Source organism: Triticum urartu, chromosome 2A (assembly GCF_056163025.1).
Source record: "Triticum urartu cultivar PI428250 chromosome 2A, HENAU_Tu73, whole genome shotgun sequence".
NCBI classification, from domain to species: Eukaryota; Viridiplantae; Streptophyta; class Magnoliopsida; order Poales; family Poaceae; genus Triticum; species Triticum urartu.
In genome coordinates, this window is record NC_141874.1 from 332461112 (window position 1) to 332605290 (window position 144179).

The following is a 144179-nucleotide window of genomic DNA, read 5'->3' on the forward strand; positions in this document are numbered from 1 at the left end:
CCCTAGAGGCAATAATAAAGTTATTATTTATTTCCTTATTTCATGATAAATGTTTATTATTCATGCTAGAATTATATTAACTGAAAACATAAAACTTGTGTGAATACATAGACAAACTAAACATCACTAGTGTGCCTCTACTTGACTAGCTCGTTAATCAAAGATGGTTATGTTTCCTAACCATAGACATGTGTTGTCATTTGATTAACGGGATCACATCATTAGGAGAATGATGTGATTGACATGACCCATTCCATTAGCTTAGCACCCGATCGTTTAGTATGTTGCTATTGATTTCTTCATGACTTATACATGTTCCTATGACTATGAGATTGTGCAACTCCCGTTTGCCGGAGGAACACTTTATGTGCTACCAAACGTCGCAACATAACTGGGTGATTATAAAGGAGCTCTACAGGTGTCTCCAAAGGTAAATGTTGGGTTGGCGTATTTCGAGATTAGGATTTGTCACTCCGATTGTCGGAGAGGTATCTCTGGGCCCTCTCGGTAATGCACATCACATAAGCCTTGCAAGCATTGCAACTAATGAGTTAGTTGTGAGATGATGTATTACGAAACAAGTAAAGAGACTTGCCGGTAACGAGATTGAACTAGGTATTGAGATACCGACGATCGAATCTCGGGCAAGTAACATACCGATGACAAAGGGAACAACGTATGTTGTTATGCGGTCTGACCGATAAAGATCTTCGTAGAATATGTGGGAGCCAATATGAGCATCCAGGTTCCGCTATTGGTTATTGACCGGAGACGTGTCTCGGTCATGTCTACATTGTTCTCGAACCCGTAGGGTCCGCACGCTTAAGGTTTCCATGATAGTTATATTATGAGTTTATGAGTTTTGATGTACCGAAGTTAGTTCGGAGTCCCGGATGTGATCACGGACATGACGAGGAGTTTCGAAATGGTCGAGGCATAAAGATTGATATATTGGACGGCTATATTCGGACACCGGAAGTGTTCCGGGTGATTTCGGAGAAAACCGGAGTGCCGGAGGGTTACCGGAACCCCCCGGGAGAAGTAATGGGCCTTATGGGCCCTAGTGGAGAGAGAGGGGCGGCCAGGGTGGGCCGTGCACCCCCTCCCCCTCTGGTCCGAATTGGACTAGGAGAGGGGGGGGGCGGCGTCCCCCTTTCCTTCTCCCTCTCCCCCTTCCTTTCCCCCTCCTAGTAGGAGTAGGAAAGAGGGGAGTCCTACTCCTACTAGGAGGAGGACTCCTCCTCCTTGGCGCGCCCTAGGGCCGGCCGGCCTCCTCCCCTTGCTCCTTTATATACGGGGGCAGGGGGCACCCCTAGACACACAAGTTGATCCTCGTGATCGTTCTCTTAGCCGTGTGCGGTGCCCCCTTCCACCATATTCCTCGATAATATTGTAGCAGTGCTTAGGCGAAGCCCTGCGACGGTAGAACATCAAGATCGTCACCACGCCGTCGTGCTGACGGAACTCTTCCCCGAGACTTTGCTGGATCAGAGTCCGGGGATCGTCATCGAGCTGAACGTGTGCTAAAACTCGGAGGTGCCGTAGTTTCGGTGCTTGATCGGTCGGGCCGTGAAGACGTATGACTACATCAACCGCGTTGTCATAACGCTTCCGTTGTCGGTCTATGAGGGTACGTAGATCACACTCTCCCCTCTCGTTGTTATGCATCACCATGATCTTGCGTGTGCGTAGGATTTTTTTTTTGAAATTACTACGTTCCCCAACAATATCTAGATCTTGTTTGATGTGAGACAGTTATTCATTTAAATCAGAGAATAATGGTTGTTCTATTTATATGAATAATATCTTTTATGGTCATGCACCCTTGATGAGTGGTCTATTTTTACTAAATCTTGATAGTAGTGATACACATGTTCATAGTATTGAAGCCAAAAGATATAAGTTTAATAATGATAATGCAACTTATTTGTGGCACTGCCGTTTAGGTCATATTGGTTTAAAGCGCATGAAGAAACTCCATGTTGATGGTCTTTTGGAATCACTTGATTATGAATCACTTGATGCTTACGATCTATGCCTCATGGGCAAGATGACTAAGACTCCGTTCTTCGGAACAATGGAGCGAGCAACAGACTTGTTGGAAATAATACATATTGATGTATGCGGTCCAATGAGTACTGATGCTTGCGGCGGGTATTGTTATTTTCTGACCTTCACAGATGATTTGAGCAGATATGGGTATATCTACTTGATTAAACATAAGTCTGAAAGATTTGAAAAGTTCAAAGAATTTTAGAGTGAAGTGGAAAATCATCGTAACAAGAAAATAAAGTTTCTACGATCTGATCATGGACGAGAATATTTGAGTTATGAGTTTGGTCTTCATTTGAAACAATGCGGAATAGTTTCGCAACTCACGCCACCTGGCGATGTGAACTATGGGTATTAATCACATAAAGATGTGAACTATTGGTGTTAAATCACATGACGATGTGAACTAGATTATTGACTCTAGTGCAAGTGGGAGACTAAAGGAAATATGCCCTAGAGGCAATAATAAAGTTGTTATTTATATTTCCTTATATCATGATAAATGTTTATTATTCATGCTAGAATTGTATTAACCGAAAACTTAGTACATGTGTGAATACATAGACAAACAGAGTGTCACTAGTATGCCCCTACTTGACTAGCTCGTTAATCAAAGATGGTTAAGTTTCCTATCCATGGACAATAGTTGTCATTTGATGAATGGGATCACATCATTAGAGAATGATGTGATTGACTTGACCCATCCGTTATCTTAGCACTATGATCGTTTAGTTTATTGATATTGCTTTCTTCATAACTTATACATGTTCCTATGACTATGAGATTATGCAACTCCGGAATACCGGAGGAACACTTAGTGTGCTATCAAACGTCACAACGTAACTGGGTGATTATATATATGCTCTACAGGTGTCTTCGATGGTGTTTGTTGAGTTGGCATAGATCAAGGGTTTGTCACTCTGATTGTCGTAGAGGTATCTCTGGGCCCTCTCGGTACTGCACATCACTATAAGCCTTGCAAGCAATGTGACTAATGAGTTAGTTGCGGGATGATGCATTACAGAATGAGTAAAGAGACTTTCCGGTAACAAGATTGAACTAGGTATTGAGATACCGACGATCGAATCTCGGGCAAGTAACATACCGATGACAATTGGAACAGCGTATGTTGTTATGCGGTTTGACCGATAAAGATCTTCGTAGAATATGTAGGAACCAATATGAGCATCCAGGTTTCGCTATTGGTTATTGATCGGAAGTGAGTCTCGGTCATGTCTACATAGTTCTCGAACCCGTAGGGTCCGCACGCTTAACGTTCAATGACGATCAGTATTATGAGTTTATGTGTTTTGATGTTCCGAATGTAGTTCGGAGTCCCGGATATGATCACGGACATGACGAGGAGTCTCAAAATGGTCGGGACATAAAGATCGATATATTGGAAGGCTATGTTTGGACATCAGAATGGTTCCGGATGAGTTTGGGCATTTACCGGAGTACCCGGGGGTTACCGGAACCCCCCGGGGAGTCAATGGGCCTTATTGGGCCTTAGTGGGAGAGAGGAGGCGGCCAGGTGGAGGGCACCCCCCCAAGCCCAATCCAAATTGGGTGGGGGGCGGCCCCCCCTTTCCTTCCCTCTCTCTCCCTCTCCCTTCTTCTCCTACTCCAACTAGGGAAAGGGGGGAAACCTACTCCTACTAGGAGTAGGACTCCCCCTTGGGCGCGCCATAGAGAGGGTCAGACCTCCCCTCCTCCCCTCCTTTATATACGGGGGAGGGGGGCACCCCATAGACACACAAGTTGATAGTTGTGTTAGCCGTGTGCGGTGCCCCCTCCACAGATTTCCACCTTGGTCATATCGTTGTAGTGCTTAAGCGAAGCCCTGCGTCGATAACTTCATCATCACCGTCATCACGTTGTCATGCTGATGAAACTCTCCCTCGGCCTTAGCTAGATCAAGAGTACGAGGGACGTCACTAAGCTGAACGTGTGCAGATCGTGGAGGTGCCGTGCGTTCGGTACTTGGATCGGTTGGATCGCGAAGACGTATGACTACATCAACCGCATTACCAAACGCTTCCGCTTTCAGTCTACGAGGGTACATGAACACACTCTCCCGCTCGTTGCTATGCATCACCTAGATGGATCTTGCATGTGCGTAGGATTTTTTTTTTGAAATTACTGCGTTCCCCAATAGTGGTAGTAGAGCGGGGAGACGCTGTTGAGCAGATGATTTATTCGATGTCTCCCTCCTTGATTTGATCGCAGATGGAATTGAAGCGTCTCTTGATGTGCTTGGTTCTCTTGTGAAATCTAGATTCCTTTGCCAAGGCAATTGCACCAGTATTGTCACAAAAGATTTTCATTGGACCCGATGCACTAGGTATGACACCTAGATCGGATATGAACCCCTTCATCCACACTCCTTCATTTGTTGCTTTCGAAGAAGCTATGTACTCCGCTTCACACGTAGATCCCGCCACGATGCTCTGCTTGGAACTGCACCAACTGATAGCTCCACCATTCAATAAAAACACGTGTCCGGTTTGTCACTTAGAGTCATCCGGATCAGTGTCAAAGCTTGCCTCGACGTAACCGTTTACGATGAGTTCTTTGTCACCTCCATAAACGAGAAACATATCCTTAGTCCTTTTCAGGTATTTCAGGACGTTCTTGACCGCTGTCCAGTGATCCACTCCTGGATTACTTTGGTACCTCCCTGCTAAACTAATGGCAATGCACACATCAGGTCTGGTACACAGCACTGCATACACGATAGAACCTATGGTTGAAGCATAGAGAATGACTTTCATTTTCTCTCTATCTTCTGCAGTGGTCGGGCATTGAGTCTGAGTCAACTTCACACCTTGTAACACAGGCAAGAACCCTTTCTTTGCTTGATCCATTTTGAACTTCTTCAAAACTTTATCAAGGTATGTGCTTTGTGAAAGTCCGGTTAAGCGTCTTGATCTATCTCTATAGATCTTGATGCCTAATATATAAGCAGCTTCACCGAGGTCTTTCATTGAAAAATTCTTATTCAAGTATCCTTTCATGCTATTCAGAAATTCAGTATCATTTCCGATCAACAATATGTCATCCACATATAATATCAGAAATGCTACAGAGCTCCCACTCACTTTCTTGTAAATACAGGCTTCTCCAAAAGTCTGTATAAAACCATATGCTTTGATCACACTATCAAAGTGTATATTCCAACTCCGAGAGGCTTGCACAAGTCCATAAATGGATCGCTGGAGCTTGCACACTTTGTTAGCACCTTTTGGATCGACAAAACCTTCCGGTTGCGTCATATACAACTCTTCTTTAAGATATCCATTAAGGAATACAGTTTTGACATCCATTTGCCAAATTTCATAATCATAAAATGCGGCAATTGCTAACATGATTCGGACGAACTTAAGCATCGCTACGGGTGATAAGGTCTCATCGTAGTCAACTCCTTGAACTTGTCAAAAACCTTTTGCAACAAGTCGAGCTTTGTAGACAGTAATATTACCATTAGCGTCAGTCTTCTTCTTGAAGATCCATTTATTCTCTATGGCTTGTTGATCATCGGGCAAGTCAACCAAAGTCCACACTTTGTTCTCATACATGGATCCCATCTCAGATGTCATGGCCTCAAGCCATTTTGCGAAATCTGGGCTCATCATCACTTCCTCATAGTTCGTAGGTTCGTCATGGTCAAGTAACATGACTTCCAGAACAGGATTGCCGTACCACTTTGGTGTGGATCTTACTTTGGTTGACCTACGAGGTTCGGTAGTAACTTGATCAGAAGTTTCATGATCATCATCATTAGCTTCCTCACTTACTGGTGTAGGAATCACTGGAACTGATTTCTGTGATAAACTACTTTCCAATAAGGGAGCAGGTACAGTTACCTCATCAAGTTCTACTTCCCTCCCACTCACTTCTTTTGAGAGAAGCTCCTTCTCTAGAAAGGATCCATTCTTTGCAACGAATATCTTGCCTTCGGATCTGTGATAGAAGGTGTACCCAATAGTCTCTTTTGGGTATCCTACTAGCACATATGCCCGTGTGTTGCAACAGGAGAAAAATTGACATATCCACCAAAACTTCTACTGTTGCATCTAAATTATATGTAGTTGTACCCATGACACAGGTGACCCTAGGCGTAAGCTGTGATTAACTCCGAAGAAGAAGTGTTTTGCAATAGTGGCGTCCGACTTTACAACAATGGTGGTCGAGCTTTGTAGCATGCGGTGCTCCTTAGGGAAACAATGGTGGTCTAGCTTTGCAGCATTGCGTACTTATTGTAGCAACATTAACCGAGCTTGCTCGTGTGTCTCGTTTGCTGGAGCGACGCTCGATCGAAATTGCATGTGGATCAACCAGATTTTTTTGGGAAATATACAACAAATTCCATTTGACGCATTAAAATCGCTGAGAAATAAAAACTTTGACAGTATGGAAAAGCAGCACCAAAAAGATACTCAGTAAAATGCGCTAGCGGGGGTCACACAACGACTTGATTCTCTTTCACAGGGCTACACACAAGAAAGCCAAGCAGCCATTTAATTAGAGTGAGTCAGCACAAAGCATGTCCTTCCGCTTTTATTAGAGTCAACCTACAAGCAGTGCATGTTATTTTTGGGGGGGGGGGATCAATTCCTATTGGCAGGTGTAGCCATTGGGTGGGCACAATTTAGAGAGTTAAATTCATTCGTTTCCATATATATATGCCTGTCCTTGCTTTATTGGGGGCCTTAGGTTTTCTTATTGGCAGGTGCAGCCATCGACCACAATTCACGGAATTAAATTCCTTCGTTTCCGTAAGCATGTCCTTCCTTCCTCAATCTTTCTCTTTCGCAGGTGTATCCATCCACCGGGTAGATAAATTACTTGGTTTCCCACCATACCATCACAGCATCCACACCTCACCCTGCATTTCTTAGTACTTGAGGCGGCTCCTTGATTTTCCGGACAACTCACAGACGTATATAAAGTGGTAGGATTTGTGGTAAAGGAGAGGTGGGGGACTATTCAATTGTTAAACGAATCATTTATACGAACACAAACAAAAGCTAGGTTAGCTGGCTATAGTCTTATCGCGGGGAATGAAGGTCATGAGTTCAATGTCCAACCTGTTAGGAAAACAACTTGTATTTCCAGGTGGCCATAGGTCAGTATATATACATGTACAGGTGTGGAATATATGCAGGAAACCCCTTATACAATAGGGTAAATACGAAAGGTTACATGGCTATATATATAACTCTAACACCCCCCCTCAAACTCATGGTGGATTAACAACACTGAGTTTGGAGAGACAGAGGCCATGCTGCGCTCTACTCTGGGCCTTCGTCAGAAAATCTGCCAACTGTAACTCGGAAGGCACATACTGAAGAGCAATAACCTGATCCTGCACACCAGCGCACACATAGAAAGCATCAACACCAATATGCTTGGTGAGCTCATGCTTCACAAGATCGCGCGCAATGCTAATAGCACCTGTACTGTCAGACAAGAGCGGAGTAGGTGTAGTAACAGAAACACCAAAATCCTGAAGTAACCACCGTAACCAAGTCACCTCTGCCGTCAAAAGAGCCATAGCTCGTAACTCAGCCTCTGCACTCGAACGGGAAACTGCAGTCTCTTTCTTCATCTTCCGGGCAATGAGAGAACCACCAAGAAAAACACAGTAAGCAGAAAGTGAACGGTGATCGGAGGGATCACTATAGCATCCGAATAGGCCTGAAGCTGTAAAGAACTGGAGCAAGGAAAGAATAGACGGTGAGAGATCGTGCCCCGAAGATATCGGAGAACACGAAGGAGGTGACTATAGTGAACCAAAGTGGGATCGGAGACAAACTGACTCAGAATATGAACCGGATAAGAGATATCCGGACGAGTGACAGCTAGATAGACAAGACTCCCAACAAGATGTCAATAACGCGTCGGGTCGGGCAAGGGGTCACCATCAGTATCACGGAGGTGAACATTGAGCTCCATGGGAGTCTCAACAATGCGCTCATCGGTAAGAGCAGCACGAGCAAGAAGATCCTGTATATACTTTTCCTGGGATATAAAAAAGCCATCAGAGGTAGAAGAGACTTCAATCCCAAGAAAGTAGCGAAGAGGTCCAAGATCGGACATAAGAAACTGCTCACTAAGGCGGGCCTTTACAAAAGCAATATACTCGGAGTCATCACCAGTGATGATCATGTCATCAACATAGAGAAGAAGAAGAGTCCGACCACGAGGAGAAAGGTGGACAAACAATGCTGGATCATGAGCACTCGCTGAAAAACCAGCGGCAGTCACCATAGAGGCAAAACGCTCAAACCAGGTGCGGGGGCTTGCTTAAGGCCATAGAGAGAGCAACGAAGACGACATACCATGCCATCAGGAGCAGAATACCCAGGTGGTGGCTGCATGTATACCTCCTCACGCAGCTCACCGTTAAGAAAGGCATTCTTAACATCAAGCTGAGATACAGACCAGTCGCGCGTAGAGGCCACAACAAGAAGTGTGTGGATAGTGGTCATATGGGCCATAGGAGCAAATGTCTCACCGTAATCACGACCATGCTCCTGCTGAAAACCACGAGCCACAAGACGGGCTTTGTAACGCTCAAGAGAACCATCGGAGCGAGTCTTAACCTTGTAGACCCACTTACAAGTGATGGGACGGACACCTGGAGGAAGAGAAACAAGATCCCATGTACCAGTGCGTTCAAGAGCAGCAATTTCCTCTGCCATCGCAAACTGCCATTCAGGATGAACAACAGCCTCACGATAAGAAGTCGGCTCAAGAACAGCAGCACCAGCGGTTGAAAAACCAAGGCGATCAACAGGCGGAAGTGGACGAGGACACAAGCCATAGGTAGGTTGAGACGAGGAGGATGACACGTCAGCAGATGCATCCACATTACGTGAACGACGAGTGTAATACTCAGGAAAAGATGGAAGAAAATGAGGAGGAATAGCCGAGGTAGAATCAGGAGGTGGACACGAATAAATCACTGGGGATGAAGGTGCAGAATCTGGTGACATGCAAGGTGAGGAAACCGTGGGAGATGGTGGCGGCAAATCGGCAAGAGGTGGAGAAGTAGAGTGAGCAGGACAGAGAGACAAGGGCTCAACTGGAGTGATAGGTGTGTCGGGAAAAGTGAGGAAAGAGATATCCTCCACAGAAAAGGTTGAGGAAGATGGATGCGGGTAGAAGGGACGAGACTAATCAAAAGTCACATCCCGGGAAATACGCATCCGACGACCGATAGGATCCCAACAACGATAGCCCTTATCCTCGTCACTATAGCCTAAGAAAACACACTCAACAGACTGAGCGGTCAGTTTGGTGCGTTCGCGAGGGGCAAGAAGAACATAGCAAACAAACCAAACAAGCGAAGCGTCGAATAATCAGGAGAATGATCAAAAAGACGCTCGAAAGGAACACCACCCTAGAGAGCAGCGGACGACTGAAGGTTGATGAGATAGGTGGAGGTGAATATAGCCTCGGCCCAAAAATGAGGTGGAAGAGAAGCGGCGATCATCAACGCACGAGCCATCTCAAGAAGGTGGCGATGCTTGCGCTCAACCACGCCATTCTGAGCATGAGCACCAGGACAAGAGAACTGAGGAAGAGTGCCATGCTCAGCAAGAACACCACGCAACATCTTGGAAATATACTCGCCAGCGGAGTCAGCACGGAACACACGAATAGGCGAAGAGAACTGAGTGTGAACCATGGCAGCAAAACGCTTATAGATGGAAAGAACCTCACTGTGAGAAGTCATAAAATAAAGCCAAGTGTAACGAGAGAAATCATCTATGAAAATAATATAGTATCGACGGCCCCCTTTCGAAGCGAAGGGAGCCGGACCCCATACATCATAATGGACTAAATCAAAAGGACGCTGAGACACTGACTCACTAGTAGGGTAAGGTAACTGAATCTGTTTTCCTAGTCTACAACCCTGACACTCTAAAGAGACATCTCCTGAGACAAACCCCAGAAGACCTCGACGAACTAATGACGACAAGCGAGACCCACAAAGATGACCAAGTCGATGATGCCACTGCTGGAAGGAGCCGGTAGGAGAAGCGACAGAAGCGGATGGACTGGCGACAGTGGTGGCAGCGGAAGGAACATGAAGCCAGTCTAGCTCCCAAAGACCCTGAGAGTCACAGCGGCGAGGGCCAGCCCCAACCAAAGTGTGTGTTTGACGATCCTGAACAGAACAAGAGTCAACATCAAGGATGACGCGACAACCAGAATCAGTAAGTTGACCGGCAGAAAAAAGATTCATGGTAAGTCGAGGAACATGAGCAACATTAGGAACCAAGTAAGAAGGTGTGATAAGAGTGCCTCGACTAGCAACAGAAAGAGGAGTACCATCAGTAGTGAGTACATGAACAGGAAAAACAAGCGATTTAAGAGAGGACAAATTTGAAGAATGAGAAGACATATGAAAAGAAGCTCCGGAGTCCAGAACCCACGAGGATGTACCTAACTGTGTAGAGGGTGGTTGCTCAGTGCGGGAAGCATCAGTCACAGAACCTGCAATACCCGTCGAAGGAGAACCTGAAGCGGCAAGCAGACGCTTAAGTCGCAGAATATCCTGCTCAGTCAAAGCGGTGGCTGAAGATGTCGAAGTAGAAGAAGTCCCTGGAGCTGATGACCGCGCCTTACGCAGGTGTTTCTTCTTCAGGAAGCACTGAGACTCAACATGACCATCCATCTTGCAGTAGCCGCAGTGAGGACGAGACCGACCCTGGCCGCCCGTAGGAGTAGGCAAGAGCGGCGGAGCACTCGAGTGGGAAGGAGTCGATGCAGCAGGCATAACAGAAACTCGAGTAGCGAGCACAGAGGGAACCTCAAGTAAACCAGCGCCACGAAGGCGAGTCTCCTCAGCACGGATCTCAGAAAGCGCCTCCATGAGGGAGATACGACCACAAGCAAACAACTGAGCGTGCCAGGGCTCAAACTCCTTACGAAGTTGAGACAAGAACTCGTAGACACGATGAAACTCCAAATCAGCCCGCACAACCTGGCAACACTGACAAGTACGACAACCAGCAGTGCAGAGAGAATCAAGCTGATGCCAGATAGCAGAACTTTGTGTATAGAACTCATCAACAGTGGAGTCACCCTGCTGAAGAGCATGCTCCTGACGAACCACAGACAGGTATAAGGCATCACCAGAGGGCTGATAGCGCTGACGAAGCCGAGTCCACATCTCAAATACAGTAGAGAGGCCGAGAAACTCAGAGGCAAACTGAGGCAGAACACTAGCAGTGAGAACAGCTGCAACACGAGCATCATCATCAAGCCACTGAGTGTAAGCAGACAAAGTTGTATGATAAGTCTGAAGTGCGTCCTCATAGGTCTGAACCTGCTCATCATAAGCATGAACGGTAGCGTCATCAGCCAGCTTAGCTGCATCCTTTGCAGCCTGATTAGCGTCAGCAGCAAGAACCGGTGGTGTCGACGGAGTAGGAGCCACAGGAGGAACCAGACACGGCGGACTGGGGACCTCGCCAGAAAGAACGCCCCAGAGACGAAGGCCACGCATATGAATGCGCATAAAGCCAACAAACTCAATGTAGTTGGTACCATCAAAAATCATCGAACAGCGAGGGACAGCAACATAGCCTGAGGACAGAGACATCACACCTGTTTTTTTTGTGGTTAACGGAAGGGAACCAGCAGAGGATCTGGATGAGAACAGCAGCAACAGTCAGGGGCCGGGCAGGACCCCGAGCGAAGCAGCAGCAGGGGAAGATTGGAAAACGGGATGGGGTTGGCGTCCTGGGCAACAACAGCAGCTATTCAATCCTTGACAAGCAGCAGCAGCGGGAGGATTGGATGGGATTGCTCGGGCTGGAGGCGGAGACCAGCGGATGGGCCGGCCAGATCGAGCAGCACAGAGTTGGCGGGCGAACTTGAGGAGGGAAGCAGCTGGCCTGGGCACTCGATGAGGAGAGAGCAGCCCCGCTCGAAGAAGGACGACGACCGCTCGGAGATTGGATCGAGAGCACGAGTTACGCGTGCAAAAAAAACCTAAGGCTCTAATACCATGTTAGGAAAGCAACTTGTATTTCCACATGGCCATAGGTCAGTATATATACATGTAAAGGTGTGGAATATATGCAGGAAACCCCTTATACAATAGGGTAAATACAAAAGGTTACATGGCTATATATATAACTCTAACACAACCCAGGCAATTACTTTTTGGTGATCCTTGGAATCCTAGGAGCAGGCCCAATATTTTTGGGTGATCCTTTACAGCCCAGTGCCAGTATGAATCGTTGTTGTCTTTTATCACGAGGATTGCGGGTTTTCTCTACGGATGAACTGCGGGTTGAAATTAGTACCACCTCGGATACAAAAATAATACGGGCGAAGTGGACGGACGACGGGCGGACCAAAAACGGACGAAATTGCGGCGGTAAGAAGCAATAGCCTCTTTATTAGTAGGTATAGATGAAGACACATTTCTCCGATTTGGGTTCGAGCTTACCAGGTTGAAGCTTTTTCACATAAGCATCGCAGCCCCAAACTTTAAGAAACGACAACTTGGGTTTCTTGCCAAACCACAGTTCATAAGGTGTCGTCTCAATAGATTTCGATGGTGCCCTATTTAACGTGAATGCAACCATCTCTAAAGCATAACCCCAAAATGATAGCGGTAAATCAGAGACATCATAGATCGCACCATATCTAATAAAGTGCGGTTACGATGTTCAGACACACCATTACGTTGTGGTGTTCCAAGTGGCGTGAGTTGCAAAACTATTCCGCATTGTTTCAAACGAAGACCAAACTCATAACTCAAATATTCTCCTCCACGATCAAATCGTAGAAACTTTATTTCCTTGTTACGATGATTTTCCACTTCACTCTGAAATTCTTTAAACTTTTCAAATGTTTCAGACTTATGTTCCATCAAGTAGATGTACCCATATCTTCTCAAATCATCTGTGAAGGTCAGAAAATAACGATACCCGCCGCGAGCATCAATACTCATTGGACCGCATACATCAGTATGTATTATTTCCAACAAGTCTGTTGCTCGCTCCATTGTTTCGGAGAACGGAGTCTTAGCCATCTTGCCCATGAGGCATGGTTCGCAAGCATCAAGTGATTTATAATCAAGTGATTCCAAAAGACCATCAGCATGGAGTTTCTTCATGCGCTTTACACCAATATGACCTAAACGGCAGTGCCACAAATAATATGAACATGTGTATAATCAAGTGATTCCAAAAGACCATCAGCATGGAGTTTCTTCATGTGCTTCATTATTAAACTTATATCTTTTGGCTTTCAATACTATGAACATGTGTATCACTACTATCAAGATTTAGTAAAAATAGACCACTCATCAAGGGTGCATGACCATAAAAGATATTATTCATATAAATAGAACAACCATTATTCTCTGATTTAAATGAATAACCGTCTCACATCAAACAAGATCCAGATATAATGTTCATGCTTAACGCTGGCACCAAATAACAATTATTCAGGTCTAAAACTAATCTCGAAGGTAGATGTAGAGGTAGCGTGCCGACGGCGATCACATCGACTTTGGAACCATTTCCCACGCGCGTCATCAGCTCGTCCTTAGCCAATCTTCGCTAAATCCGTAGCCCCTATTTCGAGTTGCAAATATTAGCAACAGAACCAGTATCAAATACCCAGGCGCTACTGCGAGCATTAGTAAGGTACACATCAATAACATGTATATCAAATATACCTTTCACTTTGCCATCCTTCTTCTCCGCCAAATACTTGGGGCAGTTTCGCTTCCAGTGACCAGTCCCTTTGCAGTAGAAGCACTCAGTCTCAGGCTTAGGTCTAGACTTGGGATTCTTCACTTGAGCAGCAACTTGTTTGCCGTTCTTCTTCAAGTTCCCCTTCTTCCCTTTACCCTTTTTCTTGAAACTGGTGGTCTTGTTGACCATTCACACTTGATACTCCTTCTTGATTTCTACCCCCGCAGCCTTTAGCATTGCGAAGAGCTCGGGAATTGTCTTATCCATCCCTTGCATATTATAGTTCATCACAAAGCTCTTGTAGCTTGGTGGCAGTGATTGAAGAACTCTGTCAACGACACTATCAACTGGAAGATTAACTCCCAGCTGAATCAAGTGATTGTGGTACCCAGACATTCTGAGTATATGCTCACTGACAGAACTATTCTCCTCCATTTTGCATCTATAGAACTTATTGGAGACTTCATATCTCTCAATCCAGGCATTTGCTTGAAATATTAACTCCAACTCCTGGAACATCCCATATGCTCCATGACGTTCAAAACGACGTTGAAGTCCCGGTTCTAAGCCGTAAAGCATGGCACACTGAACTATCGAGTAGTCATCAACTTTGCTCTCCCAGGTGTTCATAATATCTGGCGTTGCTCCTGCAGCGGGTTTGGCACCCAGCGGTGCTTCCAGGACGTAATTCTTTTGTGCAGCAATGAGGATAATCCTCAAGTTACGAACCCAGTCCGTGTAATTGCTACCATCATCTTTCAACTTAGCTTTCTCTAGGAACGCATTAAAATTCAACAGAACAACAGCATGGGCCATTTACCTACAACAACATAGACATGCAAAATACTATCAGGTACTAAGTTCATGATAAATTAAAGTTCAATTAATCATATTACTTAAGAACTCCCACTTAGATAGACATCTCTCTAATCATCTAAGTGATCACGTGATCCATATCAACTAAACCATGTCTGATCATCACGTGAGATGGAGTAGTTTTCAATGGTGAACATCACTATGTTGATCATGTCTACTATATGATTCACGCTCGACCTTTCGGTCTCAGTGTTCCGAGGCCATATCTGCATATGCTAGGCTCGTCAAGTTTAACCCGAGTATTTTGCTTGTGCAAAACTGGCTTGCACCCGTTGTATGTGAACGTAGAGCTTATCACACCCGATCATCACGTGGTGTCTCGGCACGACGAACTATAGCAACGGTGCATACTCAGGGAGAACACTTGTACCTTGAAACTTAGTGAGAGATCATCTTATAATGCTACTGCCGAACTAAGCAAAATAAGATGCATAAAGGATAAACATCACATGCAATCAAATAAGTGATATGATATGGCCATCATCATCTTGTGCCTTTGATCTCCATCTCCAAAGCACCGTCATGATCACCATCGTCACCGGCTTGACACCTTGATCTCCATCGCAGCATCGTTGTCGTCTCGCCAACTATTGCTTCTACGACTATCGCTACCGCTTAGTGATAAAGTAAAGCAATTACATGGCGATTGCATTTCATACAATAAAGCGACAACCATATGGCTCCTGCCAGTTGTCGATAACTGTGTTACAAAACATGATCATTTCATACAATAATTTATATAATCACGTGTTGACCATATCACATCACAACATGCCCTGCAAAAACAAGTTAGACGTCCTCTACTTTGTTGTTGCAAGTTTTACGTGGCTGCTATGGGCTTCTAGCAAGAACTGTTCTTACCTATGCATAAACCACAATATGGTATAATGATTACTTTTTTATCTTCAAAAGAACCCTGTTCATTGAATCCAATTCAACTAAAGTTGGAGAAATTGACACCCGCCAGCCACCTGTGTGCAAAGCACATCGGGAGAACCAGTCTCGTGAACGCGGTCATGTAATGTCGGTCCGGGCTGCTTCATCCAACAATACCGCCGAATCAAGAAACAACTAGTGACGGCAAGCAATATGTATATACCCACGCCCACAACTCCTTTGTTTTCTACTCGTGCATATAATATCTACGCATAGACCTGGCTCGGATGCCACAGTTGGGGAACGCGGTATTTCAAAATTTTCCTACAATCACGCAAGATCTATCTAGGGATGCATAGCAACAAGAGGGGAGAGTGTGTCTACGTACCCTCGTAGACCGGAAGCGGAAGCGTTTATCAACGCGGTTGATGTAGTCGTACACTTTCACGATCCGTCCCGATCAAGTACCGAACGCACGACACCTCCGTGTTCAGCACACATTCATCTCGATGACGTCCTCGCCTTCTTGATCCAGCAAAACAGGCGAAGTAGTAGATGAGTTCCGGAAGCACGACGGCGTGGTGACGGTGTTGGTGAAGAACAATCTCCGCAGGGCTTCGCCTAAGCACTACGAAAACTATGATGGAGGATAAACTAGAGGGACGGGGTTTCCGGCACACGGCTTGGTGTTTCTTGATGTGTCTTTGGTGCTAGCCCTGCCCCTCTATTTATATGTTGAGCCCTGGGGTCGAAACTTGGAGCAAAAGCCTCCTCAAAGTCGGTTTTTCCCGAAAGGCAAGAGTCCCACTCGGACTCCGGGACCAAACACCACAATCCTTAGCGTCTGGCCCAAGGCCAGACGCTAGACGCCAGGGTCTCCGGCGTTTGGCCCCTGGCCTCCGCAAAACTCCTTTTGCACCGACCTAAAGCCTCATGGGCTTCACCCCTTGGCTGAACCATATCATCCTATATATCAATCTTTACCACTGGACCATTCCGGAGCTCCTCGTCATGTCCATGATCTCATCCGGGACTCCGAACAACATTCGGTCACCAACATACATAATTCATATAATATTATATCGTCAACAAGCATTAAGCGTGTGGACCCTACGGGTTCGAGAACTATGTAGACATGACCGAGACATCTCTCTGGTCAATAACCAATAGCGGAACCTAGATGCCCATATTGGCTCCTACATATTCTACGAAGATATTTATCGGTTGAACCACATAACAACATACGTTGTTCCCTTTGTCATCGGTATGTTACTTGCCCGAGATTCAATCGTCGGTATCATCATACCTAGTTCAATCTCGTTACCGGCAAGTCTCTTTACTCGTTCCGTAATGCATCATCCCACAACTAAATCATTAGTTACATTGCTTGCAAGGCTTATAGTGATGTGCATTACCGAGAGGGCCCGGAGATACCTATCCGACAATCAGAGTGACAAATCATATCTCGATCTATGCCAACTCAACAAACACCATCGGAGACACCTATAGAGCATCTTTATAATCACCTAGTTACGTTGTGACATTTGATAGCACACTAAGTGTTCCTTCGGTATTCGGGAGTTGCATAATCTCATAGTCATAGGAACATGTATAAGTCATGAAGAAAGTAATAGCAATAAACTAAACGATCATAGTGCTATGCTAACGGATGGATCATGTCAATCACATCATTCTCTAATGATGTGATCCCATTCATCAAATCACAACTCATGTCCATGGCTAGGAAACTTAACCATCTTTGATTAACGAGCTAGCCAAGTAGAGGCATACTAGTTACACTCTGTTTGTCTATGTATTCACACATGATCAAGCATGGGATTTTTCCCTTCGGTCATGGAGGAGAGCGATGATGCACCATCCTCGGCCTTCATCCATGGCGACGGTGACGAGATGGTTGAGCATGGGATTTCCCCTTCGACCACGACGACGTATGATGACTTGAGTGGCTTTTGCCACCATATTGAGAGTGAGAGTGAGTTCACCACTAGCCCCATATATGAGGAGTTGCCCCAATTCTCATGTGAGGAGAGCCACAACCCCCACCACTTGAGTGAGATGAGTGACTCCACCATATGTGACATTGAGTGCACCTACTTGGAGGGAGTGAGTGAGCCACCATATAGAGAGAGTGAGGTAGTTGATAGGGCATGTGAGGCCACTTCGATTTCTAATTACTTAAGCTCTACCTCCATCGTGTCTTCTCATTTGGTGTTAGGTCCCATATATGATGATGTGCCGATTCTCGATGACTTCATCCTTCCTATGGACAAGGCGATGGTGGAATATGATGCACCCCCACATGGTTCCATCAAGATGAAGATGACCACCATTTGGTCTTTCCCACATCACCTACACCACTTGAGTGAAATGAAAAAGGTAACATAGGTGAAGGTGATGCTCTAGTCCCACTAGTGGACATTGATTGCTCGCATGATGTTGATACCCCTATTGCGACACTTCATGCTAATATGATTTCCCTATGCAATGATTTACCCATTTATGATGAGTTTGATGATTTTCATGTGGAGTCTATTAGTTGTGATGCCATGTTGCATAGGATTTCTTGTGATAATTCTTTAGGTCACATCATGTTTGACAATCCGCTTGACTTGTCATATGATCAATCATATGTCAAATTTGCAATCTCTTTGTAGTAACTATGCATATGACATTAAAATAAACCCAATTTGCACATACGGCATAGATGACAAGCCCATGGCTATTGGCATTTGTTTATCTTATGATGATATTGATATGATCCCTTTGCATCATTTCAATCATATTCCATGCCATGACCACCTAGCTTCGGTTATGCATTGTTTTGGATGTTGTCCATTTTCTTCAAATGATGTTTCCGATATTGTTCATGAGGAGACCCCATAGTTTCCTCATACATGTTAGGAGATTTTGATCAATCCCATCCATTGCATGATCCCAATAATTATGTGCACAATATGCTCCCCATGAATCATAATGCTATTGTTGTGCCATATACTTTCCCGCTCAATTTGTGTCCCCATCATGTTATACATAACAACTATTCTTTCATGAGGGATGACATGTTTTTATACCATGCATCAAATTTCTTTGAGCGATACTTATCTTGTGCTAACTCGCACGTGCACATACACATCATGATGGATGATGTGTACATTTACCACACACACAATTTCTTTGGTTTGTGTCTCTTTTTTGTAGGTGCCCATGAATACTTGTCAACCTCACAATCTCATGAGTTGACAAAAACGAGCTCTACAGAGCAAGGATGACTTGGGATCACGTGAATTGTATTTCACACGGTTCCCATTGCGCAACAACTTCACGCATTTCTTCTACATGGCCCTCACATGGTTATGGGTTATTGTCAATTACAGATTCTATGCCCATCTTGCCATGTTCACTTTGCATGATATGCTCATTCCTATGCCTTTGCCGTGCATTTGTGACTCAAGCTTTGCATTACACATAATGATTGATTCTCATACTTGTATGTGTATTTGCAAGTTTAGTGGAGATATTGCTTGTTATTGCATGTTTCGTTTGCGACCCATCCCTATGATGATACTTTGATCTTGCTTTGTGTTCGTACTTGCGATATGTCATGTACATTGGCTATGTCCACTATTTGCTCACATGTCATGATTGCCATGATTTCCCTTAGTGTGTTGCATCTTCACTCCACTAGTTTGCACGACATAATTTATATGCTTGCTTATGTTGCATCATCGATGATTCATACTTGCTCGTTTCATGCGGTTGATGACAACCATTGCCATGCTTTACACATGATTGTTATTGCTTCTCGTCATATCTCTCCATATGTTGCTTGTCTCATGCTAAATGATTTGCCATGTATTGAGTGCAACAATAATTTTATTCTTGCTAATGAGATTGCCCCCATAGCATTCTCGCATATATTTGGAGATTTTGACATACTCTTTGTGAAGCATGCTTGTCTTACCTCTTTGCACCATATACCCCGTGCCATGAATATAGTCATTGTTGCATCATATTATTCATGCACTTGTGCTTATAATGATTATGTGCAAGACAAGAGAACCATCACGATGGATGATGTGTTTATCTACCATGCACATACATCATTTGCTTTTTTTGTGCTTGTGTAGGATCATTATTCGCGTCGACTTCCACTTCACGTGAGTTGACCATTAGAGCTCTTGAGGGCGAGCCACCTTCTACCACGACGTTTCTACATCATACTTGCTTGTGCTTCGGCATTGTGAAGGACACACAAGGACATACTTTCAAGGTGATATCCTTCTCTTTTGAGAACCCCCAAACCATGAGTATAAATATTGTGAATCATACTTCATGTGTTGCTTTCACCTTGACATATTGCACACATGCTAGAGATCTTACTTTGACTTATCATTGACATTGCCATGCCTCATGACATATATACCTTGTGTGTTGCATCCAATTCATGGATTATTTGCTCCTATTATGTGCTTGGTTGCCACAGTGTCATTTCTTCACATGTGGCATGTCCCATGTATTGCTACATGCTTGCCTTGCTTGCCTCACACATGATGAACACTTGCTCTTTCTATTGTGTTGAGTGCCATACTATCTTCACTACACCCTATGCACGTTATGCTTGAATTGTCTTGCACTTGACCCATCTGTTTAGACACTTCATTTTATTTGGTGCTGTGAATGATTCCTATGCCTACCATCGACCATTTGTCGAGCGCTTTATGCATGGTTGCTATGAACTTGAGGTAGATGTTTATTTCCTTGTCACACATATTTGCATCGCAACCTCACATTTACATGTTTGTTTTCATGACAACCTTAATTGTGCTAAATTCACATGCTTACATGCCATGTCACAATCCTTTGTCACGTCATAAGCTATGCTTGATAACGACACTTGTTGGGTGAATCACCTCTTAAATGCTTGGTTTTACTCTAACGCCAACCACATTTGTTTTTCCAAGTGTTTGTTGTTCTTGCTCCTTTTGAAGGAATCACAAGACGGTGCGACATTGGAGAGTGCCCATTTCGAGCTTGAAGATGATAAGTACTTGGTGAATGTCCCCTTCTACACGGTTACACCATCTCTTTCCCATGGTGATTTGGTTTTTGATCTGAATTCGGATCTTTTCCAAGGGGGAGGGGATGATGCGAAGCATCCTACGGACATCACCATGTCAAGAGCCGGTTTGACAAGTGACACGTACAACATCTACTTCACATACATAAAGGTGAATCATGTCCTTTACACGTGCTCACCTGACCCCTTGGAGGATGATATACTACTTGACACTCCACTCGTGTGCATGCATATGTATTGTCGGAGCTTCACGGACGAGGAGGAGGAGTGCGAGCACAACAGAATGACTACACCATCCGTGAGGGAAGCGTGGAAACAAAGACGGAAGAAGACGAATCAGCGGAGTCTACACCGGCCGGACGACCAACACTCTACAATGACCGGGCGACCGACGTGACACCGGAGGTCCGACAACCTCCAGCGACCGGACGACCGATATCGTCCGGAAATCCGACGCCACCTTAACACAACCAAAACGTCAGAAGTCCGACGCCCTCCGGACGTCCGGACCCCTGCGAGCCATCGGACGACCGACGTCCCTCGGACGTCTGACATCTGCGTGTGCACAGCCGGGCCTTTTGCCTTGTATCCCTCTCCCACCTACCCCTTTGTGGCTAAGACTATAAATAGACCACCTCCGCTTCCTTTTCAGGGTTAGCATGGGTTTTAGCTCATTATAGAGATAGAGCTTTGCTCATCCTTGTGGTTCTACTCCATCGAGAGAGACAGCAGCCTCTACGAAGAAGATCCACGCTTGGATTCAAGGCCCCTAATTGGAAGATCCCTCGCAGATTCAAAGCCTCTTCACGGAGATGAACCAGTTACCCTATGTATCGTTCTTTGTTGGATTTGGACCGTGTGATCTCTATGTGTACTTGGATCTAGCACATGTGTGATTGTTTCTTGTTGATTTGAGTGTTTCCTTTTGTTCATCTCGTGTTTTCTCTCTCGTGTTTTCGTGTTTTTCACTGGATCCCCTCCATTTCGTGAAAGATCGGTCCTAGGATATCCACACTACATCACCCGGTTTGCGGGATCTGCTAGGGATGTTCTAAGTCTACAACCCGCTTCTCTTCTATCTCCTTCTCTTTTCCAACTCAGCAATAATATGTTGCTAAAAAAACTCAGCAATAATATTATATTTAAATACTTACGGTACACGCCCGTCACCGTATTATACTTGTGGTATTCCGACTAAAAAAAAGCCCGTTCAGCTTTGACCAAATTGCATCCATCCTGCTCCCGTCATTGATGGTAATAGCAGGCTTCGCCGGCGACGAAGATGGGCCTCTGCACCTCTTCCAGCGCTGCCAGCCCCGCTGGCCCCGCGGGAAATAAAGAGAAGGGGAGGAAGGGCAGCGGCGGGTGCAGGGGGATCGTTGCGTGCGGGAAGCGGACGGACTTCGGCTACGACAAGGACTTCGAGGCGCGGTACGCACTCGGGAAGCTGCTGGGACACGGCCAATTCGGCTACACCTTCGCTGCCGTCCACCGCCAGTCCGATGAGCGCGTCGCCGTCAAGCGCATCGACAAGAACAAGGTACGTGTGCGTGATCGTCTGCTACAGTATTGGTAGCATTCGCTGCCATGGCTAGGGTATGGTTCATAGATCTAGAGTTTCAGAGATTACAGAGGAGTGTTACAGCAGGGAAGGAGGCTTGGAGAAGAAGAAGATCAGAGGATAAGATCTCAGTGGATACAAATGATCAACGATACCCACACCTACATACGCAACGGCTAATACCTCTCAGCCCACGGAGGAAGGCCCAGGCACAACTGGTCGTTGCACCCCCCGCTCCTTAAGCAACAGCTTGACCTCAAGCTTAGGAAGCTCTGATAGTGCACTGGACCACTCCCAGGTTGCCATAGACAGTGTTAAACCTGACCAAGCGATCTTGTACTACTTGCGTGTGCGTCCTCTGACACGCACCCATAGAGACGCCAGAACTTGCGCGGGCTTGGATGATACGGCCAATTGATGCGCATACTGAAGCTCTTCAGTTGTATTGGCACCATCACTTGGTGGTGTAGCGGGCTTGAGCAAGGAGACATGAACCACAGGGTGCATCTTGCTAGTTGCTGGTAATTGAAGGCGATAAGCAACGTCACCAATTCGCTCCAATACCTGAAATGGACCAAAGTATTTGAAACCCAATCTGTGGTTAGTGCGACGAGCAACTGATTGTTGCATATACGGCTGAAGTTTCAGATATGCCCAATCGCCTGGTTGAAACACTCTCTCAGAACGATGCCTGTCTTCCTGAGCTTTTATGCGTTGTTGAGCACGTTGAAGTTGATCACGGATAAGTGCAGTCATTGCATTCCGCTCGGACATCCAAACTGTAAGATCTGTGGGTGTATCTGACTGCAGATTTTCCACACCCAGATGTCTCGGCTCATAACCATAGAGAACTTTGAAGGGTGTGTGTGTGTGTCCAAGAGAAGAATGAAAGTTTGTATTGTACCAGTATTCAGCTTGTGAAATCCACTGGACCCACTTCTTGGGTGCAGAATGGACCATACACCTCAAAAATATTTCCACACATTGATTTAAGTTTTCTGTTTGACCATCAGTCTCAGGGTGGTTTGCTGTACTCATGTTCATCTTGGTGTCTGTGAGTTTGCAAAGCTCCTGCCACACATTGCTAGTAAACAAGGGATCTCTATCAGTGATGAGAACTTTAGGCAGGCCGTGCAGCTTATAGACATTGTCCAAGTATGCTTGTGCAACAGAGAGAGCAGTAAAGGGATGGCACATGGGTATGAAATGACCATATTTGCTGAACTTGTCAATAACAACCAAGATTGTATCATAGTTTTTGCTCTTGGGAAGACCACTGATGAAATCCATACTAACCATATTCCAAGCTTCTTTAGGTATTGGAAGAGGGCTTAGCAAACCTGGTTTCTTTATGTGTTCTGACTTAGCTTGTTGACAAATAGAACATGATTTGACAAATTGTTCCACAAATTGCTTGAGAGCAGGCCAGGAAAATAAAGCTTTCACTCGTTGATATGTGGCTTGAACTCCAGAATGCCCACCAATGCCACTCGAGTGTAATGAGAGCAGAATTGCTTGCTGAGCTTCTTTGTTTGCTCCCAACCAAACTCTCCCTTTGTGCCTGATAATCCCTTGCTGTAAGGAGAAACCCTTGTTATTACTGCCAGTAACACTTAATTCAGTGAGCAATTCCTTTGCTTGGGGGTCTGTTAAGTAACCACCAGCTACTACTTCCAACCACTGGGGTGTGCAATAAGATAAGGAAAATATTGTAGGCTGTGTTTCCACTCTAGACAGAGCATTTGCAGCACCATTTTCCAACCCTTTCTTGTACATCACACTGTATTTGAGGCCCATAAGTTTTAACAGAGCTTTCTGTTGAATATGGTTAGAAATTTTCTGGTCTTGAAAGTGTATCATGTTAAGCTTCATGCACTAGCCAACGCAACCGAAAGTTCGAACTGATGGAAAGGGCGAGTGCAATCCACATATACTGTAACACCCCCTCTCACGTGTGACAGGGAAGACAAGTCAACATGTGCAACCGGAAGAGAGCGACGGCGCGCAAAGCTCACGTATGACTCAAGAGGCCTATACGTGGACACAAAGGGGGGCATCAACAATTTTTTAAATAAATTGCAAAAGCCAGGACTTGAACTCAAAACCTGCTCTGATACCATGTTAAGCTTCATGCACTAGCCAACGCAACCAAAAGTTCGAACTGATGGAAAGGGCTAGTGCAATCCACATATACTGTAACATATCAGACTTTTGTGATCAGTGTTGATGGTAAAATGATCATGTTGTAGATAAGATTTCCACTTGTCCACTACTAGTAAAAGAGTGCTGCTATGCACACGATGATGTTCAGACTATCTGTGGACGACAGCGTATATCAGTCCGTCTAAGTATAGCAGTCAAGTGCCACCGACGGCTGGATTGGGCATCGTCCCGTTGTCGTGCATGCTGTGTCGTTCGCACAGCAGTTTCGCTAGTAAAATAGCCAAACACTCCTCATAAGTGGAAAGTTGCTTTAGGACCCAAGGCTTTGCTGAGATAAGCAATAGGATGCTCTTGTTGCATCAGAACTGCTCCAATGCTCACATTACTAGCATCTGTCTCCACTGTGAAGGGTTTATTGAAATCTGGTAATGCCAACACTGGAGCAGTGATCAGTGCAGTCTGTAATTGCTGGAAAGCTTCTTGATTAGTAGGGGTCCAGACAAACACAATGTTTTTCTTGAGTAGATCAGTCAAACTTCTACTGATGATGCCATAGTTCTTGATGAATTTTCTGTAATATCCTGTGAGCCCCAGAAATCCTCTTACTTGTTTGACATTGGTGGGAATAGGCCAGTCTTTGACAACTTGTACTTTAGTAGGGTCAGTGCTCACTCCATCCTTGCTAATCACATGTCCCAAATACTCTTAAACTTCTGCTGAGCAAAAAAACACTTACTCATCTTAACATATAACTGGTTGGCAGCTAATAAGTCAAAAACTTCCTTAAGATGTTTCAGATGTTCTTTGAATGTAGCACTGAACACCAATATGTCATCCATAAAACACAACACACTTATCCTGAGTAAGGGAGCCAAAACAGTGTTCATTCCAGTTTGAAAAGTAGCAGGTCCTTCTGTCACCCCAAAAGGAATAACCTTAAATTCATATAACCCATTATGCAGTTTAAAAGCAGTTTTATGCTCCTCCCCTTCCACCACTCGAATTTGGTGGTATCCTGCTCTCAAATCTAACTTGGTAAACCAAGTAGCTCCAACTAGCTCATCCAAGAGCTCATCCACCACAGGCATGGGATACTTGTGTTTCACAGTGATTGCATTCAAGTGACGATAATCAACACAAAAACGCCAAGTACCATCTTTCTTTCTGACCAACAGAACAGGAGAAGCAAATGCACTTGAGCTTAGTTGGATAATACCTTGCTGCAACATAGTAGTAATTTGTTTCTCAATCTCATTTTTTTGGATTGGATTATATCTGTAGGGCTTGACATTGACAGGTACAGCACCGGGCAACAGAGAAATTTTGTGATCAAAACTTCTGTGTGGAGGTAGAGAGGTAGGTTCTGAGAACAAATTCTTGTGTTCAGCAAGCAACTTCTGTACTTCTTCAGGCACAAGTTGAGTCTCTGGTAGAGTATCCGATATGTGATACAGCTGAATAATGTGATCAACAACATCAGTATGCAGTAATCCTTTTAATTCTTGTGCTGACAATTATTTGCAATTAGTTGCTGTCTCAAGAATTCCTGTCAGTGTTGCTTCTGTATTTCTGTAACTGAAATTCATAATCTTCTTGCGTGAATCAACCCACATGGGACTCATGGTCTCCAACCAATTCATACCCAAAATGATGTCATAATTATCTAGTGGTAATGCTTTCAGAGATGTAGTAAAACTAGTGCCCTGACACCACCATTGGAGTCCCAACACTTGTCTAGTGCAGGTTAACAAGCCCCCACCTACTACTCTGACCGAAGCTAGGGTTAGTTGCTCGACAAGGCACTGCAGTTTCTCCACTAATTTCTCACTGATGAAGTTATTGGAGCTACAAGAGTCAATCAGAATGAGCAGATGAGTTTCCCTATCATGCCTTGTAACTTGATACTCTCTTTGCAAGAAGTTCCACTCACTGCTTGTATAGATAACTTCATTACTGTTTCTTCTGTGTCAGATGGAGCATCACTGTCTTCCCTGGCAGGTGCCTCATCAGAATTGTCTGGGAGTTGTAGTGCTGATAATAACTCCTCAATAACATGTATCTGAATGGAGGTGGGACACTTATGACCTGGTCCAAATTTCTCTCCACATTTAAAACATTCCCCTCTGGCACGTCTCTGAGCCCTAAGATTATCACCTTTCTCATAGAATTTCCCTTTCTCTGGTTTTCTGATATCCAGGAGCCGGCCCAAGTAATCCTTGGTGAATGTACTGTTTGTTCCTCTGCTTCGAATCTTGTTTGACTGTTGAACGATTGGTATCCTCTGCTAGCAATGCTTCCTGTGTTTGTGCACAAGCAAATGCCACATCCACAGTTACTGGGTGTTGCAATTTAACAGCTACCCTTATCTCCTGCTTCAGTCCTTCCATAAACCGATTCACAAAGAATGTCTCATCATATGAAGGATTGTACATGAGTATCTTGTGCATATGCTCCTCAAAACAATGAGCATAGTCATCAACTGAACCTTCCTGACGCAATGCAAAGAATACATCCATTAACCTGGAATACTTATTCCTATGGCAAAAACTACAACACACAGCCGAGGCCAGGAGTCGACTGTGTGCATAGCCTCATAGGTCTGCAACCAGAGAGCAGCATTGCCTTGAAAATGCATGGTAGCAAAATCAACCCATAGATTTGCCTGGACAAAGTACATCCTGAAATATTTTTCACATTGTTGTTTCCACCACTTGGGATTATCACCATCAAACTTTGGAAAATCAGACCGAGGAACGCGAGGACTAAATCTAGAATGGGAATACTATGCTGCTAAATTGGGCGACACTCCGTGCTCATAGATTTCATCAGAGAATTCCTCATATGTTTGAAAATGATGGCTGGAATGCTCACCATGGCCTTGGGCAGATCGGTTGTTGCGCTATGCCCGCATCTCTGCGCCAGCCGGATTTCCCTCGTTGCGCGGCACCTCCACCCGTTACCCCCCTGCGCGCTGCTGTGGTTGCGGCAGAGTAGTTGTGCGAGTCACTTGTTCCAGAGACGAGACGCGTTTGAGGACCCCATTGAGGGAGCGCTTCATCTCGTCCACCGCTGCATCCAGCCCGCTGTTGGCGATGAGAAGCCGATCGTTGCCTCTGTACGGTCGAGCAACGCAGTGGTGGTCTGCGCTAGCGCATCGAACGCCTTTGTCGAGGACGACGCGTAGCTGTCGACGGCGGTGCGCAGCTCCTCGATTCCCTTGGCGTTGTGCGCAGCTCCTCGATTCCCTTAGCGTTGTGCGCCCCGGCCTCCGAAACGGCCTTGCTCTGCGCTATGGTCACCTGAATCAGCTGCTGCATCTCCGCCAGCATCATCTTTGCTGCCGCCATGCGTGCTGAGAGCGTCGATCTGTCAGATTTCGCCGTGGTTCACCGCCGGTTGTCCCAACCCAACTCAGGTACACTGAAGTGTTTTGCGCGAATTCCCGGAGGAATCGCACCTTTTGTCAGGAATTAGGGGTCAACGGTGGATCAGATCACCGGAGAATATTTTTTTTGCGAATCTGACGAGGCTCTAGATACCAAATGCTACGGTATTGATAGCATTCCCTGCCATGGCTAGGGTATGGTTCATATATCTCAGAGTTTCAGAGATTACAGAGGAGTGTTACGGCAGGGAAGGAGGCTTGGAGAAGAAGATCAGAGGATAAGATCTCAGTGGATACAAATGATCAATGATACCCACACCTACATACGCAACGACTAATATAGCTGAGTACGATAGGCCGGTCCTCTTAGCCCACGGACGAAGGCCCAGACACAACTGGTCGTTGCATCGTCTCTGACCAGTGGGCCTGCTTGCATCCCTGTCGATTCGGCCAGCTGGGTTGGCTTGCCAAGCTTATGTGGGATTGGAGTTTTGCACGTGGCTTTGTGGGGAAACACGAAATGCGGGAATCTGCGATGCTGCCAATTTATTATATATGTGGTTTCCCTAGCCCATCCCTTAAATTCAGTTAGAGGAGTAAAATTTTCAGTTTATTTCTCTAACCGGCACCTAGCCGAAGTCGTAAACTGGATAGAGGCGTAATTTTTTTACTTCTCAGCGCCATAGACGCCTAAAAACACCCGGCCTCCATCCGGTTGAGTAAATGTTGCGCCCATTTTTCGCCCCCCAACCATCACTGCGTTGTTGATGGTGCACCTGCCGGCGACTATCCACCGTCTCCGCCGCTTCGTCGCCGTCTCTCTTGGCCCTCACTGCCCTTCTGCTCGAGTATGAGCCGGTCGCCATCGCCGGAGTCGAGTTGAAACGTGGCTACCGCCACATCGACCGTTTCAATGGAAACCTCCTCGGATCTTCTTCCTCGTTGGCTACCCGGCATCTCACTGTGGTTAGGCACCTTTGCTGGCCATCCCCACGCCTCGCCGCCCTCTAGTTTGGCCTTGACGTTGTCGGTCGGCCGGTACATCTCCACCGCCTTGCAAGTGTTTGACGGTTTGCCTAGGTGAGTTTTTTTTGTTTTTTTGTCTCGTTTTGTTTTGCCTAATCGAATTGAATCAAGGCGTTTCAATTTCGAAGTCATCCGAAGAGGAAGAAGACGACGATGGCATCGAAATTGTTGTTGGCATGATTTTCAATGATGATATTCGACGACCAAGGAGAGGATCACAGTTTGGCCGCATACAACTCGACCGTGATAGAGCGGAGGGCCAAGCCAAGATTATGAGAGATTATTTTGACCCTAATCTGACCTATCCAGAGAAGTATTTTCGCCACCGCTTTCAGATGCACACAAGTCTCTTTCTCACCATTGCAAAAGCTGTCGAGAAGTATGATGATTGGTTTAAGCTTATTAGAAGGAATGCATGCGGAGAGATAAGTGCGAGCCCTTTGATGAAGTGTATTGCGACTGTTCGATTTCTGGCATATGGGTGTTCGGCCGATGTAATTGACGACTATGCCCGCATTGGAGAAGATACAATCTTGGAGGCCGTTGGAAGGTTCACAAAAGCAGTGATTGATGCCTTTGGGCCAGAGTACTTGAGGGCACCCAACGAGGAAGACACTGAGAGGCTTATGGCAGCGAGTGAAGAAAGAGGATGATCTGGGATGTTAGGATCAGTTGACTGCATGCACTGGACCTGGAAGAATTGTCCTGCAGGGTGGAAATGTTGGTACAAAGGCCACTGCAACGATCGTTCTTGAGGCTGTTGCATCGGAGGATCTATGGATCTGGCATTCATTTTTTGGATTGCCTGGCTCTCACGATGACTTGAATGTGCTGTCAAGATCACCATTGTTTGCTAGGCTTGTTGCAGGAGATGCTCCTTCTTGCAACTATATGGTCAATGGTCGTGAGTACATGATGGGTTACTACCTTGCAGATGACATCTATCCTCCATGTGCCACATTTGCAAAAACAATTCCACGTCAAGGTAACTAAAGATCTCACTTTGCCACACGCCAAGAGTCGACTAGGAAGAATGTGGAGAGAGCTTTCGGTGGCTTCAGAAGCGCTTTGCAATCGTTCGTGGACCTGCAGAGTATTGGAACTCCAAGTTTCTATGGCAAATCATGACTTGTTGCATCATCTTGCATAACATAATCATTGAAGATGAGAGAGACATGCTTGAGAACTTTCGGTACATCACCAATGGGAATCCTGTTGAGCCAGAGCATGATGCAAATAGGATCTAGAGATTCCTCGAAGTGCATCGCAAGATCGAGAACCGAGAAGTTCATACCCAGCTCCAAGATGATCTTTGAGCATCAGTGGCATATCCATAGCACTTTGTAGTTGTGCTTTTATCATGCTATTTACTTCATTTGAACCATGCGATGTGTATGAATTTGAATAATTTGGTTTGTAAACTATGAATTTGTAATATTTGTGAATTGTGTGAACATTAATTATTATGTTTGGATTTTATATGTGTGCTTGTAGTTGCAATGTAACTAGAATTGGAATAATTTGGCAAAAACAAAATTTTACTCCGCTAAATTTAGGGGATTGGCTAGAAACGACCAAAACTTAGAGGAGTAAAAATACTCCACTATGGTTTATTCGGCCGTTTACTCCTCTAAAATTTAGGGGATCGGCTAGAGATGCCCTTGTAGCAGCTTACCTGCCAAATTAAGCCAAAAGTCCAAAGAACTCCTTTTGGAGTGTTGGGCTTAACTTATTTTCAGGTGCACCTCCTTCACAGTTAGGTACTCCATCTGTTCACAAATACTAGTAGAATATAAGATGTTCTATTTTTTTTGTGAATCGGGTGTATATAGACACGTTTTAGGCCCTGTTCGGCAACACTCCACTCCTCCAGGACGGAGCTGAGCGCGCAGAACGCCGGGTTAGCAGCTCCCCAAATTATAACTACATGCCGCTCCGCTCAGGATCGGAGTCGCGGAGCGGAGGGATTCCAAACAGGCTCTTAGGCCTAGTTTGGTAGCAAGGCCAACAAAACCAGGGCAGCATACCCCAGTCGGGGGATTTTCTCCGGATAGATGAGATCCCCTTCCATCACCTGGGAGATTTCCCTAATCAGTGTCACCTCATTTGGTGGCCAGAGGACGGGGCACCACGCGCTAGATCGCTAGGTGTAAGTCGATCGTGGGAGAGAGAGCGGAGGCGTGGGTTTCCTGCCCGATCTCTCGAGTCGTGGATTGATCTCCCTGGGAAACAAGGTGGATCGGGCCAGAAAATCCCCAGGCGATGAGCAACCAAATGACCCGTTGGTTTTCCTCGGGCTGATTCGTCGCGTGGGTGACGAGCCCTGGATTTTATCGGGGATACCGGGGGGATCCCACGTAACCAAATGAGGCCTTAGTGTGTTTGTTCACTATTTCAGTCTGTATGTACTATGTAGTCCATATTGAAATATCCAAAACATCTTATATTTGTGAACGGAGGGAGTACTAGATATTTTGCAACATCAAAATGAATTGATAAGGATTCTCGCAAAAAGAAAGGCAATCCTGCTATACACACGACGATGCCCACACGATTTGAGGACGATGCAGAAGATCACACCATCCAATGTACAGCAGCAGCGCTGGTCCACCGTAGGATACGAGTGTCGGCTGCATGTCGTCTCTGCAGTATCGTCTACGCAGCAGTTTCGAAAGAAAGGTAAAGTGGTAAGGAAATGTCTATCGGTGCTACAGGGGCCTATGACATGGACCCATTTACTGTCGTCTATAGATATGCATTGCCTTTGCTTACATGTATTGAGGTCACATCTTAACACTGTCACAAATGGAAGAAGTTACCAGAGATAACCCTTTACTTATCCAACACAAATAGCTCATAATACCAGCCCAGTTCCAATTTATGTTGAAAAATCTTTCAGAAACACGTAGTTGATATATATTGCGCATAATTAAGTACTCCACACTAACTTCTGATGTATGAGCTGTTGTCCTTGCAGATGGTCCTTCCTGTTGCTGTTGAAGATGTAAAGCGAGAAGTTAAAATACTCAAGGCCTTACATGGGCATGAAAATGTTGTACATTTTTACAATGCATTCGAGGATGATAACTACATATATATTGTTATGGAGTAAGTTTTGGTAAACCTGTCAAATCTTAATAAAATCAGTGGAAATTTGATTTCTTAGTCAGGTCTATTTGGTTGCGAGATCTTATGGGTTTCACCTCTAGCCTACCCCAACTTGTTTGGGACCAAAGGCTTTGTTGTTGTTGTTGTTGTTGTTGTTGTTGTTGTTTTTGTTGTCTATTTGATATTTATACACGAACTTTGCTTTGGTACACCCCCCCTAGAAAAGTTTACAGATTTCGATGCAGATTAAAGGTGGACATTAGAAGTTACCCCTTCAATAAAAAGGGTAATATAGTCTTCTGTATTCAAATCAATCTATTAAATATGTTTGATCTGCAGGGTAACATGGCAATAGCCTTTTTGAGTAACTTTAAGATTCGTGCGAACTTTTAAGAGGGGGTGCGGTGTTAAACGGTCACTTGTGTATGTAACGTTAAGTCTGTAAACTGAGTCCTCTCCTAGATATTAGGATCTAGCAACGCTCGTGGCCTGCGTGCCACTTTTCCAGGAGCGCTCGCTCTCTCCCTGCGGGGTATATGTATACACGTTGTAACCTCATTGATTCAGTGAATACAGAAACAATCTCTCCAACTTGGTATCAGTTACCAGGCGCCCCATGGCGCGACTCATTCCTCCACCGCCGCCGCCACGAGCTCTGCCACCTCCCCCGGCGATCTCTCGTCCTCTTTGACGGCGCCTGGCGCGGCCTCCTCCACTGCTTCCTCCCCGCCGTTCGTTTTCGGCACCTCCCCCTCTCTCCTCAACGGCACCACCCCCGCAGCTGGCACCCAGTTTGCCCCTCTGTTCAACGCCGGTGTTCCCCCTGCTCCTCCGGCGCCTGCTCCCCGCCTTCCCATATTCCAGGACCATATCACCAATCACATCAAGTTTCTCCTCAACCCCGCCGATCACAACTATCACAAATGGAAGACCTTCTTCCTCATGGTCCTCGTCCGCTACAGCGTCTCCTACCTCATCGACCATCCGCCGCCACCAAATGCTTCCGCCACCTACCTCGAGCTCGATGCTCATGTCGCTCTCTGGATCTACGCCACCCTTTCGGACACCATGTGTGACCACGTCGTCGGCGCCACGACCACCTTCGCCCTCTGGACCAAGATCCGCGACTACTTCCTCGCCAATCGCGCCGCTCGCTTCATGATCCTCAATCGCAAGTACCGCAACCTCAAGCAGGGCGACCTGTCCGTCTCCGAGTACGCTCGCCAGATGAAGCTCCTCACCGATGCCCTCGCCGACATCGACCGCGCCGTCACCGAGGTGGATCTCACCACCCAATTCCTCCACGGCCTCGACAAGCGGCTCGAAACGATCCGGGTCGTCCTTGGTGACCAGGACCTGCCCTTCGACACCGTCCTCTCTCGGGTCGTCCTGGCCGAGGAATCCCAGGAGCATCGCGCGGCTGAAGAGAGCGCCTCCGCATTCGCGCTGACGGGTGGCAGCGCCTCTGGTGCCGGCTCCAGCACAGGCGGCCGTGCCCCGCCGGATCGCTCCTCCACTAGTGCTCCGGCCGCCCCTCCCCAGCCGCTCCCGCACCCTGGCCGTGGACGCGGTGACCGCGACGGTGGTGACCGTGGTGGCCGTGGCCGCGGTCGTGGACGAGGCGACCACACTGGACGCGGCCACGCTGCTCCTCCCCTGCCGTCGCCCTTCACCGGCTACTTCGCGCCCTACGGGATGGCGATCCCCTACCCGCGCTCCGGCTGGATCCCGCCGAATGCCGCCGGCGTCCTCGGCCCGCTCCCGGGCTCTCATGCGCAGGCTTATCCCCTCCTTCCCGCCCCACCGGCGCCCACTGCTCCGCTCCACCAGCACCATCCCTCGTCCTGGGAACACGCGGCCATGCTCAACGCCGCCTACAGCAATGGTGGTTTCCCCTCTGCTCCCGTGCCCGATACAAAGCTCGCTGTAAACTGTTTTCGGAAGGAGTTGAGCTTAGTGATGCTTAGGATTTTAGTTTGTGCCTTACAAGTAGGTTTCAAGTGTGATAGATAATTTTACTGTTTAAATGTTTGATGACATGAGTTGATGCCTTTACATGCAAACTGGCATAACATTGGCATACCTTTGAGAAATTCTAGAAATAATACTGGATTTACATATATAAAAAGTATGGACAAAATCAGTCTGCAAGCAGTTCTTGATTTTCCGCAGTCTTTGTTTCCGTTTATGTTTAAGGAACGGTACAAACTAATGCAGTCTCGGACTTTCTGACTTGGCTTTGACAGATTATGTGAGGGTGGTGAGTTGCTTGACCACATATTAGCCAAGTAAGAACTACGAGAATCCTTGACTTTTTTCCCACAACTCTTACCTTTATCACATTTTTTTATAACTTGTTTCCATGCTGGTAACCTATGAGTTATACTATGGTTTCTTAGATGCGCTACTGGGCTTAAATGTTGAAATTTCATGGTTCAGTTAGGTGCAATTTTCGACCAACGTTTTGTCACTCTATGGCGAATATTTCTTATTTATTTATTTATAGTTTTAATATTTTGATTTTCTTATTACGAGCAAAATATGCAGCAATGATTTATATGCTGAAGATTTCCCTTTTGAAGGCTAGTATTTTGGAATATTGGAGCTACTGTTGATATTTATTTCTTACGTTGTGATTCCTCATCCTAGATAAAATAAAGATTGAGAAGCTGAGCTATCACACATAGTGTGCTTGACCGTAGGCTGTAATTTTGTATGGATATATGTTACATTATTACTCCTTCAAGTTGAAACCAATTCTGCATGCACACGTTTGAATTGATTTCCACGTTTCCTTCAAAATCATCGAGTAAAATGTCAAATATATCACAAAAATTGCGCAGATATCTTTCTCAAGGTATGAGAAAAGTATCTACTCAGCAGAACAGCACATTGTACGCGATAAGATGTAAACATAGATGTAGACTGATGTGCCAAACTATTATCATGCCCAACATAACGTTACTGCCTGATAGTTCTTTTTACAGACCATAGAATGCTGAAGTCCGTGCATGATTCTGGTATGTGGAACAGAATGTTCATTGACCTTACCTGATTGCATGTGCCTGGGTTAAAACTACCATTCCTCTGGTAGTTCCAATTCGATCACAGTATGGGTTGTGGTTGAACATGCATAGAGGGCTGCTCATTTCTAAATTCATCGGCTACGTGTTTATGATCGATATTGTATTAATATGTCACTAGAAGGTGTAGTTTAGGAGAGATCAACATGATTGTATTCATCGGAGGTGTCGACTATATATACAGAAGTCCTAGCCAAGTTCTATCTCTATGCCATGGTTTAAACACCACAAGGAAATATACATGGAAGGAAACGGTGGCCGGACTAGCTCTTGGGTAGGAAACCTATCAGAATACAATGCATGATATTATTTCTTCTTACACCCCCACCCAGTCGAAGCGTCGTCGTTGATGATGCCGAGACTGGAACGAAAGCGTTGAAAACTTGCTGTTGGTAGTCCTTTGGTCATGATGTCCGCGAGTTGATCAGTGGTAGGAACAGGAACATGAACTACTCGAAACTGTCCAAGAGCAACCTTCTCACGCACAAAGTGAATGTCGAGCTCAATATGCTTTGTACAACGATGATGCACTGGATTGACGGACAAATAAATTGCGGAGACATTGTCACAGAAGACAACGGTAGCTTTGTTGATGGGGCAGTGTAGTTCTCCGAGAAGTTGCCGTAGCCAGCAACATTCAGCGACCGTGTTCGCAAGAGAACGATACTCAACTTCAGCACTTGACCGGGAGACCGTTGGTTGTCGCTTGGAGGACCACGACACAAGACTATCGCCAAGATAGATACAAAAACCAGAGGTCGACCTGCGGGTGTCGGGGTAGCCAACCCAGTCAGTGTCTGAGTATGCCGCAAGCTCGGTAGAGGAAGAACCACGCATGACCAAACCATGAGACGTCATGCCACGGATGTAGCGCAAAAGTCTTTTGATGAGAGCCCAGTGAACGTCCTTCGGTGCATGCATGTGAAGACATATCTGGCCAACAGCATAGGAAATATCCGGACGCGTCAATGTGAGGTATTGCAAAGCACCTACGATGCTACGGTAAAACGTTGCATCATGATAATCCTTGCCGGCAGAAGCAGGAGACCTTGCCGGCAGAAGCAGGAGACCTTGGGCTTCGTGTCAACCGGCGTGGCAGCGGGTGTGCAATTAGACATAGCTGCACGTTCCAAGAGTTCTTCGGCATATCTCTCTTGTGACAAGAAGAAACCAGAGGCTGTCCGACGCACATGAACTCCAAGGAAAAAATTCAGAGGACCAAGATCCTTCATCTTGAATTCAGCCTGAAGTTGTATGATGATGGACCGAAGGAATGCTGGTGAGGACATAGTCAGGACAATATCATCGACATATAGCAGCAAATATGTAGTTTCGGATGCTCGACGGAGAACAAAGAGAGAGCTATCCAAAGTGGTGATGGTGAACCCAATGCGTCGAAGAAAAGTACCAATCCGAGTGTACCAAGCCCGGGGCGCCTGCCGAAGACCATAAAAGACTTTGCGAGCGGACAAACATGATCCGGGTGAGCACGGTCGATGAAACCAGTCGGTTGCTGAGAGTAAACACGCTCAACAAGGACGCCATTGAGGAAAGCGTTGCTGACATCAAGCTGGTGGACTGGCCATCGCCGTGAGGAAGCAAGGTGCAGAACGGTGCGGACGGTTGCAGGCTTGACAACAAGGCTAAAAGTCTCACCAAAATCAACTCTGGGGCGTTGAGTAAATCCATGGACAACCCAGCGAGCTTTGTATCAGTCCATGGCACCATCTTCATGAAACTTGTGACGAAACACCCATTTACAGGTGACCACATGAGCACCGGGAGGACGGGGAACAAGAGTCCAAGTCCGGTTGGCTGTAAGAGCGTCGAATTCCTCTGTCATAGCGGCAAGCCAATGAGGATCACGAAGAGCCTGACGGACCAAACAGGGCAATGGTGATGGCGAAGTTTCAGTGCTAGCAAAAGCAACATAGTCCCGGGCGTACTTCTGATTCGGCAGTAACTTGCCAGCTTGAGCACGGGTCACCATAGAATGCGACGGCTGCCACTCGTCTGAGCATGAGGCGTTCGAGGTAGCGGCACCATCGATGGAGGAGGCCCGCCAAGGTCATGGGAAGGACACGTGGTCCGGCGAGATGGAAGAGACGCCGGGTGCAGAAGAACTTGAAGACGGCGACGACGGTGTCCTGTCGAAGGACGCCGGCGAGCTGGAGGCGTTGGTCCTCGGTGTAGAGGACGGGGCCATGGCAACATGGTATTGTGCCATTGCAGCCGTTTGAAGTGAAGAGCCTGGGGTAGAATCTGCTGCCACGACAGACGGATTTTCTGTCATGGCAAGGGAATTCGCTGCAGCAGCAGCCGAACCAGTAGCGGCAGTTGGGGATGATGGCGGTGTAGCAGCGACGTTCCCCGCGCCTAAGGAGGATGCAGGGGCGGGCGGGGTGGCCGGGGGAGCTGGTCCATGTCGGCGACGATCATTGGCTGCCGGAAGGATCACCGGTGACGGCTCGAGAGAGAGGTGTTCCTTGGTGGCGAGGTGCTCGTGTCCCTGAAAGGAACAATTTTCTTGTCGAAATAAACATGACGCGACGTTAGTATGCGACGAGTGGAAGGATCATAGCACCAATAGCCATGTTGCTCAGGAGGGTAACCGAGAAAGGTACAAGCGGCTGAGCGGGGAGCAAGCTTATGCTGAGCTGTGGTCGTGAGGCTGGGTTAACAGAGACAGCCAAAAACACGAAGATGCGTATAATCTGGAGGGGAACCAAAGAGAAGTTCGTGCGGGGTTTGGTGATTGCGAGGTTTGCAAGGACGGAGGTTTAAGAGATAAGTAGTAGTGCTCAAGGTTTTTGCCCAAAAACGTGGAGGTAGATGGGCATGAAAGAGCAAAGTGCGAACCGAGTCGTTGAGAGTGCGAAGAATTCATTCAGCACGCCCGTTTTGTTGAGACGTGTATGGACAGGAGAGACGAAAGCGAATGCCATGTTTGGCAAAGAAATCCCAGGTGGCATGATTATCAAACTCGCGTCCATTATCTGTTTGAAAGCTAATGATGGGGCGTTGAAATTGTGTAGCAACATAGGCATGAAAGTTTGTGAAGTGCGAAAAAACTTCGGATTTATGACGCAATGGAAAAGTGGAAACATGGTGGGAAAAATCATCAAGAATGACTAGATAAAATTTATACCCGGATATACTCGGAACAGGAGAGGTCCAAACATCGCAATGAAGAAGTTCAAAAGCACAAGTAGCCCTAGACATCGAAGTTTCAAACGGAAGAAGGACATGTTTGCCTAACCTACAAGCATTACATGTTGTAGAGGGAGATTTATTACACGAGAATTCAAAAGACGCTAGTGTTCTAGACATGGAGTCGCGCCCTGGATGGCCAAGCCGGTGGTGCCATATGTCGGTGGAGGCGGTGGTGAGATGAGCTTGTGGAGACGCCGGCGAACCAGGGACAAGTGGGCAGAGCTCGCTGTCACTGTCACATCACAAAATCACCGCCCGAGTGTGAAGATCCTTGATAGAAGAACCAAGACCGTCAAATTCAACAGTGATAGGATTTTGACGAGTTAAAGCACGAACAAAAATAAGTTTTTTAATGAGATCGGGAGTAATAGAAATATCACAAAGATGAATAGGAAAAGAGGTGGTGCTAAGGGACGCATCGCCGATGTGTGTGATGGGCAGGCCAGCACCGTTACCGACGATGACACGAGTAGGAGAAGAAAAAAGAGTTGGATTGGAGAGGATACTGGGTGTGTTTGCGAGATGAGAAGAAGCCCCGGTGTTGAGGAACCAATCTTGGCCAGCGCTACCTCCCTAAAGAGAGAGGTTATGCAGGGCTGCATGAAGTGGCGCCTGATCCCATGGCTGCATTGGCGTTGGAGGAGGAGGGTAGTAGCAAGGGTAGATCATACCAGAAGGCGCCATGGCCTGGTGCATCATGCCAGGAGGAGCGATGTCGGTGGGTGTGGTCCGAGGATGCCCGAGCTGGGAGCGCGCCAGGAGGGCGCCCACGCTTGAAACATCCCAGACACGTGATAGGCGCCCATGGGCCATGCAGAAGCTGAAGTGCTACTCGGGTGAGGCGCAGGTGCACCTGCGGTCTGGGTATTCTTCTTCTTGCGACCATGTCTGCCGTTGCCTGTAGGGGTGGCAGGGCGGAGAGTAGGGGCCGGCGCAGGGATGGGTAGCAGCTGAGCAGCACGAGGAGGAGCACCACCAGCAAAGAGAGCGGTGGGAGTCGTCGGCAGCTGCGTGTAGCGGGCGAGGCAACGTTCCTCCTGAAGCAAGGCCGAGCGAGCCTTGGCGAAGGTGAGGCCGACGGGATTGATGGTCAGCGCGGCGATGGAGTGGCCGAACTGACCGTTGAGCCCGTTGATGAAGGCGAGGAGCATGTCTTGGTCGCTGACCGGAGCGCCGACGTCGCGAAGCGTGTCGGCGATGCACTTGAGGCGGCTGGAGTAAGCCATGATGGTAAGATCACCTTGCACAAGGGTGTGGAACTCGTGCTTGGCATAAATCGCCCGTTGAAGACGATTGTCAAGGAAGAGGTTGTTGAGGGCGTTCCATGCCCGCTCGGCCGTGTCCGCCGGCTGGATGTTGATGTCAAGGATGTCGTGAGAGATCGACGTGTACAACCAAGAGACAATACACTGGTCAATCAGCGTCACTCGACGTCATGGAGCATGAGCTGGGCGTCGACGGTGCCGTTGATGTGATCAACAAGCCCGAGCTTGCGGAAGGTGATGTTGAAGTGAGTCTGCCTGATGGTGAAGTTGGACTCCTCGAAATCAAGGATAGTGGGCACATGGGAATGGATGGAGAGGAGTTGGATCGCCACAGCCGAGGGACCGGAAGCACGAGGAGCGGAGTCGCCGAGGTCGGCGAAAGGATTGCCGCCGCCGTCGATTCTTGAGGAGGAGCGCGACATGGCGACAGGAAGGAGATAGCTGCAGAAGAAGCTAGGTTTAGAATCGATAGGTATCTGATACCATGTACTCCCTCTCTCAGTTTACAGGGCGTGCGCGTACCCCTAGGTCGTCAATTTGAGCAACCTAATACAAGTCATATATTACAAAAAATATACCAATATAAACTTCAGATGTTCTATTTTCAAACGATATAATTTTTGTGTTATATAGTTTATATTAGGGTGATAAAATTGGCAACCTAGGTATATGCGCAGGACTTGTAAACTGAAACGGAGGGAGTAATTTAGGAGAGATCAACGTGATTGTATTTATCGGAGGTGTCGAGTATATATACAGAAATCCTAGCCAAGTCCTATCTCTATGCCACAGTTTAAACACTACAAGGAAATATGCATAGAAGGAAACCGGACTAGCTCTTGGGTAGGAAACCTATCAGAATACAATGCATGATATTATCTCTTCTTACAGAAAGCATCTATGTCATTGATGCCTGAAGCCCTACGAATTTTAAGAGATCTACCGAGTGAGTAAGACTAGGCATTTGCGTATCCAGATGACGTAGACTAGGCATCAATTGTAAGATATCCGTCGAAGGATGTAATATATACCTGGCTCCTTTTTGCTGCATGCAGAAAATAGCAACTCTACTGATCTTACATATTTTATGCCCTTGCAGAAAAGATAGCCGTTATAGCGAAAAAGATGCTGCAGTAGTTGTACGACAGATGCTCAAGGTTGCAGCTGAGTGCCATTTGCATGGTTTGGTTCACCGAGATATGAAACCTGAGGTATACTCCAAAAATGTGAGATGGAACCGGGCTGTCAAGATTAAGTGATCTTTCGAATTAATGCATCATATTGTGTTGCCAGAACTTCCTCTTCAAGTCATTAAAGGAGGGCTCCCCCCTCAAGGCTACAGATTTTGGCCTTTCAGACTTTATAACACCAGGTGCTTGCATATGTTGTAACAACTTGTTTCATAGTATTCATGCTTGACTTACTTTCCTGTACATATGAATCATATATATTGCTCCCGAGGTGGCATTTAAATTGATCTGTCTACTCACAGGGAAGCAGTTTCGTGACATTGTTGGAAGTGCCTACTATGTAGCACCAGAAGTGCTTAAGCGCAAGTCAGGGCCGGAATCCGATGTTTGGAGCATTGGTGTTATTACATATATTCTGTTGTGCGGAAGACGACCTTTCTGGGACAAAACTGAAGATGGAATCTTTAAAGAGGTAACTTTACCTAAACTATCATGAGAGAAGTCTACTTTTCAACCCTGAACTTACACGTTGGTTTAGGAATCAACCCTCAACTTCAAAACCGGTTATCCTACACCCTAAACTATTCAACCTGTGTGACGACCGGAAACCCTATGGAAGGGGATCGATCGCACAGGGAAGGAATCGGGGAGGAAACAGAGAAGTACTAGGTGAGAGCTAGACGAAGAGGGGATGAGAAGGTTCAGATCCAATTTCCATACATGCTTAACTCATGCCACGGTACAGCCTAAGTACCCCTCACGCGCACACGGCCGTTGGCCACACGCGGCCCTACAACACCCTGGGCTGGCCCACTCTCTTCTCATCCCCTTACACTAGTCCACCGATGATGTGTTCACATCGGGTGTGACAACCCGGTTAGGATTCAACCCCCCTGCCCCGTTTACCCGGCTTTGACCGCGTTAACTGCTGACTCCGCACCGCCACGGTGTTGATCCCTCCTTTATGTGGGACCCACCCAGGAAATAATAATAATAAATTGTTTCATTTTCCCGTCCAACTAACTCTTGGAAACCTCGTTTTATCGTGGGAAGTAATTTGGATCAGCCGACCGGCCACAACTCCTGGCTGGTCGCATGCTTGCCCTCCGATTGTTGTGCGATTCATGCTCGACCACCACACGTTGGTGCCACGCGGCTGCTGGGGCCCATGCACCGCGCACACCGCTACCTTATCTCTTCACGCAGGGGCGGTCTCCTCCACCCGTTTCCTCTGCTTTTTCCTCACTTCTCTCCTTTCTCCAAGGGGACAGGAGCACTTCCTCGTTCTCCCTCCTCTTGCGTCCAGATTTGGGGGAGGGGGGGTGGGGGGGTGGGGGCTGGTTGCTGGCCATCAGGGGCAGAGCTATGGCAAGGTGGGTTGACAACACCGTTCGCTGCAAGGGCGGAAACCGATGCTACAACTGCAGATGCGGCGACTAGCGTCTCTGGTGTTATGATGGCGTGATGGGCTGGACGTACGATGTTATGCAAGCGGTGGCGCCGTGGACGGAGGCACTGGCGACCGCATGAGTTGGATGTTGCAACCAGCGGCGCCGTGAGCTGGGACCAGCTGCTCCCGGAGTTGCAACCGGCGACACGGGAAGCTACGGCAGGGAGCGCTCCGGAGTCGAGAATGCCGCGACCGGCGTCAGTGGAAGCTAGGACCGGCTACGATGGATGCTGGGACCGGCAGTGGCGGATGCTATGAGCTTGCCACTAGAGATGCAACGGAAGACGTTGGATTCTGGGACGGGTGGTGGTGGATGTTGTGACGGGGAGACGATGACTGCAAGCAGTGACACTGTTAGGACCTGCAACGAGGCATGCTATGACCGGTGACAATAAAAGCTTCAGCCGGCAGTTCGAATAGCTGGGACAAGTGACTTGTCGGGCTAGCGGTGCCATTGGTACTTCAGGTGGGCGGCCGCGGGAAGCGCGCGTACGAGCCCACACTGGTACGAATTTGACAGTATGCTTTGTGTAACTTGCATGTCATATACTATCCCTTTAACATGTGGTCAAACTTAGTCTTGAAAAACGCATTAGGCCCTATATAGATAGAGGGAGTATACGACATGAAACTGTAAATGGCCTTAAATTTGGAGCAAACTATTACGTTTTGTGCACCAACCAGTAGAACCAAAAGACCGAACTGATCAAGAAGGTTGGGTAATCCACATATACACCCCCCTCACGTGACTCGATAAGGTGTACACGTGGATAGAAAGATGGAAAGCAAATTTTTTATTTTTTTCGTGGCAAAGTGTAATAATTTAGTAATATCAAGATGATACCATTTACACCCGGCCTCTGCAGCAACATAATATCACGACCTAGTCAAGACATTGAGGATGCACACAAACAACAACACCACATAAACATAAACATAATATCATAGACCTAGTCAAGACATTGAGGATGGGATGCACACAACCCGAAAGATGTCCCAAACAAGTTGGGGTAAGCTAGAGGTGAAACCCATAAGATCTCGCAACCAACTGATGATTCTGGCACATGGATAGCAAGCTTCCACGCACCCCCTGTCCATGGCTAGTTCTCTGGTGATACTCCAGTCTTTCAGATCCCTCTTTACAGACTCCTCCCATGTCAAGTTCGGTCTACCCTGACCTCTCTTGACATTATCGGCACATTTTAGCCGTCTGCCATGCACTGGTGCTTCTGGAGGTCTGCGCTGAATATGCCCAAACCATCTCAGACGATGTTGGACAAGCTTCTCTTCAACCGGTGCTACCCCAACTTTATCTTGTATATCATCGTTCCGGACTCGGTCCTTCCTTGTGTGGCCACACATCCATCTCAACATGCGCATCTCCGCCACACCTAACTGTTGAACATGTCGCCTTTTAGTCGGCCAACACTTAGCGCCATACAACATTGCGGGTCGAACCGCCGTCCTATAGAACTTGCCTTTTAGCTTTTGTGGCACTCTTATAGAGAATGCCATAAGCTTGGCGCCACTTCATCCATCCGGCTTTGATTCGATGATGCACATCTTCATTGATATCCCCATCGTTCTGCAGTATAGACCCCAAATATCTAAAGGTGCCCTTCTGAGGCACCACCTGCCCATCCAGGCTAACCTCCTCGTGCCTAGTAGTATTGAAACCGCATCTCATGTACTCCCTCCGTCCCAAAATTCTTGTCTTAGATTTGTCTAGATACAGATGTATCTAACACTAAAACGTAACTAGATACATCCGTATTTAGACAAATCTAAGACAAGAATTTTGGGACGGAGGGAGTACTTGGTTTTAGTTCTACTAAGTCTAAAGCCTTTGGATTCCAAGGTTTGTCTTCATAGCTCTAACTTCCTATTGACCCCGTCCGACTATCATCAGCTAGCACCGCATCATCCGCAAAGAGCATACACCATGGGATATCTCCTTGTATATCCTTTGTGACCTCATCCATCACCAGAGCGAAAAGATAAGGGCTCAAAGCTGACCCTGGTGCAGTCCTATTTTAATCGGGAAATCATCAGTGTCGCCATCACTTGTTTGAACACTTGTCACAACATTATCATACATGTCCTTGATGAGGGTAATGTACTTTGCTAGGACTTTGTGTTTCTCCAAGGCCCACCACATGACATTCCGCGATATCTTATCTTAGGTCTTCTCAAAGTCAATGAACACCATATGCAGGTCCGTTTGCTCCTTGTATCTCTCCATGAATTGTCGTACCAAGAAAATGGCTTCCATGGTCGACCTCCCAGGCATGAAACCAAATTGATTTTTGGTCACGCTCGTAATACTTCTTAAGTGGTGCTCAATGACTCTCCCACAACTTCATTATATGGCTCATCAGCTTAATTCCATGATAATTAGTACAACTCTGAACATCCCCCTTGTTCTTGAAGATTGGTACTAATATACTCCGTCTCCATTCTTCTGGCATCTTGTTTGCCCGAAAAATGAGGTTGAAAAGCTTAGTTAGCCATACTATAGCTATGTCTCCGAGGCCTCTCCACACCTTAATGGGGATACAATCAGGGCCCATCGCCTTGCCTCCTTTCATCCTTTTTAAAGCCTCCTTGACTTCCAACTCCTGGATTCGCCGCACAAAGCGCCTATTGGTATCATCAAAGGAGTCATCCAGTTTAATGGTAGAGCTCTCATTCTCCTCATTGAACAGCTTGTCGAAGTACTCCCGCCATCTATGCTTAATCTCCTCGTCCTTCACTAGGAGTTGGTCTGCTCCGTCCTTGATGCATTTGACTTGGTCAACATCCCTTGTCTTCCTCTCTCGGATCTTGGCCATCTTATAGATATCCCTTTCGCCTAACTTCGTGTCTAACCGCTGGTAGAGGTCCTCATACGCCCGACCCCTTGCTTCACTCACAGCTGGCTTTGCGGCCTTCTTTGCCATCTTGTACTTCTCTATGTTGTCTGCACTCCTATCTAGGCAGAGTCGTCTAAAACAATCTTTCTTCTCCTTAATAGCCTTCTGAACATCATCATTCCACCACCAGGTATCTTTAGCTTCTCTTCTACTTCCCTTGGACACTCCAAACTCTTCTGAGGCCACCTTACGAATGTAAGTCGCCATCTTCATCCACATATTGTTTGCATCGCCTCCTTCCTTCCAAGGGCCCTCCTTAATGACCCTCTCCTTGAACGCCTGAGCTACCTCCCCCTTGAGCTTCCACCACTTTGTTCTAGCAACTTTGGCACGCTTATCCCACTGGACACGAATCCGAAAGCAGAAGTCAGCCACCACGAGCTTATGCTGAGGTTGACACTCTCTCCAGGTATCACCATACAATCTAGGTGCGCACGCCTGTCTTCTCTTCTCGAGAGGATGAAATTTGGCTAGAGTGTTGACCACTGCAAAAAGTCACTAGATGTGATTCTCTCTTTTAAAAGAGGGTGTTAGCTACGATCAGGTCGTAGGCTAGAGCAAAGCTTAAGACATCTTCCACTTCTTGATTCCTGATGCCATAGCCAAAGCCCCCATGCACCCCTTCAAAACCCATGTTAGATGTACCCACGTGGCCATTGAGGTCTCCTCCTATGAAGAGCTTCTCGCCAATCGGTACACACCTAACCATGTCCTCCAGGCCTTCCCGGAACTCCCTCTTGGTGTTATCATTATGGCCTACTTGCTGGGCATACACGCTGATAACATTGAGAACTAAGTCCCCAACTACCAGCTTGACCAGGATAATTTGGTCCCCATCTCTCTTGACGTCTACCACTTCATACTCGAGGCTCTTGTTGGGCAAGATGCCTAAAGCTGACATGACCAACCATGCACAACAAATAAGCAAAAACAACTTTTCACCGTCTTTGACACCACACCACACAAACTGCGAGAAAGGTACCCCGAAAGCAACGCATCCAGGAAGGAAACAAGTGGCGCGCAAGCACCGCTGCCACGTGATCTAATCACTGAACGGTCAGATCGTGGGTTTTCACCCTACAGAGCATGCCTAAGCAATCTCCGAAGAAATGATTTTATGGACATAATGCATAGACACCGCCATCGGTAGGTGCGATCAACAAAGGTCAGACCTAGGTTTTTCACCCCCAAAGCTCAACACCTGGTTCTCGAAGAGCACCACCTAGCCGAAATCACCTTGTGTTGCCACCACCACTTGCCAAAGAAGATGGTGCTGGCAGGAGAGGCACACCTACACCTAAGTCATGTGATCAAAGCCACACGTGTACACGAACTGCCGCACAACTTGAAGAACCGAACTTTGTCAATACCTTCATCTTGCACGTGCTACACAAGGCGATGACGGCGCCAAGATGTGGTGACGTATTTGTTGCCACCACAAGTCCTAGACGCACCACCCCCACAGACCTTCCCCACTGTTGCACCGCTTCACGTCAATGTTAGCCGTAGCCAGGTGGAAGCAAAACCGCCTCCTGAATCAACAATGAATCATTGGTTTTGGGCCGGGAAGACTACCGCCGCTAGACCGATCCATGCGGCCACCGGACGCTCTCACGGCAGGCCCGGAAGGGCCCATATCAGACCCGCTCGTGTACCACCGCCACAGCCTGGACCATTGTTGCCGTTGCCGCGGGCGGGACCACCACCCTCCGCTGAGTTCCGCCACGAGAGGAGAGGACCACTTCACGCCGCCCTGGCTTTCACAATCCCGTCCACCATCGCCCCACATGGCCCAACCCCCACCGACAAAGTGAGGGTATCCCCCCTCCCCCCTTTTTAGTTGAATTGCGAAAGCCGAGACATGGACCCAATGATGTCTTGGTTCTGATACCATATCAAGGTTCATGCACCAACCTGTAGAACCCAAAGCCCGAACAGATGGAGAAAGTTGGGCAATCCACATATACTTTAACACAAACCATCTTTGGAGGATTTTAAAATATTAATGCATTTTCAGGAAGTAGGGCCTATAAACATAAAGCTTGAATCCTTGTTTCTCGCGAAATCTTCGCTACTGAATAAACAAAGTGGACAATTGCATTACATGGATGATGAATACAAGTCACCATGACGGTTTCAGGTTTAATTGAACCAGCTAACAAGGTCAACTATGAATTCAGACAAGAAAAGGTGGAGATTTTGAGGGAATTGAGCTAGGATTTTAGCCGGTCTAGGATACACGTAAGAGGCCGTATGGAACATGACAACTTGGGTTTAACCCGATTACAAGATGGATGCTCTCCAGCTCTATAAATCTTGGCTCTTATAGCCCTGAAAAGCAGAAAAGCAAAAGCACACAACTGTGGCTGTTCTCGGGGATTTGAACATTGATCCACAAGATCACCAGGGCGTCCGATCAACAGACAGCGTCATCATTTTCGCGCAAAGCGGTAAGTGGTGATGTCGACGGTTAGATCAGAGATCGGCGGCTGACGGAGTTTTAGGCAAAACGAACCAGTCCAATGGTAACTGAAAAATTCAACACTGTCATATTCAGGATTCAGAGATCGTGAGACACCAATCTTTCAACGAGGTTCTGAATGTTAGCAAATGCTCGTGTTAAGGAGTATTAGTATTGGTCTAGGAGTCCTTATTAGTCTATGTTTAGTTTCCTTACACCTCAAGTCATGTGTAATACATATAAGTATTACTATATATATGAGAATAAAGTTAAGTTGCTTTCCTAACATGGTATCAGAGCCTAGGTTTAGGTCTCCGGATGCCGCAACTCGTCCTTACGATCCAATTTTTTTCCGTCTTCTCTTGATCGATCTGTTCTGGGTCGATCTCGTTCGCTGCCGACCTCCTCCTTTGGCCGGCTAGCTGCTGCTCTTCCCACCATGCCTTGTTGTGCCACCGCTCGATCTGTCCGTCGGCCCAGTCTCCTGCGAGCCGGTCCCTGCTGCCAGCCTCCAGATCGAACCACGACAACTTGTCCAGCATCCAGCCGCCTCTTAGATCGATCTCCACGGTGTGTCGCCACGTCGAAGCATGCCTCCAGGCCGCTGCCTTACGTCTGCTTGTGGGATACAGCCGCCGTCCATGCAAGCTACTTGCCTGGTAGCTGGTGGTGGTCCGTATGTGCGGCTGCTGGCTCCATGTCCCGTGAGGGATGCCACTTTGGTGTTGCTTGATCCGTTCCCATCTTGATTTCAATAACAAAAAAAAAACAGTCCAATGTCTTCTGCATACACGATGGATTTTGCATCTTTGTGTTGTGTATGCTTCTGCTTCCTAGCTTTTACCTTCCTTGTTTTCCGCTGTGTCCATCAAATCCGTTGATATTTCGTGTTTCTCATGCCATGCGAGTCCACAATAGCTTTGTCCGTCAGCCTTTTTCTGGTCATTGTCCTCTCTATAGAATTTCTGTAGCCTCTCTTTGCATTGTTGATCTAAGCCCATTCTCTTGCCGCCGAGCTTCTTTCGCCGTCGTTTTTCATGGGCCATGATTCTTTAAGCAATGCTTCTTCTCTTGATGTGCCATCTTCTTTTGACAACCCATCTTCTCTTGATACTTCTATTATATCTTCTATTGATGTGGTGTCTTCCTCCGATGTGCCATCTCTTCGTTATCCCCTTTGGCGACTCGACAGGTTTCGAAGACTCTTCATGCTACGACGACACTCTCAAGACGCGGATTTGGATTATCACTTTTTTTAGTATTACACTTCTTCAAATGCAATGCTATTGCATACGCTTTGCATTTGAGGGGGGGGGGGGGGGGTTAAGGAGTATTAGTATTGGTCTAGGAGTCCTTATTAGTCTATGTTTAGTTTCCTTACACCTCAAGTCATGTGTAATATATATGCCCCTTGGGCCTTCAATAAAGTTAAGTTGCTTTCCTAACAGCTAGCACAGGTGGGGTCTAGGACCTCTAGGTAGAAGCACAATGTAACACAATATTTGTGCTTTTAGATAAGCATGGATATCTTCGTATACTCTGGTTAACTGTTTTTATGGCTAGTCTGAGTTTCTTCTATTGATTGTGTTTTTTTTGTCTACAGGTGTTAAAAAACAAGCCAGACTTTCGTCGGAAGCCTTGGGCAAACATTACTCCAAGTGCTAAAGATTTTGTACAGAAGTTACTAGTTAAGGATCCCCGTGCAAGACTAACTGCTGCTCAGGCATTATGTATGTAACTATTTATCAATATCGGATATGTTTTTTTTGAGAAAACACAAAAAGATTTTTGCGTTTCTTTGTATTGAAAAGATAGGGTTTATGTTACAATCCTCCTAGGAGGTACAGAACTGATGATGAAAAACGGGTAATCAGTGCACGTCCCAAGTCTGGGGGATGATATCGCGAAGGCCAGCAGCTCCCGCCTTGGCCCAGAGCGACGCCTCTTCCTTGATCTTCACAACAAGGTCTTGCGCTGAAGGCAGGGCGCCCTCAAAGACGCAACTGTTGCGGTGTTTCCAGATCATCCAGGGGGTTAACAAGGCCATGGAGGCCAGGCCTTTGCGCATGGACTGCGGTGTCCCCTGCCTGGCAGTGTGCCACCAGCCCAGGAGGGAAGGTTCATGGCGTGGTGGCGTGCATGGCATGCTTAGCCAAGCGATGATGTCATGCCAAACTTGCCTGGAGAAGGGGCATCGAAGTAGCAGATGGTCCATCGTCTCGGGGTCCCGGCAGCACAGGAGGCAAGGGTCGTGGTGCTGCAGCCCACGGCGTGCCAAGCGGTCGGTGGTCCAGCACCGGTCCTGGTCGGCGAGCCAGTGGAAGAAGCGTACCTGGGGTGGTGCCCAACTCTTCCATATGAATTTCCAGGACTCGCTGTGGATTGATCCCTGGAAGGTAGCCTTGTAGCAGGACTTCGCAGTGTATGATCTGCTCGTGGTCCACTTCCAGAGGAGTTGGTCAGGTTCCTCGGTCAGGGTAGTGCGCTCCAAGGTACTCCAGAGGTGTATGTATTGGCCAATCTCATGGATACCTAGTGTGCCCTCGATGTCGCGTGCCAAAGCATTGGCGTGGAGCCCCTCCGCGACAGTCCGTGCCTTTCTCTTGCGCTTGGGGATGCAGGCGTGGAGCTGTGGTGCAATCTCGCTGATGGAGCGGCCATTGATCCACCGGTCATCCCAGAATAGGGTTGTATGGCTGTTGCCCAGGACCGTCTCAGTGCAGGCGAAGAACAGTGCCCGCTCGTCCGCAGAGAACTGCGAGCCAAGGCTGCTCCATGCCCTGGTTTGGTCAGTGCGGCTCAGCCATAACCATCGAAGGCGCAACGCCAACCCGGTGTGCTCCAGGTCTGGAATTCCGAGGCCTCCGAGCTCGATGGGGCGACATGTCCGGCGCCAGTTGACATGGCAGTTGCCGCCATTGGCCGCCTCATGGCCAGCCCACAAGAACCCTAGTTCAATCTTCTCAAGCTGCTTGATGGTTTTTATAGGTGGCGTGAAGACCAGCAGCTGGTGGATGGGGATTGCGCAGAGGACAGATTTCACCGTCGCGAGGCGCCTTGCCTTGTTCATGAGCCTCGCTTTCCAGGATGGCAGCTGGCCCCGCACCTTGTCCACGAGTGGTTGCAGTTGCGCGGCAGTGGGTCGCCGAACCGTGAGGGGAATTCCCAGGTAGGTGATGGGGAGCTCGGCCATGGGGCAGCCGAGCAGCTGGACTGCTGCGGTTGCGGCGTCGCTGTCGCAGTGAATGAGGGTAGCTGTGCTCTTGGTGTAGTTGACGTGGAGTCCGGATGCGCGGCCAAATAGTTGGAGGATTTCCTTGACCGTGACGATCTCGGTGGGCGATGGATGACAAAACAGCACAACATCATCTGCGTACAGCGAGATGGCTGGGCCGCCGTGGGTTGAGTTGCTGTAGTATCCCAAGTGAGGTTGCCCGATTGATGAGCCAGCCGAGGACGTCGACGGCAAAGGACAAAGAGCTGCGGGGACAGCGGGTCGCCTTGCCGGAAGCCGCAGCGGTGCCAGACCGGGGGCCCTGGAGCGCCATTGATGAGCACCCGAGTGCTCGCCGAGGATAGCAATATGGCCAGCCACTCCCAGAAGCGCGCGCCAAAACCGTAGCGTTGCAGGACCTCGAGGACGAACGACCAAGAGATCGAGTCGAAAGCTTTTGCCAGGCCAAGCTTGAGGAGGGCTCTTGGTGTCTTAAGTTGGTGGAGCAGGCGTACTGATTGCTTGACCAGAATGAAGTTATCATGAAGGCTGCGCCCGGGGATAAACGCGTTCTAGTTGTTGCTGACGAGGCGATCCAGCTTTGGGTCGAGGCGTAGCGAGAGAAGTTTCGCGAACACCTTGGCGACGAGGTGGATGAGGCTTATGGGCCCGTAGTCCCCGAAGCTGGCCGTCGGCGCGCTTGAGGAGCAGGGCGAGCAGTGCCTAGTTGAGGCGGGCGAAGCCCCGCCTGCGCATGTCGTAGAGCTGCTGGAATACGTCCGCGAAATCCTGCCGCACCGTGGGCCAGCATGCCTTGATGAACTCAGCCGTGAAGCCGTCAGGACCGGGCGCCTTGTGCGCGGGCAGCCGTTGGACGGCGTGCCAATCTCCTCGGCACCGAAAGGCGCCTCAAGGTCGAGAAGGTCATCGGCTGGCTCGATGAGGTCGTCAAGGTTCAGCGAGCAGTCGCGGTCGACGGCGGTGCCCAGCAAGGCGTCGAAGTGGGCGAAGGCCGCGTCTGCGATGTCATCGTGGTCGAAGAGCACACGGTCATCCATGGTGATAGCGTGGATCGTGTTCTTCTGCCGATGGTAGGTGCTCCGCCGGTGGAAGAAGGAGCTGTTCGCGTCTCCGTCCTTCAGCACGGCAATACGTGCCCGTTGGCGAGCAATGGTACGTTCCAGGGAGGCAAGCCCAAGGTAGGATATCTTCAGTTGGGAGTGTAGCCATCGTTCATCAGGGTGAGGGCCCTGTCCTCTTGCGCCTTGTCAAATCTCAAGATCAGCTCCCGCGAGACTGCGAGCTTGAGGCGGATGCCACCGACTGTGCGGGCGCTCCAGCTCGTGAGCGCACGGGCTGTGGCCTGGAGGCGCAACACCTGTTACTTGAGCTCAATCATGTGAACTCTCTTGATTGCTGGATACTTTCGTATGAATCATATTCAAGAGGACATACGGATAATACCCTTAGACCAATTAAGAAGTAATGGGGGGATTCCACCTTGTCAAACTCTTATTCAGCAGTCATGATTGCATCGAAAGATGGCATTGGTACTGTTAGTTAATTCCTGTATTTCATAACTTCTGGTGGTGGTGTTTGTGTGTGTGTGTGTGTTGGGGGGGGGGGGGGTGTTAGTTTTCTAACTTCATCATTTTGGGTTACGATGTCGTGCAATCAGCTAGTTGCACATCCAGTGCTATTGGATTCTTACTATTGTGTTCGCTTTTGATTGTTGTTGTTTTTGTACTTATTTGGTAGCACTGGTCTATGCATGTATAAAATAGCATGATTATATTTTCTTTTTATGTAGAAGTAGCTTTTGCTGATTATCATGATTAGATATGGTCGATGTAGGACCAACATGTAATTCGTTAATGACTCAGCACATGAATTGAACCTCTCTGGTTGCGATAAAATACAAACATGCTATTTCATACCTTGGTATATACCATAATGTTTATTTGTTTACTGTGCTAATTTTCTGTTCTTCAGCACATGAATGGGTCAGAGAAGGAGGGCAGGCATCTGAAATACCCCTGGACATATCAGTATTGCATAATATGCGACAGTTTGTGAAATACAGTCGTTTCAAACAGTTTGCTTTAAGGGTAAGTTGGGATGCCAGATTAGTCTGAGATATTGTGCATGACTCTGGAAGGCGTGACACAAACAACTCAGATGAATTTCTACAACTTGTAGGCATTAGCATCTACATTAAATCCAGAAGAACTGTCTGATCTTCGTGACCAGTTCAATGCCATTGATATTGACAAGAGTGGAACGATTAGCCTGGAAGAACTGAAGCAGGTAGATATTGTTGGTATTTTTTGCTTCATTAGTTGACTGTTTTACTAATATCTTTTCTTCCTACTTATAAAGGTTGGAGTTGGTGGGCGAGTTCATGTAGGACCAACACAAATAAACAAATGCACTTTTACACACATGGGACTAGAACCTTCGAAGAGATATAAATAAACAAATGCACTTTTACTCACATGTCAGACCTACCACAAATAAACAAATACACTATACTAATTTAATGTGAGCACCAGTCTTGTGAGAAACACAAGTAGCAAATGCAGAAATGTGACTCGAACTCAAAATCATGCTCTTGGTTTTAGTTTCTCTTCCCATCCAATTTCTTCCAATTATACATCAACTGCAGAGAGATCTTTCGTCATATTTGTGCTCTCTTTTGATCTTGAATAGTGCAACAGCAGCAAGACACCAATGCCTTTTGATGATCTCCTAAGAGCATCTCCAATAGCTGCCCTATAATAGGGCATAATCGATTTTTAGGGCATTTGGGTACAAAATCGCTGCTCCAACAGCTGCCCTTGTTGTAAAATTTGCTCGAAATTCTTTTGGACAGCCCAAAAAAACAGCACCAAGTGCTGCAAATATAAAGCACTTCGGCTGCTGCCACAAAACGGAACGAGTTGCGCGTGCAGCCCCAACCGCCAATTAAAGTTCCTCCAGTCGCACACTCCTCTCGGCCCCCTCTTTGCCGCCGCCGTTGCCAGCTGATTCCGGCTAGATCCGACGCCTCACCGCCCCCTCACCGGCCCGGCTCCCCCTCAGCTTCCCCTACCGATTCCCGTCCGCCACTGGCCATCCCCGCCGCCCCGGCGAGCTCGTTCGCCTGTGCTCCCCCCTGCGCGTGGCGCGGGAGCGTGCGTGACTCAATCCCCCAGCCGATTCCGGCTAGCTCCGACGCCTCCCCACTTTGCCCCTCACTGGCCCGGCTCCCCCTCGGCCTCCCCTACCGATTCCCCTCCGCCACCGGCCATCCCCGCCACCCCGGCGAGCTCCTCCGCCTGCGCTCCCCCTGCGCGTGGCGCGGGAGCATGCGTGAATCAATCCCGTCGGCTGTGCCCGCGAGCACCCGTCCGCTGCGGTGCAGCAGAAAGTCCCCGTGCAGCCAATGCCCTTCTGCCACATCCCCCGATGCAGCGGCCTCACGCCACGCACGGCGGAGGCCTTGCACGCCGACATTGTCCGCGTAAGCTGCAGGTGGAGTAGCAAGTTGTGCGGCTCGCACTCGTCCATGTGGCCGCATGAGCTGCAGGTGAAGCTGCAGATTTGTCTTAGGCGGTGACCGCGGCGAGCTCCAGCTCCCCTCCGCCCACGTGGATCCAGCTCCAGGCTGCAGCAGCACCAACGCCGACACGTCTGGCGGCCTCCGACGAGGTGTGGCTGCACGAGAAGATGCGTTGACCGCTGATCTCGTTTTGCCTTCTCCCAATCTGAAGCAACACTGATTCAGGTCATGCAGAATCAAATGAGCTGATTCATCAACGCTGATTCAGTTCGTCAAATTATTGCTACACCAAGTAGGAGATAACCTGGCAGCTAATCCCTCTAGCTTGTCGTCAGATGCCAATCACATGTGGCTTAATCAAGAGGACGGCAATTGTATAAATTGTCGCCAAGGAATACAAGGTACTGAATGTGATCCACCTCCTCATCCATCGAGCTGATAAGTAGTAGTTAATCGGGGTGAATAAAACTAGTGAATTTTATGTGCCCAAGAAAAACACATTTGCACTCCCTCCGTCCCGAATTAATTGTCTTAGATTTGTCTATATACAGATGTATCTAGACACGTTTTAGTGTTAGGTACATCTGTATATCTAGACAAATCTAAGACAACTAATTTGGGATGGAGGTAATACATAATTTGGAGATCGACTGCCCGCATTTGATCTCACTATGGAACTATGCAGATATGTACATTTGAAGTTCAATCTTCAGTTTGGATGTTTCGATTGCCCTATTTTAGGGCAGCTGTTGGAGACACTCACTTTCTCGTGCCCTATAAAGCACTTTTTTGTGCCCTAAATTTTACTCCAAGCACTTTTTGGTGCCCTAAATTTTACTCCAAAGAACTAGCCATGGACAGTGGTGCGTGGAAGCTTGCTATCCATGTGCCAGAACCATGAGTTGGTTGCGAGATCTTGTGGGTTTCACGTCTAGCCTATCCCGACTTGTTTGGGACTACATGCTTTGTTGTTGTTGTTGTATATGAGCTATCGGTGATGCTCTAAGCCGATGGTCTAAGAGCATCTCCAGCCGTTGGCCCCCCCCCCAGGACGCATAAAAATCGCCCCCTGGGGGCGAGCCGGCGATACAATCGGCGCTGGGGGCGGTTTTGCGCCCAGTCGTCGCCCCTAGGCGCCGAAATTGGCCCTCTTTGCAGCCCCATTTCGGCGAATAAAGGGCCCATATGGGCAAGAATGGGCCCATATTCGGCGTGGTTCGCCGTGTCTCGGCGTTCAATTATCAACACAATTTTTTCTTACCACATATTTCATCATAGAAAAATCAAATACTTCAACAAAATAGTACAACAACAAATAGTTCAATACAAATTATATAGTTCCACAAATAAAAACTCGTATTTCATCACACGGTGTCCCCCTTGAGCCTCCATAGGTGCTCAATCAGATCTTTCTGCAGTTGATGATGCACCTGTGGGTCTCGGATCTCCTGACGCATACTGAGATAGGCAGTCCAAGTTGCCGGTAGCTGGTGATCAACTTCGGCTAGAGGACCCTGCCTGTAGTATGGTTCAGTGTCAAACACTGGGTCTTCTTGCTCTCTCTCAATGATCATGTTGTGCAAGATGACACAGCAAGTCATAATCTCCCACATTTGATCTTTGGACCACGTCTGAGCGGGGTACCGGACAACAGCAAATCGAGATTGGAGCACACCAAATGCCCGCTCGACATCCTTCCTGCACGCCTCCTGAATCTTCGCAAACCAGGCGTTCTTGCCTCCTGGCACGGGGTTTGAGATGGTCTTCACAAATGTCGACCATCTCGGATAGATGCCATCAGCTAGATAGTACCCCTTTTTGTAGTGCCACCCATTGATCTCGAAGTTCACCGGAGGAGAATGACCTTCAACAAGCTTGGCAAAGACAGGAGAGCACTGCAGCACGTTGATGTCATTGTGAGTTCCTGGCATACCAAAGAAGGAGTGCCAAATCCAGAGGTCCTGTGCGGCCACCGCCTCAAGCACCACACTGCAACCGCCTTTGGCGCCTTTGTACATCCCCTGCCAAGCAAATGGGCAATTCTTCCATTTCCAATGCATGCAGTCGATGCTTCCAAGCATCCCATGAAATCCTCTTGCTGCATTTTGTGCTAGGATCCGAGCAGTGTCTTCCGCATTGGGTGTTCTCAAGTATTGTGGTCCAAACACTGCCACCACTGTCCGACAGAACTTGTAGAAACACTCTATGCTGGTGGACTCGGCCATGCGCCCATAGTCGTCGAGTGAATCACCGGGAGCTCCATATGCAAGCATCCTCATCGCTGTCGTGCACTTCTGGATGGAGGTGAATCCAAGAGCACCGGTGCAATCCATCTTGCACTTGAAGTAGTTGTCGAACTCCCGGATGGAATTCACAATTCCGAGGAAGAGCTTTCGGCTCATCCAATAACGGCGCCGAAATGTTTTCTCGCCGTGAAGTGGAGCATCGGCGAAGTAGTCGGAGTAGAGCATGCAGTAGCCTTCGAGACGATGCCGGTTCTTTGCTTTCACCCGCCCAGACGCTGAGCCACCTCGCCGCGGCTTTTCATTGCTCGCCAGCAGCTGGGCGAGGGCGGCGAGCACCATGAGATGCTCTTCTTCCTGGATGTCGGCCTCGGCTTCCTCCTCCAGCAGCGCGGCGAGCGCTTCCTCGTCATCCGAGTCCATCGCCGAGGCAGGCAAATCGCCGAACACCTTGCGCCCGGTAGGCGTGTACCCGCCGTTAAACTGCTCCTCCGCGGCCGGGAACGGCGGCCGGAAACGCCCAGCTGCTATTGGAGGGGCTGCCGCGGCGAAGCGCTGCTATTTTTCCGGCGGGGAATGGCTATCTAGCGGTGAAGGGCGGCGGGCGGCGCCGGGATATAGCTAGTGGTGGCCGAGGGCGCGGGGGGTGGAGGCGAGTCGGGGAAGAAAACCTTGACTTTTCCCCTGACGGCGTGGGCCAGCCACGCTTTTCCCTTGCGCCGGAGCCCCCAACTGCTCCCCAGTGCGCCGGGTTCGGCCTGTGACCGCCGGGCGGAAAAAAGGGCCGAGGCGGCGATTTTCGGCGTCCTGGGGGCGCGACTGGGCCGTTTTTTTCGTGCTGGCGCCGAAAAAGTGGCCTGGGGGGCCTGTTGGGGGCGCGGCTGGAGATGCTCTAAGTCCTTGTTTTTTAAGGCTTTGTAGCAACGCACGGGGATTGTGCTAGTATAACAATGCTATCCTTGAAATGAGTTTTTTGAATTGTACCTTATGCTCGTAGAAACGCACCTAGGTGATCACCTCACATTGTCAATGTTCCCAATCAAAGGACAGTGTTCTTTCGATTGTAAATCGATTTGATTAAGTATTTTGATTCTTAAAATTTATCTGAACTTGCTAATGTATTTTTTAAAGATTTTTTTTCTACTTCCTGTCAGCAAATGCTAAACCCTTTCCTCTTCTGAAAATAAAGAAACGATTTCCTTGCACATCTTTTGTACATCTAAATTTACGAGGCGGTTCCAGTTTTTTGTTGGAACCTATTTGTTCTAGGTAAAATATTCATAATGAAGACCGATGTGTTAGCAAAATATGTAATGTGCAGGCTCTTGCAAAGGATGTTCCATGGAGATTAAAGGGTCCTCGTGTTCTTGAAATTGTTGAGGCGGTATGTTACCACTATCTTATCCGTCTTACCACTGTTTTATCTGTCTTGAATTTACATATTTTTCCTGAGTTTCCTCAGGGTATATAAAGGAGCATAAAAACTTCCATAGAGTTCTTTAAAAATTATTACAAATGTATTAATTTTCATGGATTTCTAAGAAGTCATTATCTAATGATTCTCAAATATTTCAACATTAATGGTTTCCAATAGGGGAAAAAGGACAAGTATAGAAGAAAATGGAATAACACAATAATATGTATGGTTTTAACTGCTGGGTTTTGGTTAATTATGCATGTAAGGTGTGACGGGATAACCATAGGCGCTAGATAACCACATGCGGAGCTCTTCTCTTTTTAATGTCCACCATCTGGATGGAGCTATGTGTGTAGCAACTAGCAACTCAGTTTGACTTCATTCTCTCTTAGCCTGAATAGTTCTAATAAGTGAGTTGTTAAATTTGGAGTTTCAAGCACACTTTAACTCTCTCCATGGCACCATTGCTAACGAGGTCCAAAGCTGGCATTTTGACCTATGGCGTTATATGCCATGGGCACCTGACCTGAATGGGTAGGTATGGGTCACCATCCTCGCCCATGGGTAACCTGATTACTCATAGGTAGGGTATGTGTATGACTTTGCGGGGCTAGCAACCTTCCAAGGGACATAAATAAACAAATGTATTTTTAGTCACATGTCAGATTTAACACAAATAAACAAACACGCTATTACATGTGAGCACAACACTCTCGTAAAAAACACAAGTAGCAAATGTAGCTCAAAATCATGCTGATAGGGCAAGGTTGCCCTCATATTTTGATGAGATGGTAGCTATCGATTTCGGTGGTGTCGACTTTGACGATCCGACAACAAACGTGCGATGACGTTGTGCTTTAGCAATTGCTAAACCAACTACGGAGGTTATTGACCACGCCGGAGCATGATCAACTTGACCACGAATGTCTAATTCCTGCAAGTAATCGATGAACAAGCAAGAACTAAGATTTTGTAACCTGGATATTGTGAATAAAAGATGAATGATTATTGAGGGAAGTTGGGGTTCCGTAAGCTGTATTGTTCTGGTCGTTGGACCCCAACGAAGTACGCGACGTTGCAGCTATGACTAACTTTTATCTAAAGAAAAGCCGAGTCTAAACGAAGTCTTGAGGGCTCTATTTATAGACAAAGGGGAATTTCGTCCACCCTTGGCAAGGTGGGACTAAAATCCATCCCAAGTTGTTTTCCCTACCAATATGAACTCTAAAAACAGCCCATGATTCGAAATTACATGGGCCTGGCGCAGAAACAAGGTGGCGCAACACCTATAGAAGGCTATGGACGAAAATCATGAAGTGGCCGTCCAAGTCTTCATACGTCATCATGGCGGCTTCAAAGTCATGTAATCTTCACTTGAAGCTCCATTCTTGTTTCCTGCATGCGCGCCTTCCTCTCCATGCTTGATCATGCTTCAATGCTCACCCCTCTTGTCCACGTTAGGCCCTTCATTCCTATGCAATACAAAAGTATCTAAGTTAGGCAGCATCATATTTCCATGAACATTAGAAATAGTTAGAAGAAACAAAAATACTTGATAATTTAATTGGCATTCACGAGCTCTATTAATTGGTCCAGTTTGTGTAGCAGCAGGGGCTATGGGTGTAACAGCGGTAGGGATGTGGCTTTAGTTTCCAGTCTGAACCAATTCTGTCAATTCCCATTCTCCTATGTTTCAGAATTGAAAATGTTGTCTCACTTTAAATCTTACACATATGACCTACTATGATCGCTTGAGATTCTCCAACAAATTCATCACGATCTTCCGTTATATTTCCGCTTCTCTTTTTAATCGTCAATCAGGCAGCAACCACATGATATGAACGTCTTCTGACGATATCCTAAGTCGGCGGTCTTCCTCTTTTTTATAGCTTCGTAGCAAAGCACAAACACTCTGCTAGTAAGTCAAATTATCCAAGGCCTGGCACTGCCAGCATCGAATCATTGGACCCCTCTGGCCCGTATAGGCAAGGGGTCCAATAGAAGCATCATTGACCAAGCAGAAGTGATGTAGGGCACGGGCCAAAGTGCCCCGATTTGTCCTGATGTTCACAAATTGGAGATGGATTCAAGGAAGAACACGAAGAACACGAGGGGAAAACGGGAAGAAATCACAAGAGGAACAATCAAGAACAAGTCCAATCACACATCCACTAGACTAACAAGCACATAAGATCCACAAGGTACATGAACAATCACAGGGAACAAGATACAAGGTAGAATTCATCCTAAATCCAAGAGGTGTTCGGTTGGGGTTTGATTCAGCTATCCAAACCCTGCAGTCTATTATACAGTAGCTGAAAGCAAATAAAAATCTACAGTCTATCGTGTGACATTATAAAAGGGGCAGAGCTTCCACTGCTGCAAGTCACCGCGAGGAGCAGGCTTACTAGCAAGGACACTTCGTTCGGGGAGAGGGACATCGGAGATGGGTCATTGAGGTCATTGTTGAGTTCGCACTGCAAGTCACCAATTGCTCGTCCTTGAGCTCGTGCCGCCGCTCCACTTCACCTTTGGTCGCCTTCGACATGGACTAGGAGAGAGAAGCATGATGGATCCGTGGCCTTTGATAGGTTGCATAGTCATTGTCCACTCCATCTCTGCCACCCACAACTGCCGGACCATCGCCTCGAATCGGAATAAATAGCATAAAACTACCGCAATTGGCGTTAGGGTACAAAAAACACAACCTTTTCTTCTTTGCTGGTACCTACCAGTTTTTCTACTTTTTTTTCACAAAAAACCTTGATAACCGGGTGGCTTAACATTGAGCATATTTATGACATCGTTGGTCCACCTGTGATGGTCACGTGCACTAAAAGGCAATGTCGTTTGTGTTGACCATTAATATGAATGCGGGCCTGCCTATCAGAGTCATGTTTCTCGCCCCAAGCCCAAAAACTTCTTTACGAACACCTCTCGGTCGAGCCTCAGACTCACCAGTCTTTCCCAATACCGGTTCATGCCACCATGGCCTTCACCTCCAGCCTCGGTCTTGTATGCTATTGGTGTGACCCGGGGGTCATTTGGGGCAACCCACAATTACCGGTGACAAGCAGAGCGACAACACTTGAGGAGACAGGAACGGCAGTGGCGGAGTTCAATGTAGTTGTGCTTTCGGTCGTTCTTTCCTGAAATTGGATAGCGGAGGTGGTCAGCAGGGTGGAGAGGAAGGCTAAGGGCCTGTTTGGTTCCAAATAAGTCACCAATTTATAAGTCGAAAAGTGAAAAAAGTGACTTATTTTGCCAAACAGGCCCAACTTATAAGTCACCCCAACTTATAAGTCATAAGTTGCTCCACCCCAACTTAAAACTTATAAGTCACCCCCTTTTGCGTGGGTCCCACCATCTTTACATAAAAAAACAAGATGGGAAGGTGTGGTCAGGTGACTTATAAGTCAGGTGACAACCAAACTGACGTGACTTATAAGTCACTGGTTTTAAGTCACCTGACTTATAAATCATGTGACTTATTGGAACCAAACAGGCCCTAAGCTAGGAGGAATTGATAAATGGCTTGCCAGATACGAGAAACTGGGATTGGACCGAGGCAGAGCTTATCGCGTCGGAGCTGGAGAATAAGGGGTGGCAGAGGCAGAATCCATTGCTAGGCTACCCGACTAGCTTCTCGAACAGCGGGACCACCCAGAGGGGTTGCCCCACGTGGCACTCCCGCTGCATGAGCTCGACCACGAGCACACCAGATGATGCCGTCACGATGGAGGTGATGTAGGCGCTGAAGTAGTCCGGCGCCTAAGCTCTGACAAGAGCCACTCCTGCCGCTTCTCCTTGGGCCAGGAGCGGTATGAGCCGATGCCGATGCGAGGTGCATCGAACAGCTGGTGGGCCGGTTGCTCGAAGTGCGCACTTGTCAGTGCGCCCACCCCATGTGCCGTTGCCTGACCGGCAGGGGCACCACCACCAGCGGCTTGGCGATGAGGTCCCTTCCGTGGCTTCATTCCCTGGTCTCGCGCTTGAGCTCTGACACGGCGTTGGGGGCCACCGCTATGAGGCCTGCGCCGAGCTGTTGGTCGCTCTTCTCCTTGTGGTGGTCAAAGCTGGCGTGGCACGACCAGCAGCTGCAGGTCCCTACCTGCATCAGCTCATTGAGATTGGGTCCTAGCTTTCGATCTCGTGCTCCAACACCTGCATCGGCGGTGGCGAGAATTTTATTGGTGGGATTTGGCGGAGGGGATCGGGAGCAGCCACAACCATGGGAAGGGACCTTGACAGTGTGGGGAAAGCTAAGGGGTGAGGCAAAAAAAATTTGACATGGAGAATTTTATTAAGGGAGACACATGTGGGAAGCCCACCAGTCATAACAGTCTATTTTACCATGTCAGTGCTTACATGCGGGCCATAACTGTTATAAATGTGGTTAAATTTAAGCAAACTGCTCATCAGGATTTTTTTAATTTTTTAGAAAAAAGATACTACCTTGTCCCATAATATAAAAACGTTTTTCAAACTATGTTAGCTTGAAAAACGTTCTTATATTATGGGACGAAGGGAGTAGTTATCAGCGAAGAAAAAAATGGTGGTTTCTTTGTACCCTAACGTCAGTTTTGGTGGTTTTATGCTTTTACTCCAACCGCACGAGAGAACTCGAGAGGAGAGAAAGATATCGTTTTTCTTTTGTCGCTCGGGTGGGGATTGTCTCCCCGTGAAACACAGGGTTTTGGGAGGGGATAGGCTGGGGTTAAACCCTGGCTGGTTTTAAGCGAATGCCCTTATAAGGTTGACCGGGATTGAACCCTGGGGGCAAAACCATGGGGTTTGTCAGGGATTTTGTCCCAACTGGTGGGGGCTAAACGAACAAGGCCTTAATGGTTGCTTGGATTTTCTCCATAGCCACGCCACTCATGGTTTGCATAGTCTCTACATTTCTTACATTGGGACGTCCTAAGGCTGGTCATAGTGGGGAGTAACTTAAGACTAATGTCATGCATATGACACTAGTCTAAGTTACTACCTTCATAATGCAAAGTAATATACTAGTAGTATCATAGATGGCTTCATTTATTAGCTCGTAGACTTATCTTGTCTTGGAAAGCGTTATGTTACAGTAACATAATTATGTTACTACCTCTCATTAATTACTTGCCACATAAGTAGAATTTTCTCAAAGTGCGCTATGTTACTAGCTAAGTTACTCCCATTATGATTAGCCTAATAGAATATGGGTCACACCTTTCCACGTCCAAATAGGACTAGAGTCACCTTTCGCAACAGTATCTATCATTGGAATGATATCTCTTGGACGTCGATATGTGCCGAACATTCGGCCTGGGAGTTGAGCGATCTGAACGAAACTTTCGATGCAGCAGGGAAGTATCACCGAACGGTTTTGTTCGTTGCCATGTTCCCCCAGCCGAACCACCGAATCCCACGTCAGCTGGGCCTTTCGCTAGCCTGCTGGCCCAAACGATTATGAAAAAGCAGCCAGAAACTATTATATAAAAACATTGCAGCAAAAAAAAAACAGTGAAGAAGACCCAACTGAAAAAATGAGAAAAAACTGTACATTAAAATTGCCACAAAAATCAAGAAATTGCAATCAATTGTTATAATTGACCACCACACAGTACCTACAGAAAAAAGAAAAATGCCACGATAGATGGCAACTACCAAAATTTTCATGATGTACAAATAAAAAAACGTTGCCATGCTATGGAAAATAAATTGCCATCGTTTGTATGAAATTTAGAAATTTGTTCAAAAATAAATTATCATGGGTGCAAAGAAATTGCCATGGTCCGCGCACTAAAAAATGCATGGTGCATAGAAAAAATTGCTGTGACCATAGAACTAAATTTACCATGGTTGCATAAAAAATAATTTTGACATGATGCAAAAAGAAAGAAAATTTGCCATGGTCGTGAAAACACGCACTGATGGCAAAAAAAATCTATAAGTTTGCCAAATGGTGGCTAAAAAGTGGTGTACATTTGCCGTTGTTTTAAATTTACCGTGATGCACATTATCCCATGCATTAGCATGTTTTCAAAAAAGTGAATATTATCAAGAGTGAATAATTTTGGCACTAGCCATGAGGCATGGACCTAAATGTTGCCATGGTCACTAAATTTACAGTGATTAATGATTTTTTTGCCATGGGTAACTAATGAAATTTTCCATGAAAACATAAACTTAATTTGGCATGGCCATTTACTAAAAATTGCCATCTTCTTGGCAACAACAACAACAACAACAACAACAACAAAGCCTTTAGTCCCAAACAAGTTGGGGTAGGCTAGAGGTGAAACCCATAAGATCTTGCAACCAACTCATGGCTCTGGCACATGGATAGCAAGCTTCCACGCACCCCTGTCCATAGCTAGCTCTTTGGTGATACTCCAATCCTTCAGGTCTCTCTTAACGACTCCTCCCATGTCAAATTCGGTCTACCCCGCCCTCTCTTGACATTCTCCGCACGCTTTAGCCGTCCGCTATGCATCATACTAAAAATTGCCATCATTAATGAAATAATGCCATGGGTAATTAATGAATAAGCTAAAATTTGCCATGATCTATGAACTAAATTTGCCATGGTCAATTACTAAACCATGATCAATGAGAATAAATTTGCCATGATTCGATAACTAAATTTGCCATGATTCAACAACTAAATTTGCCATGATTGATTAACTAAATTCGTCGTGGTTGTTTGCTAATATTTACCATTGTCTTGGCAATGAAAGTAAATTTGCCATGTCAATATTGTTAAGGAGTATTAGTATTGGTTTAGGAGTTGTTATTAGTCTATGTTTAGTTTCCTTACACCTCAAGTCATATGTAATATATATATGCCCCTCGGGCCTTCAATAAAGATAAGTTGCTTTCCTAACATGGTATTAGAGCCTAGGTTTAGGTCTCCGGATGCCGCAACTCGACTTACGATCCGCAATTTTTTTTTCATCTCCCCCTAGATCGATCTGTTCTGGGTCGATCTCATCTTCCCCCGTCGTTCCTAAGCTACGTGGGCACGGGCACCTACCACGGGGTGCCTGCCCAGCCGTGATCTCCCGCATGGAAGGCTGCCGACCCAATCCGCCCGATGGGTCAAAGTCCTGCTTCGACCTGGTTGCCACTGCGCCACGTTCACACCAGTGCGCCCGATCGGTAACCGCGTTGCAGGCTAAATTGGAGTCGCCTCGTCCAGCTCTGCTCTCCGCCCACGTGTGCTCCTCTTGACCCACGTGCTTGCCTACATGCTAGCTGATTCCTGTTGTTACTGGGTGCTAGCTAGCTATTTTCTACTGCTAGTGTGCTACTACCTCTCTGCTCGCTTGCTACTTCGCTGCTACTTTGCTGTTTTGGCCTCGCTGCCATGATTTTCATCCGCTGCTATTGCATCTACTCTAGTATGTGTTTCTAGCTTTCTAGTTTTCTTTCAAATCCGTTGATATTTTGTGTTTTCTCATGTCATGCTAGTCCACAATAGCTTTGTCCGTCAGCCTTTTTCTGGTCATTGTCCTCTCTATAGGATTCCTGTGGCCCCTTTTTGCATTGTTGATCTAAGCCCATTCTCTTGCCGCCGAGCTTCTTTCGCCGTCGGTTTTCATGGGCCATGATTCTTTAAGCAATGCTTCTTCTCTTGATGTCCCATCTTCTTTTGACAACCCATCTTCTCTTAATACTTTTCTTGTATCTTCTATTGATGCGGTGTCGTCCTCTCATGTGCCATCTCTTCGTTATCCCATTTGGCGACTCGGCAGGTTTTGAAGACTCTTCAAGCTACGACGACACTCTCAAGATGCGGATTTGGATTATCATTTTTTTTAATATTACACTTTGCATTTGAGAGGGGGTGTTAAAGGAGTATTAGTATTGGTCTAGGAGTCTTTATTAGTCTATGTTTAGTTTCCTTACACCTCAACTCATATGTAATATATATATGCCCCTTGGGCCTTCAATAAAGATAAGTTGCTTTCCTAACAAATATAAATGAATTTTCCATGCTACAAACTAAAAATTGCCATGTTCCTAAAGAATCATGTTATGAAGATAAAAAGAATCATACAATTATCATTTGACTATCCAAAAAAGTCTCGAAGTTTGCAATGATGTATGCGGCACACTTCTCATATAAAAATAAGTAGCCGTGCTACGGAAATGTTTTTGCCATGGTTTGTATGAAATTTTAAAATTTGTCCAAATATTAATTGCCGTGGTCGAAGGAATTTCCCGTGGTCCACACAAGAAAAAGCATGAAACTCAAAAGTTGCCATGCTATGATGAACGAAATTTGCCATGGTTAATTACTAAACTTAACATGATCAAAATGAACAATATAGTTGCCATGGTTAATTAATGATAAACTACAATTTTCCATGATCTATGAACTAAATTTGCCATGGTCAATTGCTAAATTTAACATGATCAACGAAAAATAAATTTGCCGTAGTTAAATAATGATATTTGCCATGGTTGTTTGCTAATGATTGCCATTGTCTTGGCAAATAAAAATTTAAAAATTGCCATGGCAATAAAACGTTAAAAATTGCCATGGCAATAAAACATTAAAATTGCCATAGTCTTGGCAAATAAAAAGTTAAAAACTGCCATGGAAATAAAACGTTAAAATTGCGATGGCAATAGAAAGTTAAAAATTGCCATCCTACAAAAGAAAAAATTGGCATGTTCTGAAAAGGTGCATGTTATGAAGATCAAAAAATCATACAATTTTTTGCAAGGACATATATACTGACCCAATCAACCAAAACATTCGATCGATCATATTTGCTTGATTGAACATGGAAGCAACATTCGGTGAGTTGTATTAGCAGCAATTATGAATGTCCAAGATTGGTTGGCACCACAACACTTGTATTGAAAAGGCAGTGCAAAAGCAATTGAAACAAAATCATAGTAATACTGAATCAAAACAGCGATCGATCAATCAGACTAGCGCTTCAACAAAAAAATCGTAGTGATGACATGGAGGATGCATCTTCTACCTAGAGCTTGCGGGGTCACGGCTGACGGCTCCGTTGATCCACTCGGAGCAGAAGCCAGAGCGGCTGCCACCTAAAACAGAAGCAACCACCGGAAACAGAGGTACTCCCTCCGTTCACTTTTGTAAGTCGTTTTAGACAACTCAAAATAGGCTGTTTTGCACATTGTCTGAAATGTCTTCAAGGTCTTATAAAAGTGAACAGAGGGAGTAGCAATTTTGAAGGTGGATGAACTGAAAAAATGAAAAGGGGTGAGGAGGATGCTACCTACAGGTACGGGATCAGAACACCTTGAGCATCCTGTGTAGGTCCGGGATGCTACCTGCATGTAAATGAAGTTGTGTGGCTCAATGGTGTTGCTGAAGGCCTTGAGCAGCCTGGCGGTGTAGTTAGTGGCGACTTGTGCTTGCCTCGTTCGGTTTTGCCTGAACCCATTGCTGTCTGATCTGGGATGCTGAAGGCCAGAAGCAGCATGTCTGCCTGATAACATGCATGGAGCGCGACGCCTTGTGTTGGCCATGGCGGCAAAGACCACCTTGATCACGTCCTCGTCACTGGCTTCGTTCACCCCGAAGCACTGCGCCTGGTGATGGCCACGGTGGCAATGACCACGTGTATAGAGGCAGCCCCGACGCCGGCCGCATTGGCACGGGCGCGCTCGGCTCTGCCCACGGCGGCACCTCGACCGGTTTGGCGACGAGCTTGCGGAGGGAGGTGTATCCGAAGCGCCGCGCCGACTTGATGGTCAGCGTTGGCGAAGATCTCGCAGACAGGGACGACCTCGACGCACGCCGTGATGGCGCAGGTGAGCAGGCGGCGCTCGGCCTCGGCCTCCGCCCACGACCGCACCTTTAGCCGGTTGCGCGGACCAGAAATCGCGGCGGCATGGGCTCACGCCGGCGAGGAGCACACGGAAGGATTCGGCCCGCCACCAGGGACCAGTCGTGCTCTTGCGCCCCGCAGAGGCCACGCACGAGGTCCTCCATCGCGGGAACGAGCTCCTCCCCACGCCGCCGGGGCATCCACCGGACAAAGCTCCAACCGCCGCGGCCACGCACGAACTCCTCCGCCGCGGGCACGAGCTCGTCCCCACGCCGTCGGGGCGTCCACCACGCGAGCTCCTCCCGCCGTGGTGTCCGGCGACGCCTCCAGGGCAGCCACTCCACAGGAGCTCGGCCCGCCACCTGTGATGTGGAGAAAGGGGAAAAAGTGCGTGAGCGGTGGAGGCAGGGGGAGTGGATAACCCGATGCGTTCGGTGGTCATGTCGGTCGTCCCGAACGGTCAAAGAAAATGACGTGGCATTGTCCTCCTGCATCAAGATCAGTGCAGTCATCCGACGGCTTAGGACGTGTTCGGGACGAGATTCACAAATACAGGTTGTTCGGGAGTTATAGATTCCGTATCTCTTATATATAGATAAAGATACAAACCCCAGCTATAAGAAAATAAATGCAACTACAGATAGAATCTATCAAGGAGGTTTGCAAATAGAATTGGTGGGACGCGCTCTGCTGTCATGCCTGCGTCCATACCTGCACCTACAGTGGTTTGCCTTTTTGTGTAACTATGCAGCAATGATCATCCAAAAAGAAATGAATAAAAGTCATGCAGTTAATCAACACAATTTCTACTTCAGAAATTGATACTTATTTATTTATTTATAGAAAACAACAGCACATCAACATTTTATATTTATGCTTGAGCAGATTGACAGTAACACTGATGGATTTGTTGATTTCGAAGAGTTTGTTGCTGCCACACTACATGTGCATCAGCTGGTGGAACATGATACTGAGAAGTGGAAATCATTGTCTCAGGCTGCATTTGATAAATTCGATGTTGACGGTGATGGCTATATCACATCTAATGAACTGAGAATGGTACACCTAACTGCTGCCTAATTACATCGTCCGTTGTACTTTTCTAGATTGTTAGTAATACTACTAGATTCCAATTGTGTAAGAAGTTCAAGCTTCTCATGATTTAGTGCTTCTTGTCTGCAGAATACAGGACTGAAGGGTTCTATTGACCCCCTCCTAGAGGAGGCTGATATTGACAAAGATGGCAAAATAAGCCTTGATGAATTTCGCAGGCTCTTGAAAACTGCAAGCATGAGTTCACGCAACCCAACTCCACGGAGTGTTTCCAAGTAATAGTTTTCATAGTTCGCATAACACCACCAAGTCTAGTGAGCGCTGAGATTTTCATCGCCACATGTAATCAAAAGTGTTGCCAGAGGGGCTTCATGGTGTAAACTAATATTTTCTCGATATTATTGACTCATAATGTAGCATCAAAAGAGATACAAACACAATATACACATACTTCTCTACACCAGAAAGCTGCACACAACCAGCACATGTTCGATGTGCGTTGAATATGGAAGTGCACGAGTTAGGTTACAGTTGGACTTCTAATTACCGGATGGTTATGTACTCATGTGTTTGAATCGAACTATGTAACCCGTGTCTATTCTATAAAGCATCATGAGGTAGCCAAATTGACTAGACATGCTGAAGGCTAGAACATGGATCATGAGAAGGATGATAGAGAATAGACGGCTCAAACGCAGAATTTGGAAAAGGGCGAGGCGTGTCAGATCCTAGTCGATCTACAGGTTTAGGAAGGCGATTTGTATGGACGAATATCAGAGAATTATGAGGAAAGAGATCCCGATCTAGGCTCTATATAACTATCGGCTGTGCCGTATGAGTTTAGGGTTCATCCTCGAAGGGAATTCTGCAAGATTCCATACCCAGCTCAGCCACAACCCGGCTGTTAAGTAGGTGGAAGTCTCGCTGTAAACAGAGACACACGAAAAGTAATAGTAACGGAAAGTAGATCTAATGGCTGACGACGATGGTAGCTTGAGGAGTCGCCTGGACCGTTGGATTGTCTGAATCGGTACGTGCCGGAATTGCCACAGTTAACTGAATGATAATCTTCAGATATCGCGGCTTGACATTACCCCCTCCTGAAGAACTGTCGTGTCCTCACGGCGTAATGTTGTTGGTTCTCCAAGCTTCAGTCGTGCTCCGGAAGAACGCGGGAAATATGTGCTTGATGAACTCGGCATCTTCCCAAGTTGCTTCTTCGGTTGTCATATTTGCCCATTGAATAAGCCACTGCACCACCGGCATGTTTTTACGAGGAACTTGCCTGACCTCCAAGACTTGAGCTGGTTCTGTTTTAATGGTGCCGTCTGCATTCACCATAGGTAGGTGTGGTCTAGGAATGGACTTGTGACCCAAGTGCTTTTTTAACTGACTAACATGGAAGACTGGGTGCATTTGCACTTTTGCTGGGAATTGCAACTTGTAAGCACTGTTGCCAATTTTCTGAATAACCAAGAATGGACCATAGTATTTGTTATGAAGTTTCAGAGCTCCTCTGAATCCAAATGCTGCCAGTCTGTATGGTGCCATTTTAAGGTATACCAGGTCTCCCACTTCAAATTGTCTTTCCACTCTTTTTAAATCTGCATACTTCTTCATTCGATTCTGAGCCTGAAGCAAGTTCTCTTTCAGTTGCTGCAACATGTTCTGCTTGGCTGTTAAGAAGTCTCGTGCCTCCTCATTATCAGGTCCAGGAATTGCCAGTTCAGCAATCAATGGAGGAGGAAACCCATATAATGCTTGAAAAGGACTCATTTTCAATGCTATATGGTAACTGGTGTTGTACCAATATTCAGCTAGTGACAACCAAGCTAACCACTTCTTTGAATTGTTCCACTGCTTGTTTAAGACCAGGCCAGTAGAAAATTCCTTTTACTCTCTGGTAAGTGGCTCTCATACCTGAGTGTCCTCCCACAGGTGAATTATGTAGGGCAGTAATCAGTCTATCCCTCAATTTACTGTCATTTCCCACCAGAATCTTCCCTTTGAATCTGATAATGCCAGCATGTATAGTGTAATCAGATTTGTCCTGAGGAGATTGCAACAGTAACTTTTCTTGTAATTTCTTTGTGTTTGGGTCAGTTTGATAACTGGTGAGTAGTTCTTTGGCCCACTCAAGAGTAACTATTGACATGGACATGCATTTAGGAAGTACTCTGGACAGAGCATCAGCCACCCTGTTTGTAGTGCCCTTTTTGTACTGAATTGTGAAATTGAATTCCAACAATTTCATCATTAACTTGTGTTGAATTCCTTCTGTAATCTTTTGGTCAGTAATGAACTTCAAGGACTGCTGATCAATTTTGATGATTACAGAGTTGCCCAGAAGATAGTGCCTCCATTTCTTTAAAGCTTCCAAGATTGCTAAAGCTTCTTTCTCATAAGTAGATAGTGCAGCATTTCTGGGACAGAGGGAAGAGCTGTAGTATGCCAATGGTCTGCCCTCTTGCATAAGTACAACCCCAATACCATAGCCAGATGCATCAGTTTCTAATGTGAATGGAACATTGAAATTGGGCAGAGCTAGAACTGGAGCTGTAACCAGAGCTTGTTGCAGTTTTCTGAAAGCTGTCTCTTGGTCAGCTGTCCATTGGAATTTCCCTTTTTTTAAGAGAATCATGCAATGGTCTGCAAATTGTCCCATAATCTTTGATGAACCTCCTGTAGTAACCAGCTAGACCTAAGAAACTTCTCAATTTAGTGATGTCAATGGGTGTAGGCCAATCTACAATTGCCTTGATCTTGCTGGGTTCAGTAGCTAGTCCTTCACCAGAAACAACATGACCCAAATATTCCACCTGAGGCAGTGCAAATGCACATTTGGACATCTTTGCAAATAGCTGGTTTTCTCTCAAGATTTGCAACACTTGCTTTAAATATTTCACATGATCTTCTATAGTATTGCTAAATACCAGGATATCATCAAATAATACTAGTACAAACTTTCTGTTGTACTTAGCAAATAGAAGATTCATGAGAGCTTGAAAGGTTGCTGGTGCATTTGATAATCCAAAGGGCATTACCAAATATTCATAGTGCCCCAGAAAGGTTCTGAATGCAGTTTTATGAATGTCTGCAGGGTCCATCCTTATCTGGTGGTATCCTGACCTTAAGTCAATCTTAGAGAAGACCTTTGCTCCATGCAATTCATCCAGCAAATCCTCAATTACTGGTATAGGGAATTTATTCTTCACTGTCACAGTGTTGAGCCTTCTGAAATCAGTACAAAGCCTCATAGTACTGTCTTTCTTTTTAACCAGGAGAACAGGGGCTGCATAAGGACTCTGGCTATTTCTTATGAGTTTATTATCCAGTAGGTGCTTAATTTGCTTCTCCATTTCTTCTTTTTGGTGATGTGGTACCCTATATGGTCTAACATGGGGTGGTTCAACTCCTGGCATCAAGGGAATTTTATGATCTAATTCCCTTTTTGGAAGTAAAGTTGTTGGTTCTGCAAAAACATCCTTATATTCCAGTAGCAAGTTGCTTATTGCCGTTGGAATGCAATGCTTATCCGGAGTTTGGGCCACTATATTGTGAATTTGGAGCAGAAAAGTCTCTACACCCTTGTCCAAAAGTTTATTGACTTGTTCTGCTTGTATCTCCAAAATGTCCTCACTGGAATTATAAACTGCAGCTGTTACTGTTGTTTTGCCTTGGAGAGTGAAGCTGAACTGATTGCGAGGTACATCAAAAGCCACAGGACTGACCAATGAAAACCAATCATAGCCCAAAATCATGTCATGACTAGGAAGATTTAAAATTCTGAAAGAATGTTCCAATTTCAGTTTGGCTAGTTGAAAAGCATAGTTGGGAACTATAGCAGTAGAAAGCAGCAGGCCCCCTCCAGCTACAGAAACTTTTCTAGGCCTGACATGGAGTAATTGACAGTTTGATTTGATAGCAAACTGCTCACTGATGAAAGAGGTTGAACTCCCCGAGTCCAGTAGTGCTACTGCTCTTTTTCCATTTACATGCATAATTACTGTAGGAGATTGTACAACAAAGTTCTGGCCCATAGCATGTGCAGAGATAAACATAGCTTGCTCCTGTTGTTCTGTTCCTTCCTCTATTACTTCCTGTTGATCATTATTTGTCTCATATGGACCATTTTCTTCCATTTCTTGCTGCAACATGTGCACATTAGGAACTAAAGTGAATTTATGGCCATGGACCCATTTGTCTCCACACCTCCAACATTCACCTGCTTTTCTGATTTTCTGAATTTGACTGTTCACATGTTCAGTGCTCTTTGTGTTACTAGTTGTTGGAATTGTTGCAGTGTTGACCACCTGTTTCCCTGATGTAGGCACTATATTTTTCTGCCAATAGTTGTTATAAGGAGTTGTTGATTTCTTGACAGTTGTCACTGGAGGAGGGTGACAAGGTTCAATTTCTTTTGCCAAACAGTAGGCATCAGTCAGGGAAGTGGGTCTAAGAAGTCTCAACTGATACTTAATTCCATCTCTCATCCCATTAACATAGCATTTTATAAACCAGGGTTCTGATAATGCAGGATTTTCCTCCTGCAGTTCAGCCATTAAATCCTCAAACAACTTTGTGTACTCTGACACTGAAGTGCTTCCTTGTTTCAGAGAAGTGAATTTCTCAGTGAGATCATAAGAGCCTTGAGCAGAAAATCTTTTGATGATTTCTTTGCCAAATTCCAGCCATGACAATTGTTTCTTAAGCAAACCAGATCTCCTCAACCAGACATCAGCATCTCCTGTCATGTACATTTGAGAGTGACACTTTGTATTCTTCAGGTGCTGCTGCCATTTGGAAGTATTTGTTACACTGTCTAATCCAGCCAACAGGATCTTCACCAGAAAATCGAGGAAAATCCATCCGTGGGCCTTTTGTCATTGCTTTCATGAACTGAGCCTGCATATCCTGCTCATAAGTTCTGAAATAACCTTGCCACAACTGTCTGTCTCGAGCTGGTTGCTGATATTGTTGGAAAACAGGGGTTTGGCCTCCCCTTCTCTGTGTTACTGGTGTTCCAATGGCACTTGCTATTTCCAAATTATCATGAGCTCCAAATCCAGGTGGTGCTACAGTTCGGCCAGTTCTGATTGGAGGTAGCTGCTGCATGTGCAACTCCTCTAGCTGTCTGGTCTTTTCCTTTTCTGCTTCTAGCTGTAGTGTCAACTATTCAGTTCTGCTAGGTGGCTTGTCCTGTTGTTGCTGTTGCAACATAGGTGATCTAACGACAATGTCAACTTCAGGTTGTTTCTCAGCTCTAGTTCCTGACCCTGATGGAGCTACCAGTTTCTGCAAGACTGAACTCATTGTGGACAACTGTTTCCCCAGATCTAACACCGCCTTTTCAATTCCTCCAACCTGCAGAGCTATTTCACCTTGTTTGGAACTGATCGACTGAACATCTTCTTGCAATTTGGACACATCTGTTCGCATCGCTGCATTTTCCTGTTGAACTACGCCAAACTCATCGCGGATCGAGAGAACTTCCTACCACTCGACCTCATCGACTGCCTTCGAGCGCCCCATCGCCTTGATCTAGAGAAGAGAGGGGGAATTTTACCACCGCAGGTGCGGCAACCAGCCTCTCTGCCCCCGATCCTGCCGCCGCCAAAGCTCCACTCCTCCCAAGGTGCACGGATCAGCGAAGGACGTGGAATTTTACCTTGCTGGAAGTGATCCAACAAAACCACTCCTGCTCTACTGATCTGCACCCGAACGATCACCGCCACCTACGCCGCCCTGGATCCGCCGCCGCCTGACATCGCAGTGAGGGAACACCTTCACTGCTCGCGTCGATCGCCGCCCGCCATCACCACACAGCACAAGGAGGGAATTGGGTGGGTGTTCTTGCCTCTGGAAAAAAAATTTAGATCCGATCGGAAGCTACCGAGGAACTACTGCTTTGTATACCAATTTGTCAGATCCTAGTCGATCTACAGGTTTAGGAAGGCGATTTGTATGGACGAATATCAGAGAATTATGAGGAAAGAGATCCCGATCTGGGCTCTATATAACTATCGGCTGTGCGTATGAGTTTAGGGTTCATCCTCGAAGGGAATTCTGCAAGATTCCATACCCAGCTCAGCCACAACCCGGCTGTTAAGTAGGTGGAAGTCTCGCTGTAAACAGAGACACATGAAAAGTAATAGTAACAGAAAGTAGATCTAACGGCTGACGACGATGGTAGCTTGAGGAGTCGCCTGGACCTTTGGATTGTCTGAATCGGTACCTGCTGGAATTGCCACAATTAACTGAATGATAATCTTCAGATATCGCGGCCTGACAAGGCGCGCCTCTTCCAGGGTGATTGGGGGAACTAACCCTAGCCCTGCTACCGCCACCTCCTCCATCCTCTGCTTTCCCCTCGTTGTGGTCGCCGTGAAAGCCCGTGCATTGCCGGTTAAGGGGATGGTGGGCCGTGAAAGCCCGTGCATTGCCGGTTAAGGGGATGGTGGGGATCTAGCGTATCATGGCTGTGGCATGGCTGCTGCTAGTGGCTGGCGGCGCAGCGTTGCTCCGGTAACATGGGACATCAGATTCGGCCAGGGTATGATCTACTACCTCCGTCCGGGTTTACAGGACCGGAGAGCCATATCTCAGGGACCAAGGCACCTAGGATTTTTAATCGAATAAATTCTTTAGATTACTGTACTCGCTAAGCCTGCATGCGTCCAATGTAAACAGCGTGCATGCAGCGCTCCAGCAACTCATTTATCTCACCTACCTGCACGCTTGCTCTGACCTGCCGCATGCATCCAATGAATAGCAGTCTTTTACTGCTCTTTGCCTGCATGCTCAGCGCTATAAAATAGGAGGCCTAATAAGTCGGGACAGCGCTCGCTGGCTAGCAGGACCTATAATCCCGGATGGAGGTAGTACAACACAAGAACTGTTGGGAAACGTAGCATGCAATTTTTTAAAAAAATTCTACGCTCACGCAAGATCTATCTAGGAGATGCATAGCAACGAGAGGGGGAGAGTGTGACTACGTACCCTCGTAGACCGAAACGATTGATGTAGTCGGACTTCTTCTCGTTTCGATCGATCAAGCACCGAACGTACGCCAGCTTCGAGTTATGCACATGTTCAACTCGATGACGTCCCTCGAACTCTTGATCCAGCAAAGTGTCGAGGGAGAGTTTCGTTAGCACGACGACATTATGACAGCGATGGTGAAGTGATCCGCGCATGGCTTGGCCTAAGCACTACGAAGATATGACCGAGGGTGTAATTTGTGGAGGGAGGCGCCACACACGGCTAACAGATGTTGATGTGTGTTCTAGGCGCCTCCCCCCTCATATATATAGGTGGGAGGGAGAGGGAGCAACCAAGGGGGGCGCCCCAAGTAGGCCAAATCCTACTTGGGGTTCCTCCCCAATTCGGCCCCCCTTTCCTTATTCATCGGAGGGGAAAGGAAAAGAGAGGGGGGAGGGAAGGAAGGGGGAGGCCGAATCCTCCCCTTTTCTTCCTGCTTCCCCTCTTTCCTTCTCCTCCTATTTCGGCCTACATGGGGTTGCACTAGCCCCTTAGGGCCTGGTCTGTCCCTCTCTTGGGCCATTAGTCCCATATAGTTTCCGCGGGGGGGGGGGGGGTGCCCGGAACCCCTTTCGGTGACCCGATACGTACCCGGTACCCACGGAGCACTTCCAGTATCCGAATACTATCGTCATATATATCAGTCTTTACCTCTCGATCATTTCGAGACTCCTCGTCATGTCCGTGATCTCATCCGGGACTCCGAACAACATTCGGTCACCAAATCACATAACTCATACAATATAAAATTGTCATCGAACGTTAAGCGTGCGGACCCTACGGGTTCGAGAACTATGTAGACATGACCGAGACACCTCTCCGGTCAATAACCAATAGCGGAACCTAGATGCTCATATTGGTTCCTACATATTCTACGAAGATCTTTATCGGTCATACCGTAATGACAACATACGTTATTCCCTTTGTCATCGGTATGTTACTTGCCCGAGATTCGATCGCCGGTATCTTCATACCTAGTTCAATCTCATTACCGGCAAGTCTCTTTACTCGTCCCGTAATACATCATCCCGCAACTAACTCATTAGTCACATTGCTTGCAAGGCTTCTTATGATGTGTATTACAGAGAGGGCCTAGAGATACCTCTCTGATACCCGGAGTGACAAATCCTAATCTCGATCTATGCCAACCCAACAAACACCTTCAGAGATACCTGTAGAGCATCTTTATAATCACCCAGTTAAGTTGTGACGTTTGATAGCACACAAGGTATTCCTCCGGTATCCGGGAGTTGCATAATCTCATAGTCAAAGGAATATGTATATGACGTGAATAAAGCAATAGCAATAAAACTGAACGGTCAATATGCTATGCTAATGGATGGGTCTTGTCCATCACATCATTCTCCTAATGATGTGACCTTGTTCATCAAATGATAACACATGTCTATGGTTAGGAAACTTAGCCATCTTTGAATAACGAGCTAGTCTAGTAGAGGCTTACTAGGGACACGGTGTTTTGTCTATGTATCCACACATGTATCAAGTTTCCGGTTAATATAATTCTAGCATGAATAATAAACATTTATCATGATATAAGGAAATGTAAAATAACAACTTTATTATTGCCTCTAGGGCATATTTCCTTCAGTCTCCCACTTGCACTAGAGTCAATAATCTAGTTCACATCGTCATGTGATTTAACACCAATAGTTCACATATTTATGTGATTAATACCCATAGTTCACATCGCCATGTGACTAACACCCAAAGGGTTTACTAGAGTCAATAATCTAGTTCACATCCCTATGTGATTAACACCCAAAGAGTACTAAGGTGTGATCATGTTTTGCTTGTGAGAGAAGTTTAGTCAACAGGTCTGCCACATTCAGAGCCGTATGTATTTTGCAAATTTTCTATGTCTACAATGCTCTGCATGGAGCTACTCTAGCTAGTTGCCCCCACTTTCAATATGTATCTAGATTGAGACACAGAGTCATCGGGATCGGTGTAAAAGCTTGCATCGACATAACTCTTTACGTCGAATTCTTTATCACCTCCATAACCGAGAAATATTTCCTTAGTCCTCTTAGGTAACTAAGGATAACTTTGACCGCTGTCTAGTGATCCACTCCTGGATCACTATCGTACCTCCTTGCCAAACTCATGGCAAGGTACACAATAGGTCTGGTACACAACATAACATACTTTATAGAACCTATGGCTGAGGCATAGGGAATGACTTTCATTGTCTTTCTATTTTCTGCCATGGTCGGGTTCTGAGTCTTACTCAACTTCACACCTTGCAATACAGGCAAGAACTCCTTCTTTGACTGTTCCATTTTAAACTACTTCAAAATCAGGTGTAGGCATCATGAGAACAGTTGTAGCGACCCGACCTCAAACGGTCAAGCCTCCGTGTATCCATGCCATCCCTGGATCAGTATGCTGGCACACACACAGTACATCAATGTATATATAAAAGTGCAATCACATGTATAAATAACGCAAAACAGATATATACCTCGTAAGTCTCAGCGGAAACAAACAATCAGGTGTGGAGTCCCATCAACGCCATCGGCAAGTTGAGTGTAGACCGTAACCATGTACCGTACTCTTACTCATCAGAAGAAAAATATCTACAACATGAGACATTGCAGCCGTGTAGGTCAGTACATTGAATGTACCGGCAAGATCACTGTAGGAAAAACAGATGATAAACTATACTATATGCAATATGGCTTTGTGGCTTTGTATCTGAGTTTTGTTTGCGTAAAAGATGGTTCTATTTTCCCTACACCAAAGAAATATCAGGAGTCTACTACAGAGTTTTTTTTATCATGACATGGTTCCGCCAACCGATGTCTCATAGCCCAAGATAATCATAAGTTTCCCACAATTAAGTTATCAGTCCGGTGTTGAGAGTTCTGAGATAGATCCAAGTCCAGAGGCTCAAATTGTCCGTAACCGGGGACACGGCTAATCGATTAGGTTTTAACCCTCTACAGAGGTTTGTACACTTTACCCGCAAGATTCAATACCTCTTTTTATGTTCTCGCACTTCAAGGTGTTTGAGAACAAGACGATCGAAACATGGTCTTCCGAAGTGTTCCCCTGACCACTGTCCGATGCTCATCCAATCCTACCGTAGTTCTACATCTGCTAGCACCGTCCCAGCCAAAGTCACAACTAAGGTCAACCAAGCCAGAGCCCATAGTGACTTGTAGTTGCACAGGTAAGCTTACGGGCATGAAGTATTCTTCCGTCTCTTTGAGTCTGGGTGAAGCTTTCTGCAAGATGTCATGGTGCTTCGCCATGCATCTCGGCCATCCACTGGTTGCTCCAGGGTGCCCATCAAAACCGTCCTTCACCCAATAGTGTGTATAGAATTCTTGTCTCGAGTCGTGAAATCTTGAGGTCTTGAAGTCCTGAAGATGCGGTCCTTGCCGATGCCATCATGAAGTTGTCTCCATTGACGTAGGGGGTCCTTCATACTCACACCACTTCCGAGAACTCATACCAACCCTGTCTAATATAGCGTAGCATTTAAACTGCATAATGCCCCGGGCTTGATAACAGGGAGATGGGTTCCTACCTCATGCATTTTACTCAACTACAAGAAGTCAATAACATTATTGGAGGGATCGTGAATGGTGACACTGAATGCAATAAAAACATAGGTATGAATAACATGATCAAAGCGAACTTGCCTGGTAAGTTGATGAAGATAATAGAGCTCTCAGAAACTTGATAAGACTATACGCAACTCTCTGATGAAATCTATAATATTAAACATGACATTCACATAAGCAATCATTCTAGCAAGCAATGTCTAGCAATCATAATTATCAATCAACAACAAAGAAATCAAATAATAAAACCCAAATGAAATCCAAGGAACTTCAAGGAAAACTACGAGGAAAACTACTAAGGAAAAGTCTAAGATTCTACTACAAACAATAAAAATAGTTTTTTCGTCCTACATAAAACTTAACAGAAAAATAAAATACTAAACTAATAATTTAATAGAAAAGAAATAGAGTTTTCATTAAAATAACAGAAAGTATTTTTCATAAAATTTTATTTGCAAAAAGAAACAAATAAAAAGCTTTTATAAAACTCTAACTATGACCTATACAAGTTTTCATACAAAACTAAAGAAAATAAATTTTTAAAATAAGAAATTGCCTACTGTTCAACAATAGCAAAAAAACTATTTTTTTAAGTGACAACAAGAAATAAATTAAAAACAATTAAAACTATAAAGAAAAGACTAAAACAAAACTAGAACTAAAACAATAATGTTTTGCCTAAAACCCTAATTTAAAATAACCTAAAAATAAATGACTGTATTTCTACTAGATAGACAAAACAATACTAAAATAGTAGCAAAAAGAATCAATCAAAAATATTTTATAAAACTCAAGATACATCCAAATTAATGATTTGAACAAATTTCACCAAATTCAAATTTAACTTGCTCAAATTTGAAATCCAAGCACACCAACAGAAAATTTACAAAATTTTGAAACTATAGCAAAAAGAATCACTCAATTTGGATCTATAAACTAAAAGATATCAACAATCTTAAAAACATGACTATTTGCGAGGTTCTTGTTTGTTTGTGCAGTTACAAGGGGCTTGCGTGTAATCTCCTACTGGATTGATACCTTGGTTGTGAAAAACTGAGGGAAATACTTACGCTACTTTGCTGCATCACCCTTTCCTCTTTAAGGGAAAACCAACGCATGCTCAAGAGGTAGCAGAGACATTTTCTTATTGGAAACCGTTGTGATGTATACACGGATCACAAGAGTTTGAAGTATATCTTCACGCAAAAGGAGCTAAATCTCAGGCAGAGGAGATGGTTGGAGCTAATAAAGGATTATGATATGAAGCTACATTATCATCCAGGAAAGACCAATGTCGTAGCAGACGCTTTGAGCCACAAGAGTTATGTCAATACCCTCGTAAGCGGAGGATTACCGCAGGAGTTAGTCGATGATCTCAAGGAACTTTGTTTGGAGATAGTTCCAAGAGGTTTTGTTGCAGCAATGGAGGTTCAGTCTACATTATTGGGAAAGATTCGAGAAGCCCAGAAGGATGACAAGGAAATTGATGAGATAAAGGAGAAGATGAGCAAAGCAAAGGCCAAAGGTTTTCATGAGGATGAGCACGAAACTTCATGGTTTGAGGATCGTATTTATGTGCCCAATGATGCGGAAATAAGCAAGTTAATACTTCCGGAGGCTCATGACTCGCCATACTCAATTCACCCGGAAACACCAAGATGTATTTGGAATTGAAGAAACGTTTCTGGTGGACCGGTATGAAGAAGGATATTGCCGAGTATGTAGCAATATGCGGTGTATGTCAGAGAGTTAAGGCAAAACATCATAAGCCAGCAGGTTTACTTCAGCCTATGCCGATACCCGAGTGGAAGTGGGACAAAGTTGGCATGGACTTTATCATCAGATTACCTAGGACCAGATCAGGATATGACTCCATCTGGGTAGTAGTTGATCGCTTGACCAAAGTGGCCCACTTTATCCCTGTGAAAACCACTTATACGAGCGCGAAGTTGGCCAAGATATATATGACTAGGATCGTATGTCTGCATGGAGTTCCGAGGACCATCGTATCAGATAGAGGAACACAGTTTACTTCGAACTTTTGGAATCAGCTGCACCAGACTTTGGGTATCAGGTTAGAATTCAGTACAGCCTTTCATCCGCAGACAGATGGACAGACTGAAAGAGTCAATCAGATTCTGGAGGACATGTTGAGAGCTTGTACGCTAGATTATGGATCTAGTTGGGATGATAATTTGCCTTACGCAGAGTTCTCATACAACAACAGTTACCAGGCTAGTTTGAAAATGGCCCCTTTTGAAGCTTTCTATGGAAGGAGGTATAGGACACCATTGATGTGGGATGAAGTTGGAGACTGTCAGTTGTTCGGGCCATATTTAATCAAAGAATCTGAAGAGAAGGTTAAGTTGATTCGCGATAGACTGAAGGTAGCCCAGTCCAGGCAGAAGAGTTATGCTGATACGAAACGCAAGGAGGTAGTCTATGAAATTGGAGATAGAGCATATCTTCGTGTGTCACCACTGCGAGGAGTTAAAAGATTCGGAGTTAAAGGAAAGCTAGCCCCGAGATTTGTAGGACCATACCGATTTTTGGAACGTATGGGAGAAGTGGCCTACAAGTTGGAGTTACCCAAAGGATTGTCAGGAGTTCATAATGAGTTCCACGTTTCCCAGTTGAAGAAGTGCCATGCAGAGATGGTTGATATTCCTCTGAGAGATACAGTGCCCCTGGAAGCAATTCAATTGGAAAGTGACCTAACCTATGAGGAGAAACCCGTCAGGATTCTCGAGTTTGCCAGCCAAGTTACACGCAGCAAGCTTATCAATTTTTGCAAAGTTCAGTGGAGCCACCATACCAAGGAAGAAGCCACCTCGGAGCAAGAAGAATACCTACGGAAAGACTACCCACACCTATTTTCTAGCCAACCCTAATCTTGAGGGCGAGATTCATCTTAAGGGGGGTAGGTTTGTAACATCCCAATTTTCAATTTGGATAAAGGGGTTGCCAATCCCTTCACGGTCACTTACGAAAGTGAGATCTGATAGAGATAATAAGATAAATATTTTTGGTATTTTTGTTGTATAGATTGGAATAAGGATTGCAAAATAAACGACGACAGAAATGGCTTGTTGACGGGAGAATAATATAATGGAGAATAGACCCGGGGGCCATAGGTTTCACTAGTGGCTTCCCTCAAGATAGAAAATTCTACGGTGGGTGAACAAATTACTGTCGAGCAATTGATAGAAACACGCATAGTTATGAGAATATCTAGGCATGATCATGTATATAGGCATCACGTCCGCGACAAGTAGACCGAAACGATTCTGCATCTACTACTATTACTCCACACATCGACCACTATCCAGCATGCATCTAGAGTATTAAGTTCATAAGAAGAGAGTAACGCATTAGGCAAGATGACATGATCTAGAGGGATAAACTCAAGCAATATGATATAAACCCCATCTTTTTATCCTCGATGGCAAAAATACAATACATGCCTTGCTGCCCCTGCTGTCACTGGGAAAGGATGCCGCAAGATTGAACCCAAAGCTAAGCACTTCTCCCATTGCAAGAAAAATCAATCTAGTACCAAACTGATAATTCAAAGAGACTTGCAAAGATATTAAATCATGCATAAAAGAATTCAGAGAAGAATCAAATATTGTTCATAGATAATCTTAATCATAAACCCACAATTCATCGGATCTCGACAAACACACTGCAAAAAGAATTACATCGAATAGATCTCTAAGAGAATCGAGGAGAACTTTGTATTGAGATCCAAAGAGAGAGAAGAAGCCATCTAGCTAATAACTATGGACCCGAAGGTCTGTGGTAAACTACTCACACATCATCGGAGAGTCTATGGTGTTGATGTAGAAGCCCTCCGTGATCGATTCCCCCTCCGGTGGAGCACCGAAAAGGCCCCAAGATGGGATCTCACGGGCACAGAAGGTTGCGGTAGTGGAAATAGGGTTTCGTGGTGCTCCTGGATGTTTTCAGGGTATATGGGTATATATAGGAGGAAGAAGTAGGTCGGTGGAGCTACGAGGGGCCCACGAGGGCGGGGGCGCGCCCTCCTGCCTCGTGGCATCCTCGCTTCTTTCTTGACGTCCACTCCAAGTCTCATAGATCATGTTTGTTCCAAAAATAACTCTCCCGAAGGTTTCATTCCGTTTGGATTCCGTTTGATATTACTTTTGTGCGAAACACTGAAATAGGAAAAAAAACAGCAATTCGCACTGGGCCTTTGGTTAGTAGGGTAGTCCCAAAAATAATATAAAAAGGTATATTAAAGCCCATTAAACATCCAAAACAAATAATATAATAGCATGGAACAATCAAAAATTATAGATACGTTGGAGACGTATCAAGCATCCCCAAGCTTAATTCCTGCTCGTCCTCGAGTAGGTAAATGATAAAAATAGAATTTTTGATGTGGAATGCTACCTAGATAATTCTCAATATAATTTTCTTTATTGTGGCATGAATGTTCAGATCCAAAATATTCAAGACAAAAGTTTAATATTGACATAAAAATAATAATACTCCAAGCATACTAACAAAGCAATCATGTCTTCTCAAAATAACATGGCCAAAGAGAGTTATCCCTACAAAATCATATAGTGTGGCTATGCTCTATCTTCATCACACAAAGTATTTAATCATGCACAACCCCGATGACAAGCCAAGCAATTGTTTCATACTTTTGATGTTCTCAAACTTTTTCAATCTTCACGCAATACATGAGCGTGAGCCATGGACATAGCACTATATGTGGAATAGAATGGTGGTTGTGGAGAAGACAAAAAGGAGAAGATAGTCTCCCATCAACTAGGCGTATCAATGGGCTATGGAGATGCCCATCAATAGATATCAATGTGAGTGAGTAGGGATTGCCATGCAATGGATGCACAAGAGCTATAAGTGTATGAAAGCTCAACAAAAGAAACTAAGTGGGTGTGCATCCAACTCGCTTGCTCACGAAGACCTAGGGCATTTTTAGGAAGCCCATCATTGGAATATACAAGCCAAGTTCTATAATGTAAAATTCCCACTAGTATATGGAAGTGACAACATAGGAGACTCTCTATCATGAAGATCATGGTGCTACTTTGTGAAAGGATAGTAACATTGTCCCTTATCTCTTTTTCTCTCATTTCTTTTTTTATTTGGGCCTTTTCCTCTTTTTTATGGCCTATTTTTTTCTTTTTTCTTTTCTTTTCGTCCGGAGTCTCATCCCGACTTGTGGGGGAATCATAGTCTCCATCATCCTTTCCTCACTTGGGACAATGCTCTAATAATGATGATCATCACACTTTTATTTACTTACAATTCAAAAATTACAATTCGATACTTAGAACAAAATATGACTCTATGTGAATGCCTCCGGCGGTGTACCGGGATATGCAATGAATCAAGAGTGACATGTATGAAAGAATTATAAAGGTGGCTTTGCCACAAATACAATGTCAACTACATGATCATGCGAAGCAATATGACAATGATGAAACATGTCATAACAAATGGAACGGTGGTAAGTTGCATGGCAATATATCTCAGAATGGCTATGGAAATGCCATAATAGGTAGGTATGGTGGCTGTTTTGAGGAAGGTATATGGTGGGTGTATGGTACCGGCGAAAATTTGCGCGATACTAGAGAGGCTAGCAATGGTGGAAGGGTGAGAGTGCGTATAATCCATGGACTCAACATTAGTCATAAAGAACTCACATACTTATTGCAAAAATCTATTAGTTATCAAAACAAAGTACTACGCGCATGCTCCTAGGGGGATAGATTGGTAGGAAAAGACCATCGCTCGTCCCCGACCGCCACTCATAAGGAAGACAATCAATAAATAAGTCATGCTCCGACTTCATCACATAACGGTTCACCATACGTGCATGCTACGAGAATCACAAATTTTAACAGAATTATTTCTCAAATACACAACTACTCAACTAGCATGACTCTAATATCACCATCTTCATATCTCAAAACAATCATCAAGTATCAAACTTCTCATAGTATTCAATGCACTTTTTATGATAGTTTTTATTATACCCATCTTGGATGCCTATCATATTAGGACTAATTTTATAGCCAAAGCAAATTATCATGCTGTTCTATAAGACTCTCAAAATAATATAAGTGAAGCATGATAGATCAATAATTTCTATAAAATAAAACCACCACCGTGCTCTTAAAGGATATAAGTGAAGCACTAGAGCAAAATTATCTAGCTCAAAAGATATTAGTGAAGCACATAGAGTATTCTAATAAATTCCTATTCATGTGTGTCTCTCCAAAAGGTGTGTACAGCAAGGATGATTGTGGTAAACTAAAAATCAAAGACTCAAATCATACAAGATGCTCCAAGCAAAACACATATCATGTGGTGAATAAAAATATAGCCTCAAGTAAAGTTACCGATGGACAAAGACGAAAGAGGGGATGCCTTCCGGGGCATCCCCAAGCTTAGGCTTTTGGTTGTACTTGAATTTTACCATGGGGTGCCTTGGGAATCCCCAAGCTTAGTCTCTTGCCACTCCTTATTCCAAAATCCATCAAATCTTTACCCAAAACTTGAAAACTTCACAACACAAAACTCAACAGAAAATCTCATGAGCTCCGTTAGTATAAGAAAACAAATCACCACTTCAAGGTACTGTAATGAACTCATTATTTATTTATATTGGTGTTAAACCTACTATATTCCAACTTCTCTATGGTTCATACCCCCCGATACTAGCCATAGATCCATCAAAATAAGCAAACAACACTCGAAAAACAGAATCTGTCAAAAACAGAACAGTCTGTAGTAATCTGAAGGTTTCGAATACTTCTATAACCCCAAAAATTCTGAAATAAATTGGTGGACGTGAGGAATTTGTCTATTAATAATCTTCAAAAAGAATCAACCTAATCGCACTCTGTAGTAAAAAATGGCAGCTAATCTCGTGAGTGCTAAAGTTTATGTTTTTTACAGCAAGACCGCAAAGACTTCCCCCAAGTCTTCCCAAAGGTTTTACTTGGCACAAACACTAATTAAAAAAATAAAAACACATCTAAACATAAGCTAGATGAAGTATTTATTACTAAACAGGAACAAAAAACAAGAAGCAAAAATAAAATTTGGTTGCCTCCCAACAAGCGCTATCGTTTAACGCCCCTAGATAGGAATTGATAATTTTAATGATGCTCACATGAAAGATAGCAATTGAAACACGAAGAGAGCATCATGTAGTATATGAGAATCACATCTAAGTCTAACATACTTCTTATGCATATGCATTTTATAAGAAAACAAATTAGCAAGACAAGCTAGATCTAGCATATGCAAGGAAGGAGAAAGAAACAATAGCAATCTCAACATAACGAGAGGTAATTTAGTAACATGAAAATTTCTACAACCATATTTTCCTCTCTCATAATAATTACATGTAGGATAATAAGAAAATTCAACAAAAGAGCTATCACATAACATATTCTAAACATGATCCACATGCATGCGAAGTTGACACTCTTCCAAAATAGTGGGATTAACATCACTACAAAAAAAACACACTTCCGTGATGATACGTGTTTGTCACAGTAGGTCACATTTTTTGTCATGCATGTACATCCATGACGATTTTATGACAAAATCAAGATAGTCATACCTGTGCTGTCATAGAAGTGTTCCATGACATTACCAAAATTATCATCACGGAAGTGTCCACTTCCATGACGATAAATCCCGCGTCACAAAAGTGCTTTCGTCAAGGGTGACCGACACGTGGCATCCACCGTAACGGAACGCCATTAAGCTATCAGGTCAGGTTTTGGATCCTATAACCCGTTAACATCCCCGACCAATGGGGATTTTCCACGTGTAAAATCATCATTGGCTGGAGGAAACACGTGTCGGCTCATCGTTGGGACATATGTCATCCACTCATTGGAAAGAAGGCGCCTATGATACGTCAACACATGGCATGGCCCATTCCTGTGAAAAGGCCGTCCCGTTTGACTTGGTCAAAAGGTGGCGGGCTGGCCCATGTAAAGCCTGTTAACGACCTGTTCGCATATAGCCCATTTACAACCCGCTAACCCAAGGCCCGTTACGCCCTATCCGAATTAGGCCCAGTAGCGTCATCTGGGCCACCCAATATGATTCCAGCCTGTTTTCACTTCTGGCCCATGTATGGCCCATGACGTCTTTCGACCCATATGAGGCCCTATGTAACTCTTGGCCTATTGACGACCCGTGGTGAAACTGGCCCGTAATGAACAGTGTATCACTTTACACCCATTAATGGCCCATGGTGAAACTGGCCCGTAATGAACAGTGTATCACTTTATACCCATTAACGGCCCGTTATTCCGTTGGGCCGTTTCCAGCCCATGTTATCTTTCGGCCTTCTCAGAGCCCATTTATTCTTGGGCTCATTTCCAGTATTCGTTTACTTATGGCCCGTTACTATCATTTTCTGCTTGTGGGCCAAATTCAGCCCGTGGTTACAGTCGGCCTGTTTGTGGTCCGTTAATACGTTGGGCCGTTTTCATAGCGTCATCAAATACGGCCTATTAACGATGGCCCGTTATGGTCGGCCCATGAATGGACGATTCCAACTCTAGCCCGTTTACGGCCATAATGCGGCCTATTATTGGCCCATGTTTGGCCAATCGATCATACTGCCCGTATAAGGCCCATTGATGATACGACCCGTAGAAGGCCCATTGTTTCTATGGCCCGTAGAAGGCCCATTGTTTCTACGGCCCGTAGAAGGCCCACTGTTTCTACGGCCCGTAGAAGGCCCACTGTTTCTATGGCCCGTAGGAGGCCCAGTGTCACTATAGTAAATATTAGCCCATGGTTATTGTGGCCTAGTTTTAAAAAATAGGTTATTACAGCCACTAGCAAACCGCGGAAAAAGAACTGCAATGACTACAAGCAAACAAATAAACAAGACAACAAGGAAATAAGAAAGTAACTTACGCTAGGCTATCACGGCTATCACACATATTACATCCACTAGGCATCAAAGTTCGCCACCAGTGCAAATAAACGCGCTGACAAAAGAATATACAAAACTGAGAGCACTTCAGAAGGCACTAGGCCTGGCCCCCCAAACAGCTGAAGAAGCTGAGTAGACCTCAGTTGTGTCAACGATAGATGCATCAACACTAGATTTAAGGCATGATGGTGCGCACGGCAGTCCTCTGACATCTTCATTGCATCTTTGACAAGTCGGAGCTGAGCTGAAGCAAGCCTTTCCGCTTTAAGTTGAGACTAAAGAAGTCGAACTGATTGAGGCAGCGACTGCACAGAGGTTGTCTCACACCTGCTGGTGAGTAGCTTCAACTCACTGTCTTCATCAAGACAGGACCTTGGGGTCATCTCGCTGTCCTCAAGATGGTTTGGCTCACTATCTTCCCTAAAGTTCTGCTTGGCGTAAGAGATACGAGTCTGAAAGAGAAACAAGGAGACACGTAATAGGTTTCACAATTATATAAGCAAATAAATGGATCTGTTCTACATAAGGAACATGTTTTTACAACTACAATTTGAAACCGGTAGTTGTTGCAAACATCCAATCAGATGTAAACAGCAAAGCAAACATCAGTGGAGGAAATGATGCCTATCCAAATCTATACTAGAACAAAGTTTGAAGGCTTGAGATGGATGAACTTACATTACATGTTAACACGGGCTGGACAAAGCCCTTCTCCATGTTGATGGAAGGATAATTCAATAAATTCCCCAAAGAAAATTCTTTATAAGCGTTGCCATTATTCTACATTTTGCAAAGAGTAAATATAGATCAAATAATATTGGAAGAAACAAAGGATAATGAAGCTTAGGTGCAGACTGATGATACATAATCAAATAGCAATTAATTAAGTACAACGTTACAAGGCAAAAGGGAGAGAGGTACTGACAAGAGCAATGCAGAGCCCATTATTGTTTTGAGATCGTACGATCCTCTGAGCAAGGAGATTCATCTGAAATTAGTTTTCATACAAGAGAGAAGGTAAGGCACAAGCAGAAATTTAGGAGTTCAAATTTTGAATTGATATCATAGACAATACCTGACGCTGGGCTCCCAGCAGTTCTAATAGGGGTTTGGCCACTAGAGTAGGGGTAAAGTGTGGTACAGTTGGGCCCGTGTTTTCTGTGGCTGCTAATCTATCGGATTTAACAGGTATCACTACCTTTTTCAAATACCTAGTTTGTACTCCTTGAGGATCTGCACTCACCCTCTTCGTTTTGGACATCTATTACGAAAGAACAACATTTGACTGGAAAAATATAGTGTGATGACACATGGAATAGGTACAGAAAATGGATAGGTATGGCATATACTCATATATGATGCTTAAACTAAGCAGATGGTGTAACAAAGTAGAAGTAACGCAAGAGGTCAGATGCAAAATATGTGCGACCAATACAACTTTGCAAAGTTAGAGTAAGCACCTTGATGGGTGAATAAGATAGGCCATCCTCCACCATGCCAAGTTTGTTAGCCAGTGGATCGTTCCGCAATATTCCTCTCATGCGCCCATTCTCATATTCATTTTGATAATGTTCAATATCTGACATGCATGAAAACATAAAACAAGTGAGATTTTCTTTATAATGCAGAAGTGATTCTAATCCAATACTGCCTCCCTGTAAACCCCTTTGTGCTATCTCTGCAATTCTTTTAAAAGATGCCATGCATGCTGTAATTTGTTATGTGCATTAATATAATGTGGCCTACTACTCAAAATATGAGAGCTCTAGAAGTGATGACACTTTGCAGATGATAGCTTCAACATATAGTAAAGAAGAACAAGTTGACCTGACCTGACAGATTCAAAATATACTAAGGGAGAACAACTCGACCTGACCAGTCGACCGCAAGAGAAGAGTATCATCTTAAAGAAGAGCAGAAGAGCAAGCAGATTGAAGATATTACAAGTCTTTCAATACAATGTCGGTTGGCCACCCATGATGAACCAGAGCGCACAAAGAAATACTATTCTTTCTGGTCTCTCCATATGTGGCTCACATGCATTTCGAAACTAAAGTAGGAACATTTAGCTAACCAATTAAACATCTCTCAGTTTTACTAATATCAGCAATAATATCAGATATGAATTTGTACAACTAAGCTTGTTTAGCTCGATGGGTGGAGCAGTGCTATTACGACACGAACCACGTAGGCTGATTGTGGTCATCATAAAATGGGGAAAACATAAGCATGATGAGTACAATGTTGATCGTGGCAGTGGGATGGCAGATCTGAAGCTGCAAACCACGCAAAGGGTAGTTAGCAACCGATGTTTGCTTTGAAATAACAACTAAGATTTGGTATGGACAAGAAAGTACGGTCAACAAGTGACAAAGAAATGCAATTATGCTGTCTCTCTATATGTCGCGACATGCATTTGGAAACTCAAGTGGGGCCTTTAGCTAACCAATTAAATGTGTCGGTTAACTAATATCAGTATCATATCACCATCATATTTGAACAACTAAGCTTTCGAATTATGAGTGTTGTGTTGTTTAGCTTGAAGGGTGGAGTAATGCTAGTACGATAGAAAGCACCTACACAGATCATAGTAGAGTAGATAAAAGGGGAAAACCCTAAGCATCAAGAGAAAAATCAAGAAAGTGGAACTAGCTGGACTAGTGGGTGGCGCACATGATTTTCAAGACGAATATAGGAACATTAGGTGACCAATTAAACGTTCTCTGTTTTAGTGATATGAGCATCATATCAGATTCGTATTTCAACACGTAAGCTTTGGGTTGAGGTCTTGAGGAGCAGTGCTAGCACGAGACGAAGCACCTATGATGATGGTAGTGAATATAAAGGGGGGAAACCATAAGCTTTACGAGTATAGTGCCCGTGCCATGGCGGATCTGAAGGTGCAAACCGGACAAAGCTACTTCGCAACCAATGTTTGCTTTCAACTAGCCACTACGGTTTGGTACGGACAAGAAAAGTATAGTAAACAAATTACGATCTATTTTCCGAGTGAGATCAATAACTTAAGCACATATGGAAGAGTACCACCTCTCTTGCGACGCCGTGTAGGCCTATGCTGATACGTTGAGGGTGCTGCAGGTGCGATGGCTGTCGGCGGCGGGGAAGAAGACTTTAGACGGCAGACGGCCGGGTCGGGGGATATATCCTATTGCCGTGGATGAGGCGGTCGTAGGAGCGGCAATGACAAGGTGGACGACGGCGCCGATGAAGCGAGAGGAGGCGATGAAAGGATCCTGGTCCAGTGTCGTGGATGAGAGACGTCCATCTCTTGCAGTGGACGACGGGGTAGGGGTAGCGGCTCCAGCAAGGTGGAGGATGGGGTGGAGGACGGAGGAGGCTGGCCGCAGTGCGGAGGTTGTCGTGCCGCCGATGGTGTATGAATGGGGAAATGGAGGGGAGGGGGGATCTCAAACTTTGGGACGCGCTTCTGTGAAATGGGGGAAAGTTACGAACTTATCCCCTGTTTAAAATTTTGGACATCGCGTCAGTTGGGGATAGGACGGTAATCTTGCATCTCCCAAATATTTGCCGGTAACTATTTCGGGCGAGGAGAGGGTGTTTTTCCGCCCACGGTTGGCGCCCACGGTGTATGAATGGGGCTGACAGGTAGGGCGGTTGTGTCACGTCTGATGGAACTTACACATCTGCCCCTATTTAAAATATTAGCCTACATCGATTTCGGACGAGGAGAGTTTGTTTTGCCGCCCACCCTGTATGAATGGGGAAATGGAGGAAGAGACACATGTCTTTCAGACGAGCTTGAATCAAATGTGTTTTGCTGCCCACGTTTGGCGCCCACCGTGTCTGAATGGGCGCAGAGGCCGTCGTGTCACGTCTGATTGAAGTTACTAGTCTACCCCTATCAACAACAGTGTAAATCCAGTCGATAAGGATGTCAAGTGTCAGGGGTAGACAATAATTTCCATCTCGCAAACACTTGCTTCGGGCAACCCACAAATTATAGTGGGTGTTTAGCCGCTTCGTTCAAAACTTGGGAGAATTAGCATTCACGTTTGCCCTGGGACCTGGCAAACTAAATTCAAATCCAATTTGTATTCGATTACGAATATCCACAGATAATTATACATTTTGTTATTTATGTCTTCAAAACCACAACAAAGATTTATTCCACCTTTATATATGATTATGATTTAGAAATGCCGTGATCTTCGAATTTAGTAGGCTGGATACACTCTGAGTCAAACAGTTATTTCATCCAATACAATATGCTCATACGAAAAACAGTTCACCTTATGTTGATGAGGACATCAATACCATTGTTACACCCACAACCCCTGCTGTTGTACATACTGGACCAATTACTAGAGCTTGCACACGCCAATTGAATTATCAGGTACTTTCGTTTCTTGGTAACGATTCTAATGTTCATGTGAATATGATGCTGCCTAAGTTGGATACATTTGTTTTGCTTACAAATGAAGGGCCTAGCTTGGACAAGAAAGATGAACCTTGGAGCAAGTTCAAGCATGGAGATGATGGCATGCGCAAGGGGAACAAGAACGGAGTTACAAGTCACTACACCACAACACTTGATTGGGGGCAATTAACTGCCGGGAGAAGTATCAAAACAAGGGCAAAAATACTGCCGGGACATTTATAACTGCCGGTACACGTAGTTCCAGGCAAAGAAACTGCCGGGAGAACAGCAGCAGCGAGGGCATTGAAACTGCCGGTACACTTGAGGGCGTCATATCTGCCGGGAGAACTCTCCTACGGCCCATTATCTGCCGGGGTCCGCCTTCGGCGCGAAACCGAAATTATTGTTTGGGCCTAAGCGCGCGGAATCGAGGGAAAGGCGCGTAGTAGACAAAGAGAAAAAACTTTTGGCCGGAAAGAACTAGACGCGCCGGCCCTCCTCCAGACTGCAGCCACCCCCAAACAACTTCCCCCAAATCCCCCTCCACTAACCGTGCCGGCCGCCCTAGATCGACCCCGAGCACTACCGCCGGCGTCCCCCACAACCGCAGCCCTGCCACCGACGCCCCCTACCACCGCAGCCCCGTCGCCACCCCTAGCTACCCCACTCCCGCCGGCCGCCCTAGATCCCGAGTTCTGCAGCCGGCGGCCCGCACCAACACAGCCCCGCCGCCGCCCCCAGCCCCCCCACTGCCTGCAGCCCTCCACCTCGACGGTCCGACCACTGCCGCCTTTGCCCCCAACCACCCCACATCAGCGCTGCCGAGCACGAAGCACCTCCACGGACGACCACTGTCGCCGGGCGACTCCACCGCAGAACTCCTCCCCAAGCAGGCCTCCCCCCTCCACCCGAGCAGGCGAGCACCGAGCGGGATTGCCTCCTCGACGTCCTCTCCGACCCCCCAAGCAGCGGAGCGTCCCTCTTCTCCCGTGACCAGCTCACTACCACATCAACATCCTCTGTCTGCCTCCTCTGCCCCATCAAGAGCATTTGGTGAGATTTCTTTGCAGCCAAGGTTCAGTTCAAATTGTGTACTTGGATTCAGTTCTGACTTCTACAATTGTTAGATGGTTCATTCCAATGTGTGAACTTGGCAGATGATTCAATCCAAACATCCAAAATTGTTAGATGGGTTAGTTTAATCTGTGTACTTGGCAGATGATTAGTTCTAGGTTTTACAACAATTGTTTTTTGTGTTTAGTTGATGCCTCAAAGTTGTAGCTTCTCTGTTTGTGTTTTGCAAAATCGGATTTGTGGACAGAACAAGTGTTTTTTTTATGATATAAATAATGATATTCTTACTACTATTTTAGTTTTTGTTGTTCTTGAAATGACATGTTTCAATTGACTATTCTATTGTGCTAGAGCATTCCTGGTCCATATTGTATTTCTCCTTGCTTGTACTAGGTATGAATGACATGCATGTTGTCACTAGATAATTATGACAGAGATGTTTGAAATGATTCATGATATGGCACACCTACTTGGGGATTTGTGTGATAGTGGCGGTGGGGAGGATCCAATTCACGAGGATGTAGAGCCAGGCAGCATTGATCCCCTTCTAAAAGAAAAAGAAGCGTGATGCGGATGCTTTTCGACAATTCATAGCTGATGATAGCGGGGAGCTTTATCCAGGGTGCACACAACCTTCTTAAAGCTACATTTTGTTGTTAGGTTACTCCATATCAAATCTCTTGGAGGTTGGTTTCATAAAAGTTCTGACATGATGCTAGAGTTGCTAAAAGAGGCCTTCCCAACAGCTACATGCTTACCTACTTGACATATAATGTGCCATTAATTTTCTTTTCAGGAAAAAGAATGGAACAAGAAAGATACTAAGACAATGTTGAAGAACAAGAGGAAGAATGGAACAAGAAAGAGACTAAGACAATGTTCAAGAATGAGAGGAAGAGAGGCTAACGAGAATTAGAACAACAAACGGCCAGGATTTTGAACGGTTTGGCCGCCTTACATTTTCAAATATAAATGAAGAATTTGGAGGCCCAGCTAGTCAGCGACAAACTAAAAGGAAGAAGGTGATATACCATGCCATTAATTTTCTTTTCAGTTCCCATGATTTGGCTGTTTTAAGTGGTGGAATGATAATGTATTATGTTTGTTTGTTGAACCTCGGGAATAGCTTTGCAAATAACAAACTTCAGTACAAAGATGTCAAAGTTTTGATATAAACTATACTAACTTATAATTGCAGATTATAATTATAGTGAACTAGATAGGCGCTCACATGCTAGTGGTCTGCGGTGACATTTTAAGCTCTTGTTTATTGTCTTTAATGCCAGTGTGTAGCAGCCAGCAAAATTAGCTCTACTTCTTGGTGTGAATTTATGATGGTTATTTAGTTTATTTTATTTTTACACTGCATCGTGCTATGTTTCATGAGTATAAACATGATATGCTTGGCATGCAGTTTTGGGGGAAAAAGGAAGCATCTCATGTGTAAATTTCGTTTGACCTTGCATTTTACTGCTTACTATTTACTATACATCCAGAATTGTACTTGGAAGTGTCATTATAGTTCTTTAGAAGTGGGCTTTTGTGTCCATCAGCCATGATTTTGTAGAGATGCCAGTTGAATAAATCTGATTCTCTAATCTCGCAAGGATAATGATTAACTTCTGTATATATAGATACTCCTACAGCATGTATAAAAAAGATAATTTGAGTCATTTCTCATAATTGGATCCTCTTTCTTTCATGTACATGAATTATTTCAGCTTATTTATTTGTAGAAAGCCTTGGTTTTATTTTCTAGGCTAATTCAACTTGTGCGAGATGTAGGAAAGTGAACCAATAAAAATTGTTTATTGAACCAAATGTTTGTAGTGTTTCACTGGATTAAATCTGTGGGCTTGTCACTAATCGGATACCATTTAGGGGACCTTAATTTCTCCAGCTAGTTTCCCTCTTATTTTGTGTAGTACATGTAGAGAGCTTAGAAGGAAAAGCAAGCTCAAATACAAGCTAATTTAATTCACTGGCTAGTACAGTAACTTAGCGCATGCAACCTGCTTATACCAATTTGCTTATTGCAGTAACTTATATCACTCTATTTCCCGATCCTGCTTGAAGGTGCAGCTGTAACTTTGCATATGTGCTTGTTCAATACAGTAGCTTCAAAATGCGCTTGTGTAATATTTAGTGTGTGATTGTGGCCTCGTGCTTGTGTTTCCAAATGCAGAAGACAATCAAATGGTCATCAATTCTGTTTGCTTTACTTCGGTACAGGAATAGCCTCACTTCTGCTGTACAAGATAGGTACACCTACTAATTACTGTTGATATTTGTTAATATCTGTACAGACTTTGCACACTATATTTGGATGAGAAGTAAGAGAAGCTTGCTACTGTCAAGATGATAAAAAATGGACATGTTCTCTATAAAGTAGAGATTACTCTAGAGATGTTACTAGTTGCTCTATGTTTCAGAACATATACGGCTGTTGTATGTGGTTGTTGTCACATCTTCCTGTTTATAGACTTTGCACATTACATTTTGATGAGAAGATAAGCTTGCTACTGTTAAGATGATAAAAAATGGACACGTTCTCTACTATAGTAGAGATTAGTCTAGAGAAAATATGCGGCTGTTGTATGTGATTGTTGTAACATCTTCCTTAAGTTCTGAATGCTGCTGTTGTATGTAACATCTTATGATCTATGGCAGCTGCAGATTTCCCAAAGGTGAACAAGTTCACTAAGGTTTGGAAGATTTTCAAGCTGATGAAGATTTGGAAGACCTACAATGTCCTGCGTCTTGTTTGTTGAACCTAGACATTTGCTCTGCTCATTTTGGTGGTGGTTTGGCTGTGTGGCACACATCTAGAAGCATATGTACATCTTTTGTGGCGCTACTTTAGTTTGGTTGTGGGGTAAACATATATATGTACTCCTTTCATGGCACAACCTCTATATATATTGTCGTTATGTTTATCAAATGAAGTTTAAGGTTTTCGATGAGGCCTATATGTTACATTGATTGAAGTGCGTGTATAAATTGTGTGATATGTCTTGATTGTCTGGACATATATAATGGATGGATATTACATAATAGCGATGCCTAGAACATTTCGCTAGTGAAATTAACATGTTGGCATAATATCTGCCAGGTAAACATGCTTGTGCTGGCGGCTTAACTGCCGGTAATTGTAGTTTCACATGCCTAGACCAATTTGCCGGGAGAAAATTAACTGCCGGAAAATACAAGGGTCAGGGCAGAAAAACTGCCGAGAGAAGTTTATCTGCTGGGAGAAGTAATCCCCGGCAGCCGTTCTCGTGGCAGTTCTATCTGCCGGGAGAACCACTGTCCCGGCAGTTTGTCTGCCCGTTAAAGAGTCTTCTCCCGGCAGTTTTTCTGCCCTTACATCAGTGTTGTGGTGTAGTGAGTGATGATTCCAGAACTCTGAAGCCACCATAATGAGTGCATGAAGCATGGGACGAAATATACAAGATGCCACTTCATAAATTTCGTCCAGAGACTATTCTAGGTGCTGCGTCACCTTATTATTGGGCCAGGCCCATGTATTTTCGAAATACTTAAGTATAGGCTGTTTTTAGAGTCCGTATGTGTGGGGAAACAAGAGTTAGGGTTGGTTTCGGACCCCTCCACCAAGGGCCATGAAATTACCCCTCTCTCCTCCATATATACAGCCCTTAGGGCATCGTTTAGACTTCGGGTTTTGTTTAGATTAAAAGTTCGCCATAGCTGCAACTTCACGTACTTCGTTTGTGTCCAACGACCAGACCAAGACGTCACAGAACCCCACCTTGATCAATAAAGCTTTCATCTTATATTCGCAATATCCAGATTGTAATATCAGTTTCTTGCTTGTTCTTCATTTGCTCGCAGGAAACAGGCCCTCGTGGTCAGGTTGATCGTGCTCCGGCATGGTCAATAACCCCTCAGAGTTGGTTTAGCGATTGCTAAGGCGCGACGTCCTCGCACGTTCGTAGTCGGATCATCAAAGTCGACTTCCTCTAAAACGATAGCCACCATCTCATCAAAAGATGAGACACCTTTGCCTCTATCAAGTGGTATCAGATTTCCAGGTTGCTCGGTGAGATTTTACAGTTTTTCGTAGTTTAGATCGAGTCTGTTCTTTGTACCTATAGTCCACGCAAAAGCCAAAAAAATTAGGGTTAGTTCATCCTATCCGAACCAATCTGAGCCTTTGCATAATCTTTTCTGTATTTGCTTTGTTGAATTTGCGGTTACATCGTCGTGTCAAGTTGCTGGTCTTAGCATCTAGTCCTTTAGAGTTTCGAGTTCTGTTCACAGGCTGTCACGTCGCCACTGCCATATATCACCACCGCATCATCATCATCATCGCTGCTGCCATATACCACCACCACACCAACTTCATCGTCACTGCCATATTCACCACCACATATTCACCACCAATCCGAGTCCATATACGCCACCACATATCCGCCGCCATCACGCCAATCCGAGTCCACCTGCAACATAAATCCGCCACCAGTCCGATTTCCACCAGATTCATCGCCGCCACCAATCCAAGATTCCATCATATTCATCTCCGCCACCAGTCCTAGTCTGAGTCCAGTATTTGTTGCTTTGTTTTCGAGTTCCAGATCACGCGATACTCCGAGTCGTGACAGATTAGGACTCCCCAACTTTCGAGCCACCCGCAGAAGAAAAATAGTTCCAAACTAAAAAAAAACTAAGTCTGGAAAATTCCGGCTAGGTAGTTTTTAGACCATTTGTAGACTTTTTCAAAATTTTTTTGTTGCGGAGCAAAAAAAAGAGGAAAAAAGTGAAAAAAACAAAAAAAACAAAGCATGCTCCTCCCTTGTTTACGTGCAGCGTCGTGATTTTGTTAGTGTTCTAGGCTCGCATCTCTAGCACGGTCTAGCCTAGGACCAGCACAGTACCGTCGTTGAGCGTTTATTCAACTTTGCATCTCTGAATTGATTATTGCTGACCCTTTTTGCTACCATATTATAAGCCTTCCTAGCTCCACATACATCTACGTCGTGCGTTTGACTCTCCCTGGTAATCGCTCTATCCAAGCTTTGAGAGTTTTGACTACGACGGTTGCCAATCACCGCCTGCTGCTGGGTAAGAACTGGTAAGAATTTGAGATTTGCTTGACGGATTTATGACACCACCACCACCTCTTGTTAGTATTCTGCAGGATCATATTCTTGTGTGTTTCTATTGTTGCTAACCATGGCAGGATCACAAGCCGACGAGACTGACTGGGAGAACATGACGAATAAGGAGTTGCATGATAAATTTCAGCAAATGACGAGTGGACAGGTGCAAGATGTGCTAAACAGATTTGAAGAGGCCATGGAGAAGATAGATGGCATGGAGAAGGCATTCGAAACAAAGCTCGATAACAGGTTTAATGAATTGCTCGCGCGTCTTCCACCACCACCACCGGCTGCACCTAACGCACCTCTACAACAACGACTACCTCCACATAGCGAAACAGCCCTCCGCCGAGCGAGCCGTCTCCCTCTTGCACCTGGCCAAACTATTGGTGCTACTGTTGATACTTCTGTGGCTCCTGCTGCTGATGCGGAGGAGGATGATTTTGCGGGAGATTACGAGGATGAGGTTGATCAAAATCAGAACTACGTGCCACCACCAGCACCGCAACCACCAGGTCGTCCACATGCAAATAATGGCAATGGTAAGGCTCACCCTTAGGTACGAGATCATGACCATCTCCCTAAACTAAAATTGAATATTCCACCCTTTGAGGGTAGATATGTTCCTGATATATATCTTACTTGGGAGTTAGAAACTGAACAATGATTTACATGTTTACAATATCCTGAGGAGAGACGTGTTCCTGCTGCTGTTTGTGCTTTCACTAGCTTTGCATGTGTTTGGTGGTCTGAACATTGTAGATTATATCCTATTCCAGCTACTTGGGCTGCTTTGAAAACTGCTATGCGTACTCGTTGGGTTCCACCATATTATCAACGTGAATTACTTCAAAAATTGCAGCGCTTAAGACAAGGAAAAAATTATGTAGAAGAATATTATCAGGAATTACAGACTAGCATGATTAAATGTGGTATTGTTGAGGAGAATGAAGCTATGCTTGCACGTTTTATGGGTGGATTAAATAGAGAGATTCAGACCATTCTAGAGTATAAGGAGTATACTAATATCACTCGTTTATTCCATCTTGCTTGTAAAGCTGAACGTGAAGTGCAGGATCGACAGGCATTGGCGCGAACTAACTTTTCTGCAGGTCGATATTCATCATGGACACCACGTGCATCCTCTACTTCCACTCCACCAGCACCTCCATCAGGTGCCACCTCTAGCCGTGATACAAGAAAGCAGGCATAACCACCACTATCTGCCAAGAGCACACCTGCCGGACCTGCGCAGAGCTCTTCTTCTTCCATGGCATCAACAGGGCACACAAGTGATATTATTTGTCGTCGTTGTAAGGGAAGAGGACATTTTGCGAGAGAATGCCAATCTCAGCGTGGGATGATTGCTACTGAGGATGGTGGGTATGAGTCTGCTAGTGACTATGATGAGGAGACTTTGGCTCTTATTACACGTAAAAGAACACGATGGAGATGATTCTGATCATGAGACGCAATACATGGCTCCTGAAGATGCTGACAAGTATGAATGTTTAGTTGCTCAACGTGTTTTGAGTGTGCAGGTCACACACGCTGAGCAAAATCAGAGGCATAATTTGTTCCATACAAAGGGAGTTGTGAAGGAACGTTCTGTTCGCGTCATCATAGATGGAGGGAGCTGCAATAACTTGGCTAACATGGAGATGGTGGAGAAGCTATCTCTCACCACAAGACCACATCCACATCCTTACTACACCCAATGGTTCAACAACAGCAGCAAGGTTAAGGTAACACGTACTGTTCGTGTGCATTAAAGTATCTCTACATATGCTGATTATGTTGATTGTGATGTGGTACCTATGCAAGCATGTTCCTTATTACTTGGTAGACCATGGCAATTTGATAAAAAATTTGTACACCATGGTAGAAACAATCAGTATACTCTTGTTCATAAGGATAAAAATATTACTTTGCTTCCTATGACTCCTGAATCCATTTTGAAAGATGATATTAATAGAGCTAATAAAGCAAAACAGGAGAAAAATAAGAGTGAAAATCAGATTGTGGCAAAAGAATTTGAGCAACAAATGAAACCTAATAATGAACCATCTAGTGTTGCTTCTGAAATTAAATTGAAAAGTGCATGTTTACTTGCCACAAAATCTGATATTGATGATCTAGATTTCAGCAAATCTGTTTGCTATGCTTTTGTGTGCAAAGAGGCATTATTTTCATTCGAGGACGTGCCTTCCTCTTTGCCTCCTGCTGTCACTAACATTTTGCAGGAGTTCGCTGGCGTCTTTCCACAAGACATGCCACCGGGATTACCACCTATTCGAGGGATTGAGCATCAAATTGACTTAATTCCCGGTGCATCATTACCCAACCGTGCACCATACCGTACCAATCCAGCGGAGACGAAGGAGATTATGCGTCAAGTACAAGAACTGCTCGACAAAGGTTATATACGCGAATCCCTTAGTCCTTGTGCTGTTCCTATCATTTTAGTGCCGAAAAAGGATGGTACGTCGCGTATGTGCGTTGATTGTAGAGGCACTAATAATATTACTATTCGTTATCGTCATCCTATTCCTAGGCTAGATGATATGCTTGATGAATTGAGTGGCTCTACAATATTCTCCAAAGTTGATTTGCGTAGTGGATACCATCAAATTCGTATGAAATTGGGAGATGAATGGAAAACAACATTTAAAACTAAGTTTGGATTATATGAGTGGTTAGTCATGCCTTTTGAGTTAACTAATGCACCTAGTACTTTCACGAGGTTAATGAACGAAGTTTTACGTGCTTTCATTGGATGATTTGTGGTAGTTTACTTTGATGACATATTGATTTATAGCAAATCTTTGGAGGAACATTTGGAACATTTACGTGCTGTTTTTATTGCTCTACGTGATGCACGTTTGTTTGGTAACCTTGGAAAGTGCACCTTTTGCACCGACCGAGTATCTTTTCTTGGCTATGTTGTTACTCCACAGGGAATTGAAGTTGATAAAGCCAAGATTGAAGCTATTGAGAGTTGGCCGCAGCCCAAAACGGTCACACAAGTGAGGAGTTTCCTTGGCCTCGCTGGTTTCTATAGGCGTTTTGTGAGAGATTTCAGCACCATTGCTGCACCTCTCAACGAGCTTACAAAGAAGGATGTACCTTTTGTTTGGGGTACCGCACAGGAAGAAGCCTTCACGGTATTGAAAGATAAGTTGACACATGCTCCTTTACTCCAACTTCCTAATTTCAATAAGACTTTTGAGCTTGAATGTGATGCTAGTGGAATTGGATTAGGAGGTGTGTTATTACAAGATGGAAAACCTGTTGCATACTTTTCTGAAAAATTGAGTGGGCCTAGTCTGAACTATTCTACTTATGATAAAGAATTATATGCTCTTGTTCGGACCTTAGAAACATGGCAACATTATTTATGGCCCAAGGAATTTGTTATACATTCTGATCATGAATCTTTGAAACACATTAAAAGTCAAGCAAAACTGAACCGTCGACATGCTAAATGGGTTGAATTCATTGAGACTTTCCCTTATGTGATTAAACACAAGAAGGGTAAAGAAAATGTTATTGCTGATGCCTTGTCTCGTCGTTATACTATGCTTTCACAACTTGACTTTAAAATATTTGGTTTGGAGACCATCAAGGATCAATATGTTAATGATGCTGAATTTAAAGATGTATTGCAGAATTGTAAGGAAGGGAGAACTTGGAACAAGTTCGTTCTTAACGATGGATTTGTGTTTCGTGCTAACAAGCTATGCATTCCAGCTAGCTCCATTCGTCTTTTGTTGTTGCAGGAGGCGCATGGAGGAGGATTAATGGGACACTTTGGCGTCAAGAAGACGGAGGATATACTTGCTACACATTTCTTTTGGCCAAAGATGAGACAGGATGTTGAGCGTTTTGTTGCTCGCTGCACTACATGTCAAAGAGCTAAGTCACGACTCAATCCTCATGGTTTATATATGCCTTTGCCTGTACCTAGAGTTCCTTGGGAGGATATATCTATGGACTTTGTTTTAGGTTTACCTCGAACAAAGAAGGGGAGGGATAGCATATTTGTTGTCGTGGATAGGTTCTCGAAAATGGCACACTTTATACCATGTCATAAAAGCGATGATGCTGTTAATGTTGCTGATTTGTTCTTTCGTGAAATTATTCGCTTGCATGGTGTGCCAAATACTATTGTTTTAGATCGTGATTGATAGAGGCTAAGGTGTCCCGATGTTTCAATGAGATGGTGGCTATCGTTTTCTGTGGGAGTCGACCTTGACGATCCGACTACGAACGTGCGAGACGTCGCGCCTTAGCAATCGCTAAACCAACTTCCGAGGGTTATTGACCACGCCGGAGCACGATCAACCTGACCACGAGGGTCTGTTTCCTGTGAGCAAACGAAGAACAAGCAAGAAACTGAGATTGCAATCGGGATATTGCGAATATAAGATGAAAGCTTTATTGATCAAGGTGGGGTTCTGTGACGTCTTGGTCTGGTCGTTGGACACAAACGAAGTACGCGAAGTTGCAGCTATGGCGAACTTTTAATCTAAACAAAACCCAAAGTCTAAACGACGCCCTAAGGGCTGTATATATGGAGGAAGAGGGGGAATTTCGTGGCCCTTGAGGGTGGGGTCCGAAACCAACCCTAACTCTTGTTTCCCCACACATACGGACTCTAAAAATAGCCTATACTTAAGTATTTCGAAATTACATGGGCCTGGCCCATTCATAAGGTGACGCAACACCTAGAATAGCCTATGGACGAATATTATGAAGTGGCATCTTGTATATTTCATCCAAGGCTTCATGCACTCCTTATGGCGGCTTCAAAGTCCTGAAATCATCACTTGTAACTCCGTTCTTGATCCCCTTGCGCATGCCATCAACTCCATGCGTGTTCTTGCTCCAATGTTCATCCTTCTCCAAGCTAGGCCCTTCATTTGTAAGCAAAACAAATGTATCCAATTTAGGCAGCATCATAATCTCATGAACATTAGAATCATTACCAAGAAACGAAAGTACCTGGTAATTTAATTGGCGTGTGCGAGCTCTAGTAATTGGTCCAGTATATGTAACAGTAGGGGCTGTGGATGTAACAATGGTATTGATGTCCTCATCAAAAAAAAAATTTGCCCGTGAAAATTTTGGCCTAAAAACTGCCCGGGGGTCTCCAGACTCTTTTTTTTCCGAGACCTACGCAGGCAAGGAAAAACGAATCGGAATTTAGATTGATCTCAAGAACAAACCTAATATGAGAAGAACTCGGATTGGTGGTGGATATATGGTTGTGGTATATGGCAGCGGTGGTGGTATATGGTAGTGGTGGTGGTATATGGATACGGATTGGTGGTGGTATATGGATATGGATTCAGAGCGATGGCGGATAAGCAAAAGTGGTAGATGGGCGATGATGATGGTGCGGCGGCGGCGTGACAACTTATGACCAGAACTCGAAACTCTAAAAGACTAGACTCTAAGACCAGCAACTTGACACGATGATGCAACCGCAAATTCAACAAAGCAAAAACCCTAAAAAGATTATGCAAAGGCTCAGATTGGTTCGGATATGATGAACTAACCCTAATTTTTTTGTGTGGCTTTTTTTTCGTGGACTGTAGGTATGAAGAACAGACTCGATCTAATCTACGAAAAACTGTAAAAATCTCACCGAGCAACCTGGAAATCTGATACCACTTGATAGAGGCTAAGGTGTCCCGATGTTTCGATGAGATGGTGGCTATCGTTTTCTGTGGGAGTCGACCTTGACGATCCGACTACGAACGTGCGAGACGTCGCGCCTTAGCAATCGCTAAACCAACTTCCGAGGGTTATTCACCACGCCGGAGCACGATCAACCTGACCACGAGGGTCTGTTTCCTGCGAGCAAACGAAGAACAAGCAAGAAACTGAGATTGCAATCGGGATATTGCGAATATAAGATGAAAGCTTTATTGATCAAGGTGGGGTTCTGTGACGTCTTGGTCTAGTCGTTGGACACAAACGAAGTACGCGAAGTTGCAGCTATGGCGAACTTTTAATCTAACAAAACCCAAAGTCTAAACGACGCCCTAAGGGCTGTATATATGGAGGAAGAGGGGGGAATTTCGTGGCCCTTGAGGGTGGGGTCCGAAACCAACCCTAACTCTTGTTTCCCCACACATACGGACTCTAAAAATAGCCTATACTTAAGTATTTCGAAATTACATGGGCCTGGCCCATTCATAAGGTGACGCAGCACCTAGAATAGCCTATGGACGAATATTATGAAGTGGCATCTTGTATATTTCGTCCAAGGCTTCATGCACTCCTTATGGCGGCTTCAAAGTCCTGAAATCATCACTTGTAACTCCGTTCTTGATCCCCTTGCGCATGCCATCAACTCCATGCGTGTTCTTGCTCCAATGTTCATCCTTCTCCAAGCTAGGCCCTTCATTTGTAAGCAAAACAAATGTATCCAATTTAGGCAGCATCATAATCTCATGAACATTAGAATCATTACCAAGAAACGAAAGTACCTGGTAATTTAATTGGCATGCGCGAGCTCTAGTAATTGGTCCAGTATATGTAACAGTAGGGGCTGTGGATCTAACAATGGTATTGATGTCCTCATCAGTAATACTAAATTTCTTAGCCACTTTTGGAGATGTTTATGGGCTAAGTTGGGGACTAAACTGCTTTTTAGTACTACTTGTCACCCCCAAACTGATGGACAAACTGAAGTAGTCAATAGAACATTGTCTACTATGCTTAGGGCTGTTTTGAAGAATAACAAGAAAATGTGGGAAGAATGCTTGCCTCATATTGAATTTGCTTATAATCGTTCATTGCATTCTACTACTAAGATGTGCCCTTTTGAAATTGTGTATGGTTTCCTACCTCGTGCACCTATTGATTTGTTGCCTCTTCCATCTTCGGAGAAGGTTAATTTTGATGCTAAAGAACGTGCTGAATTGATTTTAAAAATGCATGAGTTAACTAAGGAAAACATTGAGCGTATGAATGCTAAATATAAACTTGCTGTAGATAAGGGTAGAAAACATGTTGTGTTTGCACCTGGAGATCTTGTTTGGTTACATTTGCGTAAGGATAGATTTTCTAATTTGCGCAAATAAAAGCTAATGCCACGTGCTGATGGTCCTTTTAAGGTGTTAGAGAAAATAAATGATAATGCTTATAAACTTGAGCTGCCTGCAGATTTTGGGGTTAGTCCCACTTTTAACATTGCAGATTTGATGCCTTATTTAGGTGAGGACGATGAACTTTCATCGAGGAAGACTTCATTTCAAGAAGGGGAGGATGATGAGGACATCAATACCATTGTTACACCCACAGCCCCTGCTGCTGTACATACTGGACCAATTACTAGAGCTCGCACACGCCAATTGAATTATCAGGTACTTTCGTTTCTTGGTAACGATTCTAATGTTCATATGAATATGATGCTGCCTAAGTTGGATACATTTGTTTTGCTTACAAATGAAGGGCCTAGCTTGGACAAGAAAGATGAACCTTGGAGCAAGTTCAAGCATGGAGATGATGGCATGCGCAAGGGGAACAAGAACGGAGTTACAAGTGATGATTCCAGGACTCTGAAGCCACCATAATGAGTGCATGAAGCATGGGACGAAATATACAAGATGCCACTTCATAAATTTCGTTCAGAGGCTATTCTAGGTGCCGCGTCACCTTATTATTGGGCCAGGCCCATGTATTTTCGAAATACTTAAGTATAGGCTATTTTTAGAGTCCATATGTGTGGGGAAACAAGAGTTAGGGTTGGTTTCGGACCCCTCCACCAAGGGCCACGAAATTACCCCTCTCTCCTCCATATATACAGCCCTTAGGGCATCGTTTAGACTTTGGGTTTTGTTTAGATTAAAAGTTCGCCATAGCTGCAACTTCGCGTAATTCGTTTGTGTCCAACGACCAGACCAAGACGTCACAGAACCCCACCTTGATCAATAAAGCTTTCATCTTATATTCGCAATATCCAGATTGCAATCTCAGTTTCTTGCTTGTTCTTCATTTGCTCGCAGGAAACAGGCCCTCGTGGTCAGGTTGATCGTGCTCCGGCGTGGTCAATAACCCCTCGGAGTTGGTTCAGCGATTGCTAAGGCGCGACGTGCTCGCACGTTCGTAGTCGGATCGTCAAAGTCGACTTCCTCTAAAACGATAGCCACCATCTCATCGAAAGATGGGACACCTTTGCCTCTATCATATGTCAATCATACAAGTACTGAGGATTACCTCGCCTAAAAAATTCGGATCATTACAACACATGGACAACATAGGGGGTCTTGCAACATAATCCATTCAGAGACATGACACAACATGCAAGTACAATAATCTAATGACAATTTCAACTGGTATCTAAAGAAGAACCGGGATTACCTTGGGCTTCGGATAGCAGAAACAGTAGGACCTCCTCCGTCTTCAAATGCAACATTCTTACTTCCTCCAACTCTTGGGTTGCTTGCATAATGCGTGCCGCTAATTCTGTAATTTCCAGCCTCAAGATAAAGATTACCTCATTCATGGCATCCACACCATCTCTTTCTGCCTCTAGTAGAGCCTCAAGCACTATAATATCTGTGCTCAGACTGCTCTCCAGCGGTGTTGCCTCTGAACTGCTACCATCTGGTAACATGGATGGGGCACTGTTTCCACAAATAGATTCTGGGGCTGTACATTGTGTCCTAGTGTGAACGACATCCTGAAAGGTTTCCGTTGGACATCAGTAAGAGATAGTTATCATATGATCCAGGCAGTAAGCTTACATGGTAAATGACGGATGAATTATTGCCGAGCATGGCAAACTATATTTAAATGGTTTGAAGCAGCATCAGCCGAAAAGAAATTAAAATGGTAAGATGAAACTAGGGATGTAAGTGGCAAATAAACGACATCCGCCAGTACCATCTAGTTAGTTTTTGCTACCTCCCCAGTTCATTTTCCTCAAAAAACAAAAACTCTTTTGAACTATCATACCACTAGTGGACTTTAATCAGGATTAAATGGGACCCAGTTGACATCCCTAGTTGAAAGGGAGTGTACAACCGCTATATTTAAGTTGCCAAGGCATCTAAGCAGTTGAAATAATCTAAGAAAGCACTTAACAGTGTGGCCTCATATAAACTACGAAGACAGTCTTGTGATGAAGTTGAGAGGAAAAGTTAAGGACTCAAATGAAATAGGCATGCATTTCTTTACGATAGTACATCAGGCACTGTTGACATATTGGCCAACTCAGGTATAGCGTAACAACAAATAAGCATTCGAATCAAGCAATACAGCAAAGCAGACAGCTGAACTATTTGTAATTCAGTAGGATTACACGTTGAGGGCACAATCCAAGAAAGCAGCCCACTCGCATTACATTTCACATGTACTAAAACACACTGGCTTACCATATGTTGCTGTGAAGCCTAGCTGCTGTTGCAATGTTCTTTGAAGATATCGTCAGCATCCCGTGGTTGCAAATCTAGTTGTTGTAGTTTATTCTGCACCATCTATTTAGGTAAAATTAATTTTAATCGCATGCACTGGTCCAAATTGATCATCAATGGTTCATCTAAATTAATGAAAGAAGGGTGTGTGCATACACGACAATATATCTGCTTCCCTCTATTTTTATGCTTGTTCGAGGTGCCAGCCCCAAAAGAACAAATATTTTGCTTGATGGGGTTGGCAGCTCCATAATTAATAGAAGCATCAAATTAGTCATGCAACTTGGGAAGATCAAGAACACACAAACAAGTAATGAACAGAGGCTCGGAGCAGTGATGTAATAGCTAGCATCAGAAAATGTAGGGTAAAACGAACAAAAAGCAGCGGAACCACATGCTAGTTTGCTGATGTGTAATTAAGCATAGAGAACATTAAGTAGTCTGATGGAACCAACAGGTGGCATCAGAACAAAACTAAAGCATATTAACTATATGTACACTGGTATGTAATTTAGCACATGTAACATGTTCACTGCCAGAAGTATGGCCCTACAGGTGCAAGCAGAATAACGCGTCTCATGAAAAACTGAATGATGTCCTGAAGAAATTCAAAGGTGCGGTGCTTATGCTAGGAAACTGAACGTAGGCGCCGGCCATTGGATAATAGTACCTGATTCTCGGTGGCGTATGGGTATCATTGTCATACTTGATAGCTAAGGATCGTCGATGATGCCAGTGTTGCGGTTGAGTTTGGGCCGGCTCTCGCCTTTGCTGAAGCGGCTCCGGTGCTACGGTTGCGGCGCCTGTCGACATACAAGAAAGCTCATCTGTGGTAAGTGAACAGTTGCACGATAAAGAGAAAAACCGAAGGAGTACAAATCGAAATAACCCGATGTGGCTGCGGCGTCGGTAAAGCAGGGCCGGTGGAGTTGAATATGGCGTCCGTGGAGCGGGTCCGGTGCAGTGGATGAAGGCTTCGGCGAGCGCGTTGTACAGTGCTTTTGGTGAGGCGGATCTGTTGCGGCGTTCGAGGGCTTGTATGAAGGGCCAGCGAAGGGGTGGACGAGGGAGTCAGTGAAGGGCCTACGCTGTGGTGGACGAGGGCGTCGGTTAAGCAGATCCGGTGCGGTGGACCATGATGGCGGTTAAGGAGATCTGGAGCGGTGGACAAGCCAGTCGCTGAAGCGGCTCCGGTGAAGTGGTGAGTTGGCAGTTGGGGGTTCCAAGGTGCGGAAGGTAGATCCGGTGGGGTGTGAGGTCCACCGCTGCGGCGGAGGACTAGATTCGGTGGCTTGCCGTGGTTGGGGGGTCGGGGAGGGGAAGGGGAGGGGTTCTGGGGGAGAGTGTTGGGGGCAAAGAGGGGAAAACAATGGAGTTACCAAAGCAGCCCTTTTCCGTTCATGTGGCAGGGGTAAAACAGGAATATCGCAGGGCTAAACTTTCGGGCGCGTGATATTTCGATGTGAGCGGGAAGTTTGAAAGCTTTTGGCGCCTAAAATTATAAGTATTCTGCTCTCGTACGACCGACTATGATATCATGGCCGACAATTTGTTTGTTTTGCACGCAAAAAATGTGCAAGTTTTGAAAATCAATGTCTCCAACTCGAAACTTAGATTGTCCATTCAATTCAAATATGGATCATTGAGCTACTACAAGCAAATACCATCATACGGTCCAATTCAAATGAAATTCCCAATGTGTTTATCCTAAATATGATGACAAAAGCAAAAATGTGTATGTGTATGAATAAAGTGGATGATTATAAAGTTTGAACATGCCCGTATGTGTATATCTCTAGGTTTGATATATGAATTTGAAATCACGAAATCCCGGCTTAAAAAATGTACCTCCGTTTAAATGAATTACAAAAGCTAATGACGGAGTCGAATTCCAAAATTCCAATCTTAGGTTTGTAATTCTGGTACATCAAGGTATATCACGCATGTTCAAAAGTATCGTTATCTCATAGTACAAACTGTGAAACAAATTGATCAACCATGAGTGCACAATATCTCAATTACCCTAAAGTCCCTCAAATATAGACACCTCACTCTTTATCTGAAGTCAACCCCCCACCACCACACACACACACACACATAAGAAGTTGTTCTCTCCCCCAAACACCAACACACGAGCACATTAACACCCCTCTCTCTTGTAAAGTCCGGACCCCCAACATAGGTCTCTATCACTTTGTCTCTCGGGCATGCACACATCTCTTCCCTCACTCTCTAGGTCTCCCGCTATCTCTCTTACCCAAACACACGCACTATATAGAGTATATATTTCCCATACACACAAAACGTCGCCCCCAAATGTCTATCTCCCTAGTTATGTGGTTCTCGCGCACTCACCTCACACACCACCCCCACTGCAAACAAGCACACTTTGTCTCCTTGTGCGCCACTCTCCTCTTTCTATCTCTCGCACATGCGGACCCGCCCAAGCTCCTTCCCTGTATACATATATGTCGTGACTCTTTGCATAGCTCCCTAATGTATAAGCGTTCTCGATTTCGCACATTGTTCTCTACACCATCTATTCTAGATCTCTCATGAAGTCCCTATCACACACATGATGACTCGCTTCCCTTGCGTCTCCGTTCATAGGCCAATTTCGGACAACATCAACATTGTCTCCCTATCTATACGCCATTTATGGACACAAACGACCCGTCTCGCCCCCTCTCTTCCTCTCTCTCTCTCTCTCTCTCTCTCTCTCTCTCTCTCTCTCTCTCTCTCTCTCTCTCTCTCTCTTTCTCTCGCTCTCACACCCCTCTCCCACACACACACTCGATATCTCTTCCAAATAGTCTGCTCCCCTCACCCGCACCCGTGCTATCTCGCTACTACACATGTCACACCATTCCCCCTTCCCTTATACTAGGTTTACATCATCAGTGGTCTCTCTACTCCACATACACTCTCTCCCTCTCACACACAAACGCGTGCACGAACACACACAGACACGCACAAACACCCATTTATCTGGATCCTCATCTCTCCTCATGTACCCATGTGTATCTCACACACTCACTCTCTAATTATGTATATGTGTCTCCACGTTACACAACACAAAGCCCCATGTACATGTCTCTCTCTATCCTCCACACACATAGACACAAAGAATCTATTATCACTGCCTCAGTCTCTAACATATCACACACGCACACTGTCTCTCTCTCTCTCTCTCTCTCTCTCTCTCTCTCTCGCAAACACGCTCAAAAAGGGTTTCCCCGTGAATAACTTACCATCTATTCATCAACAGTCGTGGCAGTACGGCGAAAACGAGATGTGAAAAAGAATAAATCTACACATGCTTAGACCACCTAGTATGACTACTAGGACTAGAGCAAGCCAAAAAGTGCGCCGCCGTCACCCCCTCCTTGTCGGCGATGGGAAAATCTTTGTTTTACATAGTCGAGAATTCATTGTGCTAAGGCCCCACATGTCGAGGCGTTGAATAGAATGTAGATGCTAGTTTACGGAAGCAAGTATCGATAATACGTTGTATCTCCATACTTATATTTCTTCTCTATAAAAAACCGAGTTGTATATATCTTGCCCTTCAACCTCAAGGTTTTTCGCAATGTTCCTTGTTCCTCTTTTCTAACGAAGTGTTTTCGACTTTGTTCATCTTCGTTGCATTCTTTCTTTCAATTTGTTCAACCTTTCAAGGTTCTTTGGGTTCACTCATTTGTCAAATAAGCAACTTAGTTTTACCTCTTCCTCTTCCTTCTTCTCTACGGTGCCATTCTAGATCTCGGGACGAGATCCTTTCGTAGTGGTGGAGTGTTGTAACACCCCGGATGTAATTTACCTTAATTGTATTCCAACTCTTGCCTTTTCTGGCACTAAGTTATTCTTATTTCCTCGTTGTTGGGTTTTTGTCTCCGTGTGTGTTGTCTTTGTCATGCATCTCATATCATGTCATCATGTGCATTGCATTTGCATACGTGTTCGTCTCATGCATCCGAGCTTTTTCCCCGTTGTCCGTTTTGCATTCCGGCGCTCCTATGTCCTCCGGTGGTCCTTTCTACCTCTTTTCATGTGTGGGTGTTAAATGTTTTCGGATTGGGCCGAGACTTGCCATGCGGCCTTGGTTTACTACCGGTAGACCGCCTGTCAAGTTTCGTGCCATTTGGACTTCGTTTGATACTCCAACGGTTAACCGAGGGACCGAAAAGGCCTCGTGTGTGTTGCAGCCCAACACCCCTTCAAAGTGGCCCAAAACCCACCTAAACCTGTTCCATCATCTAGATCGTTCGATCACGATCGCGTGGCCGCAAACCGCACCTCATTTGGAGCCCCCTAGCTCCTCCTACCTCTATAAATAGACCCCTCCACGAAATCCCGGGTCTCCTCCCCCCTAACCCTAGCTATTTTCCCCCGCAGTGCGCCGGACAACGTCCGGGCGTGCCCGACATCGCCGCCGCCAACCAGAAGCTGCCACGTGGCAACCGCCGGCGCCTCCCGCTGCGGCCCGCCGCAGCCCGCGCGGGGCCCTCCCGGCCCATCCGCCTCGCGCTGCCAGGGAGCGCCGCGCCCGCGCCAGCCTCTCCTCCGGGCCGCCCCGCACCAGCCTCGCCGCCCGGCGCCACCGCGTGCCATCGCCGGCGCCACCACATCTGGCAGCCGCGCCCTCAAGCTCCGGTGCCGCGCCCGCGTCCGCACCTCGCCGCCCTCGCCACTACGGCGCCGTGCACGCAGTCCGGCGACCCCTCCGTCCTCCTCCCGGCCGGATCCGGCGAACCCCGACTCCGGCCATCCTCATTCGTCGTGCAGCTACAGTGAACTCCGGCAAGATCCCGATCTGGATCTGGATCGTCTCGGTTGACTTTTTTGTCCCTAACCCTAATTATTTTGCATTCTTTGACATGCCATAACTTCCTCATCGTGGCTCCGATTCGTGCGTGTAGCATATCAAAATGTTCGTCTCGACGAGTACATCATTGCATCTCATTGCATCATTTTCATTTGAGCTCATCTTGGTGCCCGAAATGCTGTTGGAAGAGGGCTATGTGAGGATAGTTTCAGATCTGTTTCAGCAAATGCACTTTTGTCATTTTTGCCATGATTAATGTGTGCATGCTATGATCCTAAGCTCTACATGTGTTTTAATGTATGCCATGCCATCTTTACAGAGGTGTATGCCATGTATTTTTGTGATATTTGTGGTGACTAGCACAAGCATGCAAAGTAGCTTACTCAATGATGCTGATTTCAGGGACTTAGAATTTCACGAAGTCCTTGCCCTGTCATTATTTTTATGCCATATGCTCATGTTGTTTCTGATGAGGACATCAATACCATTGTTACACCCACAACCCCTACTGTTACATATACTGGACCAATTACTAGAGCTCGCGCACGCCAATTAAATTACCAGGTACTTTCATTTCTTGGTAATGATTCTAATGTTCATGAGATTATGATGCTGCCTAAATTGGATACATTTGTTTTGCTTTCAAATGAAGGGCCTAGCTTGGAGAAGGATGAACATTGGAGCAAGAACACGCATGAAGTTGATGGCATGCGCAAGGGGATCAAGAACAGAGTTACAAGTGATGATTTCAGGACTTTGAAGCCGCCATAAGGAGTGCATGAAGCCATGGACGAAATATACAAGATGCCACTTCATAATATTCGTCCATAGGCTATTCTAGGTGCTGCGTCACCTTATTAATGGGCCAGGCCCATGTAATTTCGAAATACTTAAGTATAGGCTATTTTTAGAGTCCGTATGTGTGGGGAAACAAGAGTTAGGGTTGGTTTCGGACCCCACCCTCAAGGGCCACGAAATTCCCCTCTCTTCCTCCATATATACAGCCCTTAGGGCGTCGTTTAGACTTTGGGTTTTGTTTAGATTAAAAGTTCGCCATAGCTGCAACTTCGCGTAGTTCGTTTGTGTCCAACGACCAGACCAAGACGTCACAGAACCCCACCTTGATCAATAAAGCTTTCATCTTATATTCGCAATATCCAGATTGCAATCTCAGTTTCTTGCTTGTTCTTCGTTTGCTCGCAGGAAACAGGCCCTCGTGGTCAGGTTGATCGTGCTCCGGCGTGGTCAATAACCCCTCGGAAGTTGGTTTAGCGATTCCTGAGGCGCGACGTCTCGCACGTTCGTAGTCGGATCGTCAAGGTTGACTCCCACAGAAAACGAAAGCCACCATCTCATCGAAACATCGGGACACCTTTGCCTCTATCAGTTTCCTAGTGATCCGTGCCTCTTTTGAGCATGATCAGTAAGGATGTTTTGTAGATAATGTTGTACTCTATCCATCCATGTCTTTGTTTGCAATTATGGAGCAACCTAGCTTGAGTCAATCGAGCTCTACTTTTGCTATAAAATGTTCCTGGAAGATTGTTAACATGTTTAGCAATTTTGCCGAGCTTGTTGTAGTTGATCCGTGCATGCTATATTGTTGTTCTTGCCATGTATAGCTTCTATGCCATGTCTACTTGCTGGGTGTGTGCTTAGATTATCATGCAATGCCTCGTGGTGAGTGCATCGAGCTCGTAAACATGCCTACTCGTTATCTATTTTGCCTTGCTCCAGTTTTTCACTAAGTCTGAATCTGTTTATGTTTTTGCTATGTTCACATGCTTGCAATTGTATTTTATGATCCCTTTTGGCTCATGGTCACTAAGGGACTTTTGTTATATTCTTTGAGTAGCGTCATGCCATTCCTTACTTTGCCATGATATGTTCCTGTAGCATGTAGTTATCGTACTCTAAACATTGCTTCCTGATGATAAATTCCTGACATGCTGTTAATTTCACTAAGTCTGAAACCAGTATTCTTTTGCTCTTTTGCCATGCTTGTTTGAACCTGTTATTGAGTGAATTAGCCGTAGCTCAGTGTTCATCTTTTGTCAAGCATCATGAGTGGATCCCCGCTATGTATTGTGTTGCCATGTTTGGGTGCTGTAGCATGTTGTTCTTGATGCATTTAGATGGTCTCGTGCTGTTTATCACAGACCGGTGCCATATTTGTTTTGCTTGCCATTTCCAAACCGTGCATCCGATTCCGGTGATCTTTATATCGATTTCGACTGAAATCACCTCACCTTTCCAGTGGCACTCTTGGTTTTCCAAGTTGAGGCCAGGTTCAATCATTCCTTTCCAAATCATGCATATGCATCACATATCACATCCCGCATATCATACCATGTTTGCATCATGTTGCTTGAGCATTGCACGTGGTTGATTGTGTTCCTTTTTGTTTGTTGTTCTTGCTTGGGTAGAGTCGGGAGACGAGTACGTGAACGAGGAGCCCGTTGAGTATGCTTACGAGGATCAAGGCAACTCTGAGAACCTTGCAGGCAAGATGACCATACCCTCGAAATCACTTCTATCTTTGCTTGCTAGATGCTCGCTCTTTTGCTATGCCTATGCTATGATACCTACCACTTCCTTATCATGCCTCCCATATTTCCATGTCAAACCTCTAACCCACCATGTCCTAGCAAACCGTTGTTTGGCTATGTTACCGCTTTGGTCAGCCCCTTTTATAGCGTTGTTAGTTGCAGGTGAAGATTGGAGCTTGTTCCATATTTGGAACATGGTTATTTTGTTGGGGTATCACAATATCTCTTATTTATATTACTGCATCTATATACTTGGTAAATGGTGGAAGGCTCGGCGTTATGCCTGGTGTTTTGTTCCACTCTTGTCGCCCTAGTTTCCATCATATCAGTGTTATGTTCCCGGATTTTGCGTTCCTTACACGGTTGGGTTATAATGGGAACCCCTTGACAGTTCGCCTTGAATAAAACTCCTCCAGCAATGCCCAACATTGGTTTTACCATTCGCCACCTAGCCTCTTTTTCCCTTGGGTTTCACGGACTCAAGGGTCATCTTTATTTAAACCCCCCTGGGCCAGTGCTCCTCTGAGTGTTGGTCCAACCGAGTAGACTGCAGGGCCACCTCGGGGCAACTTGAGGGTTGGTTTTACTCGTAGGATGTCTCATCTGAGTGTGCCCTGAGAACGAGATATGTGCAGCTCCTATCGGGATTTGTCGGCACATTCGGGCGGTGTTGCTGGACTTGTTTTACCATTGTCGAGGATGTCTTGTAACCGGGATGCCGAGTCTGATCGGATTGTCTTGGGAGAAGGAATATCCTTCGTTGACCGTGAGAGCTTGTGATGGGCTAAGTTGGGACTCCCCTATAGGGATTTGAACTTCCGAAAGCCGTGCCCGCGGTTATGGGCAGATGGGAATTTGTTAATGTCCGGTTGTAGAAAACCTGAAACTTATCTTAATTAAAATGCATCAACCGCGTGTGTAGCCGTGATGGTCTCTTCTCGGCGGGGTTCGGGAAGTGAACATGGTTGTTGGAGTTATGTTTGACGTAGGTTGTTCTAGGATCACTTCTTGATCATAGTTGTTCGACCGTGCCTTTGCCTTCTCTTCTCGCTCCCATTTGTGTATGTTGGCCACCAAATATGCTAGTGCTTGCTGCAACTCCACCTCATACCTTTTACCCTTCCTATAAGCTTAAATAGTCTTGATCGCGAGGGTGTGAGATTGCTGAGTCCCCGTGACTCATAGATACTTCCAAAACCAGTTTGCAAGTGCCGATGATATCGCGCAGGTGACGCAACCGAGCTCAAGGAGCCTGATGAAGATCATGTCCGTTATGTTGTTCCCTTTCAGTTGATCAGTAGTAGAGCCCAGTCGGGACGATCGGGGATCTGTGTAGCATTTGGGGTAGTCTTCTTTTTATTTTGGTTCCGTAGTCGGACCTTGAGTGTATTTGGATGAATGTAATGTTATATTCATGTATTGTGTGAAGTGGCGATTGTAAGCCAACTATGTATCTTTTCCCTTATTGTATTACATGGGTTGTTTGCGAAGATTACCACACTTGCGACATTGCTTTCAATGCGGTTATGCCCCTAAGTCGTGCTTCGACACGTGGGAGATATATCCGCATCGAGGGCGTTACATGGTACGTGTGCCATCTTGCAATATAGACCGTCCGATCTATATCTGACGGATGGAGATTAAACTAAAATATACCCGCACCCCTCTCCACATTTGCAGACAAGGCCTTCCCTCATTCATCCTTATCTCCAACAAACCTCATTGTTGAGCAATAAAGAAATCAAGCCTCTGGAACAAACTAGCCTGGTGGCCGCTGCCGGCGTGTCAATCCCCATGCCTCCGCTCAGTCCGACCACCAACCACCACCACACCCCACTCCTCTTCACCTTATCTCATATTTCTCGAGATATCATTAGTTTTTACACATGGGATTACTCCTGCAAGGGTCAATCACAACAAGTGTTTTATAAAAAATGCATCTTGATGTTCCGTGCAATGCACGGATCTTGCTAGTACTCCTACACAAGGCTAAGTTGGTGATGCTGGTGTGTCTGCCATCCGTCGTTTCTGACCATTTGATCTACATCTAATGATTGTGAGGTAAGTTGTTGCCTTTTCTCACCAACATCCCACTTGTCTACCAATTTGCAGAAAAACCCATAATTAGTATCTTAAAACCAACCATATCCCTCCTTGACCTCACCAAAACAGCCCAAGGAATATATTCTAATTGAAACATAATATATCTCTAGTGACATATGTATATCAAAATTACAGTGTTTTGTACCAAGTTTGTGAATAAGTATTATTCTAATTATGATTCGTTGCAACGGACATGAACATTGCTAGTATTTCCAACCATGCATTTTTTCCTAGTATTCCATAGTTTCGTGTTTTCCATCAAGATATTAGTCACTCATGGTTGATATTTACTTTCAATCATGTACACATATGCACTATGTAACTAGCCTTGCTTATTGGCTTCCAAAGCTTAACTTTCACTCCTACTTACACTATGTAGAGTATTTAACAAAAAACTACCACTTTCAACCAGCCCTAGGAAGAATCTATTATACAAAAAATAGCAAAAAACATACCCAAAATTTCTTAATCCACGCCAAAAACTATCTAGTACTCCTACCAATTAGGTTCGTTTAAACCCATTTATGACAGGGTTGGCCCACACGTCCGTACTGATGAGGCAGCTTAAAACAACACATTTTGTTTGACCGTTGACACGAGGGACCCACATCTGACCTTCTATCCTGTTATTCCCCCTCAAATCATTATTTTTCCTGAACATTACTTCAAACAGTACTGATGCGTGTTCGTCGGTGGCGCCGGTGATGAGCGAGTTGGCCGCCGCTCCGCCGGACGTGCCGGACGCCGTGCTGGCCTCCGCATGGGTTGGCGGGCTGGCCCGAGCGTGTCTCATGAGCGAGCAAGCTGCCGCGCTGGCCTTCGCTCGAGCCAGATGGCTGGCCTTAGCGCGGCGTGCGCGAGCAAGCCGCCGCGCTTCCGTGCCAATCTAGCTAGCAAACCTTGCAGACAAGCAGCTGGACGGAGCTATCTTGGCTAGCTAGCGGCCGTGAGCGCCGAACGGAGCTGGCATCCGGGCTGGCGCAACATGGGCTCCACACCACCGGAGGTTTTGACCTCGCCTTCTGCCAGCGGCAGTAGCTGCGTCCCATGGCCGAGGATGACTAGGTGGACGGGCCGGAGGTAGGAGGTCACTCGAGGATTTTTGTTGGTAAGAGCATGTACAATGGTTGATAAGGTAGTCTTATCTTAAGTCTATCATGTATGCAAGTGGTAGTAGTTTCTTGGCATTTTAGTGGTTTCTTGCATTATTAGATCAAGTACAATAGAGCTGAGTCAGCGAGCTATAAGAAATAAACTAGTATATTTCTGCTTAGTTGGAGGAAAGAGAAGAGGAGAGAGAAGGTAAGCGGGCTCTTCGTGAAGAGCCAGCTCTAGCACGTGCTCCTAGGCACTTTGTGAGAATGAGAAGTGGGCCACATAATAAAAAAGTAGTACACTCTTTTGATCTATTATTGTACATGTTGGCTATAAGATGGGCTGTAGATGACATGGCACTGGCTTATAGCCAGCAGCAGATGATAGAGATTTCTTGTAAGGAAGAATGTACGTACTACTAGCGACAAAAGGCGATTCTAGGTTGCGTTGTAGTCCGACGAGTACTACTAGTGGTTGCGGGAGTGTATACCTTGTTTTGTGGGTTCGATCCCGGCCGAACGCACGACGGCCTTTTTTTTAAATAGTACTACTACACTTCGCTGCGAGCCAAAATTTTACACGGGTAGTTTGAGTTTTGAAGTCAAACGTACGTGCGGCCCCACAATCTGGGTGCACTGGACAGCCTAGCCACGTGAATGGGTTTTCCTTCCCAGCATCCCGTGGCTCGCGTGCTCGCCCTAGCCGCACCTCGCTTGCAACTTCCTCATTAGCTAGTAGCATATTTAAACTAGCGCCTCCCAATTAAGCCGGAGGAGCCGGAAAAGCCTGGCGGGGCATTGGGAACTGTGCAATATGGCTCTGTACGTAAAGTGCTCCACTCCCTCTGTCTAGGTGTGTAAGTCACCTTACAAAAACCAAATAATCCCAAAACACTTAGGCACCGTACATTAACTCCCTTCTCGTTTTTTGTTTTGTGGCATATCAACCAATAAGATATGTGGGCTGTGCATGCTTTCAATGACTTGATACTACCAAACATAACATGCAGTGGTTAGTTCATTGCATGCAATGCTATTAATTAGCAAAAAGACATTAAGTTTTCTCATTTTCCTCTCCGCCTTGGTTGCGATAAACAACGTAAGATGACTTACACACCTAGAAGGAGGAAGTACTAGTACTCTGTAGCTTGTGGCGTTGCACGCATGGACTTCACTCCATTATCGGCTCTACTATAAAAGAAATTCCTCTTGACGTGTTTTTTTGAAATGGAGGCAAAAGCTTCGCTTCATCTCATTCATAAAGAAGGAACTACTAACAAAGTTCGACGAGATCCATTACACCTCGACAAATGGAAGCGAAAAGCCTAGTCTCGTGATACGTCTCCAACAGATCTACTTTTCCAAACACTTTTGCCCTTGTTTTGGACTCTAACTTGCATGATTTGAATGAAACTAACCCGGACTGATGTTGTTTTTAGCAGAACTACCATGGTGTTATTTATATGCAGGAGCAAACGTTCTCGGAATGACCTGAAACTTCATGGAGACACTTTTTAGAAAATAAGAAAAATACCTGCCAAAGATGAAGGCCAGGGGGCCCACCGTCTTGCCACGAGGGTGGGGGGCGTGCCTGCCCCCTAGGGCGCGCCCCCCTACCTCGTGGGCCCCATGTTGCCTCTCCGACTCCAACTCCACCTCCATATATTGAGTTTCGATGAGAAAAAAATCAGGGAGAAGAAATCATCGCGTTTTACGATACGGAGCCGCCGCCAAGCCCTAAAACCTCTCGGGAGGGCTTATCTGGAGTCCGTTCGGAGCTCCGGAGAGGGGAATCCATCGCCATCGTCATCACCAACCATCCTCCATCACCAATTTCATGATGCTCACCGCCGTGCGTGAGTAATTCCATCGTAGGCTTGCTGGATGGTGATGGGTTGGATGGGATCTATCATGTAATCGAGTTAGTTTTGTTAGGGTTTGATCCCTAGTGTCCACTATGTTCTGAGATTGATGTTGCTATGACTTTGCTATGCTCAATGCTTGTCACTAGGGCCTGAGTGCCATGATTTCAGATCTGAACCTACTATGTTTTCATCAATATATGAGTGTTCTTGATCCTATCTTGCAAGTCTATAGTCACCTATTATGTGTTATGACCCGTTAACCCCGAAGTGACAATAATCGGGATACTTACCGGTGATGACCGTAGTTTGAGGAGTTCATGTATTCACTATGTGTTAATGCTTTGTTCCGGTACTCTATTAAAAGGAGACATTAATATCCCTTAGTTTCCGTAAGGACCCCGCTGCCACGGGAGGGTAGGACAAAAGATGTCATGCAAGTTCTTTTCCATAAGCACGTATGACTATATTCGGAATACATGCCTACATTATATCAATGAACTGGAGCTAGTTCTGTGTCACCCTAGGTTATGACTGTTACATGATGAACCGCATCCGGCATAATTCTCCATCACCGATCCATTGCCTACGAGCTTTCCATATATTGTGCTTCGCTTATTTACTTTTCTGTTGCTATTGCTATCATCACTACAAAATACCAAAAACATTGCTTTTACTATTGCTACCTTTTGCTACCATTATCACTACTATCATATTACTTTGCTACTAAACACTTTGCTGCAGATATTAAGTTCCCAGGTGTGGTCGAATTGACAACTCAGCTGCTAATACTTGAGAATATTCTTTGGCTCCCCTTGTGTCGAATCAATAAATTTGGGTTGAATACTCTACCCTCGAAAACTATTGCGATCCCCTATACTTGTGGGTTATCAAGACCATTTTCTGGCGCCGTTGCCGGGGAGCATAGCTCTATTCTTTGAGTCACTTGGGATATATATATCTGCTTATCATTATGAAGAACTTGAGAGATCCAAAAACCAAGATCTATCCCTCAACTACGAGGGGAGGTAAGGAACGACCATCTAGCTCTGCACTAGATTCACCTTCTGTTTTGAGTAAGCTTGCAACACCTACACCTGCTTCTGCTGTTCGTTCTGATATGTCGCATGTTATTGATGATGCCACTTCTGCTATGCATGATACTTATGATGAAACTACCTCTATGCCTGATACTACTATGCCACTTAGTGCTTTTCTTGATGAACAACTTGCTAGGGCTAGAGAGATTGAAAATATTGAATCTGATGATACTGATGAAAGTGATGATGAGGAATCACTTGCTATTCCTAAGGGTTATGTATTTGATCAAGATGCTTCTTTACCATTTTAGCTTGTAGAAATAGAACTGAACTTAAAAAATCATTAGCTAAATGGAGTAAGAAATCTCTAAATGCTAGAGTGAAACCTGACCCTGCTTTTGCTACTTCACCTATCTTTGTTACTGATAAGGATCATGAATTCTCTGTTGATCCTGATATAATTACTTTGGTTGAATCTGATCATTTTCATGGTTATGAATCTGAAACTGTTGTGGCACATCTTACTAAATTGAATGATATACCTACCCTGTTCACTAAAGATGAGAAAACTCGCTACTTTTATATCCTTAAAATATTTCCGTTCTCATTAGAGGGTGATGCTAATATATGGTTTAATTCTCTTGATCCTGGTTGTGTGCGTAGTCGCAGGATATGATTTATTACTTCTCTGCTAAATATTTCCCTGCTCATAAGAAACAAGCTGCTTTAAGGGATATATATAATTTTGTGCAAATAGAAGAAGAGAGTCTCCCACAAGCTTGGGGGAAGCTTCTCCAATTACTTAATGCTTTGCGTGATCATCCTCTTAAGAAAAATGAAATACTTGATATCTTTTATAATGGACTAACCGATGTCTCCAGAGATTACCTGGATAGTTGTGCTGGTTCTGTTTTCAGGGAAAGAACACCGGATGAAGCTGAAATTCTATTGAATAATATGTTGACAAATGAAAATAATTGGACACCTCCGAAGCCTATTCCTAAACCAACTCCGAAGAAGAGGGGTATTCTATTTCTCACTCTTGAAGGTATGCAAGAGGCAAAGAAATCTATGAAAGAAAAGGGTATTAAAGCTGAAGATGTTAAGAATTTACCTCCTATTGAAGAAATACATGGTCTTAATTTACCGCCTGTTGAAGAAACATATAGTCTTAATCCTTTACCTATTGAAGAAACTCATGGTCTTGATAACCCGACACAGCTAGTAAAGGTAAATTCTCTCTATAGATATGATAAAGCTGTAATCCCATTCACTAAAATTGCTAGCCCATGCTTAGATGAGTTTGATAAATTTATGGCTAAGCAAGAAGATTTTAATGTTTATTTTGGTAGACAATTGAAATACAATTCAAATATGCTTGGACACTTGGCACCGCCGGCGGTTTTGACCTTGCCTTCTGCCAGCGGCGGTAGCTGCGTCCCATGGCCGAGGATGACTAGGTGGACGGGCCGGAGGTAGGAGGTCACTCGAGGATTTTTGTTGGTAAGAGCATGTACAATGTTTGATAAGGTAGTCTTATCTTAAGTCTGCCACATATGCAAGTGGTAGTAGTTTCTTGGCATTTTAGTGGTTTCTTGCATTATTATAGCAAGTACAATAGAGCTGAGTCAGCAGGCTATAAGAAATAAACTAGTATATTTCTGCTTAGTTGGAGGAAAGAGAAGAGGAGAGAGAAGGTAAGCGGGCTCTTCGTGAAGAGCCAGCTCTAGCATGTGCTCCTAGGCACTTTGTGAGAATGAGAAGTGGGCCACATAATAAAAAAGCAGTACACTCTTTTGATCTATTATTGTACATGTTGGCTATAAGATGGGCTGTAGATGGCATGACATTGGCTTATATGTAGCGACCAGACCTCAAACGGTCCAATCTATGTGCTCCGGTGTCATCCCTGGATCAGTAATTCTGACACCACACAGTACTTGAAGGATTTATAATAGAGTAGCAATCACACACTTATTACATCGAGTGTCTCCAAAAGAGAACTTATTATAATAAATATGGCTTAAGGCCATCTAATAACGATAACAGCGAAAGGCTTGGAAGATAAGTGAGTCCATTAACTCCAGCGGCATCACTGAGTATAGAACCACGACCTAAAACTCCTTAATCATCGTCTGAAAAGTCTGCAACATTAACGTTGCAGCCCGAAAACGGGCCAGCAGATGGAATATGCTGGCAATGTAACACATAGAGAGTAATGGAAAGAAACAGCTATTCTATATGCATATTTGGCTGGTGGAAAGCTCTATAGTTACAATTTTTGCGAAAAGCTAATTTTTCCCTACTACAAAGGAATAAATTTATTTAACTATCATGGTGGTTGTTAAACATTGAGAATGGTTGACATCATTCTCAATCCCAATTAAACATCTTCATTAAACAAACCCATCATAATTAAATTTTATGGTAACATGTTGAGATTCACATGATAATCCAGGTACTTGATACTCAAGATGTCCATAACCGGGGACACGGCTAACCATGATTAGTTTATACACTCTGCAGAGGTTTGCGCACTTTTCCCCACAAGACTCGATCGCCTCCGTTTGGTTTCTCGCACTACACGGTGTTTGAGAAACGGATGACCGAGACATAGTCTTTCAGAAGCGCTAGCACCTTACGATGGGTAGACCGTACCACCTACATCCCCTACATCTGCTAGTCTACCACTGTAAGAGTTCGCACGACTTAGTCAACTATGCTAGAGCCCATAATAGCTTGTGGCTGCACACGGAAGTTTCTAGCATGAATAATCTCACGATCCCTTTGAGCCTGGGTGGCGGTCCATAAAGAAAACAGGCAATCCTGGAATACCCGGGTACCTCAATCCACCTAGATGTGTGTTTAAGCTGCCACCTTAAATAAACCATTAATTAACGATCTCACATCTGTCATGGATACACTCACCCAATCCACGTCTACTAGCATAGCATGGCATAATAAGCAACATAGAAGTAACTCCCAAAGGTTTGATAATAAACAGGTAATAGGTACTACCTCAACTACTTCCCAAACCCACAATTTAATTAGATCCTAATCATGCAATGTGTAAGGTTTGATCTAATGCAATAAAACTGGGTAGTAGGAGGTATGATCAAAGTGTTACTTGCCTTGCTGATGATCCGGGAAACCTAGCGATTCGAAGTAACAAGCGGCGCACTCCGGGTACTCTATCGCAAACAAACAAGCATACCATAAGTACTCAACTAATGCACAGGTAAAACTCAAATAAGAGATCTAACCAGAAGGTTCAACTTAAGAACTCCGGTTGGCAAAAAGAATCAAATTGAACGAAGCAACGAAAGACAAACGACAAAAGAAACAGGCTTCGTTTACTATTCTGGATCTAAGGCAATTTTTACAGTGGCAAAAACTTGTTTGAGTTGGTTAATCGGAAAGAGGGTTTCGAGACGAAACTCCAGGCGCTTGAATCGCCTAATTCAGATAAACGAGCGAAACGTTAGACTAAAACGAAAATCGGATCAGAAATCGTGATCAGAAAAATCACGGATTTGATCCGAGAAAAAGAAATACGAACGAACGGACGAACGCTCGCTAACTAAATAAACCGGAAAAACAGATCTAAGTTTTTTTTTAAAAAACCGATTGGTTTTCTTTGCGAAAACCGAGGCAACGGCGTCTACCTCGGTGCTCCGGCGAACGGTGGCGGCGGCGACGTGGCTTCGGCGATCGTCGGCGGTGGCGGCGGCGGGTGGCGGCGCGGGGCGGCGGCGGCGGGGACTTGGGGTGGCTAGGGTTTGGGGGTGGGGTTCTGGCTGGGCCTCCCCCGGCCTATAAAGCTAGACGGGCCTCGTGTCCAGGTCGGACATGGCCCGTAGGTCGGTTGCGTTTTTTTATAAATAGTTACGCTTAGAAAAAAAAACAAAAGGACTACTAGACGGACTCCAAAAATCCCGAAATAAATTTTCCCCGGCTTCTAAAATCAAGCCGCACAGGATGAACATTTATTTGGGGCCTAAGTGCAATTTTGAAAAACGCGCATTTTCCTAAATTCAAATAAAATAGCAAATAAACCAAATACAATCTTATTTGATTTTTTATTAAATCCACAATATTTCTTTATTTTGGGAAAGTCATTTTATTCCCTCTCTCATATTTTGATAATAGAAATAATTGAAGATAAAATAAGTAAAATCAAATGATCCCTATTTCAAAATTTGTGAAAACTCAAATATGAAAATAACAAAATCCCCAACTCTCTCCAAGGGTCCTTGAGTTGCGAAAATTTCTAGGATCGACCAAAATGCAATAAATATGATATGCAATGATGATCTAGTGTATAACATTCCAAATTGAAAATTTGGGATGTTACAAACCTACCCCCCTTAAGATGAATCTCGCCCTCGAGATTCGGGTTGGCTAGAAAATAGGTGAAGGTGGTCCTTCAGCAAATCTTCCTCTCGCCCCCACGGGGCTTCATCCTCTGTGCGGTGGCTCCACTGAACCTTGCAAAACTTGATAACCTTGCCGCGGGTGACTCGACTGGCATACTCTAGAATCTTAACTGGTTTCTCCTCATAGGTCAAATCACTATCCAACTGAATTGCTTCCAGTGGTACCGTATCTCTCAGCGGTATGTCAGCCATCTCTGCGTGGCACTTCTTCAACTGGGATACATGAAACATGTCGTGAACTCCTGACAGTCCTTCGGGTAATCCAACTTGTAGGCTACTTCTCCCATACACTCCAAAACTTTGTATGGGCCTACAAAACGTGGCGCTAGTTTTCCCTTAACTCCAAAGCGCTTAACTCCTCGAAGTGGAGATACTCAAAGATAAACTCGGTCTCCGACTTCATAAACTGTCTCCTTGCGTTTAGAATCTGCATAACTCTTCTACCTGGATTGAGCTACCTTCAGCCTGTCGCGGATTAATTTCACTTTCTGTTCAGACTCCTTTATTAGATCCGGTCCAAACAACTGGCGATCTCCAACTTCATCCCAGGACAATGGGGTTCTGCACCTCCTTCCGTACAAGGCTTCGAAAGGGGCCATCTTCAAACTGGATTGATAGCTGTTGTTGTAAGAGAACTCTGCATACGGCAAATTCTCGTCCCAACTAGATCCGTAATCTAGCGCACAAGCTCTTAGCATATCCTCCAAAATCTGATTGACTCTCTCAGTCTGTCCATCTGTCTGCGGGTGAAAAGCTGTGCTAAACTCTAGTCTGGTTCCCAAAATCTCATGCAACTGATTCCAGAACTTTGAGGTAAACTGGGTTCCTCTATCTGATACAATGCTCCTTAAAACTCCATGCAGACATACGATTCTGGTCATGTAAATCTTTGCCAACTTTGCACTGGTATAGGTAGTCTTCACTGGAATGAAATGAGCTACCTTTGTCAAACGATGAACTACAACCCATATCGAGTCATAGCCTGAACGTGTTCTGGGTAATCCTGTAATAAAATCCATGCCTAGCTTATCCCACTTCCATTCGGGTATCGGCAATGGTTGTAGCAATCCTGCTGGCTTCTGATGCTCTGCCTTCACTCTCTGACATACATCACAAACTGCTACATACTCCGCAATATCCTTCTTCATTCCGGTCCACCAGAAAATATCCTTCAAATCCAAATACATCTTGGTATTTCCTGGTTGAATCGAGTATGGTGAATCATGGGCCTCTTGCAGAATTAGCTTCCTGATCTCCGAATCATTTGGCACATAAACACGGTCTTCAAACCATAGGGTATCGTGCTCATCCTCACGAAATCCCTTAGCTTTCCCTTTGCTAATTTTCTCCTTAATAGAAGCAATGTCCTGGTCAATCTTTTGGGCTTCTTTGATTTTATCCATCAATGTAGACTGAATCTCCAATGCTGCTACATAGCCTCTCGGGACTATTTCCAAACATAGGTCTCGAAGAGTTTCGGCTAACTCCCTTGGTAAATCTCCCGTCATTAAGGTGTTGACGTGGCTCTTACGGCTCAACGCGTCAGCTACTACGTTAGCCTTTCCAGGGTGATAATGCAATCTCATATCATAATCCTTGATGAGATCCAACCATCTCCTTTGTCTGAGATTCAACTCCTTCTGTGTGAAAATGTACTTCAAACTCTTATGATCCGTATACACTTCGCAATGGTTTCCAATCAGAAAATGTCTCCAAGTTTTCAGTGCATGCACTACGGCTGCTAACTCCAAATCATGCGTAGCATAGTTCAACTCATGAGGCTTAAGCTGTCATGAGGCATATGAAACAACTCTCCCTTCCTGCATAAGCACTGCTCCAAGTCCTCGACGTGAAGCGTCGCAATACACCTCATAATCCTTGGTCTGGTCTGGCAAAATCAACACTGGTGAGGTAACCAAACGTTTCTTCAACTCCTTAAAACTAGCCTCACATTCCTCCGTCCATATGAACTTGGTATCCTTCTTCAACAACTCCATCATAGGCTTTGCAATCTTTGAGAAATTCTCAATAAACCTCCGGTAGTATCCTGTGAGTCCAAGAGAACTCCGGATCTCTCCAACTGTGGTTGGTGCTTCCCACTTAGTCACGGTATCAACTTTAGTGGGATCTACTGCTATACCTTCTCCGAATATAACGTGTCCTAGAAATCCAACTTCCTTCAACCAAAACTCACATTTGCTAAACTTGGCATATAATTGATGTTCTCTGAGCTTTTCAAGAACCAAACGCAAATGTTCCTTGTGCTCCTCTTCATTCTTCGAGTAAACCAGGATATCATCAATGAACACTACGACGAACTTATCCAAGAACTCCATAAACACTTTGTTCATCATGTTCATAAAATATGCAGGTGCGTTAGTCAGACCAAATGACATAACAGTATACCCGTACAGCCCATACCTAGTGGTAAAAGCCATCTTGGGTATATCCTGTTCCCGAATCTTCAACTGGTGGTATCCTGATCGCAGATCGATCTTGGAAAATACCTTAGCTCCTTGCAATTGATCAAACAGATCATTGATCATCGGTAGTGGGTACTTGTTCTTGATGGTTACTTCATTCAATCCTCGATAATGGACAACCATCCTTAACGATCCATCCTTCTTTTCTACTAGAAGTACTGGCGATCCCCAAGGTGAAGAACTTGGGCGAATATATCCTTTATCCAGTAACTCCTTAATTTGCTTCTTAATTTCCACCAAATCCTTTGCAGGCATCCTATATGGTCTCTTTGATATTGGCCCTGTGCCTGGCAAAAGCTCAATCAAAAACTCAATATCTCTATCCGGTGGCATGCCTGGCAACTCTTCTGGAAATACTTCGGGGAAATCCTTCACTACTGGTACTTCCTCCTTCACAACTCCGGTTAAACAATTTACTTGATTCCTCTTTGGCACATGTCGGGATACATACTTGATCCTTCTCCCTTCTGGGGTGGTAAGCAAAATTGACTTACTGGCACATTCAATATTCCCTTCATACTCTGACAACCAATCCATGCCTAATATCACATCCAATCCTTGAGATTCAAACACTATTAGATCTGAGGGAAATACTTAGTTACCAATCCTTAATGGTAACCGATCACACCATAGGCTAGCCATATATTCTGCTCCAGGCGAAGTTACTAACATGGGTGACCTAAGGGCTTGGGTTGGCAGTTTATACTTATCCACAAATCCCCTTGATATGTATGAATGCGATGCACCAGTATCAAAAAGAACGAGTGCAGTAAATGACTTAACCAAAAACTTACCGTTTACTGCATCCGGCTGCTCTTCAACCTCCTCCACGTTAACGTGGTTCACCTGTCCCCTGTTGAAAGGGTTCGGCTTCTTCCCAGAGCTTCCATTGCCATTTCCACTCTGTGATTCAGGACATTCATTGGCATAATGTCCGGTCTTCTGGCACTTAAAGCAAGTGACTTGGCTCAGGTCTTTCTTGGCTGGGGTTGATGGGTTGGTGCAGTTCTCGCCGTTGCTTCCTCCATTCCCATTACCATTCTTGGTGCCATTGTGATGGTGCGAGCTTCCTCCTCCATGTGTATGCTGAAAATGTCCTCCTGGCGTAGGGGTAAATCGTGGCTTCTGCTGAGCTCCTGAATTGTACTTTCCTTGTGCATACTTCCTCTTGCAATTCTCAATTTGCTGCTGCTTCCCTTCAATCATGAGAGCACGATCTACCAACTCCTAGTAGTTCTTGAAGGTTGCTACCATCAACTGCATGCTCAACTCATCATTCAGTCCTTCCAGAAATTTCTCCTGCTTTGCTGCATCCGTAGCAACGTCATCTGGGGCATAACGTGCTAATTTACTAAAGTCCTCCACATACTGGCCAACTGTCCGTCCTCCTTGGTGCAAGTTGCGAAACTCTCGCTTCTTCATGGCCATAGCTCCTGCTAAAACATGGGCAGTTCGAAAAGCCTGCTGAAACTGGTCCCATGTGATAGTATCGACAGGGAAAGTGGCTGTGAAATTCTCCCACCATTATGCTGCGGGTCCTTCAAGCTGATGTGCGGCAAACTTCACCTTCTCCACATCCGTGCATCCTGCTGTGGTCAACTCTCTAGCTATCTTGCGGAGCCAATCATCTGCTACTATCGGCTCGGTGCTACTGGAAAACACCGGCGGATTCAACCTAAGAAAACGGGCTAAGTGATGAACAGGTGGTGGTGGTGGGTTGTTGTTGTTGTTCCCTTGATTCTGATTCTGGACTAGCAACTGCATCAATGTGTTCTGCTGCTGGATCAACTGGGTGAGCTCCGGTGGAAAGGTAAATCTGGGGTCACGTCTCGAGGCATCTGAGGGTTTAGAAAAGATGAGATTTAAGAATAGAGGGGGTCTAAAGAGAAAACACTACCCATATGAACATGAGGCAAAAGCAAACAATTCATTCAATCAAACTGAATATTTACATGGTGGACTACTACTACTGATGAGGTGGTCTACTAGAAATATTCTTCGATTGCAGACTCCATGATATCTGCTCCGGCTTCATCAGCATAGTCATCATCGCTATCGTCGGGATCCGAGTCGGTGTCGTTGATGATGATGTACTCTTCCGGGCGAATCTCCTTGGGTTCTTCGTCTTCTTCTACTGGTGTAGGGCCTCCCATAAATATTCCAATCTTCATTGTTAGGTCGGCATTCTTATCCACTAATACTTCAATTTCTTCTTAATAATCTTCACGTGTAGCCTTGAGTTCTTCCTCCAGTTCCTTGATTCTTGTCTTTGCCTTCTTCAGGTCTATCATGTCGGCGCACATCTGGTTCTCCTGACGTCGAATGTGCTGGTTTAACTCCTGGATAAAATCTATAATTGATCTATCCTTTTTGGTGCTGATCATCTCCCAGTGCTCATCTCGGCGCCCACAAATCTGGTAGATAGTATCCTTGAGATCATTGTGGTAGACTTCTCCAATTCATCCCATTGCGATGTGAGCTGCCATGCTCTTTCCTAGACTCCAAGTTGGTGCATCAAAAGAAAACTCTATGGGCTCAGTGACTGGCATGAACGTCCTTCCTGGAACTTGAACTTGAATCATCCAGCGCTCTTCTTCAGGTAAAGTGGCGTTGTAGGTTCCGGTGAAGCTTGGTTGTCACACCCTAGTTAGTTCAAGAATTAGAGTGTGCATCATGTTTAAATTCCTCTTAAATTTGAAATGGGGAAGACAGAACCCCCAACCCCCCTGGAAACAACTAGGGTTTACTAAAATTATTTTTCAATGAACCTGAAATGCCCTTCTAAAAAGTTCACTCTCTTTGTCTTGGGTTAGAACCTCTGGCAAAATTGGTGCACAATTTTCTAGGTCAATAGAAGGTCATTGAATTAAATCATAAGTATTTAACTTTGGGCATTTAAATGCTATAAAATAATTTAAATGCTCAAATAATTCTGGAAATAAATGTTTGCTGTTGGAAATATTCTAAACAGAGCCCACAATTATTTTCAGGATTTTTGGAAACGTTTTAGTATTTTTAATAAAGCCCAACAGTTGCAGTTAAATAGAAAAACAGAAATAAATCAAAAAAGAGAGAGAGAGGGAAGCCCACCTGGGCCTTACCTGTGCTGGCCCAGCCCACCTGGCTCAGACCAGCCGACTGGCCTTGCCAGTCGTTGTCCTCCTCCCGCCAGGAGGACGAGGAGCGCGTGGCCGGCGCCCGCGGCCACACGCCGGCCACCTCCTGCTTCCGCCGACGCCCTGGAGACGTCCAGGGATGCCACGCTGACCCCCACGTCCCCCTCTCATCCTCCATCACTCTCCCCCTCGTCTCCCTCACCCTCTCCCATGATGGCCGAGCGCGATCCTCGCCGCCGTTCGCCGTAGACGTCACCAGAGCCACCCCCTCGCCCCTCCGACAAGCCCAATAGCTCCGCCTCGTCGCCCTGGACCTCTCCGCTGACCCACGCGACTCGAAACGCCGCCGAACGCCGTCTTCGCCCTCGTCTTCAACCACGGGCACCCGAGCCGTCTCCGGTCGATTCGGCGCCGCCAGGACCTCCCCGAGCTCGCTGACCCCCTCTCCGACCCTGCTGTGAGCTCCTCTTCCTCTTCCCCTAGCTCCCGTGCTCGTTTGGCCTCTGTAGTCGCCACTTCCACCGCACCCGAAAGCTCCCTGCCACCGGCCATGGCGCCGTCGTGGCTAGAGCCACAGTGGCTCGAAGCCAAGCTCACCGTTGTGCTCAGCGCAGCACCAGGAGCCCGTAGCCACCACCAGCTCCTTCTCCCGTGCACCGTAGCGTCGAACCCAACCCCGTCCGAACTCCGACCGCCGCTGTCGAGCTCGCCGGCGTCGTTTCCGGCGTCCCCGTGTCCAACCACTTGCACCACTGGATGATAGAGGCAAGGGTCCCGATCTTTCGATGAGATGATAACCATCGATTTGGTGGAGACGACTTTGACGATCCGACTACAAACGTGCACGACGTTGCGCCTTAGCAATCGCTAAACCAATCTCCTGAGGTTACTGACGATGCCGGAAGCACGGTCAGCCTGACCACGAAGGTCTATTCCTGCAAGCAATCGAAGAACGAGTAAGAATATGATAAAGCAATCTGAATATTGCAAATATATATGAGGTATTGATAATGGTGGGGATCCGTAAGCGGTCTTGGTCTGGTCGTTGGACACAAACGAAGTACGAGAAGTTGCAGCTATGGCGAACTTTTAATCTAAACAAAACCCAAAGTCTAAACGACGCCCTAAGGGCTGTATATATGGAGGAAGAGAGGGGAATTTCGTGGCCCTTGAGGGTGGGGTCCGAAACCAACCCTAACTCTTGTTTCCCCACACATACAGACTCTAAAAATAGCCTATACTTAAGTATTTCGAAATTACATGGGCCTGGCCCATTAATAAGGTGACGCAGCACCTAGAATAGCCTATGGACGAATATTATGAAGTGGCATCTTGTATATTTCGTCCATGGCTTCATGCACTCCTTATGGCGGCTTCAAAGTCCTGAAATCATCACTTGTAACTCCGTTCTTGATCCCCTTGCGCATGCCATCAACTTCATGCGTGTTCTTGCTCCAATGTTCATCCTTCTCCAAGCTAGGCCCTTCATTTGAAAGCAAAACAAATGTATCCAATTTAGGCAGCATCATAATCTCATGAACATTAGAATCATTACCAAGAAACGAAAGTACCTGGTAATTTAATTGGCGTGCGCGAGCTCTAGTAATTGGTCCAGTATATGTAACAGTAGGGGCTGTGGGTGTAACAATGGTATTGATGTCCTCATCATCCTCCCCTTCTTGAAATGAAGTCGTCCTCGATGGAAGCTCATCTTCCTCACCCAAATAAGGCTTCAAATCTGCAATATTAAAAGTGGGACTAACCCCAAAATCTGCAGGTAGCTCAAGTTTATATGCATTATCATTTATTTTCTCTAAAACCTTAAAAGGACCATCAGCACGTGGCATTAGCTTTGATTTGCGCAGATTAGGAAATCTATCTTTACGCAAATGTAACCAAACAAGATCTCCAGGTGCAAACACAACATGTTTTCTACCCTTATCTCCAGCAAGTTTATATTTAGCATTCATACGCTCAATGTTTTCCTTAGTTAACTCATGCATTTTTAAAATCAATTCAGAACGTTCTTTAGCATCAAAATTAACCTTCTCCGAAGATGGAAGAGGCAACAAATCAATAGGTGCACGAGGTAGGAAACCATACACAATTTCAAAAGGGCACATCTTAGTAGTAGAATGCAATGAACGATTATAAGCAAATTCAATATGAGGCAAGCATTCTTCCCACATTTTCTTGTTATTCTTCAAAACAGCCCTAAGCATAGTAGACAATGTTCTATTGACTACTTCAGTTTGTCCATCAGTTTGGGGGTGACAAGTAGTACTAAAAAGCAGCTTAGTCCCCAACTTAGCCCATAAACATCTCCAAAAGTGGCTAAGAAATTTAGTATCACGATCTGAAACAATATTATTTGGCACACCATGTAAGCGAATAATTTCACGAAAGAACAAATCAGCAACATTAACAGCATCATCGCTTTTATGACATGGTATAAAGTGTGCCATTTTTGAGAACCTATCCACGACAACAAATATGCTATCCCTCCCCTTCTTTGTTCGAGGTAAACCTAAAACAAAGTCCATAGATATATCCTCCCAAGGAACACTAGGTACAGGCAAAGGCATATATAAACCATGAGGATTGAGTCGTGACTTAGCTCTTTGACATGTAGTGCAGCGAGCAACAAAACGCTCAACATCCCGTCTCATCTTTGGCCAAAAGAAATGTGTAGCAAGTATATCCTCCGTCTTCTTGACGCCAAAGTGTCCCATTAATCCTCCTCCATGCGCCTCCTGCAACAACAAAAGACGAACGGAGCTAGCTGGAATGCGTAGCTTGTTAGCACGAAACACAAATCCATCGTTAAGAACGAACTTGTTCCAAGTTCTCCCTTCCTTACAATTCTGCAATACATCTTTAAATTCAGCATCATTAACATATTGATCCTTGATGGTCTCCAAACCAAATATTTTAAAGTCAAGTTGTGAAAGCATAGTATAACGACGAGACAAGGCATCAGCAATAACATTTTCTTTACCCTTCTTGTGTTTAATCACATAAGGGAAAGTCTCAATGAATTCAACCCATTTAGCATGTCGACGGTTCAGTTTTGCTTGACTTTTAATGTGTTTCAAAGATTCATGATCAGAATGTATAACAAATTCCTTGGGCCATAAATAATGTTGCCATGTTTCTAAGGTCCGAACAAGAGCATATAATTCTTTATCATAAGTAGAATAGTTCAGACTAGGCCCACTCAATTTTTCAGAAAAGTATGCAACAGGTTTTCCATCTTGTAATAACACACCTCCTAATCCAATTCCACTAGCATCACATTCAAGCTCAAAAGTCTTATTGAAATTAGGAAGTTGGAGTAAAGGAGCATGTGTCAACTTATCTTTCAATACCGTGAAGGCTTCTTCCTGTGCGGTACCCCAAACAAAAGGTACATCCTTCTTTGTAAGCTCGTTGAGAGGTGCAGCAATGGTGCTGAAATCTCTCACAAAACGCCTATAGAAACCAGCGAGGCCAAGGAAACTCCTCACTTGTGTGACCGTTTTGGGCTGCGGCCAACTCTCAATAGCTTCAATCTTGGCTTTATCAACTTCAATTCCCTGTGGAGTAACAACATAGCCAAGAAAAGATACTCGATCGGTGCAAAAGGTGCACTTTCCAAGGTTACCAAACAAACGTGCATCACGTAGAGCAATAAAAACAACACGTAAATGTTCCAAATGTTCCTCCAAAGATTTGCTATAAATCAATATGTCATCAAAGTAAACTACCACAAATCGTCCAATGAAAGCACGTAAAACTTCGTTCATTAACCTCATGAAAGTACTAGGTGCATTAGTTAACCCAAAAGGCATGACTAACCACTCATATAATCCAAACTTAGTTTTAAATGCTGTTTTCCATTCATCTCCCAATTTCATACGAATTTGATGGTAACCACTACGCAAATCAACTTTGGAGAATATTGTAGAGCCACTCAATTCATCAAGCATATCATCTAGCCTAGGAATAGGATGACGATAACGAATAGTAATATTATTAATGCCTCTACAATCAACGCACATACGCGACGTACCATCCTTTTTCGGCACTAAAATGATAGGAACAGCACAAGGACTAAGGGATTCGCGTATATAACCTTTGTCGAGCAGTTCTTGTACTTGACGCATAATCTCCTTCGTCTCCTCTGGATTGGTACGGTATGGTGCCCGGTTGGGTAATGATGCACCGGGAATTAAGTCAATTTGATGCTCAATCCCGCGAATAGGTGGTAATCCCGATGGCACGTCTTGTGGAAAGACGTCGGCGAACTCCTGCAAAATGTTAGTGACAGCAGGAGGCAAAGAGGAAGGCACGTCCTCGAATGAAAATAATGCCTCTTTGCACACAAAAGCATAGCAAACAGATTTGCTAAAATCTAGATCATCAATATCAGATTTGGTGGCAAGTAAACATGCACTTTTCAATTTAATTTCAGAAGCAACACTAGATTGTTTATTATTATTAGGCTGCATTTGTTGCTCAAATTCTTTTGCCACAATCTGATTTTCACTCTTAGTTTTCTCCTGTTTTGCTTTATTAGCTCTATTAATATCATCTTTCAAAATGGAATCAGGAGTCATAGGAAGCAAAGTAATATTTTTATCCTTATGAACAAGAGTATACTGATTGTTTCTACCATGGTGAATAGAATTTTTATCAAATTGCCATGGTCTACCAAGTAATAAGGAACATGCTTGCATCGGTACCACATCACAATCAACATAATCAGCATATGTAGAGATACTAAAATGCACACGAACAGTACGTGTTACCTTAACCTTGCCGCTGTTGTTGAACCATTGGATGTAGTAAGGATGTGGATGTGGTCTTGTGGTGAGAGATAGCTTCTCCACCATCTCGATGCTAGCCAAGTTGTTGCAACTCCCTCCATCTATGATCACGCGAACAGAACGTTCCTTCACAACTCCCTTTGTATGGAACAAATTATGCCTCTGATTTTGCTCAGCTTGTGTAACCTGCACACTCAAAACACGTTGAGCAACTAAACATTCATACCTGTCAGCATCTTCAGGAGCCATGTATTGCGTCTCATGATCAGAATCGTCTCCACCGTGTTCGTCACGTGTAATAAGAGCCAAAGTCTCCTCATCATAGTCACTAGCGGACTCATACCCACCATCCTCAGTAACAATCATCACACGCTTAGATGGGCATTCTCTCGCATAATGACCTCCACCCTTGCAACGTCGACAAATAATATCATGTGTTTGCCCTGTTGATGCCATGGATGAAGAAGAGCTCTTTGCAGGCCCAGAAGGTGTGCTCTTGGCAGATACTGGTGATTGTGCCTGCTTTATTGTATCACGGTTGGAGGTGGCAGCCGACGGAGGCGCCGGTGAAGCAGAACGTGTGGAAGTAGATGATGCACGTGGTGTCCATGAAGAAGGTCGACCTGCAGAAAAGTTAGTCCGCGCCAATGCCTGTCGATCCTGCACTTCACGTTCAGCTTTACAAGCAAGATGGAATAAACGAGTGATATTAGTATACTCCTTATACTCTAGAATCGTCTGAATCTCTCTATTTAATCCACCCATAAAACGTGCAAGCATAGCTTCATTCTCCTCAACAATACCACATCTAATCATGCCAGTTTGTAATTCCTGATAATATTCTTCTACAGAATTTTTTCCCTGTCTTAAGCGCTGCAATTTTCAAAGTAATTCACGTTGATAATATGGTGGAACCCAACGAGTACGCATAGCAGTTTTCAAAGCAGCCCAAGTAGCAGGAATGGGATATAATCTACAATGCTCAGACCACCAAACACATGCAAAACTAGTGAATGCACAAACAGCAGCAGGAACACGTCTCTCCTCGGGATATTGTAAACATGTAAATCGTTGTTCAGTTTCTAACTCCCAAGTAAGATATATATCAGGAACATATCTACCCTCAAATGGTGGAATATTCAATTTTAGTTTAGGGAGATGGTCATGATCTCGTACCTGAGGGTGAGCCCTACCATTGCCATTATTTGCATGTGGACGACCTGATGGTTGCTGTGCTGGTGGTGGCACGTAGTTCTGATTTTGATCAACCTCATCCTCGTAATCGCCAGCAAAATCATCCTCCTCCGCATCAGCAGCAGGAGCCACAGAAGTAGCAACAGCAGCACCAACAGTTTGGCCAGGTGCAAGAGGGAGACGGCTCGCTCGGCGGAGGGCTGTTTCACGATGTGTAGGTAGTCGTCGTTGTTGTTGTTGTAGAGGTGCCTTAGGTGCAGCCGGTGGTGGTGGTGGAAGACGCGCGAGCAATTCATTAAACCTGTCATCGAGCTTTGTTTCGAACGTCTTCTCCATGTCATCTATCTTCTCCATGGCCTCTTCAAATCTGTTTAGCACATCCTGCACCTGTCCATTCATCATTTGCTGAAATTTATCATGCAACTCCTGATTCGTCATGTTCTCCCAGTCAGTCTCGTCGGCTTGTGATCCTGCCATGGTTAGCAACAATAGAAAACACACAAGAATATGATCCTACAGAATACTAACAAGAGGTGGTGGTGGCGGGTGTCACAAATCCGTCAAGCAAATCTCAAATTCTTACCAGTTCTTACCCAGCAGCAAGCGGTGATCGGCAACCGTTGTAGTCAAAACTCTCAAAAGCTTGGATAGAGCGATTGCCAGGGAGAGTCAAACGCACGACGTAGAGGTATGTGGAGCTGGGAAGGCTTATAGTATGGTAGCAAAAAGGGTCAGCAATAATCAATTCAGAGATGCAAAGTTGAATAAACGCTCAACGACGGTACTATGCTGGTCCTAGGCTAGACCGTGCTAGAGACGCGAGCCTAGAACACTAACAAAATCACGGCGCAGCACGTAAATAAGGGAAAAGCACACTCTGGAACTTTTTTTTTTCACTTTTTTTTGTTTTTTTGCGCTCCTCTTTTTTTTTTGCGCTCTTTTTTTTTGCGCTCCTCTTTTTTTTTGCGAAAAATTACTATAATGGCGAGTGTCTCAAAACTCTTCCCTCGTCAAACTGATAGGATGGGCACGAAAATTTTTTTTCACTTTTTTTTTCGGAAATCAGGGCAGCGACGACGAAAAAGTGTGACAAAAAATCACTATGATGGCACGTGGCTCAAAAGACTCAGAAAAGCCTAAAAATAGGATAGGGAAAAATATTTTTGCCCGTGAAAATTTTGGCCTAAAAACTGCCCGGGGGTCTCCAGACTCTTTTTTTTTTCGAGACCTACGCAGGCAAGGAAACACGAATCGGAATTGAGATTGATCTCAAAAACAAACCTAATATGAGAAGAACTCGGATTGGTGGTGGATATATGGTGGTGGTATATGGCAGCGGTGGTGGTATATGGTAGCGGTGGTGGTATATGGATAGAGATTGATGGTGGTATATGGATACGGATTGGTGGTGGTATATGGATATGGATTCAGAGCGGTGGCGGATAAGCAAAACTGGTAGATGGGCGATGATGATGGTGCGGCGGCGGCGTGACAACTTGTGACCAGAACTCGAAACTCTAAAAGACTAGACTCTAAGACCAGCAACTTGACACGACGATGCAACCGCAAATTCAACAAAGCAAAAACCCTAAAAAGATTATGCAAAGGCTCAGATTGGTTCGGATATGATGAACTAACCCTAATTTTTTTTGTGTGGCTTTTTCGTGGACTGTAGGTATGAAGAACAGACTCGATCTAATCTACGAAAAACTGTAAAATCTCACCGAGCAACCTGGAAATCTGATACCACTTGATAGAGGCAAGGGTCCCGATCTTTCGATGAGATGATAACCATCGATTTGGTGGAGACGACTTTGACGATCCGACTACAAACGTGCACGACGTTGCGCCTTAGCAATCGCTAAACCAATCTCCTGAGGTTACTGACGATGCCGGAAGCACGGTCAGCCTGACCACGAAGGTCTATTCCTGCAAGCAATCGAAGAACGAGCAAGAATATGATAAAGCAATCTGAATATTGCAAATATATATGAGGTATTGATAATGGTGGGGATCCGTAAGCGGTCTTGGTCTGGTCGTTGGACACAAACGAAGTACACGAAGTTGCAATGGCTAACTTTTAACTAAACAAATCCCAAAGTCTAAACGACGCCCTAAGGGCTGTATATATGGAGGAAGAGAGGGGAATTTCGTGGCCCTTGAGGGTGGGGTCCGAAACCAGCCCTAACTCTTGTTTCCCCACACATACGGACTCTAAAAATAGCCTATACTTAAGTGTTTCGAAATTACATGGGCCTGGCCCATTAATAAGGTGACGCAGCACCTAGAATAGCCTATGGACGAATATTATGAAGTGGCATCTTGTATATTTCGTCCATGGCTTCATGCACTCCTTATGGCGGCTTCAAAGTCCTGAAATCATCACTTGTAACTCCGTTCTTGATCCCCTTGCGCATGCCATCAACTTCATGCGTGTTCTTGCTCCAATGTTCATCCTTCTCCAAGCTAGGCCCTTCATTTGAAAGCAAAACAAATGTATCCAATTTAGGCAGCATCATAATCTCATGAACATTAGAATCATTACCAAGAAACGAAAGTACCTGGTAATTTAATTGGCGTGCGCGAGCTCTATAATTGGTCCAGTATATGTAACAGTAGGGGCTGTGGGTGTAACAATGGTATTGATGTCCTCATCACTGGATGCGGCAGCTCCCCAGCTACGCATAGCACGTCTCCACCGGCGATTTGGTCACCGGAGGACCAAATCCGAAGCTCTCCGCCGTCTCGGCCTCGCCGGCGACTCAACACCGGTGGGATTAGCCCCGCTGACCAGGGGTTTGACCCCAGTTTGACTCCATCTGAGACACTGACATGTGGGGCCGGCTTCTAACTAATTTAGATTAGTTTAAATTAGAGCTAATCACTCTGTTAGAGGTTAATGACGCCGTTAACTACCCCTCTCTCACTGACATGTGGGCCCAGAGCCTAACTAACCCAGTTTAGTGCTAACTAAACACTAACCAACTCTGTTAGTTAGCTGAGAGACTGACAGAAGGGGCCCACCAGTCAGGTTTGACCTGGGCTGGCGCCTTTGACCCGCTGACATCACAGTGACACAGTGCTGACGCATTAATTCAATTTCTGGATTTATTCTTTAATAGGAAATTCCAGAAAATAATCAAAACTTCTAAAAATCATAGAAAATCAACCATAGCTCCAAATGCAAAGATTTATATATGAAAAATGATCAGAAAAATTCAATCTATCCATCTGTAATGGTTTCATGCATGACAAAACAAGTTAACCTTGCTGTTTAAGTAGAATGAGGTAATGCACTAATAAAGCCATGTTTAATAAGCTAATAACTGATTCTTTGACTCAAATGAGTTCATCCCTTTCTGTTTTAGCTTGCATTAGGCCAAGACACCTTCATCTTGCCATGTCATAGCATGCATCATATTGTTTCATATTGCCATGTGTTGATTATGTTTCGGTGTGTCTTTCGTGGTAAGTTCTGCCTCCGAGGATAACCCCGAGTATCCGTCTGAAGGGCAGTACCCTACTACCACTACAACAGGCAAGCAACCCATTGATCATTCCGATACAAAACCATGTTCTCGCTTCTGCTCTTGTTTACTGCATTAAGACAACGCGATTCAAACTGCTGTGTGTTACGGTAGTTGAACCCTTATCCTTTGCATGACCTGTCATTGCCACAGTAACTAGATGAAACCCACTAGCATGTGTAGGAGTTGATTGAGCCATGTATGTGATTCCTACCTTGCTATGCCTGCTATGCTTAGAGTTGTGTCAGGTCTGGTTCATCTGGGTGATGGGCTAGAGTGATATGATATGTCGGTAATGTGAGGAATGTGTTGAACATGTTTTGGTAAAGGTATCGATGAGAGTCCATGTAGGAGTACATGGTGGGTTGTTTCATTGAGACCGTCCATAAGAACTGAGATCTGTATGCGTGATTTAAGATTCATCTACTACCACACATTGGGCCCTGAAATATGACCCCGCTCGACTTACTGACCCCTCTCGCTCTCTGTCCAGGAGTTGCAACTAGTTTCTGGTGTTTGTAGGATATGTGTTGGCGGTCGTGCGTAGCGCTGACCCTAGGGGTGGGCTATGATGCGGTAGATACACCGTGGCCGGGTATGCCGGGCGCCCGTTTGGTGTCTCGGGACCCTGTATACATCGTTTGGGGCTGTTGAGGACACCCCGGCCGGATTTCCTTGCGGATGGAACCTGAATAGGCGATAAACCTGGACTAGAGACTTGTGAGGTTAGTCAGGTCGTGGTCTACACCCACGTCAGTTTTCGCTTGAAGTCTGCCGAGAACATGTCGTGTGCAGACGCTAAGTGGTGGAAACATGTGTGACAAAGTGCACCCCTGCAGGGTATAAAACTATTCAAATAGCCGCGCCCGCGGTAAAGGACTACTTGGTTGCCTATACAGTTCATAGACAAGTTAATGGATACTACTAAAAGACTCAAGATAAGTGCGAGTACCGAGGATGGCCCTCTCGTAGGATGACGAGGGAGGATCCTCGGTGGAGTATTGTGTTGGTGAGTAGTGGACTCGTGTGCGAAAACTATTTTTCTGGTGGAGTTCCGTAGGATAGCTTAGCCAAGAGTCAAAGCTGGCTTGCTGCAATAACCCCACCACCTTCTTGAGAATAAGCATGTATAGTAGGTTCTGTTGTAAGACTTGCTGAGTACCCTTGTACTCATGTTTGCTTAATTACTGTTTTCAGACGACAACACCGCCCCTCCGACGGGTTCTACGTAGACCTTGACGCCGATGAGTGACTAGCCAGCCAGGTGGTGATCCTGGCCATGGAGGGCCCTATGTAGATAGACATGCTTCGAGAAGCCTTCTTTCTTTCTAGTGTTTGTACTCAGACTAGTTGCTTCCGCATGTGCTTGTATGATTGTATGACTTGAGTGTCGGGTCATGTGACCCCTATCTGTATGAACATGTTATGTATGGCTCTCTGGAGCTTTTAAATAAAGTACTTGAGTTGTAGAGTTTTGTTGTGATGCCATGTTGTATGTACTCATATCGGGCATATTGTGTGTATGATTGAAATGCTTGGTATGAGTGGGATCCGACAATCTAGTTGTTTATCCTTGGTAGCCTTTCTTATGGGGAAATGTAGTCTAGTGTTCCTCGAGCCATAGTAGTCCGCTACAGCCCGGTTCACCGGAGTCCTGCTAGCCCAGCACTACTGTTCGGGACACTTGACTCGCCAGCATGTGTTTCACTTCGTTCCTATGTCTGTCCCTTCGGGGAAATGTCACGCGGTGACTTCCGGAGTCCTGCCTAGCCTACTACAGCCCGGGTTCCCCGGAGTCCTGTTAGCCCAGTGCTACAGCCCGGAATCACTCACTGATGACCGACATGCTCGATGTGATTCATGTATGCCTTTCTCCATAGGTCTGTGCCGCTTTGGGTTCACGACTAGCCATGTCGGCCCGGGTTCTCTGTCATATGGATGCTAGCGACACTATCATATATGTGAGCCAAAAGGCGCAAACGGTCCCGGGCCATGGTAAGGCGACACCCGTGGGATACCGTGCGTGAGGCCGCAAAGTGATATGAGGTGTTACCAGCTAGATCGATGTGGCTTGGAATCGGGGTCCTGACAACGTTGGCATCAGAGCCGGACTGCCTGTAGGTTCGTTGAGCCAAGCTGGTCGATGTTGAGTCTAGAAATGCTTTAGTTATATGTAGGGGAATTGATTGTGGGAGGGAACGTAAGGCTCTTTTACTCCTTTACCCTATGCCTCTGATCTGAGTCATTCTCTTCTCATTCAACGTGGGTTAAGGACTAGGCTCTCTTCTTCTATCAGGTTCACGTGTTACTAATCCGTAGTAGCTTATAGGATTGTTGTTACAAGCCCCAGTTCAGTTTCTACTATTTTAGTATGTTGCTAATTGGATCAGAACCTTGATATGATGTTGTTGAGTGGTATTGCGAACTGTTGTGGATGTCTCAAATCTTTTTCTGAGCATTTATAGCTGTTATGCCGTCCAATTTTCCCTAGAAATTCTGATGTCTTTGCATTGTGGTTGTGCTTTCAGATGGCCAACCGTGTTCAAAACCAAGTGGTTTGCCTGACCCGGTGCCTCGACGTGCCTGGTCATACTGCTATGTTAGTCCGGGTAATGATCGAGACAGGTTACCGTTGGTATCCCGAATACACCGTCAAAGAGCAATTCTGAGACTTTAATCAAAGCCAATATTTCTGCACCGTCAGGATATTTCCTTCTTATCCTGGATCTACCGAGCCCCTTCACTGTTCCTATGGACTCGGGGTTACTGTTGAGATGGCTGTGCAGGATGCTGCCTATTCCATGAT

General features: G+C 45.2%; 2 protein-coding genes, 1 long non-coding RNA gene and 2 pseudogenes across 8 annotated transcripts; 3 read left to right on the forward strand and 2 right to left on the reverse strand.

Annotated features, from left to right (window-relative positions):
- The first annotated feature begins 21814 nt into the window (after positions 1-21814).
- LOC125537033 (calcium-dependent protein kinase 18) lies at positions 21815-69349 on the forward strand. 6 transcript variants are annotated; one of them, XM_087543828.1, is made up of 12 exons: positions 21816-22174; positions 31747-31877; positions 34124-34165; positions 40538-40649; positions 40732-40810; positions 40931-41100; positions 49055-49181; positions 52658-52773; positions 52865-52972; positions 57771-57833; positions 68549-68722; positions 68846-69349. In XM_087543828.1, exons 1-12 carry the CDS (start codon positions 21917-21919, stop codon positions 68993-68995), a joined length of 1530 nt encoding a protein of 509 aa, XP_087399954.1. In that variant the 5' UTR covers positions 21816-21916; the 3' UTR covers positions 68996-69349. The 6 variants fall into 6 exon arrangements, with proteins under 6 accessions (XP_087399956.1, XP_087399954.1, XP_087399957.1 ...); XM_087543831.1 differs by having other exon boundaries at positions 68586-68722; XM_087543833.1 differs by lacking the exon at positions 21816-22174 and adding an exon at positions 25769-26427.
- LOC125532035 (uncharacterized) lies at positions 31884-34165 on the forward strand. Its single transcript, XM_087543834.1, has one exon. It carries the CDS (start codon positions 32820-32822, stop codon positions 33888-33890), a length of 1071 nt encoding a protein of 356 aa, XP_087399960.1. The 5' UTR covers positions 31884-32819; the 3' UTR covers positions 33891-34165.
- Positions 38869-39860, reverse strand: LOC147985007 (uncharacterized; annotated as a pseudogene).
- Positions 69350-69835: 486 nt separating the features above from the next.
- On the reverse strand, positions 69836-74248 carry LOC147985008 (uncharacterized; annotated as a pseudogene).
- An 18871-nt stretch (positions 74249-93119) lies between these two features.
- On the forward strand, positions 93120-96751 carry LOC125543811 (uncharacterized). Its single transcript, XR_015616381.1, has 4 exons — positions 93120-93767; positions 94585-94810; positions 95974-96050; positions 96459-96751. It is a non-coding gene; the product is annotated as an uncharacterized LOC125543811 (long non-coding RNA).
- Positions 96752-144179: the final 47428 nt, after the last annotated feature.

What these genes read in the sequence shown, in the direction of transcription:
- LOC125537033 (XM_087543828.1), top strand. Translation starts at nt 21,917, where the DNA reads ATGGGCCTCTGCACCTCTTCCAGCGCTGCCAGCCCCGCTGGCCCCGCG. An exon ending in ACCGAGATATGAAACCTGAG is followed by an intron (nt 40,650 to 40,731) that starts GTATACTCCAAA and finishes TTGTGTTGCCAG; the next exon opens with AACTTCCTCTTCAAGTCATT. An exon ending in TCAAACAGTTTGCTTTAAGG is followed by an intron (nt 52,774 to 52,864) that starts GTAAGTTGGGAT and finishes TACAACTTGTAG; the next exon opens with GCATTAGCATCTACATTAAA.
- LOC125532035 (XM_087543834.1), top strand. Translation starts at nt 32,820, where the DNA reads ATGGTCCTCGTCCGCTACAGCGTCTCCTACCTCATCGACCATCCGCCG.